The 144,179-nt window shown below is 42.8% G+C and overlaps 5 protein-coding genes and 1 non-coding gene across 14 annotated transcripts; 3 read left to right on the top strand and 3 right to left on the bottom strand.

The window, feature by feature from the left end:
• The first annotated feature begins 38,076 nt into the window (after window positions 1–38,076).
• On the top strand, window positions 38,077–39,703 carry ANKRD9 (ankyrin repeat domain 9). The gene is made up of 2 exons (XM_074868817.1): window positions 38,077–38,184; window positions 38,466–39,703. Exon 2 carries the CDS (start codon window positions 38,535–38,537, stop codon window positions 39,411–39,413), a length of 879 nt encoding a protein of 292 aa, XP_074724918.1. The 5' UTR covers window positions 38,077–38,184; window positions 38,466–38,534; the 3' UTR covers window positions 39,414–39,703.
• A 16,193-nt stretch (window positions 39,704–55,896) lies between these two features.
• Window positions 55,897–99,777, bottom strand: TECPR2 (tectonin beta-propeller repeat containing 2). 6 transcript variants are annotated; one of them, XM_074868809.1, is made up of 20 exons: window positions 99,656–99,777; window positions 94,723–95,007; window positions 94,486–94,614; window positions 93,944–94,075; window positions 92,833–92,990; window positions 91,383–91,695; window positions 90,455–90,587; window positions 88,672–89,136; window positions 87,040–88,034; window positions 85,400–85,583; window positions 83,233–83,406; window positions 80,864–81,044; window positions 79,283–79,424; window positions 77,715–77,955; window positions 76,857–76,946; window positions 75,785–76,018; window positions 71,988–72,136; window positions 59,737–59,878; window positions 58,365–58,514; window positions 55,897–58,122 (listed from the first exon to the last, which is right to left on the bottom strand). In XM_074868809.1, the coding sequence occupies exons 2-20, from the start codon at window positions 94,954–94,956 to the stop codon at window positions 57,965–57,967; spliced, it is 4,404 nt and encodes a 1,467-aa protein (XP_074724910.1). In that variant the 5' UTR covers window positions 94,957–95,007; window positions 99,656–99,777; the 3' UTR covers window positions 55,897–57,964. The 6 variants fall into 6 exon arrangements, 4 of the variants coding, with proteins under 4 accessions (XP_074724910.1, XP_074724912.1, XP_074724911.1 ...); XM_074868811.1 differs by lacking the exon at window positions 99,656–99,777 and adding an exon at window positions 99,115–99,239; XR_012628972.1 differs by lacking the exon at window positions 59,737–59,878.
• On the top strand, window positions 99,701–110,245 carry CINP (cyclin dependent kinase 2 interacting protein). Of its 3 annotated transcripts, none has more exons than XR_012628974.1 (6): window positions 99,701–99,834; window positions 100,743–100,911; window positions 102,074–102,200; window positions 103,760–103,889; window positions 105,390–105,667; window positions 110,117–110,245. XR_012628974.1 is itself a non-coding variant. In XM_074868816.1 (5 exons), the coding sequence occupies exons 1-5, from the start codon at window positions 99,828–99,830 to the stop codon at window positions 105,590–105,592; spliced, it is 636 nt and encodes a 211-aa protein (XP_074724917.1). In that variant the 5' UTR covers window positions 99,701–99,827; the 3' UTR covers window positions 105,593–105,711. The 3 variants fall into 3 exon arrangements, 1 of the variants encoding a protein (XP_074724917.1); XR_012628975.1 differs by lacking the exon at window positions 110,117–110,245 and adding an exon at window positions 106,320–106,371; XM_074868816.1 differs by lacking the exon at window positions 110,117–110,245 and having other exon boundaries at window positions 105,390–105,711.
• Window positions 109,163–121,613, bottom strand: ZNF839 (zinc finger protein 839). Of its 2 annotated transcripts, none has more exons than XM_074868814.1 (8): window positions 120,799–121,613; window positions 118,946–119,875; window positions 116,669–116,920; window positions 115,784–115,876; window positions 115,278–115,430; window positions 113,485–113,625; window positions 112,342–112,480; window positions 109,163–110,544 (listed from the first exon to the last, which is right to left on the bottom strand). In XM_074868814.1, exons 1-8 carry the CDS (start codon window positions 121,519–121,521, stop codon window positions 109,553–109,555), a joined length of 3,423 nt encoding a protein of 1,140 aa, XP_074724915.1. In that variant the 5' UTR covers window positions 121,522–121,613; the 3' UTR covers window positions 109,163–109,552. The 2 variants fall into 2 exon arrangements, with proteins under 2 accessions (XP_074724915.1, XP_074724916.1); XM_074868815.1 differs by having other exon boundaries at window positions 118,946–119,872.
• Window positions 121,614–122,143: 530 nt separating this feature from the next.
• TRNAI-AAU (transfer RNA isoleucine (anticodon AAU)) lies at window positions 122,144–122,217 on the bottom strand. The gene has a single exon. It is a non-coding gene; the product is annotated as a tRNA-Ile (tRNA).
• Window positions 122,218–123,213: 996 nt separating this feature from the next.
• On the top strand, window positions 123,214–143,785 carry MOK (MOK protein kinase). The gene is given in 11 exon segments (XM_074868808.1): window positions 123,214–123,621; window positions 128,119–128,233; window positions 129,980–130,069; window positions 131,679–131,746; window positions 135,504–135,582; window positions 136,120–136,168; window positions 137,099–137,277; window positions 141,979–142,190; window positions 142,781–142,882; window positions 143,293–143,505; window positions 143,694–143,785. Coding segments are annotated over 8 exon segments (633 nt in total). The 5' UTR covers window positions 123,214–123,614; the 3' UTR covers window positions 142,025–142,190; window positions 142,781–142,882; window positions 143,293–143,505; window positions 143,694–143,785.
• Window positions 143,786–144,179: the final 394 nt, after the last annotated feature.

Raw genomic sequence — 144,179 nt, 5'->3', positions numbered from 1 at the left:
TGTTGCCAAACCAGACTGTAGTACCTTTTGCCTGAAGCACAGTTATATTATGGCAGAGATGCCCATGTAAGAAGGATTTTCTCATAACACCCATGGCTATCACCATCACTGATGTCCTCAGACAGGATTCACTTTACTCATTCTGGGATCACCTGGCTTTCTGTTTTCTTCAGTCCTGGATTTTTCCTTCCCCCATCAAAGGAGAAACCGTGTTTGCACAGTGGCATACATTTTGCATCAAGGGCAAGCAACAGAGGCAGCAAACCAGCATCACTTTGCTGGAGGCTAGCTGCAAAGGCACGGGGACCTCCCACCCCTGCCATCCCACCAGGGACAAACACCGCCCTGGAGTGATTCCCCCTTGGCTGCCAGAGTCCCGCCCAGGGTGCTGACATATGTAGGACCACACCATACTCATACCCCAACTTCACAGCTCATAGTGTGCCTTTCCCCTTTCCAGAAACACCCGCTGAAGGACAAGTGCGGAAGGGTGGTGCTGGCAGCCTTTTGGGGGTCGCTCCTGATTTACACCACCACTACAGTTGATTTAGAGATTTCTATACAAATGGCACTTTACTCCTGGTTGCATTTGGTCAGGAATGACTGCTTGGGTCATGACAAGGAACAGGATTTGGGCCTGTATTATAGTGTCATTGTTCTGAGAATGACTTCTGCTTAACAGACATTTTTTTCCTCTCTGCCGAGTGCAAGCCTCACACTGAACCAAAGGCTATCCAGAAGTGCATTACAATGCAAAACTATTTATACTTCACAGAAGGACCCTTTCCATGAGCACCTTTGACAGGCTACATGGATAGTTCTCATTCCCTTTTACCAAAGACCCTGTTACAGTAAAGGAAAAGGGAGGCGTATTTTAAGTGATGTGGAAGATGTTAAACATTTTCACCAGGTCTATCAAAAATTCACATACATAAAATGAAGCTACAAAAAAAAAAAGAAACATGCACACCCCCAAAAAATTCCTACAATCCAGTTTCCAGGCTACCAGTGCTGTTTTGCATGTGCCCAGCCATCAGGTATGGGCAGAGCTTGTACTGTCCAGGCAATAACAACTTTTCCTTGATTCAGATCTGAGTTTCCTCTGCCTATAGCACCCTGGTATTGCTATACAAGCTTGGGAAGAACAGCAACTAAGACCTCTATACATGATTACACCCATGTAACCAGAACTATAGAGGGTGGATATTGCAGAAAGAAACCAAGAAACAGGAGAGACCTACATGCACCTTGGTCTTACCTCTGCCCAATGGCAGAGATGGTTCCACCACAGCCACATCCAAAGGGTCACCATTGGCACCGTGGTTTGCACTTCTCCCTGGTTTGAGTTTCCTACCCAGCTGTGGGGTCTGGGCATCACAGAGGCATCCTGAGCACTGCACACAAGCACAGCTCAACAGTGGTGGCTCCAAAAAGGGTATGAAAAAGTGTATTGCTTAGTATGAGCTCTCACAACCTGTCACAGAAAGAGGAGATGGAGCAGGGGAGTCTGCCACAGAGGTTTATCCTCCTTGGGGTGCAGCTCACGAGGGAGGGCACCCCAACCACCACGCGGCTTTCTGAGCCCTGTGCCTGGCATCAGGGCTGCAGACCCAGGTACAGCCAGCGCCCACACACAACACTGCAGGGGAAGCCCTCAAGGCAGGCCTGGGAATGAAAAACAGTTCATGGACAAGCCCTGCTCACATGTGCACAGCATGGATGTAACCCAACAGCAGCATAACCAACAGAGAAACAGCAAAACAGTTGTCCCAGAGTTGATCCAGAGAGAGAAGGGGAGCTGAACCCACTTTACCCTCCTTAGTAGGGAAAAGAAAACCCAATTGCAGTCTCTCTGCAATAAATGGCTCCACAGTTTGCTTCTTTCCTTTGCCCTTTTTCTGTTCCTTATGGACCTTGGTCCTCTTTTTCTTGTTTTGAATGTCCAGGTTTTCTTCTCAGTGTAATCAAGCACACAGCTATCCTGAACCCAATTTCTCCTCTCCCAGGAGAGGAGAAATATTAAAACACAGATTTTCCTCCCTCAGTTCATCTCTCCTCTCTACTTTCCACAGATTTCCTTTTTCCCTAATCCTAATTTTCTTCTGCTGAAAAAGTCCCTCAAAACAACTAACTCCCCTCCCGCTCTCCCTCCCACCTCCTTTTTCCCCATCCCTGCTCCTCTCCTGCTTCTACTTTCTTCCCCATCGACTGATTTCTCTCCACCAGCTGGTCTCTCCATACACACAGCTCTCCCTTCCTTCCCAGCTTTTCTCTTCACCCTATCATCATTTTTTCATTCATGCTAATTAAGCCCTCTACAAACATCTTCTCTACCTCCCTTCCCCCTCGCTCCCTTTCTATGTCTTCCTAACCCTCCTGTCCTGGCATTTTGCCCTCCGGGGTTGCCTTTAATACCCTCCTGGGATAAAGAGGCCACCCAGCACTTCCAGAGGTTTGTGTGGGCTCTGGCAGCCCACGTGAAAACACCCTTGCTCAGAAAGCTGACCCATCCTCAGCCCCACACTACATGCGCGTCTGCCACCCTGTGCAGCTCAACATCAGCAAGGAGCTGCCATAATTACAATTACAATCTGGAGCCCACCAATTAAGAGAAAGAGGTCAAATCATTACCAGCAGGTCAGCCCACCAGCACTGGCTCTGCAGGCACAGCCATGCCAGCCATCTTCCTCCCCCAGCCTTCCCAGCTCTGCATGCAAACTCCTCCACTGCAGTCCCAAATCATGACTATCCAAGGTCGGACACAGCAGCCAGACTGCACCCAAAATGCTGGCTGCTGAGGCACCGCACGGCTCTCCCTGCAGAGGGGAACGGAGCCGCACACGAGCATTTCATGTCAGAGCTGCTGTTCGTGCCATTTGTCCTCAAGGACATATGTTACAGCGGTAGCGTAACTTATAAACAGTCTTCTCTGCATGCTGGTGGCAAGTTCCCGAGTCTCCAAAGAGCTCAGGTTGCTGACAAATTATATGATTCAGATGGCAAAACCCCAGTATCTGGGATAGCTGTAGTCAAGAAGGGGGAAGAGGAGGGCTTGTAGCTCCTGAGGAATCCAGCTTATTGCTGGGAGAGGAGATGGAGGGAGAGGTCAGAAGGTTTTTGCTCTGTATTCCTACACTTGTGCGTGCTTTTGCTAAAGCTGGGCTGGAAGAAAGTTTCCCCTCCCAAAAATGTCTTTGAGTTGCTTGTCCCATGGGTATTTGTTCTGTCACAGGATCCCCAGGCAAAGATTTCTGCAACTGTTGGAAAACAGAATGCTTGCAGAGAAAACCGGGCCAGCTCAGTATAGTTTGTTTCAGCATCACTGTCATTTTTCCTCCTGACCATCACTGTTTGTCTGGACCATCAGAGCAACCAAAGCCCCGCCACTGGCCTAGACCCTGACTGTGCCAAACATGGAAAGACAAACTCTGTGGCACAAGAGTGATCATCTAAACAATTAGCTCGCTTTTAAAAATAATTTAGAACAAGAAAAGTAGATTTTTTTAAACTTTGAAAATGTTGAGACATCACTTATGTGCCTGTAGCAGTTGTTCTCCAGTCAAGCTGCTCATACGTGTGACCCACCTGAGGATACAGGAGGTGAACGCAGGCACTTATAGCAAAGCTGGGTTTCAGCCAGGACTGCCTAGAACATTCAGACCTCCTCACCTCTTTTCAGGCTGCCCATAAAGGCTATAGGGGATCACAGCTACATCTCTTACAGGAGGTAACTGAGAAACTGGGCGTTGAGCCAGGTAAATGCATGGTCAACTCCACTGAAGTGACACCCAAAGCACAGTTTTGCTGAGAACAGCCCTAGCAGACCTGCGCCTTCAGAGACTCACTGTTGTGAGCACCAGGCTGCATAGACACTTTGGAGGATTTGCCCCCACTCATCACAGCCCCTCCTCGAACCGTGAGGAGCCCACATGGAGCCAGTGGGACCAAGGACTGGAGAAGTGCTCTGCTGAACACATATGTGAGCTGGCACGGGGACACTACTGTCCCTCCCCAGCCCTGCAGGGCCTTTCCGAGGACAACGAGCCACTGCAGATGCATCGCTGCACTGCAGCTCTCCCCGCTTGGAGGAACACCCGCTTGGGATGTGTTTGGCCCCACATGAACCTTCTCCCTCCTCCCCTGCCAACTCCAAATGCGTCACTGAGGGACATTGCCAGAGCCAACCCCAGTGAGAAGTCGGGTGCTTTTTATTGCAAAATCAATGAAAATGAGGCAGTTTGCACATGAAACTGTCTAAAAAAATATCTTGACAGGGATGAAGTTTTACATCACCAAATCAAAAGGATTTTATTTTAAATCTTAAAAAAAGTTGCAGTTGATTTCTTTCTCTCTCTCTCCCCCTTTGATTTAAAAGCTATGTTAGCAAACACCACAATGCAGCAGCAGTGCTGTAAGCTCCCAAACAGCCTCCTCATTAACCTCGCGGCGCAGGCAGGCAAATGAATACTAGAGGACTCCTTTAAATTGCTCTCTGCTTTTCCCCTCGCCTCCCACTCTCTGCTCCCCAGGACACAGCTTCCCCTGGGTCTGCTGAGCAAACACAGTCCATCTCCTCTTCCACAAATATCAAACTTCTGTAAGCAGCAGGGATAAACACTCCAGGCTCAGGCTGCACCCTTTCAGCTGCCTCTAGTTTCGCAGAGGCTGAGGACCATCCCAGCTCCTCCCCGGGTCAGGGCCAGTGGTCCATGCCACAGCAGAGCTTTGCCTGGGCTCAGATACCCAAGCTCAATGGCAGTCCCCCAAGGTCTGTGTCCCTGCCCACCTAAATCATTGATCCTTTGCCAGTATTGACCAGCTGTAGGGTGGAATGAGTATGCCTTATCTCCAGCCATGGCTTCACCCTCACCCTTGCCAGATGTGAACACCAGCAGGTCACCCACAGTGCAAAATTGGTCCTGGTCAGGTACAAGCACAGGGAGACCGAATTACCTGAAGCACTACGTTAGCTGGGTGCTATGTGCCAGGGCTGTGCCAGCTGTGGGAAGATGGGTAATCTCCAATGAACCATGCAGCTGGAACAGCCCTGACAAATGTTATCTGATCTTGCATCAAGCCAGCCGATACAGTTTAATTGTCAGAATGTTTTAAGCCCGTTTGGACATGCAGCAGGAGCTTGCGCTGCACCACGGCTCAGCAGCAAGGGGGTTATGACAGCAGCGATCCGGTCTCCAGGAGCAGGTATTCACCATACCAACAAACCAAGCTCATGGTTCTCCTCTCACCCAGTTCCTGATGTTGAAGTTGGATAAATCTGCATCACAGCACAAAGCAAAAAGCAGCAGCACATTTTAACTGTGCTTGTTGATAAAGAGTAGCAACAGCCTTGGCCAGGCAAAAAGGGAGAATTTTAAGGCAGCAACTGGCTTCACACAGGATTAACAGCACATATTCTGGAGATGAGGTACTGGCACAAGAGGAAGCAGTAGGGACAAGACCAGCAGTGCTTTCCTCTTAACAGCAGTGATTCATCCAAGAAAGTTAACTAAGTAAAGTTTTTCCAGAAAACAGAACAAGGTTTATCCCTGCATTTATTAAAAAAAAAAAAAAACAACCTTCATTCAAAAAGAGTTGTTTCTAAATTTTCCATTGAGCATCAACAGTTTCCTTGGCCACTCTTCCCAGGAAAACCTTTAGAAATGTTGAGGGGGAGGAAGGAGGGATGACAGGAGAATGCTGTTCAAGGACGCCTGCGAGTTAATAAACAAATCCCAGTGCGGAGTGCTGTTCCGTGACAAAAATTTGATCATCTGTTTTTTCTAAGGATTCCACACTACTTTTTTGCTTTATTGATTTTTAAGAAATTTGTGCATATTTCTATTTGAGTATATTTCCAGGCAGCTGTAGCGCTAGTTTTACACATCCTCTCCCTGACCCAGGCCTAAATTCCCCCCACCCCCAACACGGAAATTGCTCTTGGGGAGGTGCAGGCAAGGCACAGCTTCCCCTCCCATCCCCATGGCCAATGCTGGGCAAGGGGCTGGTAGCACACTTAGGGCTCTGAGGGCCATAGCTGACCTGGAGCAGGTATCTCCTGGGAGGGTCTCAGGGCTGGAAGTTCTGAAGCTCAGGTCAGCAGTGCAAGAACCAGGCATAGAGAGGCATCTCATCCTGATCCTGGTGAAATAAGGACAACCCCTGGCTCCTGCAACACCACCCCTGCAATGGAGGTGAACTTTTAAAAGTGCTTGTTTTCTTTGCTGCACCCTAAAAAGAAAAAAGTCATTTCATGTGTGTTTCCTGAAGCTTTTAAAATGCTTGTTCCCTGCTGTGCTCTGCCAAGTGCTGCCTGAGCCCTGACACTGTTTGGTGTAGAAGAACAGGACAGACACGTGGAGTTCGAGTCACCGCTGTCAGCTTGCAACCAACACAGGCTTCCTGTTCCAACGGCAGGCAACAGCAGGCACTGGACGCAAAAGCAGGCCTTTTAAATCAAACTCCTAAAACCTGACAGGCAGCATCCTGGTTCACAAGGGGGAACACTGAGGAAGTGGGTTTCCCTGCCCTGAGCCTGGCCAGAGGGTGAATACCCCCACGCCAGCTTAGATAAGCCACCAGGCTGAGAGGTGCTTTTCTCCTTGCCACTCTGCTGCTCCTCAAAGGAGCTGGGTGTATTTGTATCCAGAGTGTCCCTGCAGCTCCACCAGCTGCCAAGCCCTCATGCCCCCTGGCCGTGGGAGCCTACTCAGGCTGCTGGCTTGGCCCTGTGGCCCCCCGGGACAGCTCTGTCCCAAGGGGCTGCTGAGGAGGGCAGATGCCCAAATTCTCCCCAAGTTACACCAGCAGCCCCATGGGAACTGGAAAGCAAATCAAGGCTGGAGGTGGAAACGCACTTGAGGAAAAGATTGGGCTTCCAATGGCATTTCTGATTCATTGCATCCACTCAAGCTCTCCATATGGCTGGTCAAACCCAGGCTGGTCTGGGATCCTAGAAGGAAAGCCTGAGCTTTCTCCTCACCCATCCTCTTCGGTGCCTGCACTCCCGCCATTTGCCACCGATACGCTACACACTGAACTCCCACTGAAATATCACCCATTGGGCTGGCTCCCTCTGCTTTTAGAGTACCCAGTGACCACAGGGCCGTGGGCACAGTGGACAATCACCACACCTTCTGCTGCCCATATTCCTCCATTTACCCTTTTCCCTATGGCTTTTGGGCTGAGGACTATCCTGTCCTGCCCAGCACTTCCAATACTAAACATTAGCAGAAAACAAAAGATAATTCCCTACCATCACTGTCAGACACCTATCATAGGCATAGATTTGTGAGGGGAGTGAAATGCATTTTCAGGGGCTTTTTATGCCTTTGTGAGCTTCCACCACAAAAAGGAAATTGAGATTCAAGCGCTGTATTTCCACAATCAGCAGTAAAATGTTACATACCTACAAAGATGAACCCGAGATTATAAAGTAAGACTAAGTTGAAATTTAGTACTTTTGCCTTAGTTCGAGAGGTTGTATTTTCAGTGGAACCTTAATTACTTCTTCCAGCTGTAGGTCTTAAATAAGCCTGTCTGTCAAAAGCTCACAGGTTGAGTTGAAGTGGAAATTTCTGCGTAGCCAAATTTGGAGCAGATGAAATTAAAGAAAAATAAACCACAGAAGAAAAACAAAATGACATCATATACTGAACTGGAATTAATTTTGCTTTCTTGCCAGCCTTCTGGAAGGAGTCACCAAATCCCACATGCCTGTGCCCAAGGTGTTGGGCAGGACGAGAGGAGAGGTGCTACAGTGTTAATGCAGTAAAGACCATCTACCAAAATCTGAAGAAAACCTAGAATAACTGAAGTCAAATTTCATTAGGTAACTCCTCAGTACAGCTGCATTTTATCATCTCCCAAGGTCAGTTTTCCTGTGAGAGAATGTCAAAGTCAGCAATTCACATTTTTTTTATTGATGTGCCACCTTGCAGCAAGTTCCACATAAATTTAAACGGGTGCAGTTTCCAGCAGGGCAGGCGGCTGTTGTGGTGTGTCACTCCCCCACAGGGAGCCCTTAGCCCTGACTGTGGCTACTCCGAGAGCTGGCTTGGGGCAGAGCCAAGGCCACCCTGGGCTGCAGAAGTATTTGGCCACCCAGAGCCATGGAGTAAGGTAGGGTCCCACAGGACCCCGGCACTGCTCACACTGTACCACAGCCTTCCCCGGGGACAGCAGTCAGCCCAGCATCAACAGCCCTCAGCTTTGACAGAACAGCAAGAATGCCAAAGCCAAGAGTCACTGCTGGAGCATTAGAGTCTACTGCCAAAGCACATACCCCTGAAATTTGCATGGAGAGTTGGCCTTAAACCCCAAAACCACATTTAGAGCAGATCAAGACTCCCTCAGGTTGTCTTCCTCCTCACTTTTTCCCCACAGGCAAGGGATGTGCTGCTCAGCCACCAGAGCAGTTAGGACATGAAGCATTTGGGACAGAGTTTAGCCCTGGAAGAATAGGGCCCTCTGCAGAGGAAGGGGCACAGGAGTGATCAGCTTGCAGCCAGCAAGCCATATTTGAAGGTGTATACACACTCGATAGCCACACTGCACAGCTGCTGGCCAGCTGCCACAGCCACTTACCAAGTTTGCCCTTGCTGTTGGCAAAGCCCAGAGCTTTTTGTTGATGAAGGCACCCCATCACCTTCACCTCTCTGCCCAGCCAGCCCTATGCACCCCCAGTTCTGCACCCCACAGCTGGGCTGGTCACCGGGCTGGAGCATCCCCCTGCCTCCATCCCCCTCTGGGCCGATTCCTGCAGATTTTGTTGTGCCTGATCACATGTAACAAAGCACAGATCATCAGCTAACCTCCATGCCCTTCAAAAGCAAAAACCAAAATTAAAAACCACAAACTCAGTTTTTACAGCTTTCCAGTCCCCCAGCAGAAGCCACACTATCAATCACACGTGTTCTCAGAACCAAGTAGTATGATGTTATAACAAACCTTACCCACCCAGACCAGAGAAGGAAGCCAACCCTCTCTTTTATATTCAATATATTGAGTAAAATACAATCCCCAAGAGCCAATGAAAATAAAGTGTCCCCTGCACCTACCTCCCCCCCACCCCAAGGGAGGACAAGAGAACAGACAACTCATGACAAGCACTGTCACCTCCCGCCACACTGGACAGTGCTCACAGCACAGAGCAATCGTCCTTGATATCTCCAGGGAAGAGAAAGACGTGTCCAGAGCAGGCTCCTCTGCTTGCAGCAGGAACACGTACTTGTGCATGTCATCCATCCCCCACCCACGTATTTTCTTTGCTATTTCAGAAGTGTTCAGTGTTACTTCGGGCTTTACCCCTCCCTTTTCAGTGACATTCGTTGACTGTTAAGTTCTTTCCTGTCTCTGCACCAACCAGCAAGCCTCACACCATGTGGGTTAGCAGCCACATGGGAGGTGCTCTCACACCAGCACTGGGCTCCCATTCAGGGATGAGCCGAGCCCTTTGCTCAGCCCCACATCAGGCCAGTGCCCACGGTTGCCCATCACCATCACAGCCATGCATGCACGTTGTGCCATTTCACAGAATCATCTAGGTTGGAAAAGACCTTGAAGATCACCTAGTCCAACCGTTAACCTAACATTGACTGTGCCCAACAACACCATGTCCCTCAGCACTATGTCAACCCGACTCTTAAACACCTCCAGGGATGGGGACTCCACCACTGCCCTGGGCAGCCCATTCCAATGCCTAACAACCTGTTCTGTAAAAAAATGCTTCCAATATCCAGTCTAAACCTTTCCTGGCGCAATTTGAGGCCATTAACTCTTGTCCTATCACTTGTTACTTGGTTAAAGAGACTCATCCCCAGCTCTCTGCAACCTCCTTTCAGGTAGCTGTAGAGGGCGATGAGGTCTCCCCTCAGCCTCCTCTTCTCCAGACTAAACAACCCCAGTTCCCTCAGCCGCTCCTCATACGACATGTGCTCCAGACCCTGCACCAGCTTCGTTGCCATTTTCTGGACACGCTCGAGTAATTCAATGTCCTTTTTGTAGTGAGGGGCCCAAAACTGAACACAGTCGTCGAGGTGTGGCCTCACCAGTGCCGAGTACAGGGGCAAGATCACTTCCCTGTCCCTGCTGGCCACGCTATTGCTGATACAAGCCAGGATGCCATTGGCCTTCTTGGCCACCTGGGCACACTGCTGGCTCATGTTCAGCCGGCTGTCAATCAACACCCCCAGGTCCCTCTCTGACTGGCATTTCCTCACTGGCTGGCTCCTTTTCCCATGCCAGATCATATTGCCCTCTAGTGGAGTTGAATTTATAAAAAGCCATCAGCCAGCAGTGACAATGACGGGGGAAATTAATAAAAAAAAAAAAAACAAAACGAAAATCCAAACCCAGCAGAGCAGCTCCCAACCAAGCTCCTCCCATGCGTGAGGAGCTGCTCTCTGAAGACAACAGGCAGCAACTCCTGCACACCCAGTGCTTGAGCCATGGCGGGTATTAAAGCCCCCAATGCAGGAAGCCGCTGGCCACGTAATAAGACACACCAGAGCGAAGCTCCTGCTCCTCGGTGCTGCTCAGTCCTGTGAAAAGCAAAGCAGGCTTTACAGAGCCGATGAGCACAGTTTACAGCCATCCCACAAGGCATGGCCAGGGCCTTGTACACACCATCTGGTTCCCCTTTGCACCCAGGGCTGAAGCCTGCATTATCCACAGGCTGCTGCATTTTGTACAAGCAACAAGAGGGGTCTTCAAGAGATGCCTCTTCTCTCGGGAGGGAGAAATTTAAGCAAACAGTTACCAAGCTCTAAAATGCAGATGCTTTTAGGAGGGAAACACTCCAACTATTCAACTGAGGTGATGGGTTAAGAATGAAGTGATAGCTGCAAGCTGCTCCAGCCTGCCAGTGGGCTAATGGCATTGCTCTCGCACTGGCATTAGATGAGAAAAACGAGATCAAATATCCCCACTTACAACAAGATTTCAAAGCATCTTGGAGATGAACTATCACGACAGCGGCCCATTGCTCTGAAGGAGGGGCAGGTGACAAACAGGGCACCTAATGCCCCAAGGCTGGGGCCAAGCCCTTAAGCTGCAGTTCAGTCCTGAGACACAGGCACCCCCCAAATCCCAGGGGAGGCTGGAGCAGGCCCTTTTCCCAGCAGTGGTTTCACAGTGAATCCCTACAGCCCCCACAGGGCAGAGCCATGAGAGAAGCTTCAAGGGGAGCCACAAAAAAAATCAAGAGGCAGCACCAACTACTATGAAAGCTGCCCACCTTCCCAAGGGGATGATTTTCTTTGGCAACCTGACTCCAAATCCAGTAAGGGAGGATCAGTCCAAGACCCAGTATGCTCATTGCAGTAATTCCAAGGGCGTTGGCACACAGGTCAGGCCAACATCAAGACAGCTCTTCCACTGCCAAGGCTTGGTGGAAAACCAGCACATACAAGAGAATTGGACTTTCATGTCACTTCTCCACCTAAAAATAGTTAAAGTTAAAAGAAACTTGGCTATTTTTGCCTTACAGGCCAGCACAGACCAGTCTCGCCCTGTGCTCCCTAGCAGGTTTCACCCACCCCAGGATGCCACCAGCCACACCAGGAGCTCGGGGCCACATTGGGTCGGGGCATTGTCCCACTTAGCCTTGGAGAGATGGTCCCAAGAGTACTTTGGGCCTTTTGCAGGCCTCCTTCTAGGTGCTGTTCAGCAACTTCTGTTTAAAGTTTCTGTTGCTTTGTGGTTTGCAGGGCTGGATGGCTGCCACCACATGACTGCACCATGGAGTCATTCAGTGTGAGCATTTGCTGAGAGGAAGTTCATCTGGGCTCAGATGCTGACCGGAGCCTCCCGGGGCTGGCATTCCCCTCAGGCACTCACACCTTCCCCCCCGACAAGGGCATCCCCCCCACACTCTTCCTGGGGTGACTCTGGGCATTGCCAACCACCGAGCAGGGCAGGTTTGTGGGTTGAAGTGTGAGGATCCTCATGTCTCACAGCCAGCGGTGCCTGGCCAGGATACAGGGCAGATTGCTGCACCCCAGCAGGACATGGAGGCAGGGACCCACATGCAGAGGGCAGCAACAGTCTTCTCCCTCTCTTGATCTACCTCAACCAGGAAGGTTCACACCCTCCCAGTTATCCAGCATCCCCCCATGAAGGAATTTCAGGTGTCCCTATGCCACCAACACTCAATGAGGGTTGGGCACATGGTGTCCATAGCTGCTTTTTGGGTTCAGTTTCTTCTTCTGTGCTCCTTATAACCATGGGTCAGGTGTGAAGACCATGTAGATGAGGTCCTGCCACCAGAGGTGCACTCAGCTCTTGCAGGACATGCCCAGAGCAGCACCAAAATCATCCAAGACTGGGCAGGAAAGGAAGGGAAAAGAAGGTCAGTGGACAGGAGGTGCTCCTTCCTCCAAGCCTGGGTCAGTGGATAACAGCCTGGCTGTCCCTGCTGAGAGAAGAACTGTGGAGACAAACAGCACTCACTTTTCCCCTATATTTTTGCTATGTTGTTTTGCCGACAATCAGCATTTCCATAGTTCCTCCTGAGTACCTGCACGGTTCACAAGGCTAAACAATCTTTGCTCAGCCAACACACAGGTTCACGAGCATATTATAAATAAGCCATCTATACTATATCTTGTCGACCTAATCCATCTTTTTATTTCAAAGGGGAGTAGATGTGCAGGACACTGGACTGAAGTGCAAAATCCCCTTCTGCTAGGCAGTGGGATACAGCTGATTACCCGCCTTTGGTGAGGATATACTGTTGGGCTCTACAGCACATTTCACACGCCCCTCAGACACAGGCCCATTAGTCAGATCCTTCTCTTTCCCAATTTTTTTCCAGTTTTACTTCTCTCCCTTTCTCACACATCCATCCAGGTCCTCCTAGTCATCAGCCAACACCCACCTGACAATGGCTCATTTCAAGCATCTCCCCCTTCTGACAGCTCCCTTGCTGTGTTGGGAAGTGAATGTCAGTGCTTTGGCTGGCCCAGGACAACTCTTCCTTTTTGAGAATGGCATTGCACCCCATTGCCAAGGACTGAAGGAAAAGCAGCGGTGTTTGACCCTCTGGTTCCTCATTCACTATTGCTCCTTGACAGACGCCATGCCCCTCTGGGGACAGCCACGCGCATGGCAAGTCCACCGCAGGAACCCAATAGTCCATACTGCCAGACCAACGCATCTGCTCCTGCTGAGCAGGAAGGGGAGGCAGAGCCCCTTCTCTCCCAGGAAAGTCCATCCATGGGAAGAACAGCACCAACCTCTCCCCAGCAGCACTCCCCCTCCTCCCCCAGCTTTCTCCCCCCCAAGTCCTTCACCCACCCCAGCCCAAAGCTGCTGTGCTCTGCATGTACCTCCACTGTCCAGGGCAGAGCGCATTTGCAACTTTAGTATATTTTCTAACACACACTAATAGTAAAGAATAACTAGTCCCTGATCTGTTCAGCCATTCTGCTAGTACCAAATGGGGACAGCATTTACCTTCAAATGTCCTGAGACACAGCATCCCAAGCACAAGATTTTTAAGAGGCCTGAATAGACAGAGAAGGAATTCAGCAGATTTATGCTATTTGGGACATTGACTCTAAATTTGGAATCAAGCAGTCGCCTTCCTCTTAGTCCTTAGCCATCCACTTTCCCAGAAGTAGCTGCCTGTGTTTCTAAGACATTTGGCAACTTCTCTGTCTCTCGCTCACGTCATGACAACTTCCATTGGCTTCTGTAAAAGGTCTTCAACTAAAAGGAAAATGCTATAGAAAGGTAGAGTGTTCCCTTTGATACGGGTTAGAGAGGACATAATCATCTTTTACCATCCTCACAGATTGAGAGGAAGTTACAAGTGCATTTTCAACGAAAAAATGCATGTTCAGTGAAAAAGTTTCAAACAATTTTTTCATTATTACTAATAAAAAATTCCATATGCGTTCAACTAGTGCCAAGTTCAGTCTTCTAAACCATCGATAGAGCCTTATTTCTTCTGATCATTAGTTACAAAATTAGTTCTTTGGGAATACTGTCTCCTTGGAGAATCAGACAAGTTGAGAAGATTTCCCTCCAGGGAATTGCTGGTTTAATACTCAGATTTAGTTCTCTTCTAAATTTCTGGTCTGAGTCTCTGGTACAGTTTGAATAAATAGTTGAAGACATTTAGTAGAATATACTTTATCATCAAGCTGAAATTTATATTTTGTCTGAAAACTTGAAGGCTGAGCTGCTAGAATTAGAAACATATTTTCCTTCCCACCTTGCTCTGAGCCTGTTCCCCCTGTCTGGGGTTTATCACATGCAGCACCATTACACGTAAGGCTAATTTTGCAATGCACAAGCGCTTGGTAGCACCGCTTCCTGCGCGAGTGCAGCTGCTCAGATGCAAAGGTCTGTGCCCCAGAGCCCGTCACAAGTGCCCTCACATACAGCCCATTTCCCAGTCAGGATGAAGCAACTCGGTGATGGCTCAAAGGGCAGAAACCCACATCAGAGGAGTCCCTGATGCAACCAGCACCAGGAGAAGAGGGTGGTAGGAACAGAACAAAATCCCTTTTTACATCTAAAAGCAGACTGGACATGGGAGTGAGGCATACAACAACGGTAGCTGCTGGAGGAGGAGAAACCTTACCCACCAGTGCCAGGGCACTTGCTGGTGCCCCTGTGAGAGGGAGGATTCCAGTCCCTAGGGCTCTTAATCAGGCATTTAAAATAATAAATCTTATTACACTAAGCATATTACTGTTAAGCCTTCAGCTGTTAATGTTCAGCCACTATTGGAAGGGCCGGATCCAGCCACAAATCAGCCTAAAAGCGACACATGTGAAGCAGCAAGACTATACTTCTGAGAGAAATAATTACTTTGGCCAAAGAGACTCAGAGCTGGTTCAGCGACCATTTCTCCCACATACATCACCAACACTGTGAGCACTGACTAGTTATCAGAGGAGACTTCTGGGAGATGTGCCCTGAGGCCAGCTGCCTGCAGGCGTGCCTTCCTACAGCCTTGCATTGCAAGCTGTTCCCCCCCACACCCCCCAACCCCCAGACACACCGGCTCCTGGGGTGCCAGCTCTGAATAACTTAGATGGGTAGTTTTTCCCATATCAGGGAGCAGCCCTCACTGAATTTGCTGTTGTTAAGGTATACAGAGCTCTCCAACCCTTGAACATAAGCACAGGCTTCACTTCTCCATCCTCCAACACACACACAAGCCTCATTAGCCCCCAACCCAGCTCTTACACCCTCAGGGAGGCAGGAGCCCACCTTCATCTTCCAAGGCAGAGGAAGGCTCCCTGCAGGCAGGCACTGCTCAGCCCCCAGCAGAAAGCTTAACAAAACAAGCTTCCCTCCAGCCCAAATCCCAGGACTGCCACAGCACTACTGAACATACCAGCAAAGAGCAATGCCCCAAGGCAGCACCTTCTCTCCGGGATTCCCGGACTAGACTTCCCAGCTTCCAGGTGCCCTCTATAGCCAGCATGAATAGCTAACAGCAATCACCTGAAGGCCAGTCTGTAGAAGCTGTAGGTTGTTGAGGGTTTTTTTCTGTCTACATTAAAGCTTTAATCACTGACCTGGTGGGGGGTTTGGCAGTCCAGGTGGTTTCTGTGGGTACTTGGGTATTGATGGTGTACAGGGGGTTGAAGGCAAATGAGCTGTGCTGGGCCTGGGCCTGGGCCTGGGCCTGGGTCTGCACCCGCCCAGCAACCTGTGGAACCAGGCAGAAACTGTGCGGGGTTTTTTTGTGTCACAGTTTTTTTCCAAGAGGCTTTAATATTGGTCAGCTCCTTATGTACTGTGTGTTTAAAAGGGACCTTTTCCTGAATAGCTTATTTTGCTTTTTAATGTTTGTCCATGTTACTTACCATGTTTGTGACAAAAACGCCACACACCTTTGACAGTAACAGAAACTCCCATTTCATTACTGCACTGCTTTATGAACAAATGCATATAACCTTTATCTGTTACAATTCATTGACATAACCAGAGGGGGAAAAAAGTGCCAAAACACCTGTAAAAGAAAACCCCATGAACTCAGGAGGGAGTAAAAAAAAAAAAAGTCAACGAATGTTGACCATTTCTGTAAAATTACAATCCATCAGGATGCAAAATACATTCTGTAAGCCACAGGAACACTGGAAATGCATTCAGTAGTAGGCATGCAGTGCTAAAGCTCTGGACTAAGTACCGTCCCAGGTAAAGCATGGCCCCCAAATACAAGGCTATGCAATGCGATAAACTACTTGATAAAAACAACAGTAGTCCAGGGGCCAGGGATCAGAAATGAGGTCACTGCTTCCCAGATGGATGATCCATTTGCTAGACTATGTAGTCCAAGCTCCTCTGCCTTGCTTACTTTTAAGTAGAGTGTCTTTTAATTTCTTAATTTTCCTAAGCCTTTCTAGGGCAAAATTATAAGCTAGAAGTTGAGAGCTGAAATAGAATTTAAAATAAAATAAAAGCTAAGGTTTGACTCAAATACCAGGAACGAGGACCTGGGGCTCTAAAAGGATCCTTGAATATTTGAAATCAGAACAGTATTATGAGAACCAGCTATACTAAAACTATTCATCTCACTGTTTTTACACGAGGTGGAAATCTATATTTGCAAAGTATTACATGTGATTTGAGCACCCAACAGGAACTGAACAAGAAAAATTCAACCCTGAAGATTTGGTCTATTGAATGTAAATAACTGAAAACAGGGTGTCTGCTGATTCATTCAGTTTGTGATCCTATCATTGTTGTCACTTACTTGATTTCCTTCTTTGTTCATACCCCTCTGTTTCAGAAGGGACAGAGAAGACAGTGTGCATGCTGGGGTCCTTGGAAGCTTTTAGTCATCAGTGAGCTCAGATCTGCGACGGGAAACTGCAGAAACACTGCTGACTCCAAGCAAGGGCTCAACATGAGACACAGCTGGCTCCTTGAGCTGCTGGTCGGTAGGAAACGAGCAGGTAAAATGAGATCTGTGTCACAGAAAAGAACAGATCTGGTTTCATCACACTGCACACAGGATGCATCCATCTGACCCATCCTAAGGAACAAGCTAGGAAGCCCTTATTTGCTGCCAAGGCTCTCCCGCACCCAGCTGGTGGAAACCAGGGGGATTTCCCCAATGGCAAAAGATTCCCAATGCACACGTGCCTTTCTCCTATCTCAGGGGAACGGTGCGTCCTGCACCCTTTCGGGCAGAGGCAGGCAAGGGTGGACGTGGCCCCTGAGCCTGCTGCCCTGCCCCAGGAGCAGCCTCCCTCCAGCCTCGCTGAGGCAGCAGAGGAGGCTGCGCATGGTCTGCTGCCACGGGATCTCTCCTGAGGAGCCTTTCCCAGGCCATTTGAGACAGCAACATTAACAAAAAAAATTGAAGGCCCACGCATCCTGTGACAGCCTTTGCACATGTGGACTAAATATTAGGAAACACAATCTCCCACTGTTCGCCATGTACCAGTAGCCTCCAAACCAGTGCCACCCAGTTCAGCACAGTGCATATTCTGCCCTGCAACTTGCACTGGTTCTTTAATGGAGTTTCTTGGCCCCTAAAATCAGAGCCCAGCCATGCAGTAATCTCACTGATAGCTTGTTTCATACAGCCTTGGTCCTTCTGGGGAAAACTGGTACTAGAATAGGAAGCCTGACATTCGATAACCCAGGTGCTTGCAGCCCGTGTTTGAGGTACACCCTCTCGTTTCTGAGATGCTCTCTGAAACATTATCCATGGTTCATTAATATAACCTGCTCTGAACAGCCTGCAGAGCACAAACCTATTTTACTGGAAAGCCCTCAGTATTCAAGACAAACTAGGAACTCAAATGGGATGAATATAACAACTCCAATGAACATGGCACTCCACTGTGTTATCCCATTTGGAAAGGCTGAAATAAATCCAGCAGCGAGAAAAATATTGATTTCACTCCTGATTTAGCATTGTAAAGACTAACACAGGATTACACCACACAAACATGCTGTTTCCAAATTAGTTGACTTCAGGCCCTCCCCAGCTTGATAAGCAGTTGGATCACTACCGTCACTGCAGTAGGCTTTTGGGTGACTCCACGTAAGGCCATGTGACTGCTGTGCTTTGCAACAGAAAAGCATAATTTCACCCTCCTATTTCTGAATTTTTGGGGCAGAAACTGTTCTTCTCTCCCTTCCTGTGCTCAGGCACGGAGATCTAGACAAAGACATTTCACCACTGTTGGTGAAGACCATCTCCAGACAGGATGCTGGTTCTAACATGCTGGGGGCGGTGGGGGGGGCAAGACCTTTTCTTTCCTGTTTCCTTCTCCATTTTCTTTACATTGTTTCTCTCTCACCATTCCTTTCTCCAGAAATTCCCCCCAGCAACAACACCAAATTAATACTTGCAAAGAGTGTCACACCAGACTGCAAATGTCACTGCTCTTTGTCCTAAAAAAATTCTCATGTGAGTGACTAGAATAAGGTCTCCCTAAGTTGCTACTTGTTTTATCTTGGCCCAAATGTGGGGCTTAAAATTATTAAGACTTTTAAAAGCGGCTGGAGAGTGCCTGGAAGTGCCATTTGCTTCTGGAGCAAAGCGTGACCTCTGTCGCTCCTGGGGGTGGCTGTCCTGCCCCGAGCAGTGGGGACGGAGTCAAAGCTCTGATAAGTCTTTTTCGATGTCGGTTGTTCTCTTTGATCCCAGGAGGAGCTGCATTTGTAACAGATAATGGCTCAGGGTGATATTTGAAGCTGGCAGATCCATGCTGAGCTGGCAGGGAGGCGGCAGCTCACCCTCGGTGATTTTCATGTTTCCAGAGGATGGAGAGGCAGTGCTGGGCACAGGGACATGGTCCCACACACTACAGAGAGACTGGGGCAGCTCTTGTCTCAGCAGATCTAATTTGTCATCTGCAAAGATCTTCTCAATAGCTATTATGCTGTATTTAGTCTTACACACACATGTGCATGCATGTGCCCATTGGTGGTGTCGTGATTTAAACCTGGCTGGCAGCCGAACACCACGCTCACCCTCCCCCACCCCGAGGGAATGGGGGAGAGGGTTGGAGGGATAAAGGTAAGAAGACTCATAGGTTGAGATAAAAACTATTTAATAATTGAAATAAAATATAATAACAATAAAAATATAAATAAGACAAATTAGTAACGCACAATGTGATTGCTCACCACCCGCTGACTGATGCCCAGCCCATTCCTGGCTAGTGATCCCATAGAAGAGAGAATCCTGAAACCACAATCCCAAAGCTAGAGTGAGCTTCCCGATTAACCCTTATCTATATACTGATCATGACATTAGATGATATGGAATATTCCATTGGCCAATTTGGGTCTGTTTTGGCTGTGCTCCCCCTCAGCCTCTTGTGTACCTGCACACTAGCAGGATATGAGAAGTTGAAAAGTCCTTGATTTCTTAACAACAACTAAAAACATTATCAACATTTTTCTCATGTCAAATCCCATACTGAATCCAAAACACAGCACTATTCTAGCTAATAAGAAGGAAGGAAGAAAAAAAAAAAAAGCTCTATCCCAGCTGAAACCAGGACAGCTGGGCTTGCCGATGTCCCTCCTATGCTGCCACTAGGCTGAACACTTTAATTTAGTCACGCAACACCTAAAAAGACACTACAACAGCTAAAAGGCGCTACAAAGTCACCTCTGGGGGAAATGGAAACACTGATCTCCAGTCTGGGGGGCCCCTACCAACACACCCATGTACCCCAAAACCAGCAGTTCAGGTAGTCCAGAGCCCAAAGAGACTTTTGCGGTCAGAGACAGGACTACATGACAAAGCCCAGATCCCAAATCACCCAAGAAACTGGCAGCAACCAAATCAAATCCTACATTTGTACTAAGCATCTCAGCAGGCCCGTGTACAGAGTGACAAAATCTCAACTCTAAAAGTACTAAATCTGGAGGAAGTTTAAAACCAGAAACAAAACACTTATACTAGAATCAGCCAGTATTTAGAGTGTGTATTCAGGGATAGGAGTTTATGTTTGCATCCCATGCACACACATTTGTGCACACTTATTAACTACTTTAATTTTTAACAAAAGTTAAAATCTAAGTTAGATCACAAGAAAAAAGAATCAGTCATGTTAGTCACATTTTTCATAGGTGAAATCACAGCTCAGGCTGGCACCACGATCTGCTTTTGCTCAGTTCTTTTCCCACAAACAGCATTTTGGGGCACAAATGACCTGGTTTAGGGAAGCTGCAGAGAGCCAACCATGCCAGGGGCAAATTCCAGGCTTGGCCTAAATGGGTGTAATTCACATTCAGATCAGTTGAAGTTATGCCAGCCCGCTCCAGCACTGGCCCAGCTCCTACAGCTTTTCTCCTGAGCTTCGTTCCCAGCCTGTCACTGTAATGAGTGCAGGAACCCAGGATTTTGGCATAGAAGTGAGGCGAGGATGGCTCTGGCCATGCCGATCAATCACAAAGCTTTACATTGGACAGAATTGAAATCAGTCACCAATTTACCGACTCTCAGCCTGATGAGGCCTGTGACAATCAGGAGCATTTGGGGATACATATTTAAGTTCCCAGAAATGAAAACATAGGGAGTTATTAATAGACGAATCTAAAAGCATCCCTGAGACTGTGTGAGGTCTCATCATCTGGCAACACTTTGCTATACCCACTGCTGGGAACGTAATCATGTGGGTTGTCATCGTGCACCGCCGTCAGCAGCAGCAGAACGAGCTCAGCCCTGCTTTGAGGCCAGCTCAGTCTCCACCAAAGGGGCAGCAACATTTTAACCCCCCTCCAAGGCACTTGAAGAGGGAATGGGTGCCAGAGCCCAGGCACAGCCAGGACAGGACTGGATTTTTTGCTTACCAGATCAGCTGTTTCCACCTTCCCTTGCAAGAGACAGGCTTCCATTTCCTCTCTTCCCAGACAGACTGAGGGAAAGCCTGGAGCCACCCTCTGGTTTAACAACAAAGGTACACTTGGGAGCAGAGGGCACCAGTGAGGATGATCCTGTCCTGGGGGCAACGATAAAGGAGGATCCAGAACTTAACCTTGCTCTTCTTACCTTGGAACAGGACCTGGCCAGGGCTGGAGAATGGCTAGCCAGTCTCAACTTCATGCCTAGACTTTGTCCACATGTGAACTGGGAGGCTGGGAAGCACTTCTCACCACCCACATCCAGCAGGGCCAGAGCATCAGGTAGGACTTGGCTGCACAAGCCAGGTTTTCAACACATTGTGCATCACTATTCAGCACAAGGATCAGAAATGCAATGTGCTTGTCCATTTGTTTTTATGTCCACTCCTCTATTCCCCCTCGCCATGAGTCTCCCTTGAAACTACAAGCACAAAAGACTTTCCAGCGCCGAGATAGCTGTTATGCGAATAGATGAGGCAGTACAAGAGGATACTGTCCTTTTCGAATAATGTCTCTCAGGTATCTGCTGTTGCTCTGTAAAGGTGGAGGTGTTGGCAGAGAGAAGCCTGGGGTACTGGCTGCTGGAAGGTGAAAGGCTAGAGAGGACGGTGGTGTAGCCAGCTGATTCCTGATTTGAGTGCTCAGTTCCTGGGTATGGCAGGGTGCTGAACACCTAGGGGTAAAATATTCTTATTTAAAGTCAAATATATTAAATAAATGAACATTTTTACCTTTATTTTTCCTTAGAAACCTATAAGTTTTCTAGGCAAAACTTTTCTGAATATATTAAAATAGAGGTATTTCACATCTGTTCTATTTTCATCCTTTAGTTCGATCATCTGGCACCCTGTTGTAAAGCTCTATTTCTAGAAGGTCATTCTACTATAAGGCTGTTTCAAATAGCTTAAAATTGGATGTCAGAGTAAGGAGAGGGATTTTGTTAAATGCACATTTAATAAGACACTCAGAATATGAACTGGCTATGTTTTGGGATTTTGTTCATTTTTATGCTGTTTCTACCCATTTATTTTATGAGCTTTGGGGAGTGAAGGCTAAAATTGAGAGCTTGTAAGAGGTTATAAAAGAAAAGAACTGACATATTTTTCATGGCAGTTTGAATAGCCAGGTTGAAGAAAAGAAAATAAAAACAATAATGCTTTTTAGTCACATCTTAGTCAACAGTTTTCAGCCAAAGGTAGAAATAAAAACACACACAGAGCCCTTAGACCAAGCAGTACTTTCTCAACCTGAGCTCAACATCGTTTTTTCTCAGTGCTAGACTCAGGCATGGAGACTTGTATGTTTTTCTCATGGGCTTTTCCTCCCCTCATGCTCCTTTCTTCCACCAACCTCAGTGTTTGCAGAGGTGTCTCCCTCACAACTCCTCCTCGCAACTCCAACTCTGCCTCTCAGGTTCCCCTTCTTAAATATACTATCAAGAGGTGCAGCCACCATCACTAACTGGCCCAGCCTTGGCCAGAAGCAGGTCTGACTTGGAGCCAGGGGAGCTCCGAGAAGCTTTTCACAGGGGCCACTGCTGTAGCCCCCTCCCCTGCTACCAAGAACCCCACCACACACAAACCCAACACAGGCATGCAAAGGAGAGGCTGTGAACAGCCACTAATTGCAGGCACCCAAGCGGAAAGCATCAAGACCAGAGTCACTGGGGTGCATGGCACTGTGACTCTTTCTGTATGTTTATAGCATTGCTCCTCCTAATGTCTGTCAAAGCTGCAGGCATTTGGCACTTTTGTAAATCAGATTTTCAGGTCTTCAGCTGGAATCCAGAGAGTGAAGAAAACACGTTTATGGGCCACCCGCAGTCAAACACAGATTTTCACAAACCAGGTCCCCGTGACCAGGATGGACTTGAGACCCATCAAGCCAAAAGCTCAAAATTCTTCAGTGTGGTTGATTACACATCTCACATGCACCATTTCTGGCCTCTGGTTTTACAGAAAACATCTTGAAAGGAGAGGAAACAGCTGGTGAATAATTCATTGTGTACCCTCCCGGTTGTACTGCAGCCTCTCTGCTTGTTCACAGGCAGGGTTATCTGTACCACCACGAGCCATTCCCCCAACGCTGCTGGAAACAAAGGCTCCCTTTTTGCGGCTGTTTATCCAAAGGACGTAGAGGGATGCGGGAGGAAATGGGGAAATAGCAGTGGTTGGAGATCCCACCCAACAAGGTCCCTCCTCAGGGAGCGGAGGTACCTCCAGGCAAGGAGGGCCTGGCACTCACAGCCACATCCCAGGTTTATCTGCCAGCTCTGTTCCCCTCACCACTGTCTTCTCCAAACTTATAACGACCCATCCTCCCGTATCAGAAAGACTACTTCTGAACTTGGTAATGAAACTGAAGTTGTGAATATTGAAGAAATATTAAAATTAAAGGATCATGAAAATTAAAGAATCAAGCAAATGAATGAGCACAGTTGGGGAAGAAGGCTCCAGGAACATTTTGGAGGGCAAAGAGCAGGACTGGGCACTGCAGGATGTAATGGAGACAGGGACAGACTCATGGTGGGAGCTGGGGCTGTGCCGAAAAGTTGAGCAGAAGTATGCTCTTCTTTGAAATGTCACACTGGCCAGGTACATACCAGCACCCTCTATCTGGAGTTAGGTGGCACAGGGAGATGTGGCAACTGGGACACTAGCTCCAGGAAATGCTTTTTGGGGGGATGCTCCAAGCGGGGACAAGCTATTCCCCAGGACAGGGCTGCCAGCTGGGGTAACCACACTGCTCTTGTGCTGAGGACCCCAGCCACCATCTCACTTCCAGCTCATCCTGAACTGGTAGAAAGTTATTATGCTTACTGCACCTCCCAGCCCATAACTCATAAATATTAGTCAGTGACACCCTGCTATACTTTTTTGCCATTACTTTCAGTGCTTTAGATGTTGCCAGAGTCTGGCTTGGGGAATGTTTCTCCAGCATGTCTTTAGATGTAATTAAAAAAAGGACTCTTTTATCAGCTGGCTGCTCCAATTAGCCTGCAGCATGGATGGAGACTGAGAAGAGGTTTTGCAGGTGTTCTTTACAGAATTGCAGTAAAAAGCTGTTTCCTCTGACATCCAAGAATTTTCCTGTGGGAGCGAGCCAGGCACAGCCACGACACCACACAGAGGGTTGCATGCTCCATCTCCAGGCATGGCTGCTTCAGGCAGGGGTGAGGGGAGATGGGCACAGAGCCTCGCAGCGCTCCCCCCAGCCTGAGCCCGTCCCCCTGTGAAAGGCCAGGGGAGCAGCCCATTCCCAGGCCCCCACCGCCGGCCAACGCTGCTCTTTGTGAGCTGCACAGATGCAGCAGGAAGGAGAACATTGGTCGAATCCTGACAGACCTTATGCTAATTTACCAAAGAGCATTTTAGACCATATACGGACACTTAATCTAGTGGGAGATACAGCGGCGAACATGACGTTTAATTATGGGAAAGAAAACCGAAGTCTTTTACCCTGCATTTGGCGTTCTCCCAACACACAGAGTTAATTGTTAGGAGGGTATATTAGAAGGCAATGAAGGAGAAGATTGAAAACCCTGATTATGCCAAGGTCCTGAAAATGCTGAATTTATTGAATTTCACATGAGAAAACACAGGCTGTGCCATGCTGAGGGCTGTGCCAGCAGCCAGCTAAGAGCTCAGGAGGTCTGTATGTGCATGTTAGAGGGGGACAAAGCACTCCAACCGCTTTGTGAGCTCCTGCCAACTGCTGGCCAAGCCCCACTGCATCTTTAAAATGGGGCAGGTTGATATGCTGGAGTCGGTGCCCCTGAAGCATGGGCAGACCTTGTTGTAGGTAATGCACAAAGTGAGCACATTCTTCAGGAGCTCAATTTTCCTTTCGAAAAGGATTTAACCAGGTAAAGCTGGAAAGGACAATTCAGCTGTGACCTCTGTGTAAGACATTCAGATGCATTTGCCTAAATTTGGCAAGAGTCTGCAGCAATGGCAAGCCCAAACTGCTTCAGGAAGCACTGGCACAGACGCCCATGAGAGAACAAGAGCCGCGGGGCTGGATCACATGAAGGTCCATCAGTCCAGGGTGCACCCGAAAGAGGGAGTACCACAAGAACAGAGAATCAACAAAAACAATTCCCCCCCAAAAAAACCCCACTGCCTCCAACAGTTTGATTCTTAGGCATGTGCTTGTGCTGCAGTATAGACTTAGCAACCCTCAACATGTTTTCCCATTAACTTTCTCAGCTGTCCCTTGAACCACGTAAAGTTTAACTCCTTTTTTGTTCGTGCCTGGTCACAGGTGAGGGAAAAACTGCATCTGGAGCTGACCTGTGGATTTAGTCACTATATCACAATCCTTGGTCTAATGCATCTCTCTGGGAAACTCTCCCAGTTGAGTTGCACGGAGAAGAAAAGTGTCAGTAATTGCCAATCCCTTCGTGCCATTAACAACCCCGTCTGCGTTTGCCGAAGTCAGTAGAATTGACTCCGGATTTTAGTGGAGCAAGTTGCTTTTTTTTCTACCCGGTTTTTGTTTATTTTAACATGAAAATCCACACCGATAAATGAGACCCAGCTCGTGTTATACCTGCAGTAGCTGTAGATGTACTGCAGGGGGTAACCTTTGGCTGCTGATACATTCACTGCTGCGGCAAGGCAAGTTGGAACAGGCACAAGTCGGCTTCGGCCAAGAGGAAACTCCGGTGGCAGGAGCACTGGTGATCTGTAGCGTGGTCCCAATTTAATTACAGCAAGCTTCAGGTTTTCCTAGTTTTAAATATCTTAAGAGCCCTAAAAATAAAATAATCTAAAAAAAAAAATAATCTGACATTTGACGTAAAGTAGCTAAAATTATTATTTTGCTTCTCTCAGATTTTGTGCCTAGCCAATGTCACTGGAGATACCCAAATTGAACCCCTGAATCTGCCTCACGGACACAGAGCCAGGCTGTCACTGCAGAGAGGGAAGTCCAGCAGGAAATATTATTTTCTAGCTCCTAATGAAGTACAGTAAACTGGAGGCAACCTAAAAGGCTTATGTGACAGAGCAACACACTCTTCACACCGGCAGTCAAGTAGGTGTCCCAGTTCAGCAAGCACTTGGCTCGCACTGAGCTTTGAAGTGAACCCCGGCAGCTTCAATGGGAGTTGTGCTAAACGCTGAGCCAGGCCCCGAGCTGCTGCTCTGGGCAGCCATCGAGACCACACATCCCTCAGGGCTGGCCCGAGGACGCTGCACGCACCTCCGAGATGGGGAGCTAAGGCAGGGCAGTGCGACACCTCGCATCTACTCGTTAATGGAGATCTCGGGGTGAAGTTCTGCTGAGCAGAAAAAAATGTAAAAAATTGATGGCAGGTCTGTCCCCAGCAGCCAAATGCACTTTGGTTTTGGCTTTGGTTTATCAGAGGTCTGCCCCAGCTAGCACTCAGCAGCAAGCAGTAGCCAGGCCGTGCTCACGGGGCTGGCGGCGGGCAGGAGCTCCTCTGCCCGTGCAGCGCAGGGCCCATGGGCAGAGCAGGGCTGGGCAGTGCAGGGCTGGTGGCCACGGGACCTGCTGAGAGGAGAGACCCAGGAGCTCCGGCTCAGCCCCGCAGCGCTCAGCTCTGCCTGCCTCATGCTTGCAGCTTCTGCCACTTGTGATAACAACGTTTAGGTAAATAATTAAGTTCGGCTTTTTTTTAAGGAGTCAAGAATAAATCTCTTAACTACAATGTCCAATATGCTGCTAAAAATTTGACTTAAACACCTCCCACTGTTTGTGGAATACTTGGCCCTCTCTGTGGGATTTTTTTGGTAAAGCAATCTTTCCCTTTAAGCCCTACAAATGTTTTCTTCCAAGGAGCTCTTCAGGGAAGGGGCTGGCTGATCCTTTGCAAGAGTGTTGTTCCGCAGGGCCGTTTCCAGCACAGCTCGGTAGTGCTCCGGGAGACCTGGCAATAATTCACCCACAAGCTGTGCATGCCCTCAGTCACATCGGATTTTCAAGAAACGTGTCAGTGTGGAACCGCGCGCCAGGTGCCCGCTGCCCTGCCCGGGTTAGCAGGAGGAATGTGTGAGCCCACACCTACAGGCAGATCACACAAGTGGAAAGGAAGGTTAGAAAAGTGCCGAAACCAGACAGCAGTGAAACATCGGTGAGCAGATTCCTCCTTTTGCAAGGACTGATTCGAATTGTTTGCCTTTAGTTTGCAGCAACAACCATACCTCAGATCCCTGTTGCCCTACCAATGCAAGTATCCTCAGAGAAACTGGGGGAGGCCTCTGCATGTAAGGAAGAAGGAAAGGTCTCAAGACAGCATGGGCTCACCGGTGGAAAAGCAGTGAGACAAACCCAGGCCTCACTGCAAAAGAAACGGGAAAAATAAATTTTAAAAATTAACAAAAACAAAAAATATTTTTTTAAATTGGAAAAAAGAAAGGCATTTAAAAAAATGTCAGAATAAAGCCACCTCATCTACAACACTTTTAAAATGGAAGTCAAACTGAAGATTGAAAGACCGGCCTATGCAAGAGGCACATTTTCCTGTTCCCTGTACAACAAGCAGAGAGTGGTTTCAATTCATCATCAGTGGCTGAGCTGTTCCACAATAAAACTCACTGATGAATGAGCTACTCTAAAAGCAACAGAGCTTTGTCCTCTTGGTGGCTCAGCTTCTCCAGTGCTTCTAGAATGTTTGTTTATAAGTGGGAAATGACTAACAGGCCTTTGCAGAAATGAAGGCAGTTGAGGCTCCAGCTTTGGGAAGTTACCCACAGCGTCAGGCAGACGGAGCTGGGGAAGCCCCATGAGAGCAGGGGCTGGAAGGCAGCAGAGGATGGTGGATGCAGCTCAATCCTCACCACTGCAGGCGAGTTCAGCTCCTGATGTCTGGTTCAGCCCACTGGAGCCTTGAGAGCAAGCCTGAATGTCGCATCTTGCTGCTCTGAACTCCCCTCACCTCTCCCCACTGCACCATCCTTACACTTCTGCCACAAAAATCCAGCCCTCAGACACATTTACACCTTGAGAGCACAAACTAAGCATCAGAGAACCGGTCCCATCTTCCCTAGACAACAAGAAACTGGAAGCAGCAGTACCAAGAAGGCTTGCCTTGCCTTTACATCTCCGCAGGCTGTTAACTCTGAAACCTAATGATGGTGCTACAACAGCAGCTACCCATGGCTTGCTTCCAGGGACCGTTGCAGTGGGTTACCAGCTGCAGAGGGCTTGTGCCACCATCCCACACTCCTTCCATGAAGCCGCAGCCACTTGGAGGAAGCATCCAGCTTACCCCAAATGCTTGCCATGGCATAGCCACTGCTGCATACCAGAGACTGAAAACCTGGAAGCTCACCTCTGATGTGGGACAAACCACAACCCACACAGCACAACCTTGTCTTACTCACCAAGAACAGCCCAGGCACTGGGAACAACAGACCAGCACCCTCAGGGAGCCCACAGATGCCAGCAGCAACTTAAGAAAAGCTGCTTTTATTCCATACAAGCAAGAAAAGACCTTGAACTCTTATCAGGAACTTATCACCAGGACAACAGAGAAAGGTGCTTGAACCCTGTCCAAAATGTTTTTCTTTCTGCTTCACAGAACACATGAATTGCAAGAGCAGCCTGTCTCCAGGAGTACTTGTGCCTCAGAGACGGCCACAAGATTTCCAGGGTAAAAGGGATCTCAAATGCTGACACCATTTAAAAAAAAAACCCAACCTAACCCAACCCAACAGCATTCCCTCTCCCAAGCACAGGCATTACTCCAAGACCTACACACCTTTATCACACTACACTGATATATCAGCCCAGACCCACTTTCCTCAGCAGTTTAAACTGAAACACCTGGCTGCAAACTGGGACCAGGCACTTCCTATTCTGTCATCCCTGGTTTGGGGGCAGAAGAGTGTGGCTAAAGGCTGGCAGCAACAAAGCAGAGATGTGAAGAGAGGAGCCTGAGCATTTTTTCTGTCTCCTGAACACTTCTTTGCATGACCTATGGAACTCTGGAAAGTGTCATTATTCATACACATTTCCATCCCTTGGAGCTGTAACTCACCATGCATAGACCTTTCCTCCTGCTTGTGTTACCTGCCCTCCTACTTGATTCAGTAAAAATTCCCATGTTATTGAAGTGAAATTCCCACCCGCATTTTTGGGCACTTCAGGAGATGCTGTCGTACCCAGTTCCGGGTGAGCTGCCAAACAGCAGCACTCCCAAGAGCCCATCAAACAACCCTCGACTGCAATGGACCACGTTGGTGGGGAAGAGGTACACAGATGGGCTGCGTGGCCGGCATGGGGACCGGCCTGCCCAGCCCCCACAGCATGCCATGCTCCACGGCCCCAGCAGCACTAGGGTGTGGGAAACATCTGAAGGAGCCTAGGACCTTGTCCAAGGGCGTTTCACACCTTTCTGCAATAAAAAAACCCACATGTGCTCTAAACACGCTGTTCATGTCAATGGTGGCTGCTGCTCCAGCCCCACCATAGGCAGTCCCACTGCCGAGATGGAAGACGATGGTGAGCCCAGTGAGCCCATCCCAGTCCTGATATCTAAGCAGGGCTACAGGAGAGGTCCGGGGAGCAGAGAGGAGGGGGAGCAGACTGCCAGAATCCCTGTGCAGCTCAGGTGGCAGCAGGGAGCAAGCCGGCCTTTCTGCTGTGCGTAGCAGCTGGGCTCGGGTGTTTCTCAGCCTCACTATTTATAGCAGCCTCACTATTTATACCTGGCTTGTTTTTGTCATGCATCTCATCTCTCCATTACTTTACATCATCTTTTTATCCCTTTTTTACATCTATTTTCTGGGCTGGAGGCATCACAAAATGCTGGCAACAGCTTGGAAACATCAGCCCTCCCATTTCCCTAAATTGCATGTACAGGAACAGAGGGAAATCCTGGTGAGGTGAGCTGCACCCTAATCCCCCAGCCACTTAATAAGCCATGAAAATACATTCTTATGGACAAATCTGATCAGGCAGCTACAATAATTTCAGTGCAAAAGCATTGCTTCCAAAGGGAGAATTGCATAAAATGATGCTAGTGCTGAATCCGGCAGGTAAAAGTCATTGCCACCCTGATTTTAGGCACCTTTATATGCACAAAATTATCTTATTGCCTCTACATAGGGGATAACTAGTGATTTAGAAAAAGAAAAAGCAAACTAAAAAACCCTACTGTGAACTCACGATGGCCTAACCTCCTGACTGTACTTGGGTTTGAAAATTTCATTAGAAACTAATTACAGAGAAACCGGAAATACTACAGAGGCCTCATCACCAGGCCCGGGAGGTTTTCTTGGCAGCAGAGCAGCTTTAGGCAGCACTAGAAGACTTCTGACTATTTTTTTACAAAGCGAAAGGGAAAGACAGACTCTTTCTAAACACCACTTTACAGCAAAAAGGCTTTTGACTGATAATCCAATCTTTTTCAGAAAAAAACCCCAGGCTTCCTATTGGGATGTATGCGACAGATGAACATCTGCCTATTGAGCCTGCAGTTGCCGTTAGAGTTAACTGTTGTAACGCAGCCGCTTCCCACCAAAGGAAGCTCATGACAGAGCTGCCCTCTTTCCTCATCCCTGTTTGTTATTTCAACAGACCCAGCAGCAGCCAAGAGTGGAGAGAACGAACAAATGGGAATAAAAATAAGTCCTCAAAGACATGCGAAGCATTAGCCAATTTTTTTTTTTTAATCTTTCTGCTTGGCCTTATATCTATTGTGTTTTACAGTTCAAATGGCAGAGGGATTTATTACAGCAAAACCAGATCAAATACAACCCTTGGTTAGGCATTATACTGTATGTACCTGCTTCCAAAGAAAAAGTGAGGTTGCTGCTTTGCTTTGTCTTAGACAGAAGGAGATCATCCTGCAATGAGCTACAAGGTCAGAACAGTTCCACTCTGAACAGTGGGGTCTGAACAGCCACACTCACCACCAAAATTAAACATACACTAATCACAGGTGAACTCAAATTGTTTAGGCCTGATGGTTGAATAGGTCATTCCTCAGTCACAGAGCCAGGCTCACATCCCAGCTATAAATGCCTTGGGGAAAAAAACAGCATGGTTAGTGTAATGCTCCCTGCAGCAACCCGAGCATCTCCACGGTGATGCTGCTGCAGTGGGAAGATGTCTCTCTGCCTTGCTTCGAAGAGGCTCCATCCCCCTCATACCTCATCTAGAGAAGGGGATCTACTCAGCCCTGACAAGTACAGCCTGCTCCAGAAACCAGGAACCTGTGAACGTTCGGCTCACACTATGTACCTACGCATCCCTCGGCTTTATGCAGAGCCATCTCGGCATCCCCAGCAGCACGCCCTGGAATTAAGGTGCTGCCGCACCGGCAGTCCTGGGGCCCTAGAGCCCAGAGAACCACAGGTTTCATTCAAGCCAATTATAGCACATTATAAATAGAGGATCCTGCTTGTTTTGGAACTGGCAAATAGCGAGCAGCAGGTTCTGCTTCTGCAAATAGCCTGGGGAGCTGGTAAGGCCAGGCTCATGTCAGCTGGCCTGAGAAGTGCTGGGCTTAAAATGACATTGCCAGGGAGCAAGGAGGTGCCCCCCACCCTGGCCAGAAACAGGGGTGGACAAGCCTGGGTGTCGATCATGAGTGGAGTCAGGCTCTGCTTTAGCAAAGACTTTATCAAGAAAATGGAGCTTTCATCCTACACCTTCCTCCACTCTTTTAAGTCAGCAGACTTTAATAATCACAGATATACTTTTATAGACAGATACTTTTGTAATGATTTTAGGCATGTTCACAATACATGATACAAAAAGCAGGCAACTCATTGGCTCATTACCTATTCTTAGGGAGCCAGAGGACAACAAAGTCACAGTGAATTCAATCAGGCACCTGCTCAGAGCAACTCCCAGCGGGGAAGACATCCCAGTCTCTAATTGTAAAACACCGCATAATTTTTTTAACCTTGGAATATTATTGATTTTTTTTTTCAGGTGTGGTGAGAGAAATGCCAAGTGTGATGTCAGCAGGCAGCGGTACATGGCACAACTGCTCTTTCCAAAAGCGGAGCACTGAATGCCAACCCAAGCACCAGCTGGATATTGCATGATAACAGAGGCAAGATACACTGTGCACATTTGGGGCAGGGGAGGCAAAGGTTTGACCCCTCAAGCCCCTGGGGTTTGCTCTGCCAAGGCCAGGTTGCTATATCATTATGATAAGGGTAATCCTGTTAGGCAAACACATCAAACAAATAGTCATTCCTGATTGCAGACCTTGTCCAGGCAAATCTAACCCTGGGTTAAAAATGCGCTGAGTGCGCAGTCCTGTGGCACAGCATGCTAGGGGCTGAGCGAGGGATACATGGGGTTTTCTGTGCCCTAGGACCCCAGTGCAGGCACTCTCTGAGGCTCAGGCTAATGCCTGGAAGTGTCTAAAAACTGCAACAGAGTAAGTTCCCTCTCTCCTTCGCTTCTTGTGTGGAAGAGGACAGATGACTCTTATGTCAGGCTGTTTTGCTTCTATATTTATGTCCTGCCTTAGGCTCACAATGTTCAGCTCAGATGCAATCCAGTCTGGTCGTATTAATACATCTGGGAAAATATTTTTAACAACCAACATCAAGCTGAAGGCCAAAATCGTCTACAGGCACCAGGAGCTCTCTGACCCCTCTCGTCCACTTGCTTATGAAACAGAAAGGCTCCCCAAAAGGTACTTTTTTGTCTTTTAAGGGAGAAGCACACTTTTCAGCATCCCCCTGTAACACACTGGATCAAATTTAATCTCTGCTGCAGCTCTGTTTCAAAAGGATGAATGTGGCTCATATATTACAGGTGCTAAATTCAAAGCTTAATGAGGGGTGGCCTGCGAACCAAGCCAAAATAAAGAGGACATTGATAATAGCTTGTGACCACCCCTGAGGGCCTGTGAGATAGCTCCAGCTGAAGGGCCTTAGCACCTGGCTGCCCACCTCACTTCTGCCAGACCACTTCTCTCTGTCAAGGAACCAGAATAAAAAATAAGTTTCAAAGCCTTAAAAATTGGGTTATCCCACCAGTGGACACAGACAATGTCAACGGATCTGTGACACCAGTTGAGCCATTTATTCAGCCTCACATCAGCCAGGACTGATGTTTGACAGTGGTCAACCCTCATGTTATGTAGTTCCTCCAGAGCCAGTGGACAGATTTCCTTTCCAAAACAAAGTGTTTCAGAGCTTCACTTGGGCTCCCAAGCATCATTTGGGATGCAGATTTTTGGAAGGGTGTCACATTCACTCAGCAGCAGCCAGGAAACAAGAGTAACAAGAGAAGACTTGTTTGCTTTGCTGTTTCCAAAGCAGATTTTCTTTCATGCTGTGTGTCAGGATGAAGCTGACCCTATTACGCAGCAGAGAAAGCAAAGCAGCCAGGGTTATGGGCAGCTCAGGCTCAGTGTGCAATGATGATTCATACAAAGTCAGGCAAGTAGAGAGTGACTGTAATACAAAAGAAGACTGAGAAGGAAGAAGAGGTTGGTGCTGAGTGAGACAGTGCAGGGGTGAGTGGTGAGAACAGGGGTCAAGGCCACAACTCCTCCCCTGGACAGAGTGATGTTGTCTGATGGTTTCAGCAAGGGAGCCAGGAGCAATGCCCCAACCCAGATCCCTGCTGACTCTCTGTGGCATCTTCGGCAGTCTTGTTTCTCAAGTGAAAATATTTTCCCACTTCCCAGGAAAACTTCTGTGTCTTTTTTCCAAAGTGATTCAAGTTTCTGAAATGAAAGGACAGAGTGATTTGTAACAGCCACTTGCAACTATGCCCCCCTGAAAAATGGAGATTGGCAAAACAGGCACACAAAAGGCACGTACGCAGTGGACATACAGACTCGAGGTGGGTGCAGGAGAGGGATGCTTTCCTCTTCGCATCTGATGTGCAACATGCATTCATGGTGACCTGCCCTCACCACCACGCAGGGAGGAAACGTGCCCTCCTCCTCTCGGGGAGGGAAAGGACAGTCCCTGGGCAGCCTTCCTTGGCTGTCCTCCCGTCCTGGTCCTGCAGGCAGCCAAGGGCCCTGCTGCCTGCTTCCCGGCTGGGTGCTCTGGAGATGATAGAAATAAGGATAAGCTCCTCAGGTGGGGAAGCAGCAGCAGCAGAGGAAAGGAAACGGAAAGTTTTCTGGAGAAAATGTTTATCTAAGGCTTCCACGAGGTGTCAGCAACAGCTATTATTCATCACAGCTAGACAGAGCTGCCTGGGACTGCCATCCACCTCTTCGCCTGGGGAGTCCTCACCAAACAAGTCCAGTCTAGTGAGTGCCAGCAGCTCTGTCGCCTTCTCTGCCTGCAGACCAGCACCAGATGACCAGTCTCTGTTCCCTGTCTAACACAGCAGAGGGGAGGGGTCCCCACACAGAGCCAGGACCCCAAGGACCAAACCGATATACTTGCATATTATCCCTGACCTAAGGAGCTCACTGGCTAAAATGAGATGGTCGAAGCAGTGTTACTGCACCCCTTCTGCAGACAGAATGCTGGTGGCACAGCAAGATTAAACTGGAGGTCAATGACATACCCGCAGTGGGAGGGGGACATACAGCATGTATATTCCAGCCCAGCACCCCTACTGCAAACCCCTGACTCTCCTCATTCATTACTTCTCTCTGAAGATTTTAGCTAAACAGGACATTAGGCATTTCTATCTGATTTGTTGACAAAGACCCCTGAGCCAGAGGCTTAAAGTAAAGCAGCAGCTCTGCTGCTCCAGCCCATCACAGGTCTGGGGCTGTTGTCCAAACTCTGCCGACCTTTGGACCTGAGCCTGCTTTTGAGAGAGGAGACTGGTAAAAGTTCAGAGTGAAACCCGCGCACAAAATCCTTGCAAGGACTGTTGTAAAACCCGCATCTTTCAGTCCTTTTCAAAAATGAGGGATGTACTCTTTGCCAATCTTTCATCTCATGCTCAAAACCAGCGCTAAACATTAACTATGCTTAGTGTGCTCATTGATACTGCCTATTTTCCTATTGCTTTTAATTACACCCACAATCATGTCCATTAAGTCAATATGATCCCACCCTCAGTTTAATGAAAACAGGAAACAAATGATGTCTGTTACAAGAAATGGCAGAGCTTTTCCCTTCACCCCTTTATATGGCCAATTTTTGGTAGTGTTAAGCCGGTTTTAGTTGGTCACTGGCTGAAGAAATGGAGAAACGAAAGGATCAACAACCCGAAGGAGGGTGAAGAAAAAAATAGTTCTGAGATCACACGTCACATTACTTGGATGTGGTTGCACCAATGGAGTAATCTTCGTCATGTGCCAAGGAACCTGCGATAAGCCCTCTCATAGTCGGATCAGTAATAAGATCAGTTACTTAATTCAAAGTGATTAAAACCAGGCTGGACTGCAAACAAGCAAGTCATGTCCGTGGGTCTGCACATAAAATATATATCACAAAATTAAAACCTTTCTGGACTGTTGTGTTTCATCCCTAGAGCTGGGCATGCTATAAACAGTTTGGGAGCAAATGTAATACTTTTTCTCCAGTCCAGCCCACAAACAGGCTGCATTTCCTACAGGCAGGCTCCTGATTCAAATGTATGTGACAAATACATTTTGCAAACAGGGGCCAGCTTCTGGGTTACTCACCAGCTGCAAGACCACAAGGACTCCGCACTCTCTGGCCTACTTTTAAGCCAGTGCTGGGAATCAAAGCACCCTATGGTTGTAGCTGGTCCCCCCACCTCTGCAGGAGACCCGAGAAAAACAGTCCCGCTTCCACACCAAAGACATTCATTTCCTAGGCAAAAGCTAATTTGGCTTTGTGACCATGCTCATCCCCTGCCTTTGGGCTCTGACACCACTTGTCTTACCCAGGCATGTGCAGAAGATGAGTAGAAAGGGCTGAGCAACCTGGTTCGTCACCATGCTGGACATCCAAATCGATGGCAATGTCCTGGTGACAGCAGGGAAAGCGTTTGGGATTCACGGTTGGGCAGGGCCATCTCCCAGAGCAGGCGGCATGTGGAGGTGCGGCGGGTACTGCTGCCATCAGCAACGGGTGGGTGAGGCTGTGCTGGACAGAGAGGAAGGGCTATAGAATTAGCTACTTTTAAATAATTTCTTTTGATGCTATGCTTTGGTACAAATTATCCCGTGCCTGCAGTAATAGGATGTGACTGACAGGCAAGTGCCCCAGCAATAGCAGGGAGTGGTGGAGGCGGCTGCCTTTAATGAGTTTTCGGCTGGAATCAGACATGAGCGATGAAAGAGGATTTTCCATGCCGTGGCTGACATCCGAGACGCCAGAAGCTGTGGTGGATCCATGGGGATCCTCAGATGACGAGTCACACTGACAAACACTGGACGTAATTCTCTCTGGCAAAGCAGCTCAGTGCACATTACCCTGATTTCTCTTCACTCAGATGTGGTCACCAAGAGTTTCTGCGTGTGACAGTGGCATGAAGTATCCTGCCCGACTCACACACCTGCCTGCATCCCCTTGCACAGACATCTGGGTTTTGGTGTGAGCATCGCGTGGCAGGGAAGAAGTTACAAAGCAAACCGAGCACAGTTTAAGCATTGTTTCCTGGCTGAATGGCGGTTCAGAAGAGGCACGACAAAGGGAGCAGTTGTTCCTCGCCAGCTTCGTTCTCATCGGGGTCAAGGGCAGGGTTGGCAGCGTGCCGTGGGCTCCTTCCCCACCACCCCGAGCAGCTTCGCAGGGAGGGCTACAAGGAAGCAGGGGCATTTCAGCAGATGCCTGCGATCGCCCTGGTGTGCACACACGCACGTCGGGCTGGGACGCACAGAAAGCGTCGCCCATTCCAGCAGCGCTCAGCAGGCTCCCGCACTGGTGAGGGGAAGGCTGGGGAACCCCAGGGATGGAGAAACCAAAGCTGTCAGCCATGAACATGACAGCGACCAGCATCGCCCACCCACAGAGAGTCTGATCACACCCTCCTGATGGAGGGGCGATGGCTGCAAGTGGGGAGACGCTGGGGGTCAAACACACGGTGTGAAAGAGGGAAATGCTCTGAACCTACTGGGGGGGTTAGGGACGGAAGAGATCCCAGGATTTTTGTCCATAAGGAGGCCTTATGAGAGCGGAGACCTCAGTAACGACAGTACTTGCTCTACCAGCACATAGCTGTTACCTGTACGAGCACATTTTAGGGCCATGGGGCTGCAGGCGCCCCAAGGGGGAGTCCCTGGTGCAGGACTGCCGGCGGTGCCCAGCTCACCCCGCGCCACAACCAGCTCCTTGCTCCTCTGTAGCCAAAGCCTGACGGGTGACTCTCAGTGGGAAGGGCTGCAGGCATGTCTCTATCTGGGAGAGAAGCGAGAGCCACGAGTTTCGCAGCAAGCACGTGTGCGCACACACGTGGGAGCCCGCAGCCAGCTGAAGGGTGTGGGCAGGGGCGAGCCGCGGAGACTGGCGTGGGGCAGGCTGGGCCCTGCCAGGGCAGGCAGGGAGGTGTGACACCGCCTGCCCAGGGCACTGCCTGCCTGCAGCCTCCAGGAGCCTGGGTGTCCCAAAGCCCCTGTGCACTTGGTCCCCCTGTGCCCCCAGGACCCCATGTGTCCGGGTCCCTGTGTGCCCCAGACCCCACAGGCTCGGGACCCATGCCCCTGGAACCCAGTGCTCTCTGGACCCCATACCCCCAGGACCCCGTGTGTCCCTGACCCCAAGTACCCTGGACTCCATACCCCCAGGATGTCATGCCCCCTGGGAACCAATGACCCTGGGACCCTATAACCCCTGAATCCCATGTCCCCAGCACCCCGTGACCTTGGGACCCCACACTTGCTGGATCCCACATCCCTGTGGCCTCATGGCCCCTGGACCCCCCACCCCCTGGATCCCACATCCCCATGCCCCCACAGCTCCCATGACCCCACACCCGCTGGTTCCCACATTCTCGTGCCCCCCACACCCGCTGGATCCCACGTCCCCGCGGTCCCCAACCCACACCCCCTGGATCCCACGTCCTCATGTCCCCATGGCCTCGGGACCCCACCTCTGGATCCCACGTCCCCACGCCCCCGCAGCCCCCAGACCCCACACTCCCTGCATCCCACGTCCCCAGGGCCCTGTGACCTCGGGACCCCCCCGGGACCCCCGGACCCCCGGACCCCCGCCCCCGGCAGTCCCCGCCCCGCCCCGCCGGGGCTCCGCGCCCGCAGCCAAGTTTCTTGGAACTTCGCCTCCCGTGACGCACGCGCCGGTGCCGGGCCCCGGCCTCTCGGCGCAGCCAATGGGCGCCCGGGGCCGCCGGGGCCGCGGCCAATCGGCGGCGGCTGGACAGTTCCCGGGTCCTGACCGACCTTCACCGCCCGGGGCGGGGGGGGGGGGGGTGGGGATAAAAGGGCCCCGCGGCGCCGCGCCGCGCTCCCGCTCCCCGCCCCTCCACTGCGGCAGCGGCCGGCGGCACCGCGGGGCTCGGCGAGAGGTGAGCACCGGGCGGCGGCGGGAGGGGGGAACCGCCGGGAGCGGGGCGGCGGGGGAGGCGTTGCCGTGCCCCGGGGACGTGGGTGTCCTGTGCGCTGAGTGGAGGCCGTTCCCTGCACCGGGCTCCGGGGGGGAGGGAGCTCCCCCGCGCCGGGGTGGGGGTGTACCCTGCGCCGCGGTGTTGTCCGGCGCCGCCGCGGCTCGCTGGCGGCGGGAGGGGGAGGCGGGCGCAGCCCGGGGAGCCCCGGCCGCCCGGAGCTGACCGTCCTTCCGCTCCCGCAGGACCGGGCCCGATGCGGCCTCTGTGCGCCGGGGTGGGAGGCAGCCCCCGGCGGAGCCCGGCCGCCCGCCATGCCCTGGAGCGTCCGGTGGGTCGGCGGCCACGGCGCCCAGTCCCAGAAGCAGTGCAAGAAATCCTCCTTCGCCTTCTACCAGGCGGTGAGGGACCTGCTGCCTGTCTGGTTCCTGGAGGACATGCGGACCATGGAGGTTTTCCACTGGGAGGACGGGGGCAAGGTGAGCGTGTACTCGCCCTCGGAGGCCCTGCTCTACGCGCTGGTGCACGACCACCAGCCCTACGCCCGGCACCTGCTGACTAAGTTCCCCCAGAGCGCCCTGGCCGTGCCCAGCCAAAACTTCAGCTGCTGCCAGTCCTCGGCCCCGCACCTGGCCATGGCCGTCCGCTACAACCGGGCCCGCATCCTCTTCCGAATCCTCAAGGCCATCCAAGCCTTCCCGCCGAGCGACAGAGCCGGCCACCTGGACCGCCGGGGCTGCAGCCGCGTGGAGGGCGGCAAGACGGCCTTGCACGTGGCCTGCGAACTGGTGCGGCCCGAGTGCTTGCTGCTGCTGCTCGGGCACGGCGCGTCGCCCTGCTTGCAGGACAGTGCCGGGAATACCCCCCTCGACACCTTGCTGCAGCAGATTTCCCACACGCCGGCAGCTAACATGCGTGCCAAGCTCCTCTGCCTCGACTGCCTCTTCTTCTTCGTGCCTCAGGACCTCCAGTTCTCAATGAAACAGCAACTGTTGGACAACCGGCAGCGGTGGCAGGACCTCCTGGGGGAGAACAGGTTCCAGTGCCTGGTGGGCTTAGCTCCCCCGTCGCTGTTTGTTGGAGCCATGCGTGTCTTGATCAGGACCATTTCACCTGAGCATTTCCCAGAGGCTCTGGATGATCTGCCTCTGCCTCATTTTCTAAAGCCTTTGGACTTGAAACTGGAGAGCTAGAGGGGTGGTATGAGAGCCTCCTGCTCACCTGACAGAAATAGACTGTTGTGCTAAAAATGTATCAGTATATGAAGCTGCTAATGCAGTGGCCAAGTATCTGTTTTAATTAGAACTGTATTTTTTAAAAGAATTGTATCTGGCACTTTACAATATATTTTATTTAAAGATCCTTGTGGTGAGGTGAGGTCCGCACTGCATTTTATAAAAACATTCTATGGCATGTACAAATAAGGGTATGGGGGACAATTTGTAAATACATCTGAATAAACCAGTGGCAGATGTGATCAAAATACAGATTGAGTGACTGAAAACCCTGAAGTGGCATGTCCCTTGGAAAAGCATGCGCAGGGTGGGGGAGTATCTTGTCGTTAGGATTTCCCTATTACATAAGCCTCATGGTCCTGGAACAGGATGACTCCTTTTTTACAGCTCTCCTAATACATCTTGGCAGGGATGCAGGTTTTTTTTAAAGGCACAGATGAAAACTTCCTCATCTTGTACACAAGACCAAAAAGAAGCCAAATACTATTAAAGCTTCCCTAAACAAGGCTGGCAGGCATGTGCATCTGAACAAAATATATTTTAAAATATGCATAAATAACAGTTGGTTTCCTTGCAAAGTTCTCTGTTCCCCTTGGAGAGCCAAGGTGCTTGTTGTCAGGCAGAGGAGAGCAGGAGTACACACACTGCTCTGGCCAAAAATGTTCCTGCCCTGGCAGGAGGCAGCAACGGACCCTGAAGCGCCCTGCGTGGTTGCTGCAGGGTGAGGAGGCTAGCACAGAGCAGGAGGGTGAGTCTCCTTGTTCATGACCTCTGCTATGCCCAGAGGGACTTATGTAGGTATGGCAATGGCCCAGAACCCTAGAGCAGCCTCTTTCAGTGGATTCTGGCCCCTCCAGGGCCAGTCCCCAGCAGGATGTGATGTCTTTGGTTCAGCTGAGCATCTTGGTGTCCACTCTGGGTACCAAAAGAGTAGCTTAGATATCCAGCTTTCCCCCAACCCTCCCGTCTGAGATGCCCCAAGGTACATAAAACATTTTCACAGCTGCTCCAGATCAAAAAGCCCTTTGGGGGTAATGTTCTGCCTCCAACACTTGTGTTGGACACATCAAAGTCCTGAGCAAAGGGTACAGCTTCAGTCCTTTGCTCTGCAACCTTTACTCTACAGCATTGTGGGCAGTCACGCTGCTTACTTCCCTGTAAAACTGGCACTGCCCCTGCCGGCTCTGCAGGGAGGGAGCTGCGCCGGCTCCACCAGCATTGCAACGATAGCAATCTCCTAGGCCACAGCACTGTAGCTTTGCCTCTGTTCTTGGAAGTCGTCAGTGAAACTGCAGGGTTTTGTTTCAGTGCTTAAATTTGTAGCCAGGGAGTCGTTTGCCACTTGAACTATTTCAGCACTGTTGTTCCCTTTGGGGTCATCAAGGAACTGATGCGCTCAGAGATGAGAGGCCATGTTCAAGGCACAAATTTCTTTATTCGTGAATTAATTTTGGTTAGAAAAAAAAAGAAAACCACAGAATGAGGCACTATAAACTCTTCATGCTTCAGCAGAACAGAGTGGTATTTCATCTAAAATAATCTCCATACTGCGTGTACAATAAAAGATAAGCCATACTTCTGAAATTTGAGATGCAACAGAAATAAGATTGCTATTCTTAGACTGATGGCACTGAAAATGTTTCCTAGAAGAGCAAATGTTCCTTTTTCCCAAGAAACCAAGCTGATAGATGCTCAAACTAATTACCATGGGATATTTTAAGTCCCTTGCTGGAAAGCAGAGAACAACTGTAACTGTTCTCTTCAGCTACCTGTTGATAATAAAAATACAGAAATCCAAAGAACTAATCCTTCGCTTAGCCACTTAAAAAAATATTTTAAAATCTATGTTGCTAAACTCTTTATTTGAGTACATGTTCCCCATTGCTTCTGTAATAATAGTATGGAAGCATCTTCCAAAAGAGGTGAGAAGTAAAGCAGTCAGATCTAACTTGCACCTGGAAAAGTGTCTTGAGGTGGGGGAAGAGACAGAGCTGGGCGTGAGAGGAAAGGTTTATCAGCCTTGCTGACAAAGACATAATGAGATTCAGCAGTGGGGAGCTGGGGAGTTGAACTGAGCGCTGGAAGACACTCCTGCTCCCAAGCTGTGAGGGTAATTACACATTGGAACAGCATGACAGGCGGGGCAGGACATCCTACACCTTAAAATGAGCCCGTTAACAACACCAGAATTCAAGGCCAAAGCTGCCCCTGTGATTCCCTACAGCCCCCACAGGCTCTCGGGTAATTCACTTCAGCAGACAGAAAGGGTCCCCTCAATATGTTGTGATGGGTCCAAAGTCAGCTAACTGCTGTGCCCCTCCTGTTATTCTAGGACAGAAGTCAAGCCTATTGCCAAGCCCATGCTGGGATCACGCTGCTGAAGGTCACTGACAGACCTCACTACATGCGGCTCACTGATGTGTCCAAGATGCTTAATCTGGGAGAGGCTGAGAGGAACTGTGGGCAAACTACACTGGTGACTACACAGATCACTCACCCAACTGGGTCCAGGCTTGTTTTTCAAACAGAGTCACAGCATGGAAAAAGGCTGGGGCTTCTCAGCTTTGGAAACAGAAGTCCTTTGTTTATAGACCAAGCAATAGTGGCATCAGCTTTCCTCAGACTGACTTGCCAGCATGTCCCTATCCTCTGCCACCTTTGGAGCACAGCGGAGTGCAGGCTCCACAGCCCATTCAGTTCTCTGTCTCTTGGTGAAGGCTGCCAGCAAAAATGCCAATTAGTGCCATTTGCAACAGCATTGCCAAGCTTAATAAAGCAAACATGGACAGTCGTTAATGTCTCTGCAGAAGAGGACTGCCAGTGCTAGGGTCAGGGAGCTGGCCACAAAGGCGTGGGAAAGAAGACCCAACAAGTCCTAACACCCTGAGAACACGGGGGTAAGGATATATACTTAAAAGCTTCTGTCTTACCTGCACAGGTTAATCTAGTCACACAAGGCAAATTACTCATCTGTAGGAAATGCTTCCAAAAGTATATAAGGCAGTATATAGAGCCAGCACTCCTGAAAAGCTTAGTTACAGCCAGTTCCTCTAAAAACCTACTTTCTATCATGAAACTGTGATGAAATATAATAAATATTTCCCATGTGTTGCTCAAGCACTTCCAAAACAAAATACTCATATACTACCCACCTTTTAGCAAAAAGTGGTTTTATTTGCTATGACAGGTGAAAAAGGCCTGAAACACTTTCATTCAGAAAGCAAGGGGAGAAAGGAAGTACTAGGTTATTTTTATTTTTGACTCTGCAATTGACTCCTCTCTGTAGCTCCCTTAAATATTTCAGGAGTTGCAGAGTTTAATCTGTCTAGAGCTTGCTGAAGGAGCCAAAGTCTATGGTGATTTTGTGTAACTTGTTTAAAAGATGGATTTGGGATCTTTAATGCTCTTCTTTCACCCAAAATATTAGGTAGTTTAAGAATTTAAATTGATGTGAACAAAAAACTAAGTGGTTTAAACAATCTAAAAAAATCCCTTACATTTGTCTCAGTCTTGCTCTCTGACGTACTGTCCTGCCATAAAAGCTGCATCCTTGTTCTTGCCATGGTCACAGCCCCCTATGAGTATTGCCACAGGCAGGCACCTTAAATTTGGCAGAAGATGTGGATATTAAGCACACCTGAAAATCATTCACTTCATGAATATGCATACATATGGAATATCAGGCCTATCATCAGCTTAACACTCAGCACCGCACAAATAGTATCTGCTGCAAATAGGCAAGGGTTTCATACAGTGGGAGAGAAACAGGGCTGTTAACAAACAGGCTCCTCTGTGTGGAAAAGCCTTGCCAACTAAGGCAGGCATAAGTAAAGGAGGAAAGGAAATAGGAAATCACCGAGAGCAAGACCTGCCATGAGAGGAGGCCTTGGCTATAGGTAGGGCTGCAATTACAGGCTGGTTTGAAATGAAGTTGAAAAAAGCAAGGACAAAGATCCAGCACAGAGGCATGGAAAGACAAGAGACTAGAAACAGGCCAGGGTGTCAGGTTTGTTTCCTAATCCCTATTTTCCTAGTCTGGTGTTCAAGTCGTATGGGTTTTTGACTTGCAATATAAAGAATCTATTGACATCAGCAGATCATTGTGCCTTGCATCACCCCATCTTCAGATCAGTGCTCCCAACTAGGCAAACAAGGCACCCATGCCATGTGCTTAATATTTAAACAGCACTGTAAATCCTTGCAAACCAACTTTCATAACACCTATGTTAACAGCAGTACTTCCATCACTGCTTGGTGTCAGCAGCTGTCTGAGGTTAGATCACCATTAATTCCCAGCCTGGCTTCAGTGGTCTCGCTTCCACCTACAACGTGTAAAAAAGAAACTCTGCCTATTACTTGCTCAGACCACATCAAACTGTCCTCTATTATCATGTACAAGAATCACATCTACGGTGTTGCGAGGCTGCTGCTTGCACTGATTTACCCCTGCTCTTTCCACCAAGCTGGTACACGTGCATGTGTAGCACAAGAATGGAAGGAGCAGAGCTCTCCTGCAAAATCTAACTCAGCAAAATCTAACAGAAAACAGAAATAGTTTGCAAAAACATCAGAGATCCCTCGCTGCTGCTAAAAGAAACAGATCCAAGTTCAGCTGGAATAAAAAGGTTTGCCCCACTTGCCCTGATGACCTCTGAAAGGACCAGTATCTCTTTGCCCAGTGGTTTAGCTGATAAATGGAAAGACCACATAAATCAACAAAGCAAATCTTCAGAAGCTTCAAATGCTGAGAAACTCATCGTACTTAGGAATTATTGCTAAAGTCAGAAGAGTCTAGTCATCAAGTCTAAACTGTGTATGACAGCAGACCAGCAATTCCCATGTTGGGCCTATCCCATCTGACTGATTTACAGCATATGCTTTAAGTCCAATCTTATTTTACAGAGTTTTGAACAGTGGAGCATCCAAGGCTCTCTGAGGAACTTGTGGCTGAGCCAAGCAAAGGTACCATCCGATCACCTCAATCTCTCATCTGTACCTATCTGCCTCAACCTGCCTCAACCTGTCCCCTGCCATCAACCCTGCCTCCTTCTTCTGTAGGAAAAGTTAATCACTTCCTAATGCAAATGCGAGAATTGACCAGAATAGATCTGAGCCAGCAAGGAGGGAGGCAGAGACCCACTTTAGAGAAGCAGGGAAGGCAGAAAGGGACTTGGATCTGTCCCACGCTTGGGCTTCAACTCTGTGAACAAGGTTTCAGCAAGAGTCTGAGCCAGTAAGTCAGGACCCTGGGTGAGTGCCAGTAACACCAGCCATTGTAAGGTTATGCTCCCTGTACTACAAATCTAACGAGAAACACAGTGCAAATCAACCTTCCTCCTTCAGGAAAACACATTCGGCCCAAAAAGTTCAATTCCCAAATTCAGGCCTAACGCAACCCATCCTGAGCCATGGCGAGACACCTGCATGCCTGTGATATGAGGGGAGACCATGGGCCAGTCTCCCCTTCCCTGCACTCCCCACCCAAGGCAAGCACAAGGGCAGGAAGCTCCATGGATCTCAACAGGGAGATCAGCAGGGCATTGGGGGCCAGCCAAGGCCTTCCCTTAGGGTCCTCTGTGGAAAGGAATGGAAGGAGGCCAAGGGAAGAGAGACAAGCTTCCAGGCAGAAAGCACTTGGCTGTATGCCTCAGCCAGGACAGGGAGCAGCTACCAGCTCCGACAGCATCCTCTCGCTGGTTGGCTCCCCGACTCCTGCACCATTAGCCACCAGCGCCACGGCTCCTCTCCCACAGCCTCACGGCTTTGAGGGTGAATTGCCTGTCCTCCCCCCTCACACACCAGTGATCAGGCCGTGTCCACAGCCCCTGACTCTGTTTGAAAGACTGGGCAGCCCCATCTTTTCTCTCAGCCAGCAAAGCTTCCCTGCCCAAAATTGTCCCTTCGCTCCTTTGTTCCAGCCCCAGTGGTAATTACTGTTTTGATGTAAGGGTGATTTTTTGGCATCATGCTCTTAATATTCAGGCTTTATTTTATAATCATTAGGGTTCTTCTTTTTAATGGTGCAAGTAAATTATAGTAAACACATTATACTACATCACATTCATATTTTTAATGCAGTGTCATTTCCCTGACGATGTTTGAGGCAGCATTTTAGAGCAAAGCCTAAAAGGATAAGTAATTTCTAACTCACAGTAAGAGAGAGAACAAGGTCCCTTGAGGAGCTGAGTTTTTGAACGTCCTTTCCTCCAAAACACCATCTGCTAGTGCTCTCCCGCTCTCTCCCACTCCTGCAATAAGGAAAGCTATTGATGGTTAGTGACTCAAAGGGACAAGACAGAAGGATGCAGACTCTCAAACTGATTTCAGTCCTTTGATAGTGGCATGCACAAACAGGGCTATGGCCAAAGGCAGGCTAGACAGAAGTCTTGAACTAGTAATGGAGGTGACCTGAGCGACTGCTTCTGCAAGGAGAGGGGCACATTTCTTCTTTCACTTATAACACATTTGCAGGCTTGCCCAGTAGGAGGGATGCTGGGACCTTAGGGACCACAGAGCTTAGGAAAACTACTGAGAGTGCTGTAAGCATCTGACAAAGAGCCATTGCAGAGCTCTCAGTGCTAGCAAGGGGAAACACTCACATGCCAGCAGGAATAGCATGGCACTCCCTCCTCCTTCAGATGCCCAAGGTTTGGCTCAGCTTTGCTGCCACCTCATCTTCCCCACCAGTAGCAGCACCAGGGCTGTGGTTAGACTGAGAACGCCCTGGCAGAAAAACACCTTCTGAGACAGCCCTGAGGTAAGAGCTGCTGGGAGGGCAGACCAGGTGAGTCACTCACTGACTCACTCGTCAAGTAGAATATTTTGAAAGATAAAACCAGATTGTTTCCTTCAAAGCAAAAGGCCAGCTGCACACCTAAGGTAGTATATGTATTACCCAGGTTGCCTTCACTATGGAGAACACTGGCTGTGGCGTTGGAGTTCTGTACAACGTGCCGGCCAGAGATGGCCAGATCAGATCCAGCAACATCATCCCAACCTTCGTGATAGGCCAGATCACCCCATCAGCCAGGGCCATGGTATGAAGCTCTAGGTGAAAGGCTCAAGGTGTATCTCCTCATAACCCTTTGCTCCAGTCAGTGTGATCTCTTGGGAGACTATGGCTTCTCCTGAGGGTTGACACCCCAGACTGGGTGTGCAGGGGGAGACAGTCCATCCTCCATTCCTTCTCTCAGGAACAAAGTCCTCTCCCCCAGCACGGCCTCTCTTGAGACTCTTGTCTGCCACTGGCCCCTTCCAGCACTGCTTACACCCCTGCTCCCACGGTGCAAGGGAAGCACACTACCAGCACAGTGATGGGCAAAGAGCATGGCCAGCATCCAAGCTATCCTTCACTGTTAAAGGGGCTTGGTAAGTCCCGGCTGCCCAGTGAGATCAGGATGCTGGGGAAGCACAGAGTAGGAGGCACCTGGGGGTTGGGGAGGACAGAATGTCCAGGCAGACAACAGGGCCAAGCACCACAGCACTTCTATCATGAACGCTGTAAGAACCTGAAGTCCTCATTCTTTGGTACCCCGTGGTATCAGCTGTGCTTACGTACATGCTTAGCCATGCCTAGCCACGATATACCTGTGGTACTGATGCATTGCCCACATGATGAACAGCCAACTCACACCACATTGCCTCCCCTTACCAGTTTATGCAGACACACAGCAGTTAAATCCTAGCTTCTCAGCTTGAGCTTTTTCTCCAGTAACGTCAGCAAATATTCTTATCACCAGAGGCCTGTGGCTCCATATTGCCCTGCAGTGGCCACAGCAGTGGCCTTTAACTCCTCAAGTCTCACAGGCACTCACTGCACACAAGGCAGCTAGCAGCAGACCTTGTCCTGCAATAGTCCATACTGCACCTGGAAACAGCATTTTTGCTGGTACAAGCCAGGGAGTTACCAGGCACATGTTTCTCCCGACTCCACAGCTAAGCCCACCAGGGCCAAAACCAGAACCACAATCCCCTACGCTCTGCTAAAAGAGCAGGACTCTGATGTGTTCCCATCCTCTTTCCACTTTTGCTGAATGATGGGAGGAGACAAAAGGGGGAGCGAATTGCCTTGCTGCCCCTGATAGTGAGGGAGTAACTTTCCAAGCTAGAGCCAGTCAGAAGAAGGGAGGAGTAACACAAAGCTTGGCTCTGCCCACCTCCCACTCAAAAGGAAAAGCTTTGCTTAGCAAATGCTGTGCCTTTCAGAGGGTGCTAGGCAGCACTGAGCACTCGATTTGGGAGGTAACAAGTCCCAGGTGGTGGTCTGGATCTGCATCTATTCACCTTTTCAGCATTTGCAGTTCACGCATGGAGAAGTGGCACTGTACTGTACCAAACCGAGGACACGGAACTGGGAGGCTATTCGGAAGTCTTTTGTTCCAGAATCAAAAGAAGCCTTTCCTGCCTCCTGCTTGGGATTTGATGCCTTAGAAACTGGTTGCTCAGATACCAAACAAATCTTGTGTAGACTCCCTGTTAAAACAAAAGCATAGAAATTTATGCAACCAAATCCCTGCTTTGGACTGTAACCTTAACAGGCCCTATGCATTAATTAGGCTACAATGAAGCTTTACTCAGATCCAAACCTGACACTGATGCAGCTGACTCTGTAGGAGACACCCTTCCTGATGGGACACATACCAAACATGCTGTTTTAATGTGACCACGAGTGGCCTTGATGACCTAGGCACTAAATACAGTGTGGCAGAAAGACGCGTCCTACCTCTGTCTCTGTTAGCTGGTGTCTGCGAAGGAAAAAGCCAGTTTGGCTATCTGAACTGATAACTTTCAGCTCAGCTGGCAGAAGGGCTGCATGCACTGTGATAGCAAGTCTTGAGCTCAGAGCCTATGGAGAACCCCTATTCTTTGTGCTATCAAAACACGAAACTCTAGCACAACGATCATGGCATTTCTGTCTGCCTTCCGAGTTCCCCAGCCTCTGCAATGGGAAAACATAATTCTTTATTGGTTAGTTGCTCACCTTTCTATTACTGTAGGATGTACTTGTCCTGACCATCACACTACTCCCAAGCCCACACCCTCACTATAAACTCCAAGCTTGACACCCTGCCGAACTTCTGGTTAGCGAGGGTCACCCCACCCTGCTCGCCACTCAGGTTTACTCCTTTCTGAGCAGTGTTTGGAAATTGCTCCCAAGCACAGTAAGTCTGTCAGCAGCAAACCTTCAACTCCAGTTTCTCCTTTGCCTGCCCTCCTTCTTCATCAGCCTATAGGTAAAGACAAGTTTACTGCTGATCGTCCCTTCAGAAAATGCTGCTGCCACAAGAAAACATGGTGAAATACATGAGATGGTTGGCTTTGGTGCAAATTACCAGGTAATAAATAAAAGGGTTACACAACACAGCTCGGGCCTGTTGAAGACAAAGGCTGATACTAAATGTGAGCATCCACTTGTGGAGGGATCACTTCTGAGGAGAAAGAGTACTGAAACCAGCACCTAGAGCTTGACAAAAATGCATTTACTACATGAGTCTAACCACTTTCCTTCTATAAATCTGCCATGTTGTTGTAATGTCAAATCATCAGTGGTCATATGAGTCCCTCTCATCTTATGCTCTTGACATACTGAGTCTGAAAATAAAAACAACCGAACAATCCCCCACTTACGTAACAGCTATTACAGGTGATGTTACATGTATTACTAGCCAGCTGGTTGCTGTTGTGCTCCCTCTACAATGAAGAGCGGTGTTTTCACAGAGGCCATCAATAAGCCCTGAATGTTCTCACATATAAACCAAAATAGCTGGAGGACTGATTTGCAGAAATGCTGAGTATCCACAGCACCAAATGACATCAATGGAAGATGCACATGTTCTGCACCTTCAAAAGCCCTTTCTGCTAATGCTGTTCAGATCTACCAAACAGAACACAAAATGACATAAGAGTACTTAGAAAAGTGAAAACAAGGTGATACCACCTACATAAAAGAATTAAGCAGAGCAACAAGACATTAAATGGCTCTGATAGATGTTCTCATCCTTTTACATAATTACAGGGATTGTTCCCTTTGTCCACTCTTAAATGCTTCATAGAATGAGACTGCCACCATTTCCTGACAACAGCACAACCTATGTTTCCTGCCATTAAGCCTGATTCTCCTTTCCTCATTCTTCTTCCATAAGTCAGAATTATTCCCTTCAGCATTCCCTGAAACCATTATCTTAGCTCTACTCACCCTAGTAACCAAGAATTAAGACAAGTATTCTTTAAAGATTCCTTGACTTTTATTCCTGCTCCCCTTCCCAAGTCATTATCTCTGCTGAGTTCATTATTAAAACTGTTTTTTGCAGAACTTTTTTTCCGAAATTCAGGTGCTTCCAGTTGTTTGTAGTAACCTAGATGTGAACACATCAATACCAGAGGGAAACAAAACTACATTAGCTCTATGCAACGCAGAAGAGCTTCACCCCGAACCAGGACCAAAACTGCAATTATACAAAACCTCCTACACAGGTCCTCCTGTGACTTGACTATCTTTTCAAAAGATATGCTCCTGTTTTCCAACCAGTGGCACAGAATGGCTTCCAAAGACACTCCTTACTTATCTGGACTCCAGCAGAGACACTAGGATAGAGAGAGGAAAAAAAAAAAATAAAAGATAGTTCCTTCCCCAAGTGCTACCCATGTTAAAACTTTATGAGTCACTGTCAAGGAAGACAGACACTCAGTACCTGTCTATCACTTCATACAAAGTAGATGCATTTATTTTGCAAAATCACTTGTCTGGGATGGCTTCCAAAAACGTCCTTTACTTGGCTGAACAGAAGCAGAGTTGCCTCTAGAGATGTCATACGGCAAAGACTTAGATCCTACTAATAATATTCCTGAAGCCATATCCAGATTCGTTGTAGTGAAATCTTTGCCATGGATTTATATAGGACTAAATATGAAAGACAGGCCTTCCAATATTCCCTACTTGCCTGGCTGTGTTTTCACAAAATAATTTTTCAAGATAATTAAAAGATTTTTTTTTTTTTTCTAGTCACCACAGTATGGTTATAACTGTTACCAGTATTTCTGGAGCTTAACATGACAACTGAATTCAGACATTGTAAATCTGCTATTGGGAAAACAGCTAAATGTAAGCCAAGAGATCAATTATACCGTTAAAACAAAAATAAACTCATTTTCAATAGGTGTCAGATTATTTATTCTTTTTGGGAAAGCAAGAATAGGTACACGTTTCTATTGCAGCAGTGTTTCTGGAGCAGTGATTCTCAAGCTGCTCCATCAGGCACTGACAAGTGGGCCATATTTGGTTTACAGAAGTGTACAACTTCTGCAGCGCTTTTTATTAAAAGCTTGATGGAAAAAGTGCAGGAAAAAAGTGCAAGGAAGTTTTAGTGGTGACCCAGGTCAACCTGCTCAAGAATTTGAGGAATCACTATTTTAAATTTACTCGCTCTGTACAAGCTGGTACTTGTAAAACTAACAGAGATCAATAACGAAAGATGAGAATCTTGAATGCAGAAAGCAAATAGGATAATGATATGCAAATCATCTGGGTACACAGAGACGGGTCTAACTGTTGGGTCCATTAGGCACTGGATTTCAAAAATACCCAGGTCAAGCTGAAAGACTGTGACCCATTAAGGTCCTCAAAAAATTGCAGATGCTAGATACAAGAGCTGTGCTACTCCCCACAATGCTAACTTTTTAGATTAAAAACTACATGAAATTTGGTGAAATTCAGTATGAAGAGAACACGAAGGAAGTTTTATTTGTAACAACTGATCGAGGATGTGATTTATGTCTGTGTTACGCTGACATGTTCCACCTTGGCTGACTTCAGGAACTGTAGCAGGAAACCCTAGGCCTTAAGCAAGAATCCTTAGAGACAGACCTAAGAAACCACATTTGCCGAGATCTGCAAAAGATTCCTATTACCCACCACGGAAGCTGGAAAAACTTACAAGGTAGGGAATCTTGTGGAAGCTACGAGCCTGTCCATGCTGCCCAGAACAAGTGTGCTATGGGAGACACTGAAGTCTAGCTCTTATCAATACAGTTCTGCAGAGACAATATTCTTCTTTAGGTCTCTGAACCTGACAGTAAGGTAGATGCCAACCTGCTCCTAAAGCTGGCTTTGAGAAATCACTGGATGCATGATTGCGAAACTTAGGGATTGAATGAAGCATGGCCTTTTAAGTGAAAGCTGAGCTCACCTTGCTCAGTATGCTTTGAAAACTCATCTGGGAAGATATGGCATCTCTTGCCCATTAAAAAAAACTCCAACCATCTGTCACCTTCCATCTTGCAAGTCTTCTATTAAAATCGGGTTTAAGAAGTTACCATATTGCAAGCAGCCAGCAGTGCTGAAAAACATGATGCAAAGGCCTATGGACAAGGTTAAAGATAATAAAAAAACCTGCTGGCTTTAACTTCAGTTTTACTAAAATACCAAACCTTACGTAGAAGGAGCTGCTTCGCCACCTCCCTGGACCTCAACTCCTGTCCTACAGCAATTAAAATGGCAAGATAGGGAGGAAGAAAAGAAGGTGACATACAAAACACTCCAAATTGCCTCTACACAGTCCTCTGTTTTCCTCCCAGGAATGCTCCATACGGGCACCATGTAATCATGTAGTTGTGCATGGAAGGACAGGAAAAAGATCTCTCCACTAAGCCAAGAACAGTATGAAAAAATCAGCAGGCCTTAAAAGCAACAGGATTCAGCTCTCCAATCTGTTCTTAGTACAGACAAACACCTATTTCAGATTTTTTTATTGTTTTAAACAGAGATCCCATGCTGATAGTATTTTAAGTAACCAGCTAATTAGATGTGAAGCCTGACAGATCTCCCACACAAGTACCTACAGCATCAATGTTAATATTTAACAAGGTTGGGATTATTATTACAATAATTATAAAGTGAATTAACAGTGCTGAACCTGTTATTTCAAAGGGTTACACTGATCATTTACCACATTCTCCTTAACTTGAAAGGACTGACTTTCACCACAGACCATGGAATGAAGTGCAGATCCACCGCTTCACATGTTTGTTATTCCCAATTTGGAGCGCTGGGTGCGGCTCACGGAGGGAACAGACTACAGCCCATCTGTTGAGGCAGAGAACGGATTTAGCAAGACAAGCGTGGGAGCTGAGCAAGTAAAATCTCAGTCATCCTAGCAATTACCCTACTTACTTTGCACTTCCCATGATCAGCTGGCTGGTCTGTCCCCTCTAACAACCAGGGATTGTGGGGTTTCTTGCTGGCAGTTGCATTTTTCCCCCTGCAGCTCAAGCGAATCCATTCTTTTTTGTACATCCCCCCGCTGCGCAGCCAGGCATGTGTGCCAGGCAGTCTGCTCAGGGCTTCCCTGGAACTTTCCTCACAGTCTTTTATTTTTTTTCTGGGAGAGATCTAATTAGCTTGATCTTTCACCTGACCCAGGAGAGCTTTACTAAATTAATGCAGCCCACGGTTAGGCAAAATACAGCAGTGTAACAACTTCAGCGAGGAGTCATCTATTGAGTATTCTTATTTCATGCTTTGACACAACATCTATGCCTCCTCTCCGTTCTATATTCAAGATACCTATGCATGCTTGTAACAACAGAGAGCTCCTGGCAAAGCCTCACTATACTGATCAGACGACAGGTCCACTGAATACAAATAAAGCATGCAGTCAACTTGTGCAAATTCAAGATGGTAAGTACAGGACATTGATACAATTCTGTACCCATCTTTAGGTATACTTTCTCTGGATACAAGATCAAAACACAAGTGTTGTAAATTGAAGTCTCCTTTCTTTACCTGCCATAACTGAATCTCAGTTAAGGTTATGAGAAAGGTATATTAAAAAGGAAAAATAAGTCACTGGTTTCTTCTATATTGGATAGAAATAGTGAATAATGTTTGAAAGATTAATTTGTAACTACAGCTGCACTCAGTGCTATTCAGTTGTGCACTATTCAGTGCCTCTACTAGAGAATCACAGGCTATAAAATCAGTATATTTTAGTCATTTCGGAGGGCCAAGATAGAAAGGGCACTTTTCAGTTTGGAGGATTTAGGGTTTTTTGGTATTTTATTATCATTGCATTAGCTTTTAGAGAACAGAAATCAAAGCTTTTCTATATGTGTGTGTATATGTCTATAAAAACTCCACATTCCGTAAGAACATAAAGTTTCTCAAACAGATCTCTACTTTTTCTACAGTGTTTTTTTTTCCCCCACTAGCATCAAACAGGACTTTAACTTTACGGCTAATATAACAACTATAGACCCATTCAAATAGATTTCAAGTCAGATCATCTCAAAGACCAAAGGAATCATAACGGTAATTTCACCTAGCTTCCAGTACGATACCAGCCACAGTATTAGCTACGTTTCCTGCACTGAACCCAAAACCTCACTTCCTATCTTGATTTCAAGTGATGAGAAATCCATAGCTATTTATGTGATAAACCTAGATATCACCATTCAGCAGACAAGGGAGGTAATTTCATTTATCCAGGTATTTTCACCTTTATCAGTGGAGCTCTGGCTGTAGTAATTCATAAAAGATGATGACTGCAACTCAACTTTCACTTTGCAGTAATTAAAATCTAGTCCTCTATATTACAAGTTCCCTTCTGTTCTGCTGATGTGAGAGTGGTTATTTTTAACTACGGTAACAGATTATCAAACAATCAGGGTGATCTACTTTGTTTGGCAAGGGATACTTCAGCTTTCTTCCCTGGCTACTTGCCACCATAATACTATTTCCAACATGCAACTTTCACTTTCAGGAAGGCCCCAAGAGGAATAAAGCCTGCATCTCACATTTTACAGCTAGAAATCCTCAATCCAGACCTTATCTCTCTACTCCTGACAGTAGGGATGGGATGTGGACAGCACTGTTTAATGTAGAAACTGAAGACCAGAGATTTTTCACCAAGGTAATGAGAAGATTCTCCCTATCTTCATATATGATTTATTTCTAACTGCAAATTAACAAGGCAAAGCCACAGGCACAGAGGCACTTGAATTTCAAGCCTTTACACTCGGAACAGCATTTACTGAAAAGTTGTCTCAAGGTTGTTCCTTGAAAACTATCCAGAACTCTATCAGAAACAATTAGCAACAGCTCACTCATTAAAATGAGTTTTGAGAGAGAAGCAAAAAAGGTAAGCCAGAATGCCATGCTAGAAATAATCTACAGGTGCCTTCAAGATAATTGACAGGACTCATGTATTGAGAAGTAATGTAGATGAGTTACGGGGTTCAGACCTTCTGATGTTCACAAGTGTGTATGGGGAAGAAGGGGGGATTCTTGTCCATCGCATCAAAGACACTCTTTGTACATATACTAAAAGTTTGGAATAAACGTGACTCTTTCTGCCTGTATAAATAAAGCTATGTTTAGACAATGACCCAAGTCCATAATTAAGTGTTCCTCATTACCATTTTCTTAGTGGTAGCAGTGTTTCTAACAACAGTTCTACATCTTACTTAAGCAATTAATGTATTTTCTTTGACACTCGTGATTTTCTTTGTACCATTTAACATGATCCTAATTCCTTTTTATTGCTGCAAGACAAAGAAAAACAAGAGTTACTTCTATATCCAAGATGTCTGTTTAACACCAACTCATCACAGTCACCTGAACTAAAGCTGTTACACGAGTGTTACTCCTGCATAATGGACGGGGCTGGTGCAGTAAGGAAGCGAGGGTTTCCCTGCAGGAGCCAGCAGAAGCAGCTGAACGGGTCAGTCAAGCTAAAAGCCAGGGTAATTAGCAAGGACATTGCCATCCCAGTCTGAACAGGATTCCTGGGGCTGGGAGTGGGTTTAAGTGTCAGAAATGTCATTAATCATTGCTATGCTTTCTTGTGTGAAGTTACAACTCCTGGTCAGGAAACAGTTCTCCCCTTTGGGAAGTGAAGCCAAGGTGCTCTTTTGAAGCCCCGGCTGCAGTTCCCGTTAAAGGCCAGAAACACAGGAAGTCTTCAGATGAGCTCAGATATCTTAAAATGCAAGGAAGAGTGCAGTTACAGCACGTGGTACAATCACCTGTTCTCTGCTTGAACATTTTCTAGCTGTGACTGCACACACATATTCTTCACAAAGCTAAAATATTTAACATGGAAGTGCAATTTTTGTTTAGCGTGTAAGGAAAGAAACTTGTTTGCTTCTATTACAGCAAAACCATCTTAATATGGAGGCAATAAGCTTAACAATCAAATATGAGAAGTGTTTAACTGTCTTTGCTTGGAAGATAACCATTTTGCTGGCTTGACACACCTGTTACAATTAAAAAAATACGTGAAATAAACTTTACAATATCCAGGTCCTTACATTGTCATTACCATATTGTCTGGGGTAATAGTAGGGGAGGGGTTTCATAAGCACGTCTGTCTTTCACATCAAGACAGTTTCCAGACACAAAGAACTCTCTTGTGAATTATACAACAGATGAGTCTTACCACAGTAATTTATTTCTTAAAAATCTAGTTTATTGCACTTGTCTCAAAGCACAAACAAAACAAAAAAACCTAAATACAGAAATAAAAGTAAAAACCCCATCCTAATGTCATTAAAACTACCCTAAAAAGTAGTCTGATAAGAGCTCTTGACACCAGTTTAATATTAATGGCCACAGCAAGGTACAGTATTATACAGTAAATAAACAACTAGCAAGCTTGAGCCATTACTAAGATGACTTTGAAAAATGTAATACAAAAGTGTCACTATTAAAGAACGCTATTGTACTTGAGCATTTGGTGCTTGGCAGGGCACAGAGAAGGACTCATGTCTCCTCTCCAAAGTGATTGACTCAGGAGCTGCCACAAGATACTTTTAGGCTGAATTTCAGCTTCTTTGGGGTCCTCAAGATACCAAACTATGCTTGCATGAAACAGACTGGGTTACTTCACAAGCTGATTCCATTACAATCCACTGCCAGACAGGCTAAAAAAACCCTCTGGGTTAATCTCCATATACGGATGAGATAGCAGTGAAGCAAACATATCATCTGTAAAAGGGAAACAAATCTGTCCTCCCTGTAAGACTGAAAGATCAGACTGAGAACTGACAGCCAATATCACAAGTGCTACTAAAAAAAGTGACATAACTTGGTTCTCTCTCCACCGATTCACATTCTCACCTTGCACCATGTTTGTTCCAAGTTTAGTGCAGTGCACACATGAATTATTCTGAAAGAGAACAGAGGTTAAAAAGAAAACACATCCTTTTCTGTATGTATTAAGTTCCCAAAACAGAAACATCCCCACTTCAACTCGTGGCCTTTTCTGAAGCTGGCTCTTTTACAGTATTGATTAGCAGCTGCTTAAAACATTCTGATAATTTATAAGCTTAGAACAAACACAAAGTAACTCCTCCGCCTACATACCGAACTCAGGTTCTCTCATCTATAGTTCTATTGCTTAAAAAAGATGAGGTATCTTTCAAAGAAGATTTAGTTTAAAGAAAAATAAACTGCAAACTTAGGTTACTTCCGGGTTTATCACATACCTCTGCTGCAACATTTGTTAAGTATAAGACACTTCAAAATTTAGCTAACATAGCTAAAAATCAGAATATTGTTAAGTATTTTCTCACAATATCACAATTTTTAATGGGATATATAGGTAATTCTATCAATTACCATTTTTCCTTCTAATACATCTAAGTCTGGTACTCAAAACAATTTGAGTCCAAATGTTAAAGCACTGGCTGGAGGCACAAATACAGCACAACAGGAATTATGAAAGCTGCCTTGTACATTCCTGCTTTGTACTACAAACCCAACGTGCCACTTCTTCCTATTCCAAACTGGGACTTACCCCCCCAAAATCTGTCAGCTTCCTGATGGCTGTGCGAAATGGGCAAAAGTCCCCCTGATATTAGGTGTAATCCAAAACTTCTCCCTCGTGTATGAAATCAAATTATGAACCAGATTTCTAGAAATGAAAGGTTAGTATAGCCTTGCAGATATTTATATGGAAATGGATCAAATGAAGTTCATTTCAACACCAATGCTGTGCAATCATGATGATCTGAGACCTTACTAAGAAATACTTTGCCATATTTTCTTCCATGCTGCAAGGGAAAATAATTCTAAATATATGTACAATAGTCAGAGAGCATTCCCATCAGTTTGGAGTTCCAAATACAAGAAGAAACTGAGAAATGCTTAATGTTTCTGCCGTAGTGAAATATTTAATGCAACAGAATTCCTTCTCAAAATAAGTACACATGTATTAGTGTGCATGCTGTTGTGTAGTCACTTTCACTGCTAGTAAGATTAACTTAAGAGTTATATTTCCAAAGGAGCTTCTACAGTAGTACAGTATAACAAATGCAGTATGCCACACCTAAAGAGTCTCCCAAGAGATAATGGGACAAACATCAGAACTCACAGCTTGGGGGCTATTTAACAGGTCAGTTTTTTAATACGAAAGTGCTAATATCACAGGTCCAATATGAGTGGCTTTTAGATCCAACATTCAGAAATTTTGTCCTCCTGTTTTTTTTTCACTGCTTCACAAGCTTGAGAGACTTCATATCACTTCCCATTCATCTTCAAAATCATCACGGTAAAGCAGAACAGAAGTGTCATTATTCTTCTGCAAACTATGGGAATGGCTAAAGGTCTTAGTGAGGCGCTGGAGAAGGGATCCTGAAGTACTGATGGCCCACAGTTCATCTAGAGGGGTCACTGCAAAGCATAAATTATCCATCTTTTAATTAAGGTAGCAGGTTTCAATTATAAACGTTAAATAAATAATATTTGGATCTATTTTCCTAATTATACCCAGAGAAGGTTTTTAGTAATGTGATAAAAGCACCCTTGGTGAAACTCTCACAGTCAACAAAGCGTTACAGTCAGCTTGAGCACCATCAGGCAGAAGTCAAAGCAGACATCACAATGTTCTGGACTGTCACACAGAACCAACTTGCCTGTTAAACGTGAGACATTTCCAGGAATCTTCTTCCAGTAGTCTCCTGCTGGATTCTTGTCAGTAATGCCATATCGACGAGCTACATCTCCATTTGGACACCGTGCCCAAACAGTCCTTGTACTTAAAGCCAGCTGACAAGCCTGCAAACCTAAAGATAATTGGACATGAAGAGGGAATAATCACAGGCTTTCCTATATACTAAATACACTTGCAGAAAAGTTTATTAAGAAAAGACGGCAAGACTGTAACAGTTTTTATAGATTCTTGTATTAATACTAGAGAAGAACTCTCCATTATAAAAGGCACAAAGAAACACCTAGTCTTCCAGAAGGCTTTCTAAGAAGGGATTGGCAAGAAGACAATTTAGGACTATACACTTCCTTACACTGACTTCAGGGGAGACAGAGTAGATGCTATTCGAATCTGAGCTCCTTGCCCTGCATAAGCAGAACATCAGAAAGAAGGCCACTTGCAGCACATGAAGCACTGGTGAACAAAAAAGCTTTTTAATTGCAGGCTTTGTACTCACTGTGTCTGTGATATAAGGATATCACACCGTGGATACATTTTGTTATGTGGCCACAGCCACAAGCAACGACCAATTAGAGGACCTTCATAACGCACTTTTGGAGCCTCTGCTGTATTTTATTACAACATGAAGAATAATCCAGCAGTTATAACCTTACTTTGCCTAAAAATGCTTAACATTATAGACATTGTGGACTTTTTTTTTCCCCTCTTCATAAGAAAGCAAGTACTCTGCAAGTGCCATGCATTTATGCCATGAAAAAATCTTTAAAAAGCAGACAGCATCGATAACAGTTATTTTGAAAGAAACAACTAAAATTTAGTTTTATTTACAGGCAAGGCAAAAACATAATTACCTAATCTAGAATGCATCCAGCACTCAGGATTAATAGAAAGATGTGCAAAATAGCATCAGGATTTTGCTAGCCCATCCAGATAGGAACGCCATGTCCTATCACATTTAAATACAAAATTTCCCACAGCACAGTAGTCTCCTGTTGCTTAGGAATACTGCTTTAGTTCTAACTGAAAGGGAACTGTACCATTTATTAATTCAGTGGCAGCAGCCTGAAGTAACACACGACAGAAATTCATGAAAAAAAAAAATCAGATTTCTCTTCAGTTAACTATTCCGTGTTTTTAAGTAAAACCAAGGTCCTCTTTAAAAGATAACCCTTATCAAATACTTTACCATGTTCCTATAAATAAGCACACTTGACTGATGAGAAAAATATTTAAGCATTGCTATCCAATTTAAAAAGCAAGAGGAAAAAAAAAAAATGTAAAAAGCCAACACTGAGAAAATGGCAGAAAGAACAAGGAACTGATGCATTAATTTTTACCTGGTACGTGTTCCCAGTCAGTGCCTACAGGCATTTCATCTGTAATTCCAACTCGTACGTGGACATTCCATTTGCTATCAATTGCCCACAACATCTGATCATTTGGACTTGAATGAATGCTGACCAAGTTGATTCCTACTGGCTATAAAATTAAGCAGAGTATTTAAACTTTGTACTACTGTATCTTTGTACTATTGTATCACTTGCTCTTCACAGAAGTATGCAAGAGAAGTAAAATATTTACCAGATACTAAAGAGAGGAAGAAACATAACTGACATTTTCTTTGTCATTGTACAAAATTACCAATTTTCCAAAGTCAATCGCTTCCTAAATAGAAAAGGAACATGAATGAATGTCACCCAAAGTTACTGATATATTCATATTTAATGTTCAGCACCCAAGTCTAATAATACTAGTATTTGTTTAACCACTGTCATTGCAATCAGGTACAGTTTCAATTGCAAGTTGAAGAGGGAACTCTTCCACTGAAATGCACAAAGTGCAATATTTTCCTCTTGGCTTCCTTAAAATTTTCCTAACATAACTAACTCTGCACTTTAATTCTGAACATATACAAACAGTACATTTTTGCAGTCTGAATGTCTCTTCTTTGCAATGAAATGGTGATCTGCCTTCTTCCCTGTGCTCCATCCATACAGGAATGCGACCGTGGAACTCACTGCAGGCCACTGCAGTACTGGAGCAGCTGCACCCGCAGGAGGATATCCACAACACTATCTGTTGGCAAACCCAAGTGAAACACACTTCCCATTCTGCTCCCAGGCAAGTCCTTATTCTATCTGCTTCTATGGAGATTTGCCATAACTACTGTTCAAAATCAGCGTTACTGACCACAACATTTCACGGACATCATAAAGATGGTGATTTTGTAGCAAAATATACCAGCCAACAGGTTTAGTGAATGCAAATATCCTGCAAAACATGTACTTTAAATAAAACACAGATAAGAACAAGAAGAAAGGTTTTTTCCACATCAGCCTAATAAAGCCACTGAAAAAGACAGTAAGATGCCCTGAAATACATCATCACCTCACAGAGAAGCACTGCATTTCTTGCTTTAGTCTCATAGGCATAAGCTGAATTTCCAGTATGATAAATAGAAGAGCAAGCAGCTCTTTGCATTTATAAACCTAGGAATACAGAAGCATAATCTGCATGTGCATATAAGCACACAACCCAGTCCCAGATGGGCCTTCTGTGTACATAACAATTACCTCCTTTGGTTTTGCTTTTAAAAGTCTGGTGCTAACATGTGTCTCACCCAGCCATAACCAAGTTCAACTTGCATCACCAAATCAATCCTGTCTATTTAGGTTGCAAGGCCTTTGACAGACTTATCTCCTCATGTTTGTGCCCTCATTAGGTACTTGCTCTCTGTTGGAAGCTTAAGGCTGGTAGAGGCGTGATGAAGTGTTTACCTCTGGTCACAGTGAATTCACAAGGCTGAAGTTTGAACACTTACAGTAAGACACTAATTGTCTTGAAGAGTGTTCACTACATAGAATATGTAACTGCCTAGCTACTTTCAAACTGGTATTCTGCCGTATTGCAAATAAACTACTGTATTGCTAAAAACCAAACCAACTAAAACACCCCAAACCAACCGATCAACCAACCCTCAAACCACAACAGAAACAAAACACCCCAAAACCCCATACAACTCTACCCTCCTCCTGGCCCTGTTCCTGTTTCTTCCCTCCATTTTTATTTGCTTCTTTCTATGGTTACCTTGGCTCTGACCCCTTCCTACTCCTTACTCCCTGCTGCCCTCCCCACACCACTGTCACGTGGTGTGCCTCACTACTGTGCTGCTGCCAGCTTCATCACATCCCTCTCCATATTTCTGCTCTTGTAGTCCGTATTTTCAAGTCAGGAAGCTGTACAATTAATAGCTTGTACAGACTGAATTATTGCACGTAACAGAAGAACTTTGCCTTTTTTCTTTTTATTTTTAAAAAATCACTTATCTCCTTCTCCCTGCTATGTTCTTCTACCACAGTTACCTCTTCCTCAGATTTAGGACTTTCTGCCACTCTTCCCCCATCTCCTTCATATTCCTCACGGATTGCCAGTCTGTCTATGCTTCACCTCTGCAATACACTTCATGTTCCAACTACAGTCCTTCACAAACTGTGCCAAACAGCTTGGTGTGACCCATTACTAAACTGTTGGGATTTGTGCCCCTTGTTCTCTACTCTTCCATGTCAGGATCCCATTCCTCTCTTCCTCTGCCATTTGTCTAGAAAAGAATTCCCTGAGAAAGAACTGGGGGAGTATTTCCATCCAGAAAGACTTACTGAGTGCTTACCCCTAGTACCTAAGCCTGTGCAATACTACAGATTTATAGGTAGTGGAAGCTAAGAAAAGCAGACAAAACACCCCAGAAAGGTAGCATAAAAGGAGTTGCATGGTATTCAGCTAGATTGCTTCTGATACCACTGCAGGTTCAAGTATAATCAAAGTAATTACCTCTACCCTATTCTGCAGCACCAATGTATCTAAGAAATAAAGATAAATTATCAAGTTCAAAGTAACATCTCTACAAGCTTGGTCAAAAATTCTTCTCATTTTTTGTTTCTCTAAGTGAGCTCCTGTTTCCTCAAGTTTTCCCACCTCTCTGGGTATTTAATTTTCTGCTTCTTTTCATTTTTCACGCTACTTAGCTCTTTCTGATAAACTCGCATCAATAAAACTATCCTCCTACTCACTCTCATTACACACTGATGGCAGCATCCAGTGCTCTTAACAGAAAACACCCCACTCTACTGTAGCTTTCTGCTGTGAAACAGACAGTAAAGGACTCAGCTGACAGGACAGCTAATGATATGATTAGATACAGCAGCTTTTAGCACAAAACAGTGACACGACATTGGGAAACAAGTACAGGCAATTCTTAGAGCCTGTTGCAGAGGTTTTACCTCTGGTTTTATCTCCATTTTTTTTGTTGTTTTGGTTTTTTTCTACACAGAAAGCAGCCATCTACAACAAAAAGTGCTCTCATGTCTACCACAGTAGGGTGGATAAAATTAGAGTTTTCTTGACATAATGTACCATTTTTTTGAACAATCATACTGACAACATTTCAGATAGCCCTCATTTTCACTAAGCTCTAATTACCATAAACATGCTTTAAGTATATAACAAGAGACAGATCTCTATAGCTGCAGTTAAAGATTAAATAGAGTTCTCTCATAGCAGTAGAGGAGATATCTGCGCAAATTTATAAATCTGCTGATAAATTTCAGAGACTGATAACCATGAAAATTAATAATTTATTTCAGTGTAGCCTTTTCTCAGCTGGTTTAACTTTCAGTAGCATTCATGAGATTTATATACCTTGAGTGTGAAATATGTCATACTTGTAATTGACTGAGGAGTTTGGAATTTTAAAGAGTCTCTCACCAGTCTCAGTCTCCCTCCTCAGATGCTGATACACTGAAATCTGTTCATAGGTTTACCCGCTATACTCATCACTGTGAGAGATAAACCTGTTATGGAGTATTAATGGATTCGGTGTTATCTGACAATAAAGAAGTGGAACATTGTTTTCCTTTCACTCGTAGTGTTAAAAATTTCTAAACTCAAAAAAAAAAAATTAATCTCAGGAGACTGACTGTTTTAGCCAAGAACAGAATGCAGACTCTCTCTGGTCTTATACTTCAGCTACAAAATCACCAGTTGCTTTCTTTTTCAATACTGAGAATTTCCCATTACAACCATGGACTGCGAACACATGCCAACATACTCTTCATCATTTAAAACTACATACTAATAGCTGTGAATATTGTCTGCTACAAATAAAAGGAATGAAAAATAGTTTGCTAGCACCCACGTCTGATTACAAAACAATGCTGATAAAATGAATTAAACTTGAAGGAAGCACTTAACCAACAAATTGTTAAATGATAGCAAGAAATAGTGTCTATGCTAAACATATTTAAGTTATAAAATTGTCCATTAGCTTTATAATTCTGTGCAAGTCCTTTCCTTTCTGCAAGCCACAGAGAAATAAGCTTCAGTGTAAGAACTTCATTTAAATAATAGCATCAAACAAAATTCAAAGTAAAAACTAATGCAGTCATCCCATCCCCATCCCCCCCCAACCTACTATTCAAAAGTTTTGTCTTATTGTAACCGCTTCAAGCAGGGCTGAACTCAAAGCACAGTAGTTCAACTTCCTTGTTGAGCAGGAAAGGACAAACACACGCACATAAAAAAGGCATCAGAACATTTTCCACGTCACTTCTCTAGCACTGAGTCCATGTATCAGCAGACCTCCACTATCTCTGTTCTGCTACAAATATTCAGGATAAGGAAGACTAAACAGAACTCAGTCTGCCCAAGCTCAATCCATTTTATAACAGGTTGGTGGCTGCAAGCGGCACAAATGTCCTCCTCACCTTCAAAAGATAAATCAGAAACACCTTCAGCTGGTCCAGACCAGGCGGTAAGAAGGTTAGATCAAAATACTTCTATACTGTCGAGCATTATCTGTGTATCAGACTTATCTGACTATTTTCATGGCTAACACACATTCAGACCCTATTAACTAGAATAACAAAGAATACAGGCCTAACTATTTTCCTATTATTTTCTGAGCTCCATTTGAAGAAGGGTTGTAAAGCACTTCAAGCATTAGAGATAGCAAGAAAGCGCAAGCAATGTAAGAGCGGTATTGACCAGAACATTTTGCATTCAGACTTCGAGGAGAACAGCTTGCTTAATTAAAAGCCCCTTCTTTCTCTGCAGAGAAGTTCAAGGCAATATACAAGAGCAGGAAAGATTATGAATCTATGTTTAGTCTTCCTGGAAGCCACGTGTTCTTCAGTAATGCTGCCATTGAATTGTCAGAAAAAGAGTATTATTCATTGACTGAAAAACTGGATCACTATTTTCCCCAGAAGCCTTAGAACAACAATATGACCCTTTCCCCCACTTTCAGCCTTGAGTGAATAAACAGATAAGGGCCTTAGTTGGGTATCTCCAGTCTATGGCTAGCACAATCAGGAAGAAAATGCAAAGGCAAGGAGTCAATTCCTTGACCTCTCCTTTCTTGACTCTTAAGTTTTTTTTATTCCAAGGGTTTTACTTGCAGAAATATGGGAAAGACTATAGCATATGACCTTTTCTAGGACTTGATGCCATACCAAACCCATGTGACTATTCAACATGGTAAAGCTCAACAGAACCATAAAATACTTGCAAAATATTTAGTACGACTGTTCCTTATAAGCAATTAGAAAAAAATAATTAAAATTTAATGCAATCACTTTAAAGACCATACAAACTACAGGCCTACTCAGGTTTGCCCAACTGTCTTCTGGTCACACTGTCTTATCCCTAAGATTATAAACTGTAGTGTAGGAGATGATAAACTGTCTGTAACTACCACTACAGGTATTTTTAATAACATTCTGAAAAATTTAACTATCAGGACAAGAACAGCTAAGTTTTTACAGAAATGTATGTTAAGTAAACATTACATGCAACAACTTCCCATGAAACAACATAATTTAGCATGAGGCTATGCAATGCGTTAAACTACTGGATAAAAACAATGGTAGTCCAGGGGCCAGGGATCAGAAATGAGGTCACTGCTTCCCAGACGGATGATCCATTTGCTAGACTATGTAGTCTAACCTCCTCTGCCTTGCTAACTTTTAGGTTTCATTCGATTTGGGTTCAGTAGACAGGGTCTTCCTATAGACCAGACAATTTAGCAGCTCTGTAGGAAGGGTCAGTCGAGCAGGAGAGACACCACAACCCAGCCCTCCAGCTCCCTGGGAAGGCAACTGATCCCTAGGCTGGTCTGCAAAGTGAGGTCGTCAGCACCTCATCTGCTTACATCATCACAAAATAGGGAGACAGTAGTACACCATGGGGAGGAGCCTCCAAGCTCCTAATCCAAGGTCAAAGGGTCTGACGTGCCCATCAGTTATCCCAGGGTGTCTCCTTACTCTGTGTGGACTTGTTGGCTCACTGAAGTTCTCTTCACTGACCATGCACTCTGAGCTTAGCACCCACATTTGCTGTCTCAATTTACTTCACAGAAGCTAAGCCCCCAATCACAAACCTGTCAGCTGGATCCAGCCCCCCCCCCCCCCCCCCCTTTTAAAATCAAGCAAGCTGAAGTTCAGTCACACAAAAAAACCCAATAAAAACTGCTCTAACCAGAATTCAGAAAATGCAGATGTAGCTTTAATGAAAATGAAACAACAAAAAAAATATCCCCTAAACTCTTAGTTTATACTTGCACAAGTAATTTTTTATGACTGACTCTCCAAATCACTTTTCAAGGACTCCTATTTATTAAATACTTCAGGCTATCACTATCACATGAACAGTTCCACTGAAACCAAGGCACATGCTTGCTAAAAATGAAGACGCGTATCTTTTACCTATGAATTTTTACACCGTTACATTGTTAAATACAGTAACTTTGAACTACTCTCAAAACTCAATGATACTTGTAGTTATTTTATTTACCCAACTGAATGTTAAATATATTTCTTAATCTCTCTGAAAATTAATTAAAATTATAATTCTGTGTTAGCTAACTAAAAATATGGGCACATTAGAAGAGTGGAGATGTGAAGCTGTTTCTAGTACTGAACAAATGAAAGTATGAAAACAGAAGGTTCTCCTTCCCACAGTTTTTGTTTTCAGTGTAAGTTAAGTCTTGTCAAAAAACAAATACACCACCTTGAGGTCATATTTCAAAAGGATACAGAAGGATTGCCTACTCAGTTTTCTGGGTGTATCTCACTTTGTGCACTTTTTGTGATCTGAAGCTTCTGGTACTGATAATAATTGCTATCTAATGTGACAGGCTACATGGCCGCTTTTCTGAACATGGCGATAGCAATGCCTTAAAACAAATGTCAGAAGGCTAAAACTCCAAAGCAGAAAGATACAGTGAAATATAGTAACAACAGTTTTCTTAATTAGCAACAAAAAGGAAGATAATAAGCACTGAACTGAGCAATGGAATTGGCGTGAGGCAACTTTAGTAAAAATGCTGGAATTGCTCTTTTTCAGTATGTAAAGCACCTTTTATATAACTCATGATTTCTTAAGAAAGGCATGCCTCTGAAGAATAGTACACATTTGAACTTAAACATTATGGCATTCTAAGTCAGCTAAACAAAATAGCAGCAGCAGCTTTGATCTCCTTATTTCCAACTCGTCTCAATACAGCTGCTCTGACTACTGCCAAACATAGTTTTTCTCTACATCATCTTGAAACGTGCAGTCCTCCAGGAAAATCCTCTCCCTACTGATGTCTTCATGAGGCCTCACATGAGTACAGATACATGGAACAACAGACTAGCTATAGATAACCAGAAGGTTTAATGACTCTATTACCTCTCCAACCTAAGCAGAACTGGTCTAATAAAATACGTACTCTGCATCTCATCTTAGTACTCCAAAGTAGCACTCATAGCAACTCAGAAAGATATCTGTGCAACAGCTAGGTAATGCAAGCTAGTCTGCGCTAGTGAAAACAATCAGACTTGAAAAGAACGGTGATGTGAATTACGCATCGAGAGGACAGAGTTTTCCACAGCTAGTACTTTCAAAAGTAGCACGGATGATTCCGAAGTAAAAGTTACGAAGCATTTTCAACAGAAAAACCTCTCCCCCTCCAAATATCCAATCCTTGAAGATTATTTCAAACAAACCTTTCCTACATTTCAGCTTTGATTTTGGCACCTACCAAAAAGATGTAATGGGAAAATCTGACCATGAGGAGTGCTCACCACTTCCTCCTGTAAGTACCACTTAACACCAAACTGGCCTTAATAATAATAGAAATCTCACCGAAAAATGCAAAGGCAGGCAGATGGCAGAGGAAGAAAGTCTCCAGATTTGCATTAAGTGTTCTGTAAGGTAAGCAGAATTTTATTTAAATAGAGGAAATAAAACAAAGATCATGACAACCATTTCTAACAAGTCACCACACATCTGTAAGGCACAACCAACCTCCTTACACTGAACACAGATTAAGAAAAAGGAAGGTATTGAAAAGAAATGAAATCTAGTGTGTATTGATTTTGCAGAATTACAGATAAAAATATCATTTGAAATTTAGGAAATTTAACTACCATTTGCTAGTTTTAACAATTTTGAATGACAGTGAAAGTGTGAACAGCCTTAATTTTTTTTTTTGGTGCGTGTGTGTGTGAGAAAAAAATAGGTCCTCCTAGATCAGTAAGAATTTTTACTATCTTCTCTTACCTATAATACCAAGCTTAAAATATAGAGACAATTACTAGGTTGTTTACACGAAGAGTACTAAATCAAAGGTTTCTCTATCCTGGAATGCACAGACTGCAAGAGACCATTTTATGGCAGACTAAGTTAAGCGGTACTCTTCTGCTGAGATCCTAGGAACTACAAAGGAACAATGAAAGCCTTATACAATAGCCAAACAGCAAACATTTCTTTAAATAAACCCTTTTTACTCCACAGTTTGTACAAGCTATGGGGATATTTAAACAGACCTCTCAATTTAGTAAAATTGCTTTTTCAGTCCTATTCTCTATGAAATTTGGTTACAAAACACCAAAGAGTAGCAATTAAGCAAATGACAATTAATAAAATGTTTTAACCTATTTTTAGAGTAAGACTGTTTAGAAGCAAAAGATGATTGTTCACTCATTACAAATACTTGTCCTGATCTTTGTTTCCTTTAATCCTCTTAAATACAGTTCTGCTTATCTGATAGATCCCTTAATGTAAATCTGAGAAGGTGGTTCTTAAGGCCAGTTTTTATGTTAAGTAGTACTTGTAGGAAGTGAGTGTTTCTCAAGATCAGATTTTGTCTCTGCATCTTTTTCAGAAGGTGTCAAAAATCAAAGCTGAAATCTTGAAAGAATTCTTTTAAACAAGCATTCATCTTCTGGGGACCTTTTAAAGCAATTTGATGATTTTAAACTTTTGATCAATTTCTACTCCATAATCACCCAAATTAGTCTTACTGACTATATTCATTTTCTATTTTATTTTAAATTATTATTCTTTTAGGCCAGGAATCTGAAAAGCATTAAATCTTCACAAATATACACACATATAGAAACATACTCTTAGTATCTACATAAACAATATTTGTATTTCCTACTCATTTTTTAAAAATGAAATGTAATGTATATTGAGACATGCTACAGCAGATAATAGTTTTATCCTGTATATTAACAATAGAATGAAAACCACTTTCTATTTCCTGGACTAAAATAATTTCATCAAAGAATTTTGATCAGCTTTGTAAATGTCCTTAAAGCAGCTTCCAAAAAGCTGCTTAACGACATAATTATTTTGACTTCTAAGACTGCAGAACAGAATGGATGAAGCACAGAAAACATCTACATATAAACTATTACTGCTCAAGATACTGTAATGATGTTATCAACCACTTCTGAAGCGTTGGATAAAATAAAGAAGAGGGAGGGCAAAGAACATAAAACGTTTTTCATCTCAAGAGATACCACAGTAGGGTGTTACAAAGGGAAGAGCAACAAACAAGATTTTTTTTTTAAATCTAGACTAAAATGAAACATACAGCACTGCAAAGACTGAACTTAAATTATATTCACTGATTTTAGCATGAGTAAAATCTCATCAAAACTATTGTCTCTGAATACTTTTGTGAAGATGTGCAAAGATGGATGATGTGCAATTGCAGCACTCCTTTAACAAGAAGTGACACCGTAAAAGCAGAGTCTGTAGCTGCTCTCAAGCTGCTCATGAGTCATGAGATCTGGAATATGGCAAGTCATATTGGCTCTGACATTTACTAGGGAATGAAATATCCATAGTTGGTTTTAAATTACATTATTTGAGAATGCTCCTGTACTTAAAGCAAGTGAAAGGCAATTTTGATTTCCTTCAAAAAAAAAAAAAAAAAGACTGAATCATTCACAAATATTTCTTACAGTATTTCTGTTGTTCTGAAGATAAAGTGATGCAGCATGAACTGTGGCAACATCAGTTAAGGGACAGAGAACAGTACAGTGCTGCTAAAAAGCAAATATTGTTATGGACGGATGTCCATGTGGACGGAAATGTCCACTTTTCAGCCATCATGTTATATTTGTTATCCAAACACTAAGCATTTGGAAATAATTTTCAAGTTCACATATTTTCTTATTTTGCATTAAGCCTTTGTAAAAGCATGAATGGCTGCTCCTTCAGTACTTTAATGACTTGTTTTAATGTGTTGGAATCGTCTCAAAACGAGCATGTAACCCACGAGTTTTCATCTTCCTCTGCAAGCAATGTTTGAACTTTTGCCCTTTCATATTGACCCATTACATTTGCAATGTCAGGTGTTGGCAAGATAACAAGAAAGAGAATGACACTTCTCTGGCTATCAGGTGGTTATCATTTTGGAAGGCAACATCACCCAGCTTCCTCAATAAGCTAATACGATATAATTTTATTTTCAGCTTTGTCCACTTAAAGACTTTCTACATAAGGAAGTCACTGCTAAATAGTGAGCCACAGCAAATTCCAATTTCTTGTATTGAGTAGTTTAATCTACTTCAGTGGAGGAGTAGAGAATGCACTTAGTCCAGACAAAATAGTATCAGTGTAGAAAAACAGCTTTTTGGACAATTTTCCTTAGACAAATCTTTGGTAAGAAAGTACTACACAAGTTTAATAATCTCTGTCTCTTGGCAAACTCAGTTTAAGTGAAACACATCCTGGAACGTGTTTTCCCCCTTTTTAAGAATACTACCCTTATAGAAGACATCATCACTCATATCCTCAGTCTCCTCTTCCTGCTGCCCTACTCCGTTACCAGGGAAAATTTGTCTCATAGATTACTCCAGAAAGACCCACTGGCAGCACTCAAAGAATGAGCAGTGTAATCTCGCCCTTGTTGCAAGTGATACTGGTACTTATTTCTCTGCCTGTTCTGCAAAACAAGGTGCCATTTCTTCAGGTCTGACTGACCACATTCCCAGCACAGAACAAGTCTTGCCAGTGCTGTGCTAACCGATGGGATGCAAATCTGCAGTTTCATTTCCCCGCCCCTCTGCCCTTCTTTGCTGTCACACCCTGAGATTCGCAGAAGGAGCTAATAATTGGCTGATGAGAGATAGGCAGAACTAAAAGCGAATGATGTAAAAACCAAATAAACTATTGCAACTCCACTGCTACAAATTTACTTTTATTTCTTAATATGTCCTTTCAAAAGTAGCACACATTTCAAAATCTTCAAGAGAAATTCTGTAACATTATAAAATGTAAATCAAGTATGCAAACACATCCAGTGCTACTATGCTAGATCAGCAGGCAGTTCAAGTGATTTCGTGCCAAGGAGCAAAGAATGAAATCAGTACTCAGAGGTCAGCTCCATTACAGCAGTCCCAACCCACGACACTGAAATTACTCCCATTTCACAGTTTAACTTACAAAGTATTACAGCGGCAACAAAAGCAAGCACTGAGGTTTAAGGAGAGATTAAAAAAGAAAACACGACACTGGAGAAACCTATTTTGTCCATTCTCTATATTTGGAAAAGATGCTTCCAGGATACTTTAGAAGGCTTCTTTCCACTATGATCCTCTCAGCTGGCAGGTAGAAAGGATATAAAGTTTGCCCATTGCGGGAGCAAGGGAGAAGAGGTGCAATGGTACTGCACATTTACTAAGCACTGGATGATAAATCCCTAAATCCAGGCACAGCATGCTGGCAAGCATCCCAGACTCACAAGGGTGAGGATGAAGAGGGAGGCAGGCACTTCAGCACCATGCCACTTGAGCAGAGCCTCCCCACACCCCCTGCTTTGTGCCGTTTGCCAGTCCAGCCCCCTGGCTAGCATTGAGCAGGTATGCAGTATAAGGTTCAAGGCTGCATTCTACTACATGCCTATAAAGTTGCTGTGTTATGAAAAGAGTAAAGTTTCATTAAGGATAGAAAACAAAAACTCCCACTTCTGAAAAAAAAAAAATATTTGTAACTATTAGATTAATCTGGGATGACTTATAGTGATAAGGTAGCATATTCGAGAGTATTTTATACAGACTCTGGGGGATTAGTTTTTTGTTTGTTTTTGGTTTTGTTTTGAGAGAGAAATCCTGTAGAATTCAAACATGCGGGACAAAGTTTTAAGTTACACATTTAAAATCTGGCTCTATTGTTTTCCATGAGTGCTAAAACTATTCTTTTTCAAATGCATAGAGCTAAACCACTGGGTTACAAAGAACTGTAATCAACATTTTACCTGTATAGGTGGCTCAATCATTATCCATGCAGGAAGCATCAAACTTGGGTTAAGAGGCTGAGTTCCTACACGGAAATAAATGCCACCACTGGTATCACAGGCCCAAACATGCTGATTTCCGCAGGTCAAGCTGATCAGCTTTACAGCACCTAATAACAAACAGACTATTAGCAACCTAGCATTTTCCTTTCAAATTCAGCTATCAATGAGAATTTATTTAAATTGTATTAAACTAGCTTTAAACAGTCACACAAAAATTATTAAAAGTTAATACAACTTGTGAATAAAGCCAATAGGTAGTGCATGAAGGTATTTCTCTTAAATCTAAAAATAAATGTTTTAGTCATAGGATACTGCAATTTCTAAAGTACACTAAAAACATGCTATTAAAATAACTGAATTCAAGCAGGGAAACATTCTGTGACAAATATTATCAGTGCCTAGACAAACTTTCACATGACCTAATGTGAACTTTTCTCTGTAGCTGGCCATGCTTGTAGAGTTTAAAGGTGTTGATCTGCTAATACATTCAGCAAAGAACATTCCTAATGCTACCAGCACTTCAAAAATATGAGAGCGTATGGATTAGACATTTCATTGTTAACATACCAGTGTCACATCTGTAAATAAAGGAGCTGCTTTTCAAATGGATTTATACTCAACAGTGTACATATTCATTACACCTATCTCAAAAGTGCTCCAGTACTTTAACCCTATGTAAGTCAGCACAGTGAAAACAAAGCTCCCAAATAAGTATGTTTTGGAATTTTGGGGTGGGGTTTTTTTGCATACCCAATCGCACCCATCAATCTTGCTATTTCAAGTTTGCAAAAATAGTAGAGAAGCATACCTGATTTTAAACTAAAAAGAACTGCTAGTTAACTGTCAACTGGAACTCTTACTCTTTCACACTCATTTTAAAATAGCCATCTGATATGTAACATTTGATTTTTTTTTTTTTTTTTTCTCTCTCAGCGTTGGGACAACACAATGCTAAGTAATGGAAAACACGTTCTACAGAAAGAGGGACCCAATCAGTACAGATATACTACAGAAGGAATGCTCTGGTCAGACTCCAAACTACAGACTAAAAATAGGCCTCGCTGGTTGATTGAACATGCCAGCGCTGCTTGGGATATCCCATTCTTGGTAACAGTTCTCTGGTGATGTGAAATCTTGCAACAAATCCTTGTAAAGTGCACCATATACAGCATTCCTTAAAAAGAGGGGTGCAATTTTATCCCACAGAGTACAAGTTTAAAGCATTTATTTCTGCAGCAGGCAATACTCCATCGTTAGGCTTGCAGAGGGAAAGAACAGGGAACAATAGGACTACACAACTTCATCTTTTAGTTATCTGTAATAGTAAACAGATCTTCTCATTAACCAAAATTATTTAGCTTTCTGAATCATAGGAATTCAAATTAATTCATCTCACCCCAAAATTTCCTTTAATCACGCAGCTTCATATTAAAAACAAATGACAAAACTATACACAAAAACTTCTACTGCTGGGGATAAGAACAACTATAACAACAACTATAACAACCTTTTGCAAGCAGGGGCTTGACATTTAGCTACAAAGTAAAAATCTTACTTAAAACCTAATTATTCCTTCTAACAAAGTATGACTCAAAGTAATGGCTTTATCACATGATGTCTCAGCTGTTGAAATATTATGATCCAAACAAGCATCAGAGCACTCAAACATGGAATCACATATCACCTACTCGGCATAGCTGGTATTATTTACGTCTACAGTACAATTTGATATTTAAAAGGCAGCTCTTATGTAAATGTTTTGGGGTTTCTTCCTCCCACTTACTGTTTTTATCTTAGGAGAAGGTCATGCTAACCACATTCATCCACTGTTTAGAAAAAGTAGCATGATTCAGGGGCATTGTTTATTGTTGAAACCTAAAGGTCATTCTGCTGTGTTTAGAAACCTTGATACCAATAGTGGAACCCTAATCAAAATAATTTAGTAGATACTACTCCCAGTACAGAGTGTAAAGGCAAGAGGAAGATACTACCAACATAATACAAGTATTACACCATTAATGCTGGCAACCCCATTACTTCCATATAGAATTTTGAATTGCATTTTACAGCAACTTGCCTGTTTTTCTACTCCCCCCTCAAATTACAGTCCTAATGTGTCAAGAATAAACTTAAACATACACTTGAACAATAAAAACAGTTCTCCAATTTCTTCAGTCCCATTAGAGCAAATAAAGGCTCTTATAACCATGGATATGCACTATCTTGTCAGCAGTGATCTACCATATGCATTCAAATGGAGGAAAAATGCCTAAAACGTTTTCAGACTTGAGTATTAATACACAGTGACAGGTAAAGTGGAGTATCTGAAGTATTTCCTGACCCTGGATTTCTGCAATACCACCACCACCGTGTGCTGCGAAGCTAACAGGAACAGCTGAATGTAAAGCTTGAACTTCTGAACTGCTCAAGTTCACAAGCCAGATATTACACTCAGCTAGTACCAATTACACTGATTTCCTTTATGAATGCTTTGTGATTTTTAAAACAATAGCAAGAAGTTATTTATTATTTCAGGTAAACAGTTATTATCTAAACTGCTGGAAAGCAACAGTATCATGAGAAAGTTTTAAACTCTACTAAGCAACATGAGAAGGATAGTGCAGACGAACCTATCCTGTAGGCCAGTGAAGTTGTAAAAGGCATCATGCAGTGCTTAAACTACGGTACTATTAGTGATTTGAAACCAGTTCCTCAGGTCTGGAAAACCTGGCGTATAACTGGCAAACAAATTAATTTTAAAAGACACATTTTAAAAAGTTTTCCACGAAGTATTACAAATTGTATAATAAAATTGCACATGAGGCTTAAAGTCTGTCAGCTGCGTCTGGCTTTCCTTAACCTTGAAGTTAAAATTGCTTGTCTATTCTCAGACCAGTCATGAGCATTGCCATTAAAAATGGAAAAATTGCAAAACAGTTGAATTATTTTTAAAATGGTGCAAGAATGGTGTATAGTCTCAATTTTTTTTATCTTCTCTCAAAACAGGAATGCAGGTTAGCATGAATAATGGTCTAACAGTCAGACTATCAAAAGAAATAAATCTAACTGGAATATTACTGGTGAAGCTGACAAGTGGCCTGATTACCCCAGAGCCAAACTGGGAGGATATTTTAATTATCAAAACATGGTCAACAACCTTGGTCTTATGCCTAACCAAATAAAAAGAGCAGCTAGCCAACAGCATGTTCTTAACATTATGCTGAATCATTACATCAGTATAAAGCTGAACGTAAGAGTGTTATCAGCTGCATCACACTTATGGATGATGCAACCCTTGGAACATCATTTTTCCTTGAGAGGATCCTAATGAAGCTTCGGCCACTCCGTTAAGAATGCATTTAACCACAAAATTCAGGGCCTTGTGTATGGATCTGCCCAGGACCACACGACTGTGGTTACACTGTAGTACAAGAACTAGACTAGTTAAGGCTACTGGTACCCCTGCACAGCACTGTGTCAGGCCGAGTTGTCTCAGACTGACAAACACACGTAACGTAGCTTGCAAACAGTAAACAGGCTTTCTCCATCAAAAGGCTAAATGAAATATCCTTTGAAAGCTGTAGTCGTTCCTGATGTTTTACAGTCCTCTGCTATGAGGCCCATTATTGTAAGGTACTATTTAAACCAGTAAATGTAATATTCCGTATCAGTAAACCAAAAGATACTTCTCACGGAAAATATTGACTGTCTGCTAAGAGAGTGAAGAGGTAGTCTACTCAATAAAAATGTCATACCTAGTTGAGAGAGATCCAGTTTTGTCCAATGCATCCCCGTTGGACAGCTGGATGAAAGCGTTCTGATAAATATCTGCCCAAGACTATCCAAACCCCAGATGGCATCCTGGCAGGCAGAGTAGTGCACCATTTCAGCCTCTGGTGGCAGCTGCACCGTAGAAGGACGAAACTGAGGATTCTGATCACTGACACAAAACAGATCCTTGTTGCTTTGGCACAGCCACAGAAAGCTTCCTATGGAAAGGGCATTTCTGTTATTAAAAATAATTCCTAATCCACTCTGAGAAAGCTTACACATCTGCTCCTGAAAGAATGAAGACGAAACTAATGCATCTCAGCTACGTTCACACAGGGTAAGATTCTGAAGAACAAATATGCATCCCCAGCCCTTATTTAGGCACCTAAATACTCCTTTTCTCAAATCAATTAAGTAGTAAGTGATCTCATTTGAATAAACATCTCATTTAAAGCAACTAATAGAGACAAGACATACATAATAGAGCACTATCACTTCCCTTCATTCTTTTTCTCTTCTTTATCCTTGATAATTGCCTTTGAAGAACAGCATTCCTTTTCAGCTCTAAATCACATTTTTGCCAGTAAAGCTAGTGTACTTAGATAACGCAATTGCTAACTATTGTAACTAGCAGTTAAATTCCTTAGCATGGTCATACTTTTACTGATAAAACATGCAATTTTGCTGCAATAACTGCACTGACAGGAGATGTACTTTGTTAGTATAGACATTCTAGCAAAGCATGCTCCAAGATTTCATATTACAAATTCTGGCAATTCATGCTGTGGCAATTTAGGAAGTTACTGCTCCTAAAGTACTACCCATTTCTCTGTTGGATGCCACTCCACACCAAAGGTGGCAGAGTGAATTATATGCCTTTTTTATCTTCAGTAGTTTTACAGACGTATTTCCACCTTACTTCAAATATTTTAGATCCCTGCATACAGAAGAGGCACCCAAAATCTGAAGTAGTTCAGGATATTTAATTACTTACACCATCAATTCCACTCTATCTAAAAATCAGATATTATACACCTGCATTGTTGATTCACTAACCTTCTTTAGATGAAGCTATGGAAGCCAACACAAAAATCCATTTTGTGGCAGAAGCAGTACCACGAGGCACAATATTATTCCAGTACGTGCCTTGAAAGAAAGAAGAGAGTATTAGTATGAAACTTAATTTTCTGTTAAAATTTGTTATTCTTTAAAATGGTAACATTTTAAAGAAATTCTATTGCAATTAACTATTAGATATCATCTAGAGAGGATTTTCTATGTAAATCTTTCAAGAAACTATTGGGGGGCAGGAGGGTACCTCCTCCTGACACATATGTATACATATGTACATACACACAGAAAACTGGGAATGCAGAAAAGAAGAAAGGAGAAGATTAATGGTCTTCAACAGGAGACCAATTTTGGTGATGAGGTTAAACAGACAATGTTCTAGGTCTATTCTTAGTGTTCAGCTGATCAAAGATATGACTAAATCAAAATTCTATTTTGAGAAATATAGCAAGAAAAATAAAGTAATTCCTCTGTTATCACTGTAAAATCATAACATTACCGTTTTGCATAGTCACACTGATCATGAACCAGGCTCCATTGTGCTAGATATAACAGGCACAATGGCTTAAGATTGCCTTCTCACACCAGAGAAAAGTGTAAGTGCTAAAAGGAGTAACTTGCACAGTTCACTTGCGGACAATGAATTTTCCATTAAAAATATTTCCCTTTAAAAGGGAAAGTATTAAGACCAAATGCTAAGGAATCACTTCATTTTTAAACATGGAATTGTTTGCTAAAGCTGCCCTGACTCACCATGGGCAATTTTTGTGGCGACAGAACTGTAGTTAGTTACTTTCTTCTACTAATTTTTCTTAAAAGTATTAGCTGTAAAAGCACACCAACCTATTAAGTTTCCCTTCGCCACATGGAATTCATTTTTGCCTGAAGAGATCCAGACTCCACTGCCATTAACTCCGAGGAGGCTGGGTTGACACTGAAGCTGCTGTGACCAAAATGCCATTCGAAGTTTATCAGCCACCTTCTCCACAGGTGCCTGAGCTGCTGTTGCCACTGTATGAGTTGCCTGGATTATCGTCTGGAACAGGCTGCACTGGTCAAACACTACATAATCAGTGATGCTTACCTGAGGGGGGGAAAAAAAAGTGTTCTTGATAATTAGGTAAGCTTTTGGATGAACTGCCGAATTTTTCATCAGAAGCTTTTTTAGATGTGTGTACTTTACGTACAGGAAATCTACCAAGAGTTTAGAAACCTTCAAATGTAAGAAGGGAAAAATAAAACCAGTACATTTTGAGTAAGAGTCCTGATAATAAACCAGAACCAATATTAAACATCAGCTTAAAACTCCCTCCTACCAAACAATCCACTTTGAACTCTGCATTTTAAGAAAGCCCTTTGTTTTGGGATGACTCTTCTCTCCCCCTAAAAACATGTTGAACTCTGCGAACTAAGAGGTGAATTTTCAGTTTCCCAAAGGAAGAGATAAATTTGCATAGTGTAGCAATTTAAATCACATCACAAAAACTTGTATGTAATACTCCTTTACAACCACCTCATGGGCATTTTAATTCATCAGGCAGGAGGAGGTCTAAATAAAGCGATTGCCCAAGTTTTGTCATGGACAACTAGGTTGGCAACACTCTGGGATACTCCTAGAAAGGAAAGAAATGCTTAAGAGCACAAAAAGAAAAGCAGTTTGCCAATGACCTCAAAGCCAACCTACTCATAACACCCACATGCAAGAAGAAATTATATATGCACCTGAACTGAAATTCTTTTAACTTAGGTAGACATGTAAACAAAGAAGTTTTCTGCATAACTGTTTCTGTACTCCCTTCTCCCTCACACCTATCTCTGGGGAAAATACAAAAAGCTGGGGAAAACAGAGTCAGGAATTCTGAATCAATACCAGGTAGTACTTCCAGTAACTTTGTTTTTACCCATATGATCTCTGACTAAAGCAAGCAGTCCCACATGGTTCAAAGGAACCTCAACTGAATGGAAAAATGTGTACTAAGAGCATTTTTGCAAGGTTATTTATTATTTATTTAATCTAGCTAAGGAAAAGGATGGGTACTGGAAGACAAGAGAAAGACTGCATTCAGCAGCCAGAGTCAAACGCTCTGCCTAAACAGCATGTCCTATGGCTGCTGTTAAGACACCAAGCTACATGCACCATATGGCCTGGTAGAGCATTTCTTGTGTTCTTGAAAACAGCTGTGAAACTGCTCTGGATGACCATGGGATGATTTTTTTCCCCTCTTTTTATAGCAGAGATGAAAAGGGATTTCAGCCATAGCCACACTGTGGTTTTAATATATTGAATAAACAGTGCTATAATATATCAAACAATTCACTGAATTTTATCTTAGAATCTCATGGGAAAACAATGAAAATAATAAACCCAAGGTAAAAGACTAAACTGAAAGCAAAATAAAAAAAATGCCTACTTGCCACCAATGGTTATCATCTCCTTGTGGTTTCTTTGAAACTATACCAGTTCTGAACCACAGATTTCCATGGATATCCAAAGCCCATAATGTCTGCTGATCTCCAAGGGTTATGCACACTGGTTCCAAAGCTTGCATTTCACTGGAAATGCAAACAAGTAAAAAATTAAAAACCTTAATTCAAATTTATGCTGATGGTATTTTAAGAAAGCTGATACAATGCTAACAGCAGTTCAAAATGATTGAACTCAGTGTGGCCAAGCTCAAAACCACATTTCAAATTTTCACAGTTATTCAGTAATTCAGATTTTATTAGTTTGCATAAGTAAAAACCATTCAACAACAAAAAATAAGTCCTTCAAAGATCACTCAAGATTTGAAACTTGGATATATAACAATAAAACTAAACAAAACCTAATTTGTTCAGTAAATAAGAAATAAAGATTTCTGATAAAGCAGCTTCATAAATGTATCTCCTCCAACTTCTTTGACCTATTCTGAGAACAATACTAGCAGTTGAGGGACCATAAATAGAAAACTCAATCTAACTACATGGCAAAGATAAATGTTGAGTTTAGGACGATACGTTTCCTGTATAAGTACACAGTTTTCAAGCTCAAAAAGTCAACAGGATCAAGTGATCATATCAGACATTTAAAAGGCAGCCAACAACGTTATTTGTGTCAGAGAACATTTCTCAACAATTTAAGAACAAATAAGGATTGTTTTCTGTAATTTTAATACTAAGCCCAAGAACATTAAATGTACCTAAGGGGCAGGTCAAGCAGATATTTTCATTAAATAAACTAATTAAAGTACATGCAAATTTCAGATCTGAACAAGACACTGACTGTGTCCTTAGACTTTTCAAGAGCCCAATACCAGGCTGGGTGGTAACACAAGTTAAAGCTTCACAATAGGATATTCAGTAGAAGATAAAATCATATGACGACAAGAACTGGAATTTCTTCCTATACTTGCTTCAGGCTGGTGTCACAAGAGAGACTATATTCTAGATTCTCAGAGCCAGCAGTAAACACTCAGTGCTTTTAACTTTATCACAAACTAACTACTGCAAGCATAGGATCAGCTACAAAGCTAAGTAACAACTACACAGAATATTTACAAAAATCCATGACTAGGAAGTGGAAAAGTATTATCCAGCTGTGTGGGTGACCAAGAAAATGCTGAGATTTAATCTCAGAAAAAATTCACTCAAATATCTGGAGAGCTCATTAAAGCCATTATGGCAAAGATTAAAGAAACAGTATTTAATTAGAAAGGTCATATTGACAGACATTATAAAGATCTTTTAAAAACTGTTCTCACTTTCTTAAACTCGCTTTAACTGTGTTACCACTTCTGCTTACGGCAATTTCTTTCATTACATAGCTGTCATTCATCAGGCAAAACCACCACTTATTCTGAATATGTGTGGACAAAGACACACACACACACATACATATACGTATACACACAAGTTCAAGTAACACTTTTTCGAAGATCAAGGAGTTCCACCACTGAAAACAATTATTTGTGTCATTCTGGTTATGACACGGCCCCACCACAGTGTCATTATACCTGACAATATCACTCTTCCATTGTTCTCCTTCAGGACAAAAGCTACGTACTCCCTCCCTGTATAGCAGGGCCCGCTGCTCACTCAATGCCCACACAACATTATTTCTGGATGTAACCTGTGACAGTGGATAAGGGCAGTCAACCTTTACTGCTCGGGCACAAGGACGATCCACGCTCAGGCCTAGGAATCAAAAAAGAAGGATTGCCTTACAAACTTTGTTTTTTTGCAACTAAAAAAGACAAAGCTACTCAACAAAAGAAAATGAGGAGGGGAATATCCCTGACATGCTAACACTTTTCATTCGATCACTATTTCCTCGATTGACTGTTCTTTCTATAAACTATTAATCACTTCCTTTGATATGGCTGAATTTATATTTTAAGAAATAAAACACTGTATATCCTTCAACATCCTGCAGAGTGCAGAAGTCGCGTCCTATCATTTCTGTTCCTTTTCTCCCTCTAGTGTCAGTATCAGGAATCTCCATTTACAAAACCTGTATTAGACTTGGCAGAAGCATCAAAGAAAAAGGCAGCAATGGAAGAACTTTTGCCCAAAACATGCCAGGGAGAGAGGAAACCTGATCTGAATAGTGGCAGCAGAGCCATTACAAAAGACCATGTCCCGGTGTGTAGTACTGAAAGAAGGAGAGAGGTTCTGGTAGATTTACAGGTAGTTTGCACACATTTATACATATAATCTAGAGGAACATGTCTTCTTCACAATTACACTGAAACTTGATTTACAGGGCTGCATGTGAAACACCTCAAGAGACGTAGCTTTTGCATAATCTTCTCATGCTGCCAAAGCAAGTATGAACAGACTCATCTGCATGATACTCTAAAATAACAAGAAGAATGCTCATTTCCAAACCTCTGAGCACACGCTTTTGTTATAGAAGTTAGACAGGACAGTGGAGGGAATGAAAAGATCCTGGAGAAACAATTACCACTGGTTGCCTTACGCTAAAAAGAAAGATACATGGAGAATTTATTTTTGGCATCAAAACCAAATTTAGAAGCAGGATGTAAGCTGATGTAATCAAGAAAAATACTGATTCAAACCTCCATACAGCCCTGTGTGATTGGCATCAAAAGTTCACTCTTTATCACCACTATCTATGCTTGTTGGCAATATGCAGGCAGACCACTTGATTTCTCTGTAACTACTACACTTAATTAAAAGAAAATGATTTAAAAGTAGAGTATCTTTGAAACAATGCTGGGTATTTAAAGAGTTTTCTTCATCATGATGAATTTCTATATTGTGCTACAGCAATTAAATCTACAGAAGAAATTAGGAGACTACCAGAATTAAATGGAAGGTAAATAAGAATTTTGATAGCCACTCTGAGATGTTATCCTGCTTCAGGGTGTCTTACTGTTTTCCCCTTACCCAGACCTCCTGTTACTTCTCCAGTAACTCCTCCATCATGTTATTTGTAATTTTTCCTTACCAATTTAGGTCTCTGTGCAAAGCCCACATGCCCAAGAGTCCTTGATACTCTTCTCCCTTAACTCTAAAAACTGGAGCTCCATCCTTCATCCTAGTTCCTTGTATTGAGCCTGAATATTCTCTGCATAACACCTTTCAAATCCATCCTCTTCTATTCACTGAAGCAGACAAAACTAAGGCCATGACTTCAAAGTTGCCACTGCACTACCCCTTTTTCTGATTCTTGCCTCATTCACATTCAGCGAGAAGGCAACTGTAAAGATTGCTGCTCCGCAGCCCATTCCATTCCTCCACTGGCTTTGCTTTCTCTATCACATAAAATACATACCACTTGTCTATACTTCCAAAGGACTTTATGATCTTCTGTCTCAGAATACCTTCCTTTCATTATCAAGTGGTAACTCTTACCTCCAACAGGTCTGTGATTTTCAAAACAAACAGCTTCTACTTTCCTCTACTCTGTCCCTCCATACCTGAATTTCTTCTGAGCAGCCACACGCTATCTCATTGCCTTTCAAAGTCCCTCTTAAAACTTTGTTAAAATCCTTAAAGCAAGAAAAGAAAACCCACTTAAAGCTCAGTTGTGTCAGTGTACCATTCCATTTTCAAGGCAAGAATATTATTTCAATATTTTCTGCAATCCTTTTCCATTTATCTGCATCCTTCCCATATCCTTCCCATGTCATAAATTCTCTATACGTACTCCACAAGGCACAAAAAAATAAGTGGCCTTTCCAGCCTCCTAATTACACAGAATCTCACAAATGTTTCCATCCATTTCTCAAGATAAAAAGGTCTCCCTATGTCCTGGCTGTGGATAGAAGTTTAAACCAAATTGCGATCACTCCACAGACTTGAATTCTAATTATCTTAGCTCACAAAAATTCAAAGAGACTGTAATTAATTCAGGTACCTGTTTGCAGATACAGATCTCCATTTGTTCTGATAATCCAGGCAGTGTCATCACTTAAAGCTACAAATACAGCCTGGGGTAAAGCCTCATACCAGTGGCGTTTTCCTTTTATAGTTACTTTTCCACAAGCAAATGCTTTGTTAGTCTTCTGTTCAATCTTCCAGAGAAGAGCTCCTGTATGAGGAGTTAAGAGAGAACATAGTATCACTTAGCAATTACTGTAACAGAGAGAGCTGACTTGACCTCCCTACACCTAAACTAATGTCAGGGGAAAGGCAGACGAGCAGCATTAAACAAAAATGCAAGATTTAAAAATGCTTATAAATTTTTTTTTAAAAAAGCAAGACCAGAGCAGTGGCCAACTTCCCTAGGAACTGCTGAAATGCATTTACCATTAGAGTAGGTGCAGTTTTGAAATGTTCAAATGCAAGTCACTCCTCCTTAGTTATACACTGAAAACTAGCAAACAAAACAAGTTCCGTGTCAGCGCCAAATAAGCCTACTATTAAGAGACTGAAGTTCCCGGCTTGGTTCGGTACTAGTTTGGTACATCCTCGGTACATAAAAGGGGTTAATTGTAGTACGTTCACCTTTTACAAAAACCAGTAGTATTAATAAGGTAAATCATAACTTTTGTGGACCATTCATGAGTGACAAACACCTGAACAGGTGGCATTGCTATTACCTGCTCATTACATAGCATGTCACCAACAGACAAAACTCAGAAATGCAGCTGCACAAATGCATCTTGAGAACTTTTTCCCTCACTCAAATTAGCAAGGATAGCTCAGAAAAACAAACAGAATTTCAAACATAACTGCTGATTGGCATCCGTGCTGGTTTGTACTAGAGCAGTACATTGTCATACTAACTTCCTTTGAATAATTCCACAAAGTAGCATTTGATTACATTTTGATGTTTGTGGTTAACATGCTCTTGTGTTAATACATCCATGAGAAACTGTGGATGCTAGAAATTTGTATGGATTCAGTGAAAAACTGGGTAAGTTCCTGGAATTGAGGGTTAAATAAACGCAAAGAACCTTTTGCCCAGGAGATCTCTGAGCCACCAACAATTGCAGTCTGAAACTACCAAGGGCAAACACCATACATGCTAGCCCATTCCTTTTACTTTTCTGCAGGCATCGGCTTTTGACCACTGTTAAGGACAAGGTACTGAGCTGGATGAACCTATGATCTCACTTAGTACAGCCACTCCTAAATTTTTTTGTCCATAACAAAGCTCAGCTACAGATAGCAAATAGAACAGCTTTTCTTCTTAAAACAGATAGCAAATCTTCCCCTACAGAAAGAAGGGAAATGGACATGTGCTTTTAGAGATGACAGGGGAAGAAAAGTAGTGGCAAGGCAGGAGACTAAGTAAAGAAAATATTTGAGAAATGTGTATTTTCACACCAGTCCTGGAACAATATGGAAGGCTAAAAGTGATATAAATTTATAACCAAAACCTGTTTAATTTTAATCCAACATAATCTGCATTCCCAACTACCCAGAACAAAAACTCACATGTAAATGCACCAAAAATTAAGTTTTTTTCTTTAGTATTTAAAAAAAAAAAAACAAACAATCAAGAAACAAACCCATACACAAACCCATTCTACATTTACAACAAAAGTAATTTTAAATTTGGAAATCATAAGCAGTTCTGCATCAAAACCCAAGGTTTTGTATAGACAAGGGCTTCTCCATTCATCTCTGCCTTCCACTGAACTGCTACTTCTGAAGTTCACTTTAATCGGGTAGACACATGTCGAGAACTTCCCAAAATGCAATGTGAACCTGTTAGAAAGACAGCCACTTAGACTAGAACGTGCTATGCAGAGGTGGTGAAGATGCAGTCATATCACCCAATATGACTTTTAACGGAAAAAAACCCAAACAAACAATAAAAAAACCAAGAAACCACACTACTTATACATGAAACAAGTCCCAAACAACCACATTTCTAGAAGTACTGTATTAAAAAAAAAAAAAAGACAGTAATGGGGAAATTACATATGCACTGAACTGTATCTGTAATCTCAAAAATGACAAGTTTCACCCAATTAACTAATAGCCGCTATTAAAAAACGAAGGAAGCAAAGAAAATGCACAAGTCCACACAAGTTTTATATTTAGGGGTGGCAGCGACGCAGAAGCCAACCAACCTGAGGGGGAAACTGCCACCTGCTGGACACCATCTTCGAACTTCTGCCAGCGCAGCCCCGCGGCGGGCAGGGCGCTGCAGTACAGGCTGCCTCGGTAGTCCAGGCACCAGATGTACTTTTCCGAGACAACCAGGCTCAGGATGCCATAGCCAGGGCCGGAGTATCCCATCCAGCTCTCTGCAAACTAAAAACTGTAGAGTCAGAACAGTGTCAGGTGTCTTCAAACTGCACAAGCAAGTGGCTGTATAAGCACAGCAGCTCCCACATTTTGAGTTTAAGCAGCTAAACTTAAGGTTCTTAAGTACCTTAATCAGTTAATGCATTTGCCTTGTGTAAAATAAATCTACACCTGTCAGTGTCCTCTAAGATAGTACGTACTGCAAAATAAGACTGCTAGAACAAAAGTTTTAGCAAAAAAACCCCAACAACCCTCCACATTGCCATCTACCTCCAAAAAGTGGAAAATCTTCCCTTACTAATTACAGAACACATACTTAAAGGAAACGGCAGATGCAAAAACGAGTAAATAAAAATGTACAGTCTGTTTGTAGCCCAGGAAATTATTTATTGTCCATGAAGTGATGAGCAAAGGGAACGAGATAGCTGGAGTGCAGAGAAAGCTAAATATTCAACTCTGGTATGGTAGCCATACAGAGAATATATACGGTTTGGTTTTGGTTTACAGATTGCTATCTTAAATTTTGATAGCTTGCACGAGGTGAACTCAAGTACTGCATACATGATCTATAATGTAAGCATCTGTGGAGCTTTACTAAACATTTCAGAATGTAAGAATATCATAGCCTGAAATGAAGAATCTTCTACACTTTGGGCTTCAGTTGTTATTAGATAGGACATCATCAACTTACAACTCAACCTTTAGCAACAAATACTTGGCTGATCTCAAAACAAGGCTGTTACAGATTTTAAAAGAAACAAAACCTCCAACCTAGAGGAACTATATTTCCTTTTCAAGACTTCTGCTAAAAATCCCAGTGATTTTGGCAATTTTGCAGATTTTACAATTAATTTTAGTACTTCTTTTATATAGTCTACACCAGAATTACTATTTCTGAAATGTTCACCCACAAAACAACAATGAAGGAAAGAGGGATAACAGAAAAAGGAAAAATGTCAACATTTTAAATAGTACTAACTGCTGTCTAGGGCACAAAGAAAGACTAATCCTTATTCTGAGTATTTACAGGTAAAACAATCCTTAACCAGTGACCAGCCACGTGAGATAATCAGCATTAATTCCCCATGAAGTCACATGAAGTTGGGAACAGCATCATACAGAATTTGGGCCACTGGAGACCTAAACAAGGAGCAGCCTTTGAGCATGACCTGGTTTTACTGTTCACTCTTTAATGGATGGGTTTATGACAGCATCTTTGCTGAGCTGGGAATAATACAGCCAGTGCAGCTTCTTCCCATCGTAAGCACACATCAACCATTCTGAAATCGGATACATCATATTTCGTAAGTTGCAACACACACTGCAGTTTGGCTCTATGCTTTACTTGTTTACTTGAATCAAGTAAGAAAAGAATTGCTTTCCTAAAGAAGGAGAGTAATTACATGAACGTTTCTTTTGAAATGTTGCAATTACGTATTTTAACTAAATTGAAAACATATACCTGATCAGATTTTAACAGCACCATGTCATCTAGGCTTATCTTGGCCACATCCTGGGAACCAGGCCCAGCACCAACTTCCGGCATGCTAGTCTCCGAGGATGAATACGGTAATCCATGTCCATAAATATCCTCTTCATCACTTGAGGCAGATTTCTCAGTCTTACTTTCATGAGTGTCTGTTATCCATTCAGCAGTGCTAGTACTAGATTTAGCTTTGACTGCACTTTCAAAATTCCATCCAGAAATGGAAGTGTTATCTGAGTAAACATCGTTAGAGATTTCAAAGTGGAGCACAGAAGGATCTGACAGAGCGCTGTGTATTAGAGAGAGTTGCTGTTGGTCTTCCCTACCAGTTTCACCACTTTCCTTTAGTGTCAGTGAAGTCTGAACACCAAGGACACTGTCACATTCCAAAAACATTTGGTCTGTAAGGTCTGGCTCTTCAAAATATTTTTCAGTATCCTGCAGCTTCATTTTATCTAAATTTTCATCTATTTTAGACAACGTAGGAAAATCCCGCTCCTCCTCTTGGCTCAGCTTTCCAAGACAGCATTCATCGCTTGCAGAAACCACACTACCATTATATTCACCAACAACACTGCTTGTCAAGTCTTCTGTGAGCGTTAGAGGAGAGACAGACGTTAAAGTATCTAGAATAGCTGAAGTACCCATGCCACTGTCACTATTTGGAAGTTTCTGTAAATCAACCATATCTCCATTTTCTTCATTAATTAGTACAGTTGCAGACTCAGGAGACTGTAGGACACTGAAAGTTTCCGAACCGTTATCTTCTTGCAAGATCGTATGGGACTCCACACTGAACATGCTTTCCTGATCTGGAGATCCAGTACTCAAACGATCAATGCTGCCACTCATTAGGCTGGAAGTCATGGAAAAGGAGTCTGCATTCAATGAATGTGGACTATCACCAGAAAGCTGACGCTCATAAATTGGCGTACCTTCCAGAGAGCTGTGGTTTTTCCTGGTCCCACTTTCTGTTCTCACAAAACAAAGGGGTGAAAAATAATAGTAATAAAATCTATTAAATTTTGATGCAAAGTAAGAAATTTAAATATTTTTATCATTGGGAGAAGAATAGAGTTAAATCTAAATGTCAACATACTGATTTTTTTCAACTTCAACACTAAATGATACATAGAAACCCAAAAAAGTCTTAATAACAAAACATTTTAAAGTTGTAACATCAATATAGTAAACAATTAAAATAATCAAGTACCTACACTATTTCAACAAATTAAAAAGTATGGCTAAGAAAGACACTGTCAAATATTCTAAATAGAATGAATAGATATTACACAATTCCAACATAAACCTGGAAGCAGAGTCCGCTGTATGTTAACATTAACCCATATATTAGAACCTTAAGCACGTTTACATAAAGCAAAACAAAAGAATAAAACAACTAGATCTAAAAAGACTTAACCAATTTATCACTTTCAAAACAGGCTTTCATCTTAAACACAAATGTGCCCACCACAACCACTCAAAACCACTCAAGAGCATCAATACAATGTAAACAAAGCATGTCAAGCACACACTCTCTTGTGTGAAACATCAGAAGTGACATGTTCTAATAATGAGCAGTGGCAAGGAAAGTTCTGCTAGACTTACCATGTTTCTTCTTTTTTTTCTTTTTCACTTTAATTGGCTTTACAATGAGTTCTTGATCAAAATCTTCAGAGCTGATTGTGCTGAACCGTTGTGAAGAAAGTTGACCTTCTCTCTGAGCTTCTGAAAGTTGGTCTGCGCATATCATAAAGCTAGAGCCACTGTCCACAGAATTTACTGAACTGCTCCTGCTTCTTGATTCACTTACTACAGAGCAGCCCCTTTTTCTTGTGTCATTGCTCAAGTCTCCCACTCTTTCAAAACTTTTCTCCGACAGTGTTGGAGTTTCCAGATCATCTTTCACTAAAGAATAAGAGTCATTTTTATCACCAATAACTGAAGAGGAAGCAACCATTTTTTTATCTGTCTCCACTGAAGGGCTAGATGATACCGATGCAACTACTGATAATGGGGTCAGCAATTTAGGACTCGTATCCGTTAAAGGATTCGGCGATTTTGAATTCACATCTGAAATTGACCAAAAGAAAAATAAAAGTATAAATACTAGTGTGTCAAGTGAGTAGGAGCATAGCTCTTGGAGGGTATTGAAAGAAAAGAAGCTTTATGCAATGGAAAAATATTCTAAATTTGCAACATTTCAAATATATATATGCACACACACAATGTAAACTTCATGCAAGTAAATCTATATCAAACCATTTTAGTAAAATCTATCTCCCAAAGCCTGTATCAAACTTCTATTAGCAAAACTCTAAATTTATGTTTATGTATGAAGAATGGTATAGGTCTTTAGCTTGGAAGACCCAACCGTATCACACACTTAAGTGCCACCCTGTACCTTCACCTTCTTCATTCAAACATTCAGCATCTTGAACAAATCAAGGAAAATTTACCAGATAAACCACTGTGGTAATTAGAAGAAAATATACTCTAAGAAGGCTCCTTTCAAACTATACTTGGAAGTTCAGATTAAAATAATAAAGGCCCCCGAGAAGCCTGTCAGTAAAGAACTGCTTAAATGACTAAAGCTATTGCTAATATGCAACAATAAGAAAGTTAAGTTCTCTAGCATTCAGTGAGACTTCATGGCATATTTACCAGCATTTTGCAAAGCTAAGATGGAGTATTTTAAATGCGTAAGTAGTCCCTCTGTGAGTGCAATATGCTGGATAATGTTGTTTACAATCTTTATGATTGAGAAATCAGCCAGCACCATCATTACGGAAGTATTATTAATCCCTTTTAAAGAGCTCTAACAACATAGATACTGAACTCAGATGGCAACAAATAAGAAAATAAACTCTCAAATTCTTTTTGGAATTTTAGTGAGTGTTCTTTGGGGTTTTTGCCAGTTCTTTCTGTTTCATTGCTGTGAAGATTGAGATTTCCTGTGGAATGTGGGTGGTGAGAGGTGGCACAGAATCAATCCATTCAGGTATCTCCAGCACAGACAATTAAGGCTGATCAGTAAAAGGATAACCATGATCAGGAATCCAGATTGCTTCAGCATCATGGTTTAGAATAAGGTCTCAAATGCACAGAGTAGAGATGCCTGGCTAGAATACTGACCTACTCTCAACAAAAGGGAACCATAATTAATTTCTTAATGCCCCCATTCTCACTGCAGCTCAGATGAGCAGATAAATCAGATCTCTAAATATAATCTGTAGAAACAGATAAACAACTATAGAAGCTGGTAGGTTTTTGCAATAACCTGAAGGGTTTCGTGTGGGGTTTGATTTGGTTATGGTTTTTAGTATTAAAAAAGTACAATAGGCACCATGTTCCATAAGGTACATACTATAGTTTGCTAATCTATACAAACCTATTGATGACAGTCCTTCAGGTCTACTTGAAATTCTTATTATGTCTCTATCTCCCTTTAAGAGAAAAATTTCATTGTTGGTACAGGACACAGACACAATATCACCATATCCTTCCAAGCCACCAATCAAAGCCTATAAAGAGTCAACACAGAAAGGAATAATTGGCATCAGATTAGCACACTCTCTGGACAAGATGGTGCTCTTAACAGAAGTGTTCACTGGAATTTAATCAACATATATAGTTACAGAATAAAGAATTTTATCTTAACAAAAAGAAAGAAAATAGAAAAAAGAAACAGGAAAGCACTCTTTAATCATGATGTAGCTCACTTTTATACTAATTTTAATTCCATGGATCTACTCATTTTCTCTGTCCAAACTAGCAGCAACAATACAACAACTTAAACAATATACAGTTTGGTGGTGGAAAAGAGCCGCAGTAACAGGTTTAATACCATTTAGACAAAAAGATACTAGGTTATATCACTTTCATACCCACTTGCAAGAAGACAAAATAGCTAACAGCTCACTCCATATCAAATAAAATTTAATGCTTGGGTTTTTTCAGACACCAACAGTAGTAGAATGGAAAGAATAAATAGTTCCAGGCACATTTTCCAGGTCTAAAACTTCTTTTTGCATTAGTTACTAGATTTTAGATTTATATATATTTTGCTAAGTACCAGAATTGATTATGATGTTAACACCTGTACCGAAAGCTTTAAATATATATTTTATACATAATATACCAAGCTGTGAATATATCATTGCAATGATAACTTGAAGAGGGAGAGAATAAAGTCTTCTTTGTTAAGTTTAAATATGGATTTAAATCATAGAAGTGTAACGGATAACCGAAAGAGTGTCTCATGGCATAGCATGAACAAAACCAAGTAAACAAAATATGCACCCACAAGGTTTAACTACCTGGTTCACAGTGTCTAGTAAGTAGATGCTGTATTCATTCCAGGTCAGCACCCATCCCTCCCGGAAAAAGCATGAAACAAGCCCAAGGTGTTTCTCTGGGGAGCTGTAACTTCCTCTGTCAGGTGGTTCCAAACGAGGATACAGTTCAAAAGTTTTTATTCCTCCAGCAAATATATCTTTCAATATGAATGTGGCCTGAACAGCTCCATGAACATCAGACTTCCAGAGACGAAGCCCAGGTCTGGCAGCAAATAGTGTCAGGTCACTCTGTTTACATAGGCCAGGTATAAAACATGCTCCAAATTTGCCAGTGCTAAAATGCAGAAGAAGAACTTATTTTAAAAGTTATATACTCAACTTAGAAACTATTTTTAAAACTAATGGCATAAATTCACAACTGCAAATTATCAAAAAGAAAAGTATTTAATTAACGTATTCAGTCAAATGTCTGAAGTACAAATTTGGTTACAGTAAGACAAGAACAGCACTTCCAAACAACAAGTTTTCTCTCAGCTTTAGATGTCAGACACTACATCTACTACATCTATTAGGCAAGTTAAATGACTCCTAATAAGCTTCATAGCCTTAACGGTACTCTCTGTCCATCTCAGAAAGATCCTACTATGCAATCATCCTTCTTCCACAATCAATAGAAACCAAGCAAAACGCTACAAACTAATGCTAAGAAACTGACAGCCTCTACTTACAAGGAGCACAGAACAGACAGACCGCAACCGTTACAATCTCCATATCTCATGCATAACAACACTATTCCTATCACCCAAGAAAACTCCTTGTACATAAGATGGTCCTCTGTATTCCTCTTACTATTCATGTCCCTGAAAGATACATTATAAACGTTCTTTCAAGAGTCGATCTCCTCTACTTCCAGATACAGTCAGTCATTCTGTTCTAAGACTGGACTCCCTTTTCCTTCATATCCATGAGACATTACACGACAGAAGATGCCAGAAAGTCATACGGAGTTCCTAGCCTTCAAGTCAACTTTAAGTGCTTGCTATGCATGTTCCCTTTTAATTCACATCAGTGTATAAGAAAAATTGAAATGCTGACTCGCTTTTTGCATCAGATATTACACCACCCATTAGATGGACCTGATTACAATGCTTGCTCGCACCAAGTCACAGTAAACCAAAAGGAACTGCAGAGCAAGTTTGGCAGTGATTTCTCATTAAAGAATGAGAATACATCTTAAATTTTTGCACAGTAGTGCCCTGAAAATATGACTGTGACATATTTGCAACCATGTACTTTCTAAGTAGGTAGAATTGTCATTTCATGTTCGAGCACACATAGCTACTGTAACTAACTTTTTATGAGCGAACTGCTGTGTTGTATTAATTTCACTGCTTAGACCACTCTTTCTGTAATCCACTCTGAAAAGCTAGAATTAATAGATGTGCCTGCAACAAGATTTTATGAGGGTTACTTTTTTCTGGGCTGTGTTCCAACTTGCTTGACAGATTTCTCTTCTGTGTAAAAAAGTAGAGTCCGTTGTAAAGTAGAGACAAGCAGCACTTTCTGGTTGTAATCCAACTGCACAATCGAAGATGGCTCTTCCAATACAAGGCTGGAGTTGCAAACACCCTTTTAAAGATACATGCAATTAACAAGAGTCAAGCTTTCCAAAAATATAAGGTAACAGCTAAGGCTTCAAAGAAATTAATAAGCCCAAGAAAGAGAAAACAACTGCTTCTGAACTACAGTTGCACAAAGTTCACTTACTGAATGTGGAGTTCCTTTATGCAGACAAAAGGGGAGTTAGATCGTGTGTGCCACAGGGGCGCACTATGAAATTCAGTTTCTCTTGGAGTATTAGCTAACACATTTCACTTGAAATCAACAGAAACTCTAGGACACATTTTCTTCCTTCCCCACTGCCAGGTCATACAATGCTGAGACAATCGTTACATTTGGAGATGTTGAACCTTTTTGTCAAATCAAATGAGGGACAGTCATAGGTAAATCAGAATGGTAGTTGTTTAAACTTCTCTCCCATATAGAAATTCAAGTTACTATTTTGTTGATGTCCCAGGTCTGTATTAACAAGACATTAGAAAAATTCCATTTACTGGTAACGTGCTAGTCACCCAGTAGAACCCAAATATCACTTTCATTCTACACTCTAGACTGAGATGTTGAATGATTCTGAAAAAAGTACTTCATCAATACAGTGAATCAGCAACGTCACATCATTCAAAAGTATCCTTTCCAAACAAAAGAGAAAGCACTAACTGAAAGCTGAAGGAAAAAATTATAGTTATTTCAAACAGAAACATGATAAAATGAGAACGATCGCCACTTTTTTTTTTTTTTAAATATATATATATATTTTTTAAAAAGGTAAGGCAGTTGTGAAGAATATCCAATGGTTGTCTTGCTGGGTGTGTGCACACTTGGCCAAGCATACGCATGCCAATAAAGCAGTCCAACTAAATACACGATACTAAGCAATTAACTAGCTGCTTAATATTTAAACACACAAGCATTCTTTCATGAAACTGTAAATGGTAATTAAAGTCTCTATAATAAATGCTCACCTGGTCTAGGTCTAGGGCAGAGTAGACAATCTTTCCTTTGTCATCTCCAGAGAACAATTTCATTCCATTGGGACTCCAAGCTAAAGCTGTAATGCTACTTTTGTGGATACCAGCAACATCAAATCTACGAAGCTGTGAAACAATACAAAAAGCATTACAAGGAGGGGAAGAGAAAAATGGAGGCACAAAAAACTATTCAGTGACTGATAAATCAGAGATCAAGTACAAGCACGCAGGTCATTTTAATTTTTATTTAGCACAAAAAACCTAAACAAACAAAAACCCACCACCAAATAGCTCAAACAGTTATTACAAATGATGAATTTCTCAAAAGCATTTTTGATTAAATACATGTTTTGTAATGAAAACCATGCTTTAAGATTATTGCTTTTATAAGCTTAATATATGAAGCCTAAAACACATTCACAGTTATTTCATCAGGCAAATTCTCTGGTTTTCACTATTATAAAGAATCACAATAACACTCTACTAGGATTTGCCATACTAAACCTCAAGAAGTTTAGCCAAATGCAAAGATTTACCTGTTTGTTTCTTCCAGGTAATGAAGACACAAGCTGAAAAACTGCAACCCGACCTGAGGCTGTACCAACAGCAACTAGATCATCGAAACAACTCAACAGCTTTACAAAAGTAATAGATTCACACTTCCCCTGTTGAAACAAACCATATATAAAACTCACAAAGTGAAAGACAAACAGCAGCTCAATTCTGAGCAACTCAGCTTCATTAAAGAGACAAGAGTAAAAGTTACTATTTACCTCAAAATTATATTTTTTCATCTGGTTTAAATGTCTGCAGTAGAGATAAAGCATTCCAATACTGCTCCCCACAGCAATGTAGTCTCCATTGGTATCAAGTGCTGTGAGGTATACCACAATAGAGCGAAAGCCTTTCTGGATCTTTGTAGGAATGGCATTGAGAAGATAATATAAGGGACAAAACTCCTTAAATATAACCGGTGAAGCCACAGATGCCATAGCAAGCACTGGCATCAGCAATTTTAAGGCTGAAACAAACACATCTACTTGACCACATATGGAAATCTGAAAGATAAAAGCAGAAGACAAGCCATTAACTTCTGTGGAAAGAGTAAATGGTTAACAGAAAGCCACCACTTAGCAAGTATGTATGCAGAAATTCTCAGGTTTTGTTTTACATAAAGAAAAAGCAAGTTAAACTCTTCTAGTGACTGTAAATTATTTTTAGAAGAACCTTTTTCTCAAGAATATGCTTATTTCTTAAGTTCAGACAGTATCTAAGGAGGTATGGTAACCACCAAATATGGGATAATCTCTTTTTCTTGCAGCTGTGAGCTCATCAAAGTTGAGTTCAAATGCAGTATTTCTTCTCATGTGGCTAGTGAAAGAACCGTTAGGGCTCTGACACTGAACAATCTGTGCAGCGTATCTCTTCATCTACTTTCAAGCTCTCCCCTCAATCCTCCCAGTGCTGAGAGCATGGGATATTCACTGTGTTAGATGGAGCTTAAGATCAAAGTGTCAAACTAGTATTCATGCTCAACTCCTTAATGCCCTGCACCCCAAGAAAAACATGGTTGAGAAACAACTCAGAGCTACATCTGCCATATAATTAAATAACAACCAATGAAGAAGAACAGTCTGGGAAGAAAGAGGCAATGCAAAAATGAAAGAAGTCTGAGTTTGACAAACACTGGAAAACACCCATGTAGCAACGGAATTTAGAAAGATAAGGAGCAAACAGAAAAAGTACCCTGTGTCTGTGTTTCCCTTTATGATTAAGCAAATAATTTCATGCTGATGATCAACACTGTCAATATACTTAGGAGACAATTCTGGTATCTTTCTAAGAATAACAGAAACAAAGATTCTGTTTGCCTTCTTCAAAAAAAAAAATGTAGTCAGAGCTCATTATAGTAATAATGTACTGGGATCTTCAGAAAAAGCTGATATGACCATAATGTACATAAAAAATATTTTTAAAAATTAATTCAACCTAGTAATTTTTCTCATTGTGGGGTGACAGCCTTGACGAGAACATTTTGCAGCAGTAGCTATTCCCCTCATGAATGACTTTGGAAGACGGAAAAGGAAAGAAACCTTCACTTCTTGAATTTTATTTTGCCATGAGCAAGTCTGAATGGTTTAGAATCTGCCAAAAATACTTGCAGTTTTCCAAGACAAGAATTCTGGATTTCTGTAAAGACGGAAGTTTTCTACAGTTGTTTAAGCCCGCAACACTGAACACTTTCTTAAGCTTCAGCAGTTATAACTTCCTTAGAGAAATGAAAAACAGAAATACGCCTATTGAAGCTAGAAACATTTCTAAATGCTCAAAATTATTCTGTAAAGTATTCCTACTGCAATTTACGTGATATGTCCTATTGTGCCTAGTTTTTATTTCTCGAAGGATGGAAAATGGCATTTCTCAGGCAGCTGCTTCACACATTGCTTACAGTGTATATCAACTACATTAGGAAAAATATAGCTGCTCTAGTTTAATACCTCCATTACTGTGATGTCTCAATTTTCAAACTATTTTGGTTATTCTGCAGGAGGATTCAGCACACTGGCTTTGGGCCCTGCAACACTTACTGTGAACACACAATTCCATTAAATCCAAAGGGATTACTTGCATGGCATTACCCATTCAAGCCCATGTTAGACAAGACCACAGGAATAAAGATTGGTTACTTGGACCCACGTTTTATCTGTGTTACAAAAATTGCAAGTAAATAAGCTAGCAGCAGTTATTAGACATTCTTAATCGTGATAAATTTTACTGCCTGCTAGAGCTTGGAAGTTAATTCCACTCTCTTCTAGTGTTTACTACCTGTCATGACACCTATTTCATAAAATACCACAAGGATTAGCTAATTACTGTGTCCAAACTATTTCTGAAGAGTTCCTTGGGAACTGTTAATGTTGTGTTGATGGTTGGACTGGATGATTTTCTAGGTCTTTTCCAACCTAGACAATTCTGTGATTCTGTCATTCTTTTAGAGTTGTTTACTAAATTAACAGATAACCTCAGTGCATCACCACTCTCTTACAGTATTTTCACACACCGTCTATTTTCTATCCTATATTCCTAATAGAGACCCCACTGCTAAAGTCTCGTTTGCTGTTCTAAACATGCTGCTTTGCCAGTTTAGTAATTTTACTAGCTACTGGCCTTCTTTTTCCCTCCTTTCTTTTTTCGAATAAAATAAAATCCAGTCTTCGTCCTGAGTCTCACACGTACAAATCTTCCTCTGTCTAATATCAACTTCTACCACTCACCAGCTACTGCCTCATGACTTTTTCATATTTTGTTTTTTTAAGTCCTCTTTGTCACCCCTACAATTCACATCTGTCATCATCCAAAGCTGTGCTTGTAGCTGGAATCACCTCACATTCCTCGGGTGCCAAAGGACCTTGCAAGTCCTCAGAATCCATTCTCTCTTAGTTCCCATCATTTATCCTTCCACATCAGCTGAACTGTTAAAACACAGTAATTCATTACAAACTATGGAATTATGGAAATTAGTATTATCCAGATAAAGACTATTACTCTTTCCTCTACAACAACCCTACCTGCAACCTGATGCGTGTCTTGTAAGTTCAGAAGTAATTTAAAAAGATGAAAAAAGAGAGAGTTTGATATGGGGTTTTTTTCCCCCCCATAGAATTATTTCTTGTCATGTACTAAGTTAAATTTAAAAAAACTGCTGTTAGGTTAGGGGTCTCACTCTTCACAAAATTTAAATACAATCATATTTCAATCTTCTCTGATGGCAAAGTTGTAAAACAATGAAATTAAGTTTTGTTCTCTATAACCCATTCACCCTGTATAATCAAAAAATATATTAATAAACTACCATTTCTTGCCATCATACGCAAATTAGTGTCATCTTGAGTGGTTTACAGACTAACAAAACACTTGCACTGCCTGCGTGAAAACATATAACTGAAAGCTCAAATCATCACTTTACTAAAAATACTGCTAATTAAGTCATTTTACCTACACAAATGTATAAAGGACTAGAAGACTGCAATGTGGCCTATATATATTTAAAAACCACATAACCACCACAGTTTTCTGCTTTTGAGCCTAAAGTCTTCAACATCCCTGTAATCACAGTTGTGTATCACATGTAGGCTCTTTATTAACAGCTTTAGGATTATTTGTTATCTGCTTTTCCTACTTCATTAATCAAAGGCAAACAGTGGATATAATCTATTTTCTCAGATAGATTTTGGAATTGGATGCATATGTTCACTGTGTCAGCCACAGTTACTCTGAAGTACGTAACAGCTGCACAGGGCAAATCAGCTTGTGCTAAGCAGCTATCCTGCAGCAGAGATAAAGTAGAGAAAAATACCTTATGTTGCACATCAGAAACAATCACCAAAGAGAGTCCTTCCTTCTCAACTCACAAAGTTCACAAGTTTTCAGATATTGCATTCAAGGCCATGTTTTGAAAAGCAAACTTCTTAAAATTTTCTCTGATCTCAGAAGCAGGAATAAGGCTCAGTGCTGCCTAACAGAGGCAACTAAAGTGAGAGATAATCCCACGGTTAAACAGATAGGCAGTGGTTAAAGGTTCAGTGCCAGGTTATGCCACAGACTGACTGCAGGAGGCTAAAGCTGTCACTGCACTTCTCTGAGCCCAAGTGTCCTGTCTGTACAAGAGGGACAACAGGTCTGGGTTTTTTTAATTCTTTGGCATAAAAGCTTAAATATAAGCTTTTCATAGTGTGAACAAACTCATATATATGACCACATCTAAACACAGCAGCCTCTGATCTCAGATGGATCTGCCAACAGAAAGTGACTTTCTAATACTTCTCACATTTTTAGCCCAAGGAGCATGCTACCTGACTGCCACACCTCCAGAGCTTTTCACAGTAAACCGATGCCAAGCCGAGGGGAGAACACAAATTCACAGCCCACAGAAACGAGGAGCTCTACTTTCCTGCGTCCCGTTTGCAGGCGGAGGATCAGCCAGAACGCAGGTCGTGATTACCTAACACGCCTGTTTGGCTCAGAAGAGCTTTTTTGGAAAGAAAAAAAAAAAAAAAAGCAAACCAGCAAACCTAAGTGACAGATACAGACAGGAAAAGGAGCACCTGGGGTCACTGTGCATGCAGGTACGCCAAGGGGGGCTGCGGAAACCAGGCTTTACTCACTCTGATGGTCTTGGGACACCCAGTTTCTCTAGAAAACCTTCCTTCCTTAAATATATTTCTATATTCTGACAGGTGTTTCAAACCGTTCCTTCCTAATACGCCGCCTTCTAGCGCTTGAGGGGTTGCAGCTCCAGACAGGGGAACAAGAACACAGCCGCGGGCTGCGGGCGGACAGCCGGCAAAGCGCCTCGCCTTCCCGCCGGTTTACCTCAGTTTATGCCGGATTTACCACCCAGACCCAGAGCCCGGGCCGGGACGGTGGGGGATGGCGAAGCCCCTCCAGCCACTCCGCGGGCGCGTAACTGCCGCCTCCCCCTCCCCAACCGCCACAGCACACCCTCAGGCCAGCGCTCCCCGAGGGCGAGCCGGGCGGGAGAGCCGGCCCGCTCCGCCCCCCGCCGCGCCGGGCTCGCCCGCTCAGCCCGGCCGCAACAGGCAGCTGCGGCAGGCCCCGCTTGCGGCGACCAGGGAGGGGAGCGAGAGTCGGGGCAGACCCTCAGGCGGCTCCCGCTCATCTCCGCGGAAACGCGGCTCCACTCACCTCCTCAGGAGCGCGGGGCGGCCACAGCTGCCGGCGGGGAGCGGAGGGAAGGAGCGCGGCGTCGCCCAGGCCCCGAGGCGGCGGCGGCCCCGGCTGGCTGCGCCGCTCGGCGGGGCCGGGCCTGGGCGGGGCCGGACGTGAGCGCACTTCCGCGGGGTGGCGGGGCGCCGCCATGGCGGGTGAGTGAGGGAGGGCGGCTGGGGAGGGGGCTGGTCCCCTCGCCCCGCCGAGCGGCAGCGCCGGGCCCTGGGGTTGGCCGCTCCCCGGTGGGAACGAGGGGCGGCGGGGGGGCCTGGGGCAGCAGGGAGCAGCCAGGGGCCGCGTCCTGGCGCTTCCTGAGTAAACAACTGAGGTGCCTGCGGTGCTCCGCCAGCCCCTTACGGCCGTGTGTGGATGTGGGTGCGGGCGGGGAAGGCGCCCAGCACCTCGGTCGTGCCCCCGGGAGGAGCGAGTGACACCCGCGTCTTGCCACGTGTGTGGGCTCCCTGGGGCGGGCCCCGAGGCTGAAGGCGCGGCTGCTGGAGCTGGGCCGGGGGCCGCCCTCCCCCGAGGCGGTGCGGGAGGTCAGCGGGCGCCGTCGCTGCGCGGTCCTCAGCGGACACCCCGGGAAGCGCGGGCCTTGCGCTCGGCGGGGCAGCACCCCCCATCTTCAGCGGGGCCCCACTTTCTCCAAGACGCTTCAAGCTCACGTGTAGACGTGAATTAGTTCATAGTCCGTGGCGTGAGCACCGCACGCGTGCGGTAACCGTTGCCGTGATTTCTCACCGCCGCACGCGGCGTTAGCGTTTGGCTGTCGTATGTTAACAGGGGCCGCTGGATCGGTCAGTCCTGCCGAGCCGCTGCTTGGCCCGGTTACAGCATCACATCTCAGAACATGCTTGCACTTTTCGAATAACATTTCCTTGGGAACAGTAATCAAGCTGATAGATGAGAAATTAGGTTTCATGACTGAAGATGATCAATATAAATTCCGTTTTACTTCAGCAGTAAAGCAAGGAGATCGTTCACACAAACAGCTGCTGGACAGCACACTGATTTGTTTCTGTATGCTTTAGATGGCTTGAATTTCTTTTATTTTTTTATATAGCAAAAAGTCCTGCTGATGGTACTCCAAGAAGACCTGTTTTATCTGTCAGTGCAAGAAAAATTAAAGATAATGCAGCAGACTGGCATAATTTAATTATGAAATGGGAGAGACTGAACGATAATGGATTTGCTACAGCAAGCAAAATAGTCAACATGAAGATCAGTGAGCAGTAAGTCTGCTAATAACACACACAAGTAAAGACAGCATAAAGATTGCCTTTATTGAGAAATTAATCTGCTTTCTTCACTAGAAAGTTCGTTTTGGAGATGGGGGAAAGAACGTGTCTGAGTGGTTAAGCTAGCTCTTAGATCAAACTCAGCAGGTGCACTTTTTGGTTACATAAACGATTTACATTCAATAAATGTCTCAAAGATTAAAATAATCTCACAAAGTAATGGTATTTACAAGAAATTAAAAATGTTTATTATACATAAGCATAGCAGATATTTAAAGTACTTATATAATATACAAAGTTAGAATCTAATCGTATAGATCTCAGCTCATGGGAGTTTCCTTACTCGCTTGCATATTTACACTGAGGCCAGTATTACCAAATTTCACTAAAATCAATTTCAGCAGACTTTAAGAAAGAATCAGTGATTTTTATCGATAAAAAAGTTGTAACAGCAATCATTTTAAAAAACCCCACAACAACAAAACCCACTTTGGTAGAGTTATCTTCATGCTGTAAAGAAAAACCCATAACTAACAGGGTTTTGAGAAGAAACTTCTCCAGAGTCCTGACGGCTGAACAGGGCTTGTCTGACAGGGTTCTGACAGGTACAAGCTCAGGAATATTTTGCTGTAATAGTGTCAGATGTTGCTTCTGCTCTCTAGCAACTCCCTCTCCCCTGACTGAGTTTACAGCTGCCGTGGGAAAGTCAGCAAGACAGGGTAGGTGTGTGCACCTTAGCTGCCTTGGGTTCACAGTTAAATGGCTTGGCTTAAATTGTGCAGGAAGGTGAGTTTGTGGTGAGGCACCAGATCGTGAGCTGGAGCAGCTGAAGCTTGGGCACACCTCGTCCATTATGAGAGAATAACTTCCAACACAGGGGCAGGGTAAAGTGGGAATAGGTGTTATCTTAACACCTGCAACTGTTTTTTCAAGCACATGCTCTAAGGTAGAGTAATTATATGTTTCTCTGAAGATTATGGTACCAGCCCCAATTGCTTATATGACTAGCTATGTCTCTTACTACTTTTATGTGGGAATTCTTATAAAGAGCCTGTGAGAGAGAGATTTTGTGGGATCAGACCACATGGATTTTAAATCTGCACAGCTCGAGTAAACCTGTATGCAATTTTTACTCTGCCTTATGTTTCTGTTTTAGATTCCAAGACAACAAACTGGAGATAGCATGTGATAACAGTACCACAGAATCTAAAAAGCCAACTCCAAAATACAATGAAGAACTGGACAATTGCTGTTTAGAATTACTTGAGACGTTAAAGCATATGGTAATGCTCATTTTTCAATCTTAATCAATATCAATCAATTCCAAGTGTGTTCAAGTATGACATAAGGAAGTGTTCTCAAGTATTTGTTGTAAACGAAAATTGGGATTTTCATTCATAGTTCTTTGGCTTCAAACCTAAATGATTATAAACGTGTGCATCATTTATTTGCTTGATTGGTAAAACTGAGAGCTGGTTTTACATCTGCCTTCTTATAATTCTACCCTCTCTTTATAAAGTGATCTTCTGAAAACAAGTATTACAAAAAGTGCATTCTAAAGCTGCACCTGTTTTCTCATCCTGAATATTCCTGCTGTTTAGAACAAAACAAACAACAAAGCATAAAGTAGTGCTTCACCTGCCATCATATCCTTGCAGCTCTCTTGGATCAGACATAACGCAGTTATATTTTTAGTCTGCCTACCTGCATTTTCTGTGCAGAACTTCTCCGGAGAGTAGAACAAGATAATTATGTAACCCACCTTTTTTCTGGATACAATGCTATGAATTAATGTCACCTGTCAGTTTGACAGGAAGCAAAAAGAGTATTTTTTTGCCTGATACTGTAATTTAGAATTCTTATTAAAAATAACTTTTACAGCCTTCTGTCAAAGGGGAGGCCCATTAAAAAGATGATAGATCATTTTTTTTTGTATAGACAGGATACCAGTTCAGTGTTTAGAATAGCAGGAAAGCAGCTAGATTTTCCTCAAATTTTGTTCTGTGGGAAAAAGTAACAGTAAATTAGGGTTTTTTCCTTTTTTTTTTCCCCTTGTAGTTTTGTATTCAGACTACCAAGTGTGTTGATGAAATTTTTTGTTACTCCCGGGTAATAGGAGTCTAAGCAGCCAGTGTTAGATTGGATACTAAACATAGCTATTAGAGAGATTTTATTTTTCATTCCTTATGGGTTTGTACCAGCTTACAAGTTTATAGAAATATCTGTATTTTAGCTTCTTGACTTAAAGATACTGCCTGCAAGCTCCATTTTCTTGTAAATAATGGTCCCCATCAGTAATGCACATGGTCAGGTGAATGTGAAGGAAGTGGATGGAATGACCTGTTTTTCAAAGCAAGCTGTTAAGTCAGCCTAGATATATTGTCAATAGTAGTAGTAGTCAATTTTCTCACCTGCTGATCTTTTGAAATCAAATTTAAGTCATCTTGACATGGTAATGTAAGAAAGCATGTGTTCATAGGGCTTGTGCCACACTTGTTCATAGACAGTCTGATATTTTTTCCCAGTAATTGCTATAGGAAAAACCCAGGGAGAGGTGAAAAAATGAGAGGGCTTTAATATATTTCTACATGGGGGAAACAAAAGAATTATGCAAAATCAGAGTCAGTAAGTCATATCTGCAGTGTTCAAAATTTTAGGGTATCTCATGCTAAATCTTTATATAAATTCCAGCTTTGATTCCTGTCTGGAGTTAAAAAAAGTGAATTAGAAATGTTAAGACTAAATAGTCTTCAGAAATAGTGTGTTTTAAAAAAATGTTTAAGATTATAGTAGCTTAATGTTCTTAAGATGTTCACTAACATTACATGTTCATCATTTTCAGACAAAAATACAATTGAAAATGGAAAAGCTTACTTCAACTACTAAAGCAATTTGTGACTTGGAAACATTCCATTATGGAGCTGGGAATTGCACAGCACCCTTCTTTCATACGTGGCCCACACCATACTTCTGTAAGTAAAATATTGATTATCTTAGCTAATTGCACTGTGTCATTGACGTCATCTAATTTAGGACTGAAAAATAAACCCTTTTATCTGGATGTCTTGCCTTAAAGAGAGAGGGAGAGTGTATCTGTCTCCTTTATAATTGACTAATCAATAAACACATGAATGCACCACTTGGCTTAGGGTTACTGCTGATGAGCGCTTGTATGAATTGCCAAGCGTGTCTGACATGCAACAATTACAGCATAAAACTAAGCTTGTCAGCAGCTTACAGCGTCCAAGCTGCAACAGCCATATCCTCTGTAGGGAGAGACGTATTTGCAACTTGGTAGTGTTAAGCCATGGACTTAACTGACTTGACTTGTTATTCGACACTGAAATGAAATCCTTGAATGCAAAGAATAAGCTATACCTCAGCTGATTCTCAGGCAGCCAGAGAAAAATACCTCTGACTTCAGTGTCAGTCAAGACAAGTAAAGTAATGTTCAGTTACTGTCTGCTGTTAATATCAATCCTTTTAGCATTCACTTGATGGCAAAAGGTACCTGCCTCCCAACTGGTATTACCGCAGTTTTAAAACTATTTGAATTCAAGAGAAGCCTGGTTGTGTGCAAACCAACTGCTGCCTTTGTGAAGTAAAAGTCATACCCTGTGAAGCCCTGCTTCTTACTTCACTACCACAAGTTAGTGGGAATCTTAGGTATTAGTTTCTGCCAGCTTAAAAGGGTAAGAATGACAAAGACAACTGCTGTCAAAACACTCGTTGTGACTGAATCATTTAGTGATGCTCTCTACTCCATGAAAGACTAAATTCTCATGAAGGTACTGATAGTTCAGGCTAAGTTAGAAATACAAGATCAGTCTTTAAAAATAATTTATGTGGCTATTTTTTAGAAAGTCAAACAATTAAAGGTTATTACTTAAATATATTTTAACTCCCCTACCAGTATTACTAACATAACTAGTAACAATATTAATTTTTACATTACACACTTCAGTTTTGGTCTGTTGTTGTTTTACTGTTATTTTTCACTGTTGGTATTGCTTATTGGTGATCAGGCATTGCTAAAGTGCCTGACAGCATGTGGGAACATCCTTTAGATTAGCTCAAATCAACAGTTACTCTAAAATGTGAAGCTTGTATTTCAAGATAGCATTACCAAATTTTAACAGCAAATTTCAGTTACTTGAAAGAATAGCTATAAGTGCTAATTTTACAGTGGGTCCTGAGAATCAATACCACTGCTTATTCTAGAATTAAAAGGAGATTCATGTCAAAATCACGAGTGTGTAAAATATATCCAGAAGCTGAGGAAATTGTTTAGCATTTTATATTCTAGTGTACAAATATCATTAATGCTGTAAAAACCAAGAAGTCTAAATATGGGCAATAGCTTATGTACGGTAAGGTTTTTTTAATGATCAACATATCACAAGTATAATTTAACTTTTAGAGAATTGCTGAAATGTTCTGGTCAGTGTGCTTGGTTTTTCAATCCATTTCAGATGAGGTTTCTCTGAAGCTCTCTGAAATGTACAAGAAGGAACTACAACTCAAGCAAACAATTGTACAAGAAATTGCTCATTCTGCTGACCAGGATCTGATGATGGTCTATTTATCATCATGGTTATACCAGCCTTATATCGAGAACAGCAGCAACCTACTACTTGAAGCCATGCTGCTAGAAACAGGACATAGGCAGTGCTAGAATTTCAAATGTTACATGACTTGCTTCTCATGATGCTTACATGAAACTGAAATGGCAAATTGCAAGGCTTACCAAGTAAGTTGAATTTTTGTAAAACTTATTAAAAATGTTTTTCTCTATTTGTATGTATGATTTTGTCTCAGCTGATACTCCTTTTTCTTCATGGGACAATCTGGTTTTGGTTGCTTTATCCATTTTAAGTGCAATAGAGGCTACAAGGGGGCCAGGTCCCCTATAATCAGAAAGAGATAAGCACTACTTGGTGGTCGGGGCGGGGGGGGTTCAATTCACACAGACACCTACAGCAAAGAATGTAACTACTTCCCAAGTCTTGACAGTCTAAAATACCTACCTTGTCCCTTTCAACCTAGAAATTCAGCACTACTTGATCTTCCATGGGGCTGGGTCTTTTTCACAACTTAACAGGGCTAGTGCTTTTGTACTTGCTTTATAAATGGGGAAAAGGAAAGGAAAGCACAAAAGGCAGGATCCAAGAGTGGATCCAAAAGGATCCACACAGTTTGGTATGTGGTTCTGAAAAGCTGTCACAGACACTAGTGTAAATTCTGGTTTGGTTTTGAATATAGTGTGGTTAGGTACATCTCTCTCCAAGAGGGATCCTAGCCTTAACTAGCATACTGGGAAGGTTTAGAACAGATCACCATTCCACAGTCATTATGTGAAAAGGTCTCATCTCTTTTAATTCATTGTAACTTTTTTCTTTTAGAAATGTTCCATGAAAGCGTCTGTTGAATAAAAACATGACCTGCTTCAAGTCATGGCCTTAGCCTATATTGTTTGCTTCCTGTCATAGGACTTATTGAGTTTTTCCTTCAATTACTGTTTCTGATGTTGGGTGGTTTTGGTTTAAAGGTGTGCCCCTGCTGTATTTTTGGTTAGCCGTTTACATGACAAGAGCCGATGGCTCAAATTCTTTTCTTTTTCATGCTGCTTTATTGGAAAAGAGGTTAATGCAAAAGCTAAATGCTGAAGCGGAATTCAATACCCTTATTTGCTTTCACTCCTAAAGACGTAATGACCACTGTAGTGTACTGTTACGTCAGACCTGGTTAGCATGGCTAAGCTGCTACACATACCCAGCCTTTAATAACTGGTAGCTGCTACTGCAAATTATCACTATTCAGAAATGCGTATTACAATGTGGAAACCGTGCAGCTATGTCATCAAATTTTTAGTTAAATCCCTAATGTGTAGTGAATCTAGGCCTTCCGCTTACTTCATTATGATTAATAATCTAAATTCCTCCCACTTACTGATTGCCTGTATGACCTGCTCCTACCTAAACTGTTTAGATCTCTAAGTCCTGTTGACTCCTTGTTGTGCCCTGACAGGTGTTTACCCTTGAATCTCCTTGAAACAACTACTTGAACTAAGACAGTGACATGAAATGCACACTGCTATGAAACGACCATAATGACTGTGGTTTGACACTAGAAAAATCTAATTAAACACTGAGAGATTCTGGAACAGATTTCTGATAGGAAGAGCAGGGTCACTTACGTAACTAGTTCCAAGCTGAAAACGCCGTAAGCTTGGTAAAGGGAATACATGAATTTCCTGCAATAACGGAACAGACAGACATGAATTGGAAAAGTTTTCTTAACACATTGCTCTATTCAACAACAGGGTTGTTTTTGACAGCTTAATAGTGTTCTATTCTTACCCCAAATTTCTGGCATCTAAAAAGAAATTGTGCTGTAGCTCAAGGAGAATACAATCAGTTATGAATAGCTTTTTGTTGAGTTTTATTATTTTTCTGTGCAAGCATTCCACCTAGTTTAACAGCCACCTTAATTTATCTGAGTATGGCCAGACCCTTGTCACTATGGAAACACCTTCATACTTGAAAAATATTTTCCAAGGAGAAAAGGTTGGTTCATTTATAGAATTGTTCTTTTAAGATGAGAGTAGGTGTATTGTATTTCCCAGCATGTGTAAATCAATAGGGAAGGCAGAATTGAAGCAAATTTTCATTTTCTGCACAGGTGGAAGTTATCATTTGTTCTTGTTTCTTAGAGGAAATAAGCTCTTCAAAAAGAGTCTTCATATTCACAGACCCCCTTGCTCACTGACTGCTATCGGACACAGAAAGATTACTGCAAAATCATTGCAGAGATGCTTTGTCATTATAGCTCTAAAAGCAGCTGATTGTTACATTTGAAGCCCTCAGATGCAGTTATTAGACAGTACAAAAGAGTGTAATAAAGAATTGCTCATTGCAGTTAAACTTTGAAAGACCAGCAGAACCTTGCTTGGTATGGTATCTTCACTTATAAGGTAGGCCTGTATGCTCTGGCCACTACCACATCCTTAAAAAAAAAAAAAAAAAAAAAAAAAAAGGAAGAAAAAACCCAAAATAAAACCCACCATAAACCCAACCACCAGACAGGAGGCTCACTAACATATGATGACATCTTTCACATCCACACATAAAATGCAGTGTTTTAGCTAATCGAATTTATCTTATACTTATGCAACTAAGGGGAAAAAAAAAAAAAAACAAACCCCAACTAAACAGGAAAAACAACAAAAAAAACCCCAAACCATGTTAAAGAGGTATAGTAGAGCAGATTTTTCCATCTCTAAATTATCCTTTCTCTTGTTTAGATTCAATTTTAGTGTAAGTTTTTTCACAGTAACAAGACCATGAAAAATTAGTGTTCATACTTAGGAACAGTCTCCTGCGTATTACAGGTCCTTTTAGCTGATTTGTCCAGTTATCTCAGTAGCCTCATGTATTTAGCAATGAGGTGACGCACACATTTTAAAAGGTATGTGGCCAGTTTTCGGTAATGTCTACAATAGCTCATCAACAAAACATACTGGTCATTTAAGGCTGTTCTTTTTTTCCTGCCAAGCTTTTTGAAAGATAAAACAGTGCCTTAGACAAGAAGCTGCTGGGAGGTCTCCACAAAATATTATCATCCAAGCAACATACTGAAAGTATGACAAAAATACAAGATAGCAGTAAATAAGTAATTTGGTAAGTTTTCTCTCTGCACAGAGAAACAGGGATTATAGTCAAGGATACCTTTTCATTATGATTAAATAGTACAGGTCAGCATGGAGTCACTAGGAGGGTCAAAGCTTAGAACTGATAAAGGATGCATCACCTGAAAGAAAAAAGTATAATACAAATCTACCAAAAATAGACCATCATGGACTAAAGTAAAAGAAGAATTTGGTATCTCATTAAGGAAAATCAGATCACTACTTACGCACCTTCCCATTTCTGTCTAAGTAACAGCAATTTTTGAAGGTGTGGCTGAACATGAGACAAGCATCCTGAAATACATTTCCAACAGTTCAGTACAAATCAGATCTTGTTTGAGGCTATTTTTGTCTCTAACTCAGTGGTTGCTTATTTAAGTAAGGATCAGCTAGGCTGTCACATCGTTCCTGGAATGCACAAATGTGGATTATATTTAAAACTGCCTATTTTTCCAGGCAGATTTATGCACATCAAGTTTAGATGCTAATCAATATTCAAGCTAGCTTTAAGAAAGTGCAATAACAAAGTGTTTTGTCATCTTAACAGCACAGAAAATGCACATTTCTAATATGGTTTTTATTTTACCCATATACAGCTTGCCAGTACACAGCACATCACTGCTGAACAGCAGTACAACTTACTGCATTTTTAGATGGCTAGAGAGAAAAGGAATTATGTAACAAAAGGGAATAGTGCAACAGTTTTAGGGTTGACAGATTTCCACTTTCCAACCACCCCCAACATATAAAGCAAATAGAACGATGTTAATTCTAGAATTTTTGGTTGCAATGCTGCTAGATTTATATAAACATAAGTTATAAAAAGTACAGGGCATAGAAACAGTTTACAAATAAGTTAAATTTCAATTATTTCAGTATTCACATTAGAAAAATATACATTTTATAGAGTCAGTCTTTTCCAGAAGAAAGCATATACAGTTTTCTAATTTATGGCTCCAATTCACTTTGCGAGAGCAAAATATCTTCACTTTGGCCATCCGCTTCCATTGCCAGTAGTGCTTCCACGGTTTCCAAAGGTATCCCCTCAGGTGTGCGAATGTGCATTGTAGTACCATTGGAATCGGTTACAATAACGATGCCTTCTGCCTGAGACAAAACAGCAGTATCTGGATGAGACAAGATAAGCCCATCTGAAGTCTGAATAAAAATCTGTTCATGTCCCTGAGACAAAAAATCATGGCTCTCATCAGTAATCTCAAAGGCTACAGCTTCATCTACAGTAACTGTATTCTCCAGCTCATGTTGTTCCTCTGTCCCACAAGAAAATTCGTTCATGTTTTTAAAAGAGTTTTCATGGTTCACATGAGCAGACAGGGAGGCTTCCTGGACAGCATTCTGGTGCGACTCAGGCTGAGCACTATGTGGGTAGTTTATTGGCACAATGTTTGTTGAAAAAACTTTTTCAAGTTCCTGTACCTCATCACTCATATCAGCATTATGAAGTTGTTCAGAATGTTCTTTAATTGCAAAATTACGGTTTTCTTCTTGCAGTTTCTGATATTTTTGATTGTGACCGTTTTCTTCGCTCATTGGTATGTCAGCGCTCTGACTGCCCATTGCATTCTCTGAGACAGAGTTGCAGAGTTCAGGAGCTGACAGTCCACCTGCTGCGTTCTCACTCACGAAGTGCGCTTGAACTAGTTCAGATGAGCCATCTGCTTCAACAGGCAATACAACTTCAGTATGCAGCAGAGACGCGTCGCCTGCCATATCTGGTCCCTGTATGTTCACAGGTTGGGAATACTCTATCCTCATTTTCACAGTCTGGGAGAAGGTACCTGAATTTTCAGCTTCGATTTTAACTCTTGAATCAGCAAGTGAATTATGTTCCTCTGCTGCCGGTAATGTACTTCCAGTTGTGCAGCAAGTGATATGCCTGTCTTCTGAAAGCAGGATTTCTCCATTTAATGGATTAAAACCTGAAAAGGTGAAAGAAATACAATTTTGTTGGGCAATCTAATGTTGCATGTCCAAAAAATTATTTTTCAGCAATAATTTTGGAGGAAAAGCTAGACTACTTCCCTGCTTTCTTCCCCCAAATTAGCAAACCTGAAGCACCTTACAAGAGTTTCACAGCACTTCCCAATGAGAAAGCCAGTATAAAAATACTCTAAGGAATTTTTGGATAGTGAAATAATATTGAGCATTTCCATACCAAGGGACCTTACATTAAGAGGTGCATTCTTCTTTTAATCCCAAAAACAACGTGGGCTGAAAGTCAAACATAATTTTTTCCTTCTGGCATACAGCCGGTAGCATTGAAAGATAAAAGAATATACCAGGCACAAAGTTGTCAGCTGCTCATCCCCATTACCATTAGTAAATTGACAGAAGCATTTAAACTTGATAAAATTTCTGCTGATAAGCTCATCCTGGACTCAGACATGTCATTAAGTTACTACATATCTAATTAGCTGTGCTAACAGCTCCAGGAGCACTTTCATCCTGTGACAGAAAAGGTACAACACTAGAAATTTAGTGTGTTCTACCAGTTATTTGACCTGGACCAACAGCCAGCTCACAAACCCAGTAGGTAGTTGAACAATAACTACTAAGCTGCAGTAGCATGAGCTGTCAGTTTTTATTATTGAAGATCAAAAGGAACAAGTAGGTTGGGTTTGGGTTTTTTTGTTATGAAAGATATAACTGCACAACAAAGGAGGCCTAACTGCAGAAGGGCCATTTTTAACTTTTTGTACTGTAGACTAGCAAAAGCCCTACTAGCAGATGCAAGTGAAACAAAGTTCAGAAAACTCGTAGCCCAGAAGAAAATTGTAATACAACAAGAAATAAGCGTGGTCATGCAGAGAGCCTTTCAGAGAAAGAAAAATAAAGTAAGGGGGAAAACGAAAACACAACCATTGACAGAAAGATGTGCAAAAGGCAAAAGGAAAGCGGCTTACAGCAACACCAGAAAAAGATATTTAGAAAGCAAGAGGACAGTGCTGATATACACATCTTGCTAGGGACGGGCAAGGGCTGGAATCTTTCCCAACAGTGATCGTAACGCCTCTGAATTACTGCAGCACTTCTGCATAAAAGTCCAGTGGAGTTTTGGGAGATGACAGCTGGGAACCCATCTCTCTTTCCTTTCTAATCCAGTTACCCTGCCAATCTGAGGGGTAGGCAGAATAGAGACAAGGGATTAAAAAAAAAAAAAAAAAAAAAAGGCAACCACCCAAAGACTGTGGTGCAAATCATGCCTCAATTCCAATCTTAAGGTCCTGCATCTCCCCTGGAACACAGGACAGCGTGCACCAGCTCTCGCCCTCTCCCCCAGGATCCACAAAGCTCTGATGATTCTGCTCTTGCAGCCTGTTGGGGCAAAGAGGAAGGACACACACACTGCTTCCTCTTCCTCTGCTCTCCCACTGCTGACACAAAGGTCGTGCACCATCTCCACTATAAGGGATAGGGCAGACAGGAAGCATTCAGGAAGTACGCGTAGAGGACAGTACTATTCTCATAGTGCTGCAGTAGTAGCAATAACTGGATTATCATGCATTCAGAATTGAACTACTGCTGTGATATGCACCATCCATAACTTTTTTCCCCTGCCATGAGGCCTTTCCAGTTAAACAGCTGCTTTTGAAGGACCTGGGAAGCAGGTTAAGAAATGAAACCTTAAGACAAAAAACACAGTAGCTTTGAAGAACAAAAATTTTTTTCAGCTCCTCCACAAACAGAACAGAATTGGAAAAATCTGAAAAGGTTACCATCTTTTTCAAACAGCGTACACAAATTCCCACTCTTTTCTTTCACTTCATCTTGACTGGCATAAGCATTATTCACATTCTCCATTACATCTTCTAACTTGGTCCTTTTGGCCGATGGCAACAGTTCCTCCCCTGAGCTCTGTCAACACAAGAGATAATTAACTGGCTGCCACCATAACAGCTGACAATATTGGAAAAGATCACAAACTAACTGTGGGTGCTTCATGGCAGTGAACTGATACTATCCTTGAAAACGAGATTTTACACTAAAGGCTTTCCTAAAAGGTAAAGGTTTAAACACAGCCCTCACTTTGCCAAAACACTACGATTACTTTGGTATTTGGTTGAAACAATCTGCCTTTGCTTCAACATCAAGATTCTGTCTGAGCCTTTGTGATTAACTGTACAGTGTGTACTGCTATAAGCTCTCTCTCCAACTTCAGTAAAAGGCTGTGAACAACCTGCCCAGCATTGTTTTGTAGTGAAGGAAGACTGGTCAGCTCTTCAAATTTAACCACAGGCAGAAAATGGAAAAGCACTAGTCTTATTTATCCACCACCAGAAACTAGTCTGGATGAAATAAAAAGTAGAACAGTTAAGGGGATGAACCAGAGAGATGTGACTTTCAAGAAGAGGAAACAGCTCCCTGCTACAGCTGTAGACAGGCTAAATCTGGTCAACTGGCTTGTTAGAAAGAAAGGAACTGTTTTCATGCACCTCTACCACCAATTAGCAGAGCAACCACTTCTCCAACGTTCGAGCCTGCTGTAGGTTAGCCTGTTTACTCAATACAAGTTATTAGAATCTGAGTATCCTTCTCACTGTGGGGCGTCCATTTGCTAGTACCTGAACAAAATTCTTTCTTCCTTGTATCATGAGATTACCTGCAAGCCTTTGAGATTCTGTCCTGAGTGCTACCAATATCTTCCCAACGTACATACTTAGCATGCCAGTTCATATGCTCTGCGACGATACCACAGTAGAGGGTAGCTTTAAGTATTTCCAAACTCCAAGCACCATGAAAGCCTTACTTTAACACCAGTCAGATAATACTAGTATGATTTTGTAAGGAATAATTATGTGTTTTACAAAGTTTTAATTTGTCTTAGTTTTGGTTTTAGTTTTCACAAAGGTATTCCATACCTCAGCTAACCGTTTTTGTCCCAATATCTCCACAGGCACTTGCTCACTAACCATTTTAGTTATACATTGTGAACAAGAGTCTACACCTTGCGTCTTTTGTTCTCCAGTGAGTATTTCTGTAATTCCTAGTGATTCAGCAACCTTTAAAAACAGTTATAGGAAAAAAGTAAAAGTTAGCCTCTCCAATCTGAATACATGAATGCTGAAATACTGATTCGTTTTCTTAAAACAACTAGAATTACACAGGGTCTAATCTGACAATCAATCATCACAGCTCAATGAAGTATCTAGACTCCCATGTTTTCTACTAGCCTCCGTATTAATAGAACACGACCTTCATTTGAAGGTGAATATTAACAGGCAAACTTGAAAGAATTAGGAGTACAATGGTTATATATAGAATCCAGAGACAATTACTAAGAGCAGAGTTTAATAAAAAACACTGTGGAGGCTTTCCATTATTTAAAAAACATATAAGTCTTTCTATTTAAGCGTATCTCTTAACAGTTTAGGATTTCCTGCCCCCCCCCCCCCCCCCCCCATTCCTGTGCTTCATGCCTATGTAGGTGTACTACTACTACACAACTTCTCAAGGCTGGGTTGTTTTGTTTGTTTGCTTTGGAGTTTGGTTTGGTTTGTGGTTGTTTTTTGCTTTTTTAAAGAGCATAATTCTGTATTAAGAATGCACATTAACACTGAAGAGAAGCAAGAAAGAGGTTCAAAACATTTTGGGACTGCCAGTATCAACAGCATCCCTTTATTTGGTGCAACTTCATTTCTCCAAAGAGAAACATCAGTGTTAATTACAAGATAGCCAGATGAGCATGCAGTAATTCTAGGAATTTTTTTCATATGTAAGTGAACATCATGATTTATTCTGAAAAATAAATATTAACCACTGCTAACAATCCATACAGGACTTAATTTTTTAAACCAGGATTATTATAAAAAACAAAATCTTATCTCCACCATCCCTACTCCGAGTTTTTCAGTATGTTCCCCTCCCATAGTAGTTGCAAGTTCAGTGCTGATGTACCTTAATGAGCACACTGTTTACAAATTTTGTTGGAGGTAGTATATAAAATAGTGTTTTCACTACTGGAAACAGAGAAGGGAAAACAAAAAATGTTATGTACAATGAGCTGTTTTAGTCTAAGCAAGGGGAACGCAGATTGATGAAGATCCATAAGGATAAACAGATCCACATTAAAAAAAGAACCAAACCAAAAAACAACCACCAGAAAAATCAAACCTACATTGTTTTTCTAGATACAGCTGCATAAACAACGAACCTGAAGAGTAACTGAAATAGTAGTTCACAGTTTTATTAATGTATTCACTACCTTTCATATATGTTAGTACAACACTGAACCGCATAGATGCATTCAGTTTCATTCAATGAAAGCACTTATCCCTTTAAATCAAGGCCGCTCCTTTTAAATACAGCCCCCTCCCTAATCAAACATCAAGATGTGCTTTTATTAGCAGTTAATGCTAAATACACCTTGCAGTAACATGCAGTTTCATACTACTCTAGATAGGCAAGACATATCATATTTCTAGTTGTATCTACTACCATAAACTAGAATTGTAGTTTTATTATGGGTTTCTTTTTGGTTAGTTGTTTGACTTTTTACAATAATGTCCATTTTTGCTCATCAAAAACGTGTTTTCTTCAAATAACTTTACCAGCATTGCAAAGCTTATCAGACAAAAATGAAAATGCAAAGCATCTAAAATAAATAAAACAAAACAAAAAAAAAATCACAGTTCCAAATAGAGTGCTTTATTACCTTAGCATCTTTTATTTCAACAGGCTGCTGGCAACTCAGCAAATCAGAATTACTGAGGTGATCGTAAGCCATTTTCTTTACCATATTATGCAAGTCTTCAAATTCCCTATACACATCTGGGAAGTAAGCTTTGGCTGGATACCCCTTTTCAACCTAGAAATAAGAGGGGAAAAGAACGGGTTTGTTTCCCCCTCCCTATATTTAAAAAAATATGAAATTAAAATCTCTCAGTTTGTTTTGGTCAACTTTTTAAAATAGAAACATTCAAGTCAAAAGATTATGGAATATTCAAAAATGCCACTGAACCAGGCAGCAAAAAGCAAGGCTTTCAACCAAGAGACCTACCAGAGTTTTGCCTGTGTAAGACTGATGTGATGTATAGAACATCTACATTCTGCGCAACTCTAACTTAGGAAATTCAGATACCTCTCTAAAGGAGTTTTTTTATGTATACTAACGGAAGCGTCCCTAAAATAATTTAAAATTTTTACATAAAAAAAACTCACCTTCATCAACAGAAATTCATATACTGTAACAAGCTTCGTAAGACGTGGGAGAGCCAGCTCCATTAAGTCTTCATTATCGCACTGTTGTATTAGCTGTCAAAAGCCAGAATGAGTTTATTAGAGCAAAGTGGCCTAGAGAGGTTATGCATCCCACATTCAGAACATAAAATATCACTACTTTTTTTGAAAGATACACCATATGTTTAAGCAGCTTTGAGAATAGATGCAAACATAACACCAAAAGAGGAGATAAATTAGAAAACCTCAAAACAGTTACTACCCATATACAGACAAAACTCGGTACCACAAATGTTGCCAATGCACAGAAGAGCAACATCAGTAGATTTAGTAGCCCTAAAGGATCTTCCACAACACACAGGAAACAAACAAAAAACTCTGTTAGTTGCATGGATTTTAATCCCCATTCTGTCCTCCCCTGAGAGCTTCTTTTGTGGGTTGTTTTTTGTTTTTTTTTTTTCTTTTTTTATGTTGTCCAAATTCAGTAGGGTTTATTTCTTTTTACTGTGTTGGAGGAGATACATAATAGTAGCTAGTAACTTTCCTTCTCCACAAAAAGGATAGCAAGAGTATATCCACACGTCAAAAGTCCCTTTCCAGACTGAGTTCCAATTTTCCCTTTGTCCAGTGTTCTGCTAGAAGTACTTTTTCCTTAAAAGACAACTTAATGTTTTCTTCTTAGAAGACATCTTAGGCTTTCATCTTGTCAGTACACAAGGATGTACAAAAAAAAAAAAAATTTTTTTTAAAAAAAAAATCTTTTTGAAAATGATTCCTTGAAAATAAGTGATTAAAAAAAAAACAGAAAAAAAAAAAAAGAGGGCAGGGAGAAAATACTTGTGAAGTAATTGCAGAAGAGAACCATACCTCTTTTAACCTAGCTTTTCTTCTGAATACATTGTGTTCTGCTGACACACTACTAAGTGACTTTGAAGGGGACTGACCAGGTCTGCTAAGCCTTCCAGAACACCTGGATCTTCCACCCATCCTTGGTCGACCACGTCTCTTTGGTCGTCTGGGTCTTCCAGGTCCTTTTGGTGCTATGGGTCCCCGGTGTCCTGAACTGATTTCATTTTGTTGTTCTGCCAAAAAGGTTCTGCTTTCTGCAGACTTGCAAGTCTTAAGAGAAAGACAGAAGTATTTATTCACTATTTTAAACAGTGTTTTGAGGAAGACAATTTTATAATTAAGTTCATCTATGCAAACAATAAATAGCATATTAAATAAATGCAAAACTGGATACAGGGATAACTGCAAAGAAAGTTGTGGAATAAATCCAATACATTAGTAAGACTGCTACTTCTGCAACACATAGATGCCATTATTTGCAAAGTTAGCATTTTTGATCCACAAAATGTCATACAAAATACAGAGATTAAGGGAATATAGTTAAAGAGCTGTTTTATGTTGGTTAAATACGTTTACTTCAAAAATATTAAAGTATGTCCTCTTCAAAGGAGGTTGTAGAAATAATCAGCAGTAATTTACTGCTTAATTAGCAGTAAAACATACCCAAAGAAAAATTTGGATTTCATTGTAACTATGTCAAAGCATGAAGACCTGAAGACAAAAATTCTGAACAGCCATGAACAGTGACAAGTCTGGTAACTAAAATTCAAAATATATTGCCCAGTTTCCACATTTCAAAATCCTTGGTCTTCCCTAAGAACACAGCTAAGCAGCAACTTCTGTTGTAAGACCACATGGCAAACTCAACATTTTCTATTTTTAAGTTATCATTGTGATTTCAGTGCAAAATTTTTTACTGATCCAAGCAGTGATTTCTTACTGAACACATCTTGTCTTCCCTTCCAAGCTAGAATTTCTAAGAACGTCCCAATATTTTTTAAGAGAGTTTAAACAGTACTGAGGTCTATCAGGCTTCTTTTCATAATCAGTACATTTTCATCCCAATATTCAGTAGCTCCCTACTATTCTAGTGATTAGGAAAGTTCTAAAAAGGGCAAATTTATGTCAGTTCTATCCAGGGATTAAATTGCTAAATTAGTTCTAAATATGACATCAGACCAGGTTGAGTGTGAGGATCTTGATTGCCTTCCTGTCTGCATCAATGTACGAGTTTTAATAATCCTTCTATTCCTTCTAGAGAGTATTTACCTGCCCAAAACCTGTAACAAAATCAGTGAGTTAAACTGCAAATTTGTAGAACCCGTATCTGCCAGTTAAAAGTGGCAGGTACAATAGCAATCTAGCAGTCAGTAGCAGCATTACTTAAAAGACTAACTGACATTTTTCTAAATTCCCATCATCCTGATGAAAATAAGTGCTGCACAGGGAAGTAACAACTACATAACAATGCAGAGAGCAGACTTCAGTATTCGGCAATTCTCTTTTTCCAAAGATGACAGAAGAGTGTAGAGGATGGGGGAGGCTTGTTTGCTGCATTGGCATCTTAAACTGTAAATTTTCACATTTCTGAGAACAACTTCACATTTACAGATAAAAGTAATAAATGTGACACTGCTACATCTAAATGAGTATTTTTTACTGGACAGCAGTTCTATCAGCTCTTGCTGCAAGATGTTAAAGAGTCATTTTAATATTAAAACAGAAACTTTACTTTGAAGTGACCAGCTTAAAACATGACGGAAAAAAATTTGCAGCTAAAGTAGCTTCCAACCCAGAGACTCAAGTTTCAACATATCTGGTTTGCAGGGGTAGTTAAGCCACACTTTCAAAACCCGCCCTAGGAAAAGCTGTGGTCCAGTGCTAGATTCCAAGCAAGTGTCATCACAGAAAAATCTTTCTCAGTAACAGAAATTCATAGAGCAGACGATGTCTTGCTGTCTATCGTGCTAAAGGCTGTAACTGAACAACACAGCATTCTTATCCAAATGCAGAGAAGAATGCTATTTATGCAGACAAGGTTTTTTCAATCCAAAAACTGTATGTCAGAAAATCAGTAACAAATTAACTCAGTGAACAATTTGTTTTATGTGCCTGTGGAAGAACACTATTCCTGCCACATTGCAAGAGACAATAATTTTATTTTCAAAGTACTTTAATGGGAAATTTAATTTAGAATATCAGTTGGTATTTCTGAGCAGTACAAGACTATGTGGCTACAAAACTGTCATTCTACTTTCCACAGAACTGACAGCTTTTCTGAGTAACACACCTTACCTGTTCTCCAGCCTTCGAATCAACAGTTTCTTCCAGATTGGTACCTAGTGCATTTTCATTATTTAAAGTGACAGCAATTGAATCTAAATGTGCCGGACTCATCATTTCCTCTCTTATTCCACGGGTATTGTCCACAAATATACTTCCATTAGGCTTATTTAAAGGTATTTTTTGAGGTGAAGACTCCAGCTGTCCATGGCCTGGGTTAAGTTTATAATGTCTTGCTAATCCTCCTTTTCCTATATAGGATTTTTCACAAGTCTGACACTTAAACATTTTGGGTTTCAGATTATAATTTGAAGAACTGAATAATGCATCCTTTCCCTTCACCTTCCCTTCTTCATCATCTTCTATACTCAGCTCAGAGTAGTCATCAGAATCAGACTGATGACCATCAGCCAAATCCTCCATTTTAATGAATTTATAATCTTTAGCTTTGTATTTTGGGGGGCGTGAAATCCGTCCAGAACGAGTTTTCACTTTCAAGGATTTTTTTAACTTGTCATCTTTTTGTTTTTTTTCAAGGCATGGTATCAGAGTATTTGCTGAACTGGCTGCAACCATGGTAATGTTTGGAGACCTCGTAGCCGATACTGTGGCACGTGTAACTTTCTGTCCATTTAGCATCTTAGATGGGGGAATCTTGTTCACAGACACCGATCCATGAGCTGGTAAAGGTCTCTGCATAAGCAACTGAATTGGAGACTCAGAAGAACTATGCAGGAATAGCTGCTGCTGCTCAGTTCCTGTAACAGGCTGTATCCTAATTATCTGAGGATTAATAATGCCAAGTCCTGGTATGCTAGAATTTCTACCAACCGACTGACTCAGCGTTATAGTTTTGGGCTGGATTGGTGCCAATGATGGCATTGGCCTTTCAGTTTCCTTCATCTGTCCTGGCTGAACTTGGACACAAATGGCTTCCAGCTGCTTTTGTGGAAAAAAGGAAGAGTTGAGATTACACAAATACAGTAGTTACAAATAAAGACAATACTTATCAAGATGATACACACATGCCCTTAAAGCAAAGCACAAAGAAACCAATGCACATCATTAGTTTTCCATTTCAACACATCAAAGCACAGATTTAACATCAAAGCACAGATGCCCTTCCTTACAGCTACGGGCTTTCCTGCACATTTACTGATGTGACTGCTGTTCAACTAAAGCATGTGAAGTCTGCTCTTAGGCCATGTCGCAGCCCTGTTTCCTGCTAGCAGCCCTAGCAGGAATAGCAGGGTCAATGCCGTCACCCAGGCAGATTCATAACCTTCAGCAAACCAAACGCAGGAGAACTGCTAAATGACACAGGCCGAATACCAGATCCAGGACATACTGTCATAAGTGCTCTGTTCAAAAAGAACTTGGTGATGATGATTAAGAGGAGGTATGTGTTACTGTTCACCTCCCTCACAGTCTCCTCACCCAAACTTCTGCCTCAGCTCAAACCAATCGTTTGACAACCCCTGCACCCCAGAACATGGGCCGAAAGCGCCGGTACTGTCACCTTCTTTAAGAGAGGCACGCATTATCTACCCGCGCATCACCACTAAACCGCTACGAAACAGCTCTTCCAAGCTGTTTTAGCTGCACGTGTAGTCAGACCGACATACTGACCGCAGCAGCTAGTATCTACGTTCAAACGCGGATTCTTCTAAACCACGCTGAAAGTTCTTTCAGCTGCGAGACTCAAGTCTACACCCCAAGGGCAGGTGTGACTGAGAAAGAAGGCAAAAACCCAAGATTTAAAAAATTACACACACACACCCCCCCGAGACCTGCCCGCGGCGGTGGATTTCATCACCAAGCGGGCGCCGCAGGCTCCCTCCCTCCCCAGCCCCCGCCTCGGTTACCTTCTGCGGGAGGAGCCGGGCGGCCGCCATGGCTTTGCCCTGCTGCATGGCGACCTGCTGGGCCACGCTCTGCAGCTGCTGGGCGGCGTTGTGCATGATGCTGGCCAGCGGCGGGGCGGCCCCGCAGGCCTGCGGCGGCAGCGGGCCAGCGTCCCGGGGCGGCGGACACCCCCCGCCGCGGGAGGGCGGCGGCCCCGGGCAGGGCTCCAGCGGGGCGGCTGCCGGCGGCGGCTTCTGCTGCTCCTGGGCCTTGCTCACTTGCTCGATGACCCGCTGGAGCTCCGCGGGGGCCAGCGGCGTGGCGGCGTGCCGAGGCGGCGGGGGCGGCGGCTCCGCCGTGCCCAGCCCCGGGCTCTCGGCGGCGGCCAGCAGCTGCTCCAGCAGCCGCCGCTGCTCCTCGGCGCTCAGCCCCGCGCCCTCCACCAGGCTCCCGTCCGCCTGCAGGTAGAGGACGGTGCCGGCCGCCGCCGCACCGGCTTCCAGGGCGGCCAGGCTCTGCACCAGCTCCTCCGTCACCGCCAGCAGCTCCGGGCCCTCCGCGGGGGGCGGCGGGTCGGCGGGCCCCACCGCGCCCCCGCCTTTCGCCGCCGCCGGGGCGGCCCTGCCCGCCGCCACGCTAAGGGGAACCCCGCAGGCGGCGGCAGCCGCCCCTCCGGGGGGCTCGTCTTCAGCGGGAGGAGGGGGCGGCGGCGCCTCGGCGCCCCCCTCCTCAGGAGCCGCCATCTTGGCAGGCGTCAGCAGGCGGGAGCCGCATCGGCCCCCCCCGGGAGGTCTCGGAGGCGCGGGGCGAAGCGAGGGGCACCGGCGGCACGCGGGCCAATGGCGCCCCCGGCAGCGGCCCGCCGCGCCCCTGGGGCGGGGCCGCCCAGCACCGACGGCGGCCGCGCGGGGGCAAAAACCTGCGGCGGTGCGGCGGCCGGAGCGCGCGGCGCCGGGACCCACGCGCGGCATCCACCGGGTGGAGGGAGCTCACGCGAGGGGGGTCCCTCTCTCGGGGCAAAGCCCGGGCTCCGCGGCGCGCCTCGCTCCCTGGGGGGGGGGGCTTCACCCGCCCGCGGGGCGCGAGGCCGAGCAGCAAGGTGCGCGCGAGCGTGTGCCACGCGTGAAGCAGCAGCCCCACGCAAGAAAAGGTGCCCACAGGGGTGACCCGCGCACGCCGCAGCCCCGCCGGCGTGGCAGCCGCCCTCGCAGGGCCAGGGACGGCCACGCCGCGGGGGCGGGCCCGGGCTGCGGCCGCGCTCGCGGAGCGCCCCCCACCCCGCCGCGTCCTTGCGCAGCGGCAGCGCCGCGCGGCCCGGGAGCCGCTGGGACAAACCCGGCAGCACGGAAGAAGAAAAGACTTGCGTGGCCCGTACGGGGATCGAACCCGCGACCTTGGCGTTATTAGCACCACGCTCTAACCAACTGAGCTAACCGGCCCGCTGGAAACGCTTTTTCCCTATGGGGTTCTATAACGGTCCGGTGGGACTGGCGGAAAGAGCGGAATACGCGGAGCGGGGGAGCCCCTCGGGAGCGGCGGGGCCTGGTCCGCACAAGTGGGAACAGAGGCTCGACCGATCAGCGCACCCCGAAAGCGCTCTGCCCGCCTGCAGCGATGTGGCGCCGGGGGGGTAACAACCAACACGGGACACGTTCGTGGGGTGACTTCACCTCGAAGTCAGCAGGCTGACTTCCCCAGGTTTTCTAGGATATAATTCAAGTTTCATTTAATGAAACAAAATGCTGATTTTGGGCATTTATTTCAAAGCATTTACTCTTCTGGCTGTTTAATGCGCTGTTAGGATCCGGGTTTGCATGGACAGATGATTCACCCTTTCCTAGTATTTTGCTTTTTACTACACGCACCGCATTTAAAAGACAACTTTTCTTCCCAGCTTTGAAGCCTACGTTAAAACACATTACGTCCGTTTAGCAAAAGGCAAACACTATGAAGCGAGGGTGAGGACACCTCTCCAAAAGGCAGGTTTTCGGAGGCCGGCTCACTACCGCTCGGTGAGGAGAACAGGGTCAACGGGGAGCGGGGCCGTGGCCCAGGTCTTCGTCTCTCCATTTCCTCCTTCTGCAAGTTGGGAGCTGCAGACGCGCGCGGCGCTCTCTACAGCCCGACGTGGAGCCCGCCGAGCTCACGCCTGCAGTGGCACACGGAAACCACCAGGGACCAGGAGATCACCACAGATGAACTCGAGCCCGTCGGAGCGCAGCCCAGACCAAGCGCCCGCACCGGCCGCCTGCGTCCAAGCGGCGGACACAAGCCAAGGCCACCGGTGCCGCCGCCGGACTGACGGAGCGCTCATCGGCTTGGACCGAGGGGCGCACGCATCAACCCCCCACCAACCCCAGGCTCAACGCCACCGTCTGAAGGAAGGCAGGAAGAATCGCTCCGCACAAACCAAGCCACGCGCGGAGGTACGAAGGGCGAACGCGCCAGGCCGCCTCGCAACCCCTCCGCCCCTTCACCCGCCCTCCGCCTCAGCGGGCAGTGCCGCGGAACGGCCCCCCCGCGCCGAGGGGGCGCGGCGCATGCGCAGTGCTCCCAGCGCGCAAGAGGAGAGCAAGGAAGGCGGCCGGCCCTGCGTGTGCCCACTGCGCGTGCGCCCTACCCTGCCCCGCGGCTGCACTGCGCCTGCGGGGCCCGGCGCGTGGGCGTGAAGGGACGTGACGTGTGTGATGGGGGTGGGGCTGGAGGGGAGCTGGAGTCTGCGCGGTTGCCAGGGTGACGGGAATACAACATGGCGCGCTGAGGGCTGGGCCGGGAGGTGCCCGGAGGGGGCCCGGCCGCTCTCTCGCTCACCCCGAGACCTGCAGGCGAGCGCAGGATGAACAGTAAGGGGGTGTGGGGGAAAGGAGCGGGCCCTGTTCTGTGTGGAGGCCGCGGGCAGAGGGCCCTTTCTGAGGGGTGGCGTGGGCCCCGGCGCCTCTGAGGAGGCCGGCCGTCACCGGCGACCCTGGCCCGAGGGGATCGGGGTCCCAAGCAGCGCGGGGAGCGCCCGGGCTGAGGCGGTGGTAGGTGCTTTTGTAGTCCCTGGAAACCGCTGTCGCTGCAGCCCGCTGCCAACTCCTAGTTCTCCCTACCGAGCTCGCACATGTAAACGCTGGTCTCTCTCTGCATTGCCAGCCCTCTTCAACGGGGTGCTAATAAATGTTTCTCCCACTCCTGTGAAAAAGTAGCCTGTCTGTCTTCTGGTTTCTCTGAGTACTTTTTCAGAAATTGCTAAGTTTTCTCGTGCATTGTTCTGCAAGCCTTTCCTTCCATTACTTAGCATCCTTCTTCAAATCATCCCATGTCACATCCTACACATTTCGTATGTTTCTGAATGCAGTAATTGTGTGCTGTAGCCTTGTGACTGAAGCTGAACTTCTTGTTGCTTTCTTAATTTTTTCGGTCATGTCTCTGCCCACATGCATTAATGTCATATTTAAATTTCATGACTTTCTCTTCCTCAGCATCTTGTCATCTTTACAAGAAAATATCTGCTTTAGGTGTTTATAATTGCCTGTTTTGACTTTTGTAGTACTATCTTTTCTGTCATTTTGCATTAGATTCTTTAATTTCAAATGATGATTGATTTTCTGTGCTGTCTAGTTATAGTAATATGGGTATAGTCTTTGAATTCCATCACTTGCCTGTAACTTTAATTTACATTGTTCTTAATTCCCTGGGTCCTGTAGCCTCTTGCACATTAAACTGTTCTTCTGTTGAATGATTACCTCTTGGCCATTTTCATGGCCACTTTTTTGGTGTTAAACTAGTTCAGCTTGCTACAACTTATTCTTCCTTACCTTTATCTGCTTTTTTGCTGACCATTCTAAGCCTGAACATCTGTGTGTGCTGAAACAGAGGGAAAGAAAGGAAAAGGTTAGGTAATATCTAGCTTGTTATAGATGCCATGAAAGAATTGCTAACTAGTGATTAGGTCTTCTTTATTCTTTAATGTTATATGCAAGTGTAATTAAAATGCTGTTAATTTAATCCTCAAAGCTTTCAGTCTTAAAATGCTGATAAAATTCCTGACATTTCTGTCATTCATCTTTGAGTACCACAAATTTGGGTAAACTAACTGGTAATTAGTTTTGGTTTGTAGCTGTGGTAAGAATTGACGGCTTTGACCTGACCTCTTTCAGTGTGTGTTTGAAGTCTGTTGTTTTGGTGGGGTTTTTTGTCACCTGGTCACTTTTGAAGGATCAGTTATGTGGTGCTGAAGTGGATTTTTAAGAATCTCTAGAAATCTTGGCTTGTGGATGCAAATTCAAAATTCATATTAAATTGTTAGTACATTTGAAGTCTAAATTTTATTCTTATTCTATATAAACTTTTATGCTATTGCTCTTACAGTGTCTTGAGTTCCTTTCAGGTTCTAATTAAATGATAACTAACTTGTCACATGATCATTCTCATGTTCTCCCTAGGAGAAAAGCTCTCAACTTCAGTGACCTGTTTTGTTGAGAGTTTACGCATTGATTTTACACATCAAAGAGACATTTCAAATAATGGCGTTTTCATTCCTGATTCTGCACTTTATTCAATCAGTTGAAATTATTCAGGTCTTTGCTGTCATTCTTTTCAATGGATGGCTCTCTCTTAAGTGCCAGGTTAAAGCCTCAGTTGTTTGTTATGTGTGGAGGGTTTATTTTGTGTATATATAACACTCTATTGTAAAAAATTAAAATAACTTATACACTTTCGTGAAAAAAATCTTTGGTGCTGTAAGAATGTTTTAAAAAGTGTGTAAAGAATTAACTCTTCTTACAGTATTAGAACTCTTCAGTTCAAATGTTTTTAAAAAATCAAATTCTTTTGGGCCCTTCACAGTCACTTGGACTTTTCTTGTAGGAGCAAAATACATGTATAGAAGAAAATATAAACAAAGCCAAATTATATAAACATATACTGTCTGACTTCTTTATATATCTAAAGATATTTCCAATCAATTTGTACAATAATGCTTTTCCTGAGTTTCTCTGCCCAAGTACTTTGGTTTTTAACACTTACAGCTCATATACCATAGATGCTAAATCTTATTTTCAGTTCATATGATTTGATTATTTTTTTTGATGCCAGATAATTATATGGGATTGCCATTTGTTGGAATCAAAGAGCAGGTCAACAAATAGCTATTTTTTTTTTATCTGCCTTGGGTATTTTTTGCCACAGGGTCTGGCTCTGACATTATATGAACTTATAACGTGGCCAGTGTGCATCTGACTGATTGGAGGGCATCCGTTGCTACCAAAAAAAATCTGTTGATGCTTTTTCTTTGGAATTCTGTAAGAGTGGGATTTAAGTATTCTGAATTTACAATCTCCTTCTTATATGTAGCTATTTAGATAGGAAATTAGACTTAAGGTGGGGGTAGAGAGCATGGTGCAGTGTGATTTCTGCTGACAAAGCATGTTACTTGCTCAGTCATGTTGCTTAACGAACACCAAAGGCTAGGGACCACCTTGCTTTAAAGCACTAACTGACCAGTTATCAAATAACAGCCACATGAATTAAACAGTCTTATGGTCTCTTCCCTGTTTTGGAGTCTCTGTTAGAGATTGCCTCCTTTGCCCATAATGATTTTCAATTCTGTTTCTGCTTTTAAAATAGTTCTGTATGTAAATTGTATGTATAGAGTGCATTAGATGGTGTCATTGATTTTAAATTACTCTGCTTTTTCCTATTTTTCAAATTTAGATGGCCTAATTAGTTAGTTTATGATCCAGCATGATAATGATCAGAAAACCTAAGCAGCAGGTGGTAAAAATGAGAAGAGCAACTGACAATTCTCACAGAAGTACTGGTACTGTATTGGAGAGAGAGGGATTTGCAAGGGGAAGGTATCTACTAATCAAAATACAAGCATTTGGATCACAAGGAAAGGGAAGACCTTTTTTTTTAACAGAAGTGCAAAAGTTGGGGAGGAGAAAAGAGATGAAGACAACACCAGTTGATTGCTAGTTGGAAGACAGTGTTAGAATGTCCCTGCCTAAGTAACTTTTCCTTCTGCAAAATTTCTTGGCAGGCTTTCTCCACTGTGAGGCTGTATTTATACTTGTAAATTAAACATATCTGGCAATCTTGGACACAAAGAGCAACGGGCGTGAAATGGCCCACATCTATGCTAGTAAATTCTCTTATCTTCCAAAACAAGGCAGTAGGACAAAAACTGCTGTAGGAATGACCTTAGAAGGAGGCCTCACATCAGACTGGGAAGGTGCTTAGGACGGTGGTGGTTGTCACAGGCCAAATCCATGCCAGGGACTGTTGTCACAGTAACTAATACAGACAACACTTGACTGAATTTACTGCTGTTGACATAGCTTAAGGCTCCTGCAGTTATTCTGACTCCCACAAAGGGTTGAATATGATAAAATAGGTTTCCTGCTCTGCCTCCCTCAAAATGACTGGGTTTTGATCTTTCTTAAATAATAAGACTGTGTCAAAAGCAACAGCAGGATAAAGCTAACCAGAATTGGTTTTTGCTCAGATGAAATTACTGGAAGAATTATCAAGGATAGAATCTGTAGGTGCTAAAAATAAAGGGAAACAGGAGGACAAAGTGGGTGAAGGGAACCAGGCAGTGGGATTGGTAAGGAACAGTTAATCACAGAGCTGAAGGAGAATAAAGGAGAAAAGAAAAGAAACTTCAGTTCTGAAGGAAATTAGGTAAAGACCCAGAAATTAATATAAATAAAGCTTTCTTCATAACCCTGATGTTATCTGCTTCATCTCTTAAAATTCTGCAGAACTAGTATTGACTGATTTTCACATCCTTTTGTTTGGTGCACGTCATTATTAAAGCCAAGCATTATTTTTACCCTAGTGCAAAACTAATATCTGAATTTAATGTGGGAATAAAGCTTTAAAATCAGCAACTGCTTTGCTTAAAAAAAAAAAAAAAAAGGCAAAACCAAACAAAAACACCCAACCCAAAACCAAAAAAACTCCCCACCAAAACAACCAAAAACCCATGCTGGAACAATGACAAGACACTTGCTTTTCAAGGTAATTTTATGTTTTCAGTACAATGTAAATAATTTTTTTTTTTTTTGGTGTAAAAAGCAAATAATAAGTTCAGGTATGCGTCGCTAATGTGCTGTAGCAGAAAAAAAAGTATGAAGTGCTGTGTGCAGAGGCATCATGTTTCCGAGCAAGGAGGTAATACTTTGTCTAAGATATATATATATATATAAAAATATCTTATGTGTTAACAAAAAAATCTTTTATTTAAAAATCTTCCATTGGTCAGAATTTACCAAATCCAGTATGGCTTGATACGCAGTCTTCATAACAATTTCTATTTTAAACATACTGAAACAGTATATTTTTGTTTTTAGAATGTAAACCAGTTGGTGAGATAGGAGAGGGAACATTTTCTGATGTTGTGAAGACACTGAGTCATAGGGATGGAAAGTACTATGCATGTAAACACATGAAGCAACATTTTGAAAGGTATGCATAATTAATCATAGTACTACAGAAAATCTTATTTAAATTCAGTGGAGAAATGCGAAATTAAGACTCAGTGAAGTTTTTTGAATGCACATGTATTTAAAAGGTTTGCATGTAGTACGGAAAGGGAACTCTGCTGCTGATTATGCAGGGCCTTCCCATTTGGCATTGGGGTTATTTCCTTGAGTACTCTAATGGATGTCATCCACTGTACTAAATGTTGCCTCACCACTTGGTCGAGGGTGGAGTGAGAAGAATGAGGACTAAATAGTTGATTTCTGCCTTTCCAAATGCACTGAATATACTTGTGCTGGTTTTCTTTTTGCTGTAAATAATAAGAGGAGAAATGTGCCAGACCTCCACCTGGACAATACTTTTTTGAGTCTTACTTTAAATACTGTCTTAATGCAAGTTAAAAACACTGTATTTATACTTAGTCCCTGTATAGCATTAGTACTACTTTGTATTTGCATTTATATTTAATTACATCCATCAGTAAGACACTCTGGTCACAAAATAGGTGCTTTTTATCAATGAGGAAAATAGAGGAGAGGGCTATGTGGAAGTAGACATAGACTTGACATTCTCCTCCTATACGTGTCAAACCATGCCTTTTGGGTCACTGACTTTGTATGCTCAGTGAAATATGTTAAGTTCCTAGTGAGATCAGTGGGAGTGACACATTTGTACATAGGAAGTAAAATAGGACATTTTGCTCTTAGGTGAGATTCCACAATGTAACTCAGCTTCAAAGACTGTACGTTTAAAAAAAAAAAAAAACAAAATAACTCAAATATCTTCAAGTAATGTGGCTTCTGATTCTCTGTTGTGTTGTTAGAGACTGTTGGTCCATTTATACTGACCAAATGGTCCAGTTTACGATCAAAAGAGTATTTAAACTAACTGCTTAACTGTATCAAGGGCAGATGGTGTACAGTTCAGTGGTAGGGCATGTAGCATGTTTAAAACATGTTTTAGGCCTTTAACCCTTTGACAAATTGACTGACAAATTCTTTTGATGCAATGAACTCTTTTAGCAACAGTTAACAGTGTTTTAAACAGAACCTGACCATAAAGGTATTTCTCATAGTTTCAAATTGGAAAATACTGTTTTGGTGTTTAGGCTTAAGTCTGTGAAAAGGTGTATGTGCCCTGTTCTGATCCATTAAATAGTGAGCAAAGCTCTTTGTTTCCCACTTCCTCCCCAGAGTTTCTGTAGCATGTAGTTTTGTTATTTATTAAAGTCTAGGAGGGCAACATAATAGTTAAATAATAGTTGAGTAGTGTCTATGTTTCATGTAAGAGGTTACTATCAAAACTTAGTTTTAAATGTTAAATTTGGCAAGACTAGATGGTTGCTTTCAGCATCACGCTGTGCAGTAGTTGGAACATGTGTTACACCAGCGCAGAATAAGCAGCATTGTATGTACTATTATGCAACACAAAATTCCTTCAGATAGCTCCTCGGCATGGTAACTGATGTCTGGAGCACAACACATTACTACTTAACTTGTTTGGGTAAGTCCAGCTACTCCAGACTGCAAGAAGGAATAAAGCCATTCTCCTGATTACTGATTTGCTCCATAAAGAAACAAAGCAGGCAAACAATTTATCAGGTCCTGCATTCAAAAGTTCAATTACAGACTAAAGTAGAGTAGGTTCTGACAGTCTCTTGGCTGGGAAGAAAGACAATTATAATCCATCCCTAACTGCAAGTCAATCTTCCTCTTTTTAATTCAACTTTAGTATGGAACAAGTGCATAATCTGAGAGAAATACAAACGCTAAGGAGGCTGAGTCCGTATCCTAACAGCTTTTTGTTACATGAAGTTGTTCTGTAAGTATGGTGCATTCATTTCTTTCTTCCTTATTCCTTTCTTTGAATGATATCCAGTAACTTTTGGGTCTAGAGGCAACCTGTAGGCACTTAACCAGCATGTTATCCTAACAGAAAAAAAACAATAAATGTGTCAAATTCTGAAGTCTCCATGCCTTTTTTATTGAGAAAGTCTGATGTAGCTCTCACTTTCTCTGACTCTTTTGCAACAGACCAAAAATATTTCAACATCAGTATTAAAATCACAGACTAGATACATTTTAAGCATAGCTAAACTTAATATCATAATATGTAATACTTGCTGGTGATTTCAACCCGTGTCCCATATCCAATGAGTAATTTGACTGCACAACATTGTGCCTACTGGAGACAGTATTTTGGTTAGGCACACTCAGAGCTTATCTGCTGGAATAGGCTCTGGTGCTTCAAGGATCTTGGTTTGAATTGTCAGTTTGAACTAGAGATTGAGGCAAACCATTTGGCAGTATCATTTCATAGGCAACTTTACAGACACCCCTTTGCAAATAATAGAAGTTTGTATCTCTGCCTTAGGCAGCAGCTGAGATACCAATTTGGGAAGAGATCAGTCTGTGATGAAGTTGGGTTCCTTAGCCTCATTAGGCACTTAAGTGTCTTCTGGGGACATGTTCCATCTCACAAAGAGATCAGGTTTTATGACAACGTTTACTCCATTGCTGTGTGTTACACTTCATCACTATGCAACAGCAGACGTATACTTCATTATTCAAATACTTGACACAAAACTTGTTGACTGCTCTAAAGTAATTTTTACTTGCTCTTCAGGCTCTCTTATTCCTCTGCTTAAGGCTCTGGTACTATACCATTATTGACAGGCCCGTTTTCTACAAATATATGGAAAGCCAGTAATCGCGTCAGCAGCTGAGCTTTCTGGAATTCTCAGCTTCAGCTGCCGTGTCGTTAACGAAGTGTAATCCAGATGGCCAGCCAGCTCGCCTAGCTCTTTCACAGTCTGTCTGCAAACTGAACTGCAGATTGTACCCTCAACCTTTTGCTGTCTGGGTTAATGGAACATTGCAGAGGGGATGTACTTTAATGCAATTATCACATAAGAAGAAGTAAAGACCCAAAGATGTCTGCTTCTGCAGGGCAGCGAAATGGAAAATAAACTGTCAGATGTATTATCATTATCATGATAATACTTAAAACTGCTGTTGTCAGCAAAACACAGATTCCAGTCAGGTACTCATTTCCATGCAATAGAACACTCCAGGTAACCTAACTAGAAAGTGTTTTCATATGTGGCATAATGGATTTCCTGTCTTTTATTGTAAGATTGTATCAGTTAATTTACTGGAAATTTCTTGATATTGAACAGTGTGATACGCCCAGAAAACATGCCTGCAAATAACTTCATGGAGTAAATCAGTTAACTTTTGCAACAGACACTTTGCATAGTATAACCAAAAACTAATGATACCTCAGACCCTAAGTTGAAAAACTTCTATGATGAAGTATCAATTAAAAATGAAAATGTCCATTTTAATACTGGTTAAACTAAGTACTTTTTTCTATGTTGTGTACAAATGAGCATTTCTAGGTTAAAGTCTTCTTATTTGTTTCTTCAAAGATAAAAAGCTGGCTCCCTTTCACTGATATGTGAACTTTTGGAACTGAATATTTGTGAGCTGATCAAAGGTATGTAGCATATGCTTAAGAAACACATGAACCTTTCTTGTATAGATCACAAAGTGGAATTAATTAATTTTCACTTGGTTGTTCACTGTTACATATTATAAAATTCATAGGGAAATTTTGTGCTGTACTGCTTTACTCCTTATTTCTTTCCGGTGTGATATACCCACTTGTTTAAGGCATGGATGCATGCAGAAGGTTTCTAAGGAGTCAGTGACCATCTCTTTCTACGTTCAGAGTTTACATGAAAACAGGGAAACAACCTTGACTGCAAAGCATAAAATAATTGCTTTGTGTAAAAAAAAAAAAAAAAAGTACAACTTAAATAGATCCTTTGTTGGATCAGAACTGTAATGATATAACAAGAAAATAACTCTCATTTGTTTCAAAAATTACTGAATCAATGAATAATAATTTTCAGTTTTTATAGCTAGTAAAAATGCCTTTTACCAAGTTTTCTCTAGAAAATAACATTGTTGCCTGAAACCTTCTGTATTTAAAAATTTTTGGGCTGTTTGTCAAAGCAAATGGGAGACCATAAAGCTTAAGGAGGCGATCCTACAAAAAAGTGTAGAACAAAAGCTGCTTTAAAATCAGACCTCATATAGACACCAAAGGAGTTGGATACAACAAATGAAGGGGCACTTACTTATAATTCAGTATTAAAAGAGGATTTTTTTCTGAATAATTAAAAATTTATAATGTCTTAACAGTTGGGAGATTCATTTAAATAACTGAGCATGCAATTGTCATTCAATGCAGTAGAGTAGATAAAAAGACTTTCTCCCAAACATAACATTAGTGGCACTGAATATTCAGATCTCTAACAAAAGGAATAACCCTGTTCCTGACCTAGATAAGAATTTGAGATGAAAATACCGTTGTTTGCTGAAGCCGACAGGAATATTTGCTGGTTTTAATAATTTTCTAGAATAATAATTTAATATTTTCCCGAATAAATTTGTTAAATTGTAAAGTCAGAGTAATAGCATATAGGAAGGAGTCCTCATTGGATAGTAAGTTAGTCCAGTGCATTAAAAACAATCCTGCATCATCTTCTTCCAGGAAAGATACTGTACTTCAGTTATGAAAAATCAGAATGTTTAGGTTTGTTCTTTAACTGCCTTTTTTTTTAACCTCAGAGTATTTGCTTTCATTTGCTTACGTTTTTCAGTGTTTCATTCTTTTCACGTGAAAAAGCCTTCCACATTAAGCATTGTATACAGATGGAAATTAGTCTAATAGTTTCAGTATGTTCTGCTATGTTTTTTTTAATTTTAAAATACAGTTTTTATCAAATTCGAGTTTTCCATAAGAAGATTGTTTTCCTGCCACTTAGTTTTAAAGACTTCCTTTCTTATGACATGGTGAATCTGTTCAAAATGAAATCTGTGTTCAACTGTAATCTGAAATGCTGCAGTTAAGGGTTATCTAAACATTAATCTGGGTCTATCTGAACTTCTATAAACTGCTGGTTCTTCTTTATGGTCTGGATTTTGTGCCTGGACTGTGTTTCCCATGATACAGTGTCTTTTTTTTCACCTTGTACAAGGTGGTGCCACGTGGGGTGGAGCTTGTCAAATCATAGAATAAAATGGGAAAACAAACAACAGATTCCTATGGAGATTATAATAATAATTTTATAAAAGTATTTTGATATTTTGGAGTATTAAAGTATTTCATTTGTGTCAAGTGTTTTGCATTTTTCAGAAATTAATTTTGGAGTTTCAAAGTGGATATGTCAACACCACAATTTTCTAGGGGGCAGAAAGAGTGTTCTATTTCTTTTCTCCCCCAAACAACTCTACTTGTGGCTTATTGCGAAGTCAAGAAATGTAACATCTGGCAGTCATTTCAAACAATAAATATGGCAAAGATTCCAAGTATGTAATTAAATTGGAAAATTAATCGTAGTTCTGAGCCAGAACACTTATCAGATGAGGATATCTAGATAACAGTGGCAAGTACAAGGAGCTCCTTTTGAATTTTCAGGATTGTGATTTGAAGGAGTGCATTACTAATTTGTAGAACAATTAAATTGTGTTCATTAGCGATGGTCTGTCACAAAACAGTTTTCAGAATGTACAAAAGTAGTTAACATTTGAGGTTATTTTGTGAATCTTTACAGGCTATAGTACTGTGAATGCTTGTCATTTTCTGACTACTCTGAATCTTGCAAAATTAGGTTTAATGTGGGTCCAGAACAACTTGAAGCTTTAAGTTGGAAAAATCTAGAGGCAAGCATGGTTTGTACGAAATTTTGTAATGAAGAAAAACTTGAAGCAAGGGTTGACTGAAAATGAATTTCTAATTTAATAAGCTGTATGGAGACACTTCTGTAATTAGAACAGTTCACTGTAATGCTACTAATGTGGAAAGTTGATCCTCCTGGTTTTTTCCTTAATAAACTGACAGATTCATGTTATTTCAATCAAGACAAGGCTATTTGTCTTTACACAAAGTCACAATACTCCTGCTATTAATGTATAGTGGTATCACAAGTCACTGAATAATGGAAAAACAGTCCTGCCTTTTGTTTAATCAAGAACAGTTTGGTCATTTAAAGCAATAAAAAAAAATATGGCTCAGAGAGAGGTGGGGAAGATGCCTCAAGCAAACACAATTGTAGTCTCAAGTGCTGCTGCCTTACGATTCGCTTCATTGTTACTTCCAACTAAGGTTTCTCTAATGATAAATCTGGAGGTAGAAGAGCATCTGCTCCAGATTTTACTAGTGACCTGTAATAAAAAAAGCAATCAAGCATGACTTCTTTTTATGAAGGCCTGAATTTTTAAATACTAATAATAATCAGAGTGGGTTTGAATAGCTGTATTTTATAAAATCTTTTCTACTATAAATGACAAAAATCCTAATGTTGAAAACACCATTTACCTCTACTGGGGTAATAATACTCCAATTCCTGATGGAAATGGTACTCTGTTTCAAGTGCTTTGTTACCTAATCCTGCTCAGTGGATTATGTGGCTGACTGGAGGAGTACTGTAATCGGTTAGGAACACAAGTCCCGCTGGCTGCTAGGACTTGCAGCCTCAATGAGTTAGTGTCCTGATAATCTCTCTCCTCCTCCCCAGGCAATTACTCATACTACTGTCATCAGGCAGATCAGTACCTGCTTTGTTTTTCAAAAATGTGATCATTTCTGCCTCCTTTGATGACATTGCAGTGTTACATAAAGGCATTACAGCAAGCTTAAAAGGCCTTTGGAGCCTATGAAAGAAAAAAGCTGAGTGGTTACTGAACGGCTCTGAAAAAAGATAAATTTTATAACTGGCATTATTGCACAACGGCAATAGCAAGCTAAACTACATAGGTTAACCTTTAATTTGCAAGTCAAGCATGAATCAGTGATTTAAGCATTGCAGTAATTTGAGGTGATTGATATGAATCTTGAACCTTAAGGATAGTTACTTTGTTTAGAGAGGAAATTAGATGTTTAGAAGTGACATATTGCAGTTCTGTTAGAACTTGGGGAAACAGATACTGCAAGAAAAACACGCAGTAAAAGCTAAGGCAGATGACAGACTATTGAATTGACAGTTGTTAGCTGAGCTATTCTGGTGCATACTGAAATCTAAATTATGTCTGAAATTGAGTGGAAAATGGATTGCAAAGCCAGCTATAAATGACAGAAATAGTATAATTGGAAAAGGTAATATCAATGCACTACTGGAAGCTGAAGAGTAATTTTTTTGTATTCTGTTGTTTGTTAAGTGTTTGTAAAACTTGAAATTTAATTCTAGAAAGGAGAAAGCCATTACCTGGAAAAAAAGAATTAAGAACTACATGTATCAGTTATGCAAATCTCTTGACTACATATAGGTAAGAGACCTGGATGAGCAACAGCTTTACAGTAAATGTATCATACATTTGTTTCAGGGTCATCTCTAAGCAGAGACATCTCATCAGGGTCATCTCTAAGCAGAGAGTCTGCTGGGGCAGCAGACTGCTGCAGGGAGAAAAAAAGCTATTGCCCAGATGCATCTTTGCCTTTAGCAGAGCCCTGGAAGGCAGCAAGCAGGCAGCCCGTGCTGCTGCCAGCACCCCAAAGGACTTCTGGACCTGATGCAGGAAGCCTCCTGGGCAGGGGTGGCCCTTGCAGTCCTTTGGTAACCCTGGTGAGAGCAAAAGCAGAAAGCCTGGCCTCCCCTTCCTGGACTTGCCCTTTCCCCATTCCCATAACTGTAGCTGTTGTCTCATCATGGTGGCAAAATTCTATTTTTTTTTTTACTCTGCTGTTGATAAGTTTGAAGAAAGTGTTAGTTTCTTTAAGTATTTTTTTTTACAAATAACTGGAAGCACTGATAATGTTTATCTTTTTACTGAACTCTTCTCTCTGGTGTGTTTATATTGGTACAGAAATGGGATATTTCACAGAGGTGTGAAACCAGAAAACATATTAATAAAGGTAATTAATTTTATGTGAGAATATTTAACTGCAAGTGAAGTATTATCAGTGTTTTTACTCTGAGAAGGTAGTGCTTTTTCATGAATAAAAGGACAGTTTAAAAAAAAAATACAGACAGTTACCTCTAGTACCGTATTCCTGATCTAGAGGAATGAACAAGCAAGTTTGTTATTGGCTAAAACCTGAAATGAATCAGATGCATTACAGCCTGCATGTGGTCACTCCAATCTAAAAACCTGCCCTTTATCCTATATTAGTATATATTTTTCTCTCAGTGTTAACCTAGAAACAAGTGATAGAGTTCGGTTCTGCAGCTCTTTCTTTCTACATTCAATTCCCATGTTTAGTGGAAGTTATTCATACAAAAGTGAGCACAAAGTGTTAGCTTTCAGAATATTTCTTCTCTGAAATCTGTTTTCCTGACAGTTTCAGAATATTATTTTGCTCATGTCTGAAAAGCAAGGACTTCAAAATTCTGAATTTCTGAAATTTTATTTTCTAGAGATAAATTTTTCTTTTAAGTCTTAGAAGTGGACAAGAGTAGCCATTACAAAGAGAAGCCAAAGCCACCTATTATATCACTGCTAAACACAAGAACTCTAAGAAAATAACTTAATCCAGATGTCCTATTTAACAGTCTTCCCTTCAGTAATAGTCCATATGCTTTTCAGTTAACTCTTAGGTCTTTCTTTTAATGATGCATAGAACGGTATTTGCACATATTATGGGACACAGGTATCTTCAAGCCTGGAGCTATGTGCTATTTAAATGCAGTTTTACTGCTATAATACTACCCCTAGGATTTCTGAAAGTTTATTGAAGTAATCTGTGATTTCTTTTTCAATGACTACTTCCCAAGTTTAAGGAAAATCTTTGCTTGAATATTTCTAATGTTTCTAATTTGTCAAAATACTTTGTTTATTTTTGCAGCAGAATATCCTGAAGTTAGGAGATTGTGGATCTTGTAGGAGTATCTGTTCTAAGCAGCCCCATAAAGAATGTATCTCTGCATGCTGGTACCGAGCACCTGAATGCTTACTTACAAATGGCTACTATAGTTACAAAATTGATATGTGGCGTGCTGGCTGTGTTTTCTGTGAAATCACAAGGTACATTGTTCAGTGGAGGGTCTTGCTTATTATTAATCAAGAAAATCAAAAGTAAACAACTCAAGGAGCATGTGGTATGGGTACTATGATCTCCATGGTTTTGTGGAAGCTTCTGTGACTAGTCTGCAGGGTTCATGAGGCAGTAATCCTGTCTTGTCTGGCACTCTCTTCACCCTATGGCAGGTTAGTAATAAAGCAGTGGGAAGTTCAAGAGAACGTAGTACCAACAAATATTATTTACAAGTAAAACAACATTTTTGAAACAGTGACTTGTTTTGTTGTTTGGTTTGCATTTTGGTTTGTTGTCCATTGGCTTCATATTTGAGTTTGGTAAAAATGTTTTCTCTGCTTTATCTCTGAATAGAGTATGGCTCATTTCCTGTCATGAGCATCACTAACTATCCTCAATCTTGTTAATGCACTTCATGGTAAAATTTTTCCTTCTTTTTTTGACTTACTATTCTGCAAAATCATAGGAGATTAGATAAGACACTCCATCTGACTTACTACTTTGATTTCTAATATAAGTGTGTTTAAGACCCTTGTGCCAGGACCTTAAGTCCTGGAATATATTGAAGTTGGATTCAGGAAAACCTGGATTAAAGTCCTTTAAGCTTTTCAATGACGATGAAAATAAACTCAAAAAATTTGTCACTGGTCTTCAAGGAAAAAAAGGAAAAATAACCACCATGAGTATTTCTCCAATATCTTTGTGCCCTAGCAACAGCAGCAGCTCTCCTTTATTCTCCTCCCACACTGCTGTCTCTGATATGCAACCAGGAGTGATAACATTTGCTTTACTTCTTTCCTCCTCCTCCACATGGCAAGTGCAGCTGCTGCCATCACCGTCACATTAAATGACAACCCTTATGCTTTGCCTGCTAACTTGTAGAAACAGTTCTACTTCGGTCAGAAAACTGTTAACAGAAAAATCCCAAATGTGGCAGTTCTCTTGCAAAGTAAATTGGGACCAAAAGCTTTAAAAATGTCATGTTTTTCCATTTCAGTTTGAATCAGGTGAGCTTTGAAGTTTGGCAAGAAAATTACATGCTGCAAACTTAAGTTTTCTTAGGGCAAAAAACCTTAAAGATATCTCCTCGTGCTTTTAGCTTAATGTAACAAATTTCATTCTTTGCAACCACTGCACATTTTCAGAGACATGATAGATGTGTTCAGAGAGAAATGAGAGATGTTTATTGGAAATTATAGAATTAAAAAAGATACAGTCTTGCTCAGCTAAAGGAAGTTATGGACAGGTTTGTTTCTTTTTAAGTGCATCTTGCAGTTTTTGCTGTTGAACATTTGCATAAGCCTTTATGCTTTACACCACATTGTGTAAGAATTTTTAGTCTTTTACTCAGCCATGCTTATCTTTCAAATCTTGGTCTCTCTCTTTCTGTTCCTTATAAATCATAGAATGATTTGGGCTAGAAAGGACCTTAAAGATCATGTAGTTCCAACCCCCCTGCCATGGGCAGGGACACATTCCACTAGACCAGGTTGCTCAAAGCCCCGTCCAACCTGGCCTTGAACACTGCCAGGGAGGGTGCAGCCGCAGCTTCTCTGGGCAACCTGTTCCAGTGTCTCACCACCCTCACTATGAAGAATGCCCTCCTTACATTTGAATCTGCTCTCTTTCAGTTTAAAGCCACTACCCCTTGTCCTATCACTACATGCCCTTGTAATAAGTCCATCTCCATCTTTCTTGTAGGCCCTTTTTAGGTACTGGAAGGCTGCTATAAAGGTCTCCCTGGAGCCTTCTCCAGGCTGAACAGCCCCAATTCTCTCAGCCTGTCTTCATAGAAGTGCTCCAGCCCCCTGATCATCTTCATGGCCTCCTCTGAACTTGCTCCAACAGGTCCATGTTCTCCTTGTGTTGGGGAACCCAGAGCTGAATGCAGTATTCCAGGTGGGGTCTTACAAGAGCGGAGTAGAGGGGGAGAATCACCTCCCTTGACCTACTTGTCATGCTTGTTTTCATGCAACCCAGGATACAGTTGGCTTTCTGGGCCGTGAGGCACATTGCTGGGTCATGTTGAGCTTCTTGTCAACCAACACCCCCCAGGTCCTTTTCCACGGGGCTGCTCTCAATCCCCTCATCACCCAGCCTGTATTTGTGCTTGGGATTGCCCCGACCCATGCACAGGACCTGACACTTGGCCTTGTTGAACTTCATGAGGTTTGCACAGGCCCACTTCTCCAGCCTGTCCAGGTCCCTCTGGATGGCACATCCCTTCCCTCCAGCGTGTTGACCGCACCACACAGCTTGGTGTCATCAGAAAACTTGCTGAGGGTGCACCCGATCCCACTGTCCATGTCTCCATCCAAGATGTTAAACAGCGCTGGTTCCAGTACCGACCCCTGAGGAACACCACTCGTCACTGCTCTCCACTTGGACATCAAACTGTTGACCACAACTCATGAGTGTGACCATTCAGCCAGTTCCTTATCCACTGAGTGGTCCATCCATTTAATCTATGTCTCTCCAATTTAGAGACAAGGGTGTCATGTGCAAGAGTGTCAAATGCTTTGCACAAGTCCAGGTAGATGACGTCAGTTGCTCTTTCCTTATCTACCAATGCTGTAACCCCATTGTAGAAGGCCACCAGATTCATCAGGCACGATTTGCCATTAGTGAAGCCATGTTGGCTGTTGCCAACCACCTCCTTATCTTCCATGTGCCCTAGCATAGTTTCCAGGAGGATCCACTCCATGATCTTGCTGGGCACAGAGGTGAGACTGACTGGCCTGTAGTTCCCTGGGTCTTCCTTTTTTCCCTTTTTAAAACTGGGGGTTACGTTTCCCCTTTTCCAGACAGTGAGAACTTCACCAAACTGCCACGACTTATCAAATATGATGTATAGTAGCTTAGCCACTTCAGCTGCCAGTTCCCTCAGGACCCACAGCTGCATCTCATCAGGTCCCATGGACTTGTACACCTTCAGGTTCCCTAGATGGTCTCAAACCTGATCTTCTACAGTGGGCAGTTCTTCCCCAGTCCCTGCCTTTGCCTTTTGCATCCTGGGCAGTGTGGCTTGAACCGTTGCTGGTGATGACTGAGGTGAAGAAGTTGTTGAGTATCTCAGCCTTCTCCATATCCTGGGTAACCAGGTCTCCTGTTTCCTTCTGGAGAGGGCCCACATTTTCCCTTGTCTTCCTTTTATCACCAACATACTTTTCTTGTTGCCCTTGATGTCCCTGGCTGGATTTAATTCTATCAGGGCTTTGTCCTTCCTAACCTGATCCCTGGCTGCTCGGACAGTTTCTCTGTATCCCTCCCAGGCTGTCTGTCCTTGCTTCCACCCTCTGTAGGCTTCCTTTTTATGTTTGGGCTTGTCCAGGAGCTCCTTGTTCATCCATGCAGGCCTCCTGGCGTTCTTTCCTGACTTTGTCTTTGTCAGGATACATCACTCCTGAGCTGGGAGGAGGTGATCCTTGAATATTAACAAGCTTTCTTGGGCCCCTCTTCCCTCCAGGGCTTATATCCCATGCTACCCTGTCAGGTGGATCCCTGAAGAGGCCAAAGGCTGCTCTCCTGAAGTCCAGGGTAGCAAACTTGCTGCACATCCTCCTTGCTGCCCTAAGGTCTTGAACTCCACCATTTCACTGCAGTCAAGGCTGCCCTTGAGCTTCACACTTCCCACCAGCTCCTCCTTGTTGGTGAGAACAAAGTCCAGCATAGCACCTCTCTCTGTTGGCTCCTCTGTCTGTCACTTGGAGAGGGAAGTTATCATCAACACATTCCAGGAACCTCATGGATTGCTTATGCCCTGTTGTGTTGTCCTTCTAGCAGGTATTGGGGTTGTTGAAGTCCCCCATGAGGACCAGGGCTTGTGAACGTGAGGCTGCTCCTATCTGTCTATAGAGAGCCTCATCTGCTCAATCTTCCTGGTCAGGTGGCCTGTAGCAGACCCCCACTGTAATGTCTCCTGTCCCTGCCCTCCCTTTAATCCTGACTCATAAGCTCTCAGTTGGTTCCTCACCCAGGCCAAGCTCCATGCACTCCAGCTGGTCACTGACATAGAGGGTGACACCCCCGCCTGGTCTGCTCTGCCTGTCCTTCCTAAAGAGCCTGGATCCTTCCATTCCAATGCTCCTGTCATCTCCATGATGCCAGTAAGATTGTAGCCCTTCAGGTGTGCGCATGTGTCTAACTCCTCTTGTTCATTCCCCATGCTATGTGCATTTGCATAGAGGCATTTAAGTTGAGCCCCTGATGAAGCTGACTCACTGGCTGGAATGGCTGCTGCTCTTCAGGTGCTCTCCTGCTCACCTGTGACCCCTCTCCAGGCTCTGGGCATCTACGCAGGCACTGGCATCAAGCTGGTAGGAGTGGGATGGATTGAGGTTCCCCTCCCCCAGCAACTTTAGTTCAAAGGACTCTTCACCAGCTTGACAAGCCTATGAGCGAAGATGCTCTTCCCCTTCTCTGACAGATGGACCCATCAGCCCCCAGTAGGCCAGGTTTCTCAAAAGCTAGTCCCATGGTCTAAGTAGCCAAACCACTGGCTGTGGCACCAGCCATGGTTCCTGGATTACATTTTTTTTGTGGATTGCACAGTTGTTCTTCACTATGTTACAGTTTTACATTTAGAGACAGCACATTTTTGTAGTTCACACAAAAGCTACTCCCAACTGCTTGTCTTAATATAGCTGCACAACATGAATCAGATCTCTTTTCTCTCCTTCCTCTACTCAAAGCTTTATGAAGACATTCAGAGGAGTGTGCAGCCAGCTGTTTGATTGAATTTGCAAACAGTTAAAAGAAGTTTCCCCCTTCTATAAAGAGGGCTGCTTTCAAGAATCATGTGGTGCTACTGAAGTGTTTCTTAAATTATACGCCCGAGAAAATGCTCTGCTAATATGGAAAAAAGCAACATGTGCAAGAAACAAATGTTAGTGGACTTAACTTGGTAAGTCAGATTGCTCTATTATGATAATGTTTTCAAGGACTCTGTGCAACTTTATATTAACTGAGGATCAGTCTCAGGAACACAGTTCAAATTACAATCTTTCCAGTATTGCTGCTTGTAAAGAACCTGTGTGTTAGGAACGGAATGTTTCTTATAAATATGTATTTGTACGTGCATACACAGCAAGAGGGACTGCTTGACTCTGCTGTCTTAAAATGAGGAAAACATGTTGTCTTCCAGGATCACTTCACCACTTCAGAGGAAAACACAATCCCATATCTATTGCCTTTCACCAGGAGGGATGTTCTCTTTACATATTTTACCCCAAACCTGTGAGGAGAAAACAACTACAGGTTTCTGTTTAATAACCCAAACTACTCTTCCCATCCAAACATGCAGTTGTATTGATCTGCTGCTTACATGTTATCCTTCAGTTGTTGGTTGGTATTAAACTGTCCACAAATGAATAATTCTGAAATGCATATTCCTCATAAATGAAAATTTTTTTTTTTAAGCCAAGTGGCAGCTATACCACTTAAACTAGTTTAATTGTGTCTTCTCTAGTGCTAATACTATCTCTTACCTTGCAGTTTTCAGCCTCTCTTTCCTGGATTTAATGAGCTGGACCAAATTTCAAAAATCCATGATGTTATAGGCACTTCTGCTAACAAAACTCTCAACAAGTTCAAGCAGTAAGTATGCACTCCCGTAGTTACTAATCTCACTGTTTAAATATCCACAATATAACTGTACAACTGTGTGCAATTTCTGCTCAGGGAACCACCACAAAACTCTAGTTCTGTTGTGATGGCTGCTTGCCCAGAGCAGTGTCTTCTGTCCCTACCCAGAGACAGTCATGCATCCATGATTCTTGTAGGCAGAGCAGAGGACATCTGAGCCTGTGTCAATCTTACCTGGCCTTTTATTTCCATAGTATCTTTAAGGCTAATGACATGACTTGTTAGGAAAGAAAACATTTTTTTTCCATGTATTACTTGTCCCTGAGAAATAATTACCTAAATCAGATGAGGATAATTTTTTCAGTAAATTGTAATTCTCTCTGAATATGTATGAATAACCGTTCTCAACTTGCTTAACACAGGTCAAGAATTGTGAGTTTTGATTTCCCCTTTAAAAAAGGAAAAGGAATACCCCCTCTTGTGCACAATTTGTCTCCCAAAGGCTTCTCTCTCCTGTATGCCATGATAAAATATGATCCTGATGAGAGAATTGCTGCCCATTGAGCGTTACAGCACCCTTATTTTCAAGAACTCTGTCAAGTGACTTCAAATTACTTCAATCTTGAAGACTAAAAGTAAGAAGTGGGGGGAGAACTCTGTGCTTATTATTTAAAGTGAACTGAAATGAAGTTTGCTTACAGTGCTAGTACTTAGTTTGCAATACAATGAACATAATTCAATCAACATAATTCTTTGCATTAAGTCTAAAATTCACCTAAAGCACAACTGATGTTTTTCTCTTTTTTTTCTTTTTTCCTCAAAGTTTTTAGGGCACATGAGACACAAGCTTTGGCCATGCACAGAAAATTAAGGTTACTAGGAAATACATCAGGGCAAGTACCTCTGCATTTGTGGCAAATTTCAAAGGAAAGTTAAAGACAGGTAATATTTAAGTGGAAGAACTGTCAGCCCGTTTCGAGAAAGTAATTTGTGGCACCGAGCTTGTTAGCTAGAAACCAATGTTTACTTAAGCTGATTACTTGGTTTTATTCGGTTTGCCTAAACACTGATCTTTATTTGGTCTGATGCAGTTCTCCCCCCTCCCCCCAAAACACATGATTTAGAATTCAGAAGCTGTGATACTACATAATCCCTTCAGTAGACTCTTGTCATAGTTGCTATTACTTAAAGGGTCAGTTCCATGTTTTTTTTTAAATATCATCAACCTCTTTTTGCTGTCTGCCTTTGAGTTAAAGAGTTTTAGAGATGAAGTTGTAGCAGAGACAGAATGTGTGCTTTTGCCTTTTCA

Source organism: Strix uralensis, chromosome 4 (genome assembly GCF_047716275.1).
Source record: "Strix uralensis isolate ZFMK-TIS-50842 chromosome 4, bStrUra1, whole genome shotgun sequence".
Classification (NCBI taxonomy): domain Eukaryota; kingdom Metazoa; phylum Chordata; class Aves; order Strigiformes; family Strigidae; genus Strix; species Strix uralensis.
The sequence above is the reverse complement of the archived record's forward strand: the minus strand, read 5'-3'. Positions and strand labels throughout refer to the sequence as shown.

Bases quoted from the DNA above. Each gene is read 5' to 3' on its own strand.
- TECPR2 (XM_074868809.1), bottom strand. From the start codon at position 94,956: ATGCCAGTGCTTGCTATGGCATCTGTGGCTTCACCGGTTATATTTAAG. The intron at 88,035-88,671 runs GTAAGTCTAGCA...TTGTGAGAACAG, and splicing joins GAAAAAAAAGAAGAAACATG to AAAGTGGGACCAGGAAAAAC. The intron at 58,515-59,736 runs GTAAAAATTAAT...AATTATCTTTAG, and splicing joins TGACTGGGAACACGTACCAG to GTTTGCAGGCTTGTCAGCTG.
- ANKRD9 (XM_074868817.1), top strand. From the start codon at position 38,535: ATGCCCTGGAGCGTCCGGTGGGTCGGCGGCCACGGCGCCCAGTCCCAG.
- CINP (XM_074868816.1), top strand. The intron at 100,912-102,073 runs GTAAGTCTGCTA...TTTCTGTTTTAG, and splicing joins AACATGAAGATCAGTGAGCA to ATTCCAAGACAACAAACTGG. The intron at 103,890-105,389 runs GTAAGTAAAATA...AATCCATTTCAG, and splicing joins GTGGCCCACACCATACTTCT to ATGAGGTTTCTCTGAAGCTC.
- ZNF839 (XM_074868814.1), bottom strand. From the start codon at position 121,521: ATGGCGGCTCCTGAGGAGGGGGGCGCCGAGGCGCCGCCGCCCCCTCCT. The intron at 119,876-120,798 runs GTAACCGAGGCG...TTTCCACAAAAG, and splicing joins CCCGGCTCCTCCCGCAGAAG to CAGCTGGAAGCCATTTGTGT. The intron at 115,877-116,668 runs GTATGGTTCTCT...GGCTTTTGACAG, and splicing joins GAAAAGCTAGGTTAAAAGAG to CTAATACAACAGTGCGATAA.